The following is a 141093-nucleotide window of genomic DNA, read 5'->3' on the forward strand; positions in this document are numbered from 1 at the left end:
AGATCATACCTCGATGAAATTGTAGATCAAGAGACACCACAACTTGACAGATCATCATCATTAAAACTGAATATAAATTATCTCCACTTATCTTACCTCGACTACTCTTGCCTAGACCACTTTTACAAATTTTCATATTTTTTCAGATGCACTGCTTCTATTTCTCCGACTTATTGATTTATACTTTTAAAACCAAGTCCTTCCCAGGATTCTCCAACTAAATGAAAACTATGAGCACATTGCTTGCAACGCTCTTTATTTGCTGTTGATGTGTGAAATCTTAAGTGTTGCCAGAAAACAAAATTTGTGCAAAAACTTAATTCGCTAAATCAATTTTATTTCAGCATCTCAGAAAATTTGCGCTAAAGTTTACTTGCTTTGTTTACTGAGAATAAGATGAACAACTTTTTGCCATCAAAAGTCACAGAGCTCACATTGTTTTGCACAAAAAGAAATTGCAAGGCTATCAGAATCTAATAAATTAAATCGCATTTTCGCTAATGGATTTATGAATTTTGCATCGTGAATGACTCTCACATATTAGCCAAGTAAATACTTGCCTGAAAACTAAACTTTCTTTTTAATTGCGTTTATTTATTAAAAGGCTCGCTCTTTAAAAAAGATGTGTACAATTTAATAAAATAAATTAAACAAGTATAACTTGAATGTGTTTTTAATGCAAACTTCAAATAACAAAAGTAAAAATTGATTTAAACAAGATGCTTGATCATTTTTGCTATATAAAATGATCATGAAATATTTAGATTTTACTTTAAGTGCTTGGACAAATTAACAAGCTCAAGGCGGCACATTGAGGGCAGTTTAATTTGGAATACATCGATTTTATGTCAAGGTAATCTAATTGTAAGGACTCGGCGAATCGGTAGCTGAAAGCCCGGCAATCAATTGGGCATTGCACATGGCATTAGGCATTGAGCTGGCCAAATGAATTTGTGACTGTGCTGCACGTGATTTGCCAGTCAAACTTGGCTGAGAGTTGGCTCCGAGGCATTCGGATTGCTTAAATATGCACTCGCATGAGTAGTTGAATAATTGAGCTACTTACAAAAATAGTCGAGCATGTCCGATGGGGCAAACCGGAAGCGACAACAAATCGAACGCATACAAATGACTAGCATAAATATTTGAAAATAGCTTCTGGAGCCGGCAACATATTGCCCAACATTATAAGCTTCGTTGGCACGATAATGACCCAAAGGAAGTGCCTCGGCTAACAGAACCCAGCTCCCAGCTCCCAGCTGCCAGCCGCCAGCTATATGGCTATAGCTGCAGACCACACGCAAGCAAAAGGTTAAGTGTACCAGAAGCCGCACAAATATTTATCCACAGTGAATATGGGCAAAGCAGCAGCCACAACCAGCAGCCACCACGAAGGTGGACCCCAACCACTTAACCTGTATAAAATTCATCAACGTTGAGTTCAGCATTAAAAAAACAACAAAGAGAGATGTAACTTTAGAGTTGCTCTTGCAGAAGAAAATGGGAGGAAAATTACATTAAAACTGCAATACGCACAGTGGTACCAAAGCAAAATGTGTGTGTGTATTACACTCAAATGGTTTAAGCACGCTTGCTAGGATTTGGCAAGAAGGCTGCAAACCTTAATTAAATTATCAAATGAATCTTAACAGGCCTCAGTCTGGTTGACTATCAGGCTTTTACAATTGCCTTAATAAATGCCAAAGCTAGACTCAAACCAAAACAAATTCAAGAAAAATAGTTTTCTTTTCTTTCTTTGATGCATATTTTGTATAGCAGAAATTATGGGAAATACCTATAAAAAAAATGTGCAAATAATAAAAAAAAGTGATTGATTTTCTAAGACTATAAATGGAATTGCGAATTGGCGAATCAAGATTTGAACTTTGTAACTAAGCCTCGATGCATGGTTATACGACAGATTGTCTACTTTTTTATGGACCTGCATGCTCTAGGATATTATATACATTTTTAAAAACGTGTATAAACTTGTAGAGTTTCAGTACAAGCCGTCGTCTGGATACTCGAATAGTTTTTTAATTTTTTGTCCCCCAGCATCCCTTGAGAGCTACAGGAACATAAAACTTGGTACAGGCCACTGCGTATGACAAAGTGATGCACGGGATAAACGGCCGTCTGCTGCCAGCTGGCAACTTTATGCCGCACACACACACACACACACACACTCGCAGGCACACACATGAACAAACGCCAGTTGACAATGTATGAGCGCGTTTGTGTGTATTTGCGTGTGGCCATCCAGGCATGTGTGTCCGTATGTGTGCTGGCGTGTTTATTCAGCGGTCTTGTGGCACACACGTCGTATGATTTATTCAGAACACAAAGAACGCTGCGTCCGTCTGCTCGTCCGCCTAGCTCAACGGTAAATGTAGGTCAAAGTGCATCAAATGAAAACGCTTGAGAATGCCAAACGGCAAGCGTGGGTTAAGCAGTTGGCCATTTTTATGTTTTTTATTCAAAAGCGCAAACGGATTAATTAATTTGGAAATCAATTTGAGGCAAATTGAAAAGGCACAAGTGTTCAATTCTGTTCAATTGGGTGTCGTTTATTTTCCAAACAAATTTAAGTGTTAAATAAATTAATAATGGGTTTAATGGATGCCACGACGCAGTAGAACATAAAGTTAATTTGACAAGCAATTGAAATATTAAAATTGCTTGCAATTGCCTAAATTGTTCCAAAATATTATTCAGCCTTTGAATCTCCTTCGAGAATTTTAGGTTGACAAAAGGTAAAATTCGACAAGTGTTCAAATAAGTTGACCTTCTGAACCTCTTGTATGCCAAATGCTTTAGTTAATTATATTGTTTATATTTCTGTAATAAAATGGTTAGCCTGCTTTAAAGTCTTTTGGAATAGTTTACTGACAAGTGGTTGAATTTGACAACTGGTTAGGAGACATCTCTTCATGATATGCTCTATTATTTACTTTCCTTACGAACACATAGATTCCTACGCTATACAAAGCAAATGCATGATTAGTGCATGGAAGGACACAGAAGAGAATGAGAGCAAGTGCAAACAATTAAATGTCATACCCATCAATTTATATAGTGTTTGTTCTGCATTCATAACAACTCATAAAACCTTGGCAGCTTTTGAGCACATTTCTTGTGTATCAACAGAAATCAGGCATTTGGAATAAAATGAGAGACAGCATCTGTGGTAAACCTTTGACCTTTGTGCGAAAAATGCGCCCAAAAATGGCAGCTGGTTACACTTCAGCAGCTCTCACACTAATACAAACTAAACACACACGGCACACACACGCATACACACACACGCAGGCATACAGTCTTTGTAAATATTTGCGCACGTTAATGACGCGCTTGACAGGCGGCAGTTGTGTGCGCGCACACACACACACATACAGGCGAAAGGAATAGCTAGGCAACAGGCAACTGGTTGCTCCTCAGAGACAGCTCCTGAGGTTTGTGTGTGGTCTGTGGGCTATGGGCCTGGTGGTGCTGGTAATGGGCAGCCAGCCTGCAGCTGGGCCAAATTTTGCATAACATTGACCCCGCTCATTAAATGCCACACAGGGCGGCGAATTATGGCCAAGAGCAACAGCAGCAACTGCTCAACGGACTCGTTATTTTCTTTGTGACTGCGCTCATAACGATGCTAATGTAGTGGAGCTCACAGGCGTCAGGGTTGGTCAAATATAGCCACGAGTCGGCTTTAGATGCAGTCGAGCTGTTTCACTATGCCAGCACGTGTTGCCTCTGTGTGCGTGTGTGTGTGTGTTTTGCTGCTTTAATAAGTTAAGCGGATCGGACAGAGCATTGCATAGTCTCTTTGGCATTTAATTAAGCATTTGCTGCAGTGCCGGAAATTGCAATACGGCAGTGGCTCAATCAGGCCAGGTTGTAGCAGGCAATGCCAACAGCAGCCCGCCCTCAAACTCTGCCGTCACAATTTTATCTAAACGCCATTTAAGATTTGTGGCACAACAATTGTCGAAGCGTAATTAATGCGATTTGGTTATGTTTCCATCGATTGGCAGCAGGGAGCATAACAAACACACCCATCCCATCCTACCCCACCCGACCCTATCCCGACCCCATCCCGCACAGCTGCTAGCTGGGTGTAGTTGTTGTTGCTGGTCCATCGGACAATTGGCTTTGGTGCCAATCTAATGCCGCTTTGTTTCGTTTCTATAAACATTTTCTAAAAATGGCAGCCAATAAGCCGTTTATTGTTTTTAACCTGCTTTTGCAGTGTTAAACCAGTTCCCTGTTGTTAGTTTTAGTCTGCGCTTGCCAATATGCTAAGCTTTTGCTTATAGAAGTTAAACTTTGTTAGCTCTTAACTGGCTTAACTTAATGGTGCTTTAGTAGCTGCTTATAATGCTTTTGAGTGCACCGATAATAAACATGCTTAAAAAAAATGGAAGCTCAATTTTTAAGCCCATTTGATGACTCCGCTGTTAAAGTTAACAGTCAGTTTAAAATGTTGTCAAACTTTTTTTTGTTTTCTATCCCAACAACACTTGCTTACTCTGTTGTTAAAGTTAAAACTTCAAAACTCCATTTTGTTTTGTTTCTTAACAAATAGTTCATATTTTTAAACGAATTTGTCATCTCAAATGTAAAGCCCATTTGCTGACTCAGCTGTTAAATTTAACAGTCACCTTGACGCATCTGCACATATCGTTACTGATTCTCCTGTTCAGGTTAACACTTACTTTTACATGTTGTCTGTACAAATCGAAAATATTTTTTCAAGAAATTGTAATGTCACCTCTTGGTGACTCTGTTGTTAAAGTTAACTGTCACTTTAATATGTTGAAAAAATCCAATTTTGTTTTGTTTTCTAACTAAATAGTAAATGTTTTGAAAAGCAACTGCCTTCTAAAATGTACAGACCATTTCTTAATTCAGCTGTCAAAGTTAACCGTCACTTTAAAATGTTGTCTGCACAAATCGAATATATTTTTACAAGATATTATAAATTGCAACTTGCTGACGCTGCTGTTAAAGTTAACACTCACTTTTACATGTTGTCAAAATGTATTTCTGTTCTTATGCTATTGACAGCATCGTGCTAGAACTCAACGAAAATTTAACATGCATTGCAACGACATGTTAAACATTTAAGAGCAAAATAGAAACGCTTTACACATGATTTTCTTTTGGTCTTATTTATGGAGACAGTTAAAGTAACTTTCGCATAGCTCATGTAACTTCTGTAAAAATAATAAAAACACTTTTCTAACAAATACTAAACTTAATATATAGGTGATAAATATTTGTATAATAAAATTTATTTCTCCATAAAAAACACCGGCTGTTGTTGCTTCTGTCAAAACCAACAGCCACATTTTTGTTGATGTTGAATTTGTATTCTTTTTGCTGACTAGCTAGGTAAGTAAATACTTCTCATATCAGCTGATGCAATTTGCGTATCTATTGTTTTCTATTTGCATGCCGTACATTTTAAAGTTCAAAATTTAAAATTTTCCCATCTAGGCTAAACCGATATAATATTTGAGCGCTTTACAGTTCAAACCTGACATGCATCAATCATGCGCAGCGATTCATCAAGACAATTTGAAGCTTTTAATTTGGCAAATTGTTTGAGTTGTTTTTGATAAATGCTTTGGAACTATGGCAGCTACATAATTATGTGGGCCACTCACACGCACACACGCACATCGCTCGAACAGTTTACGCCCCTCCGGACTCATTAGTGTTTCGCTGCAAGTACGTGAAGCGTATGCTAAAATTATCCCCAAGGTATAATAGAGGCGCACATATTTTTATATTAAAATTATGCTTTAACAGTCAAGCACATAGTCATACACATATAGATAAATATGTATCTGTGCACATAGTAGATAAGTATACGCGTATACAGGATTTAGTGCCTGGCAGCCTTGTCTTTGTCATTACGGCTAAGCCTTGGCAGGACCCACTGCGCCTGTTGTTTGTGAGCTGCTCTTTATATACCATTTTTTTTTTTTTTTATATACTTTTGTGAAATTTCAATTTTGGTACCGGGCCCCAAACAGTAAACTCATAAATCAAAATGTCTGCGCAAACAAAGCCCCGAAAATAAATACGCAAAAAAAGCGCAAGTATGCCCAGTAATCGGCATCAGAATGGGCCAATGAATAGGGATGAACGGGTCCTACCAATTAAAGCAATTGATTTAAAAGCTTTTTTGCATTGGATCGAGTGCTTAATGCATGCAATGCCATTTCGAGTGATTAAACAAGCATAAAGCGAAGTTAAAAGCTTCCCACAATGTGCATACAAAGCCACAGAGCGCGGGTGCGAAAGGGGTAAAGTGCTGTCGAGATTGCCGGGGTTGCACGTTGGGAGGCTAGCGTCTGCTAAACAAATACGAGTACGTACACAACTTAGCAGATTACTTGCGGATATAGAAAACATCAATCTTTAAATGTCACCGACAATACACTCACACACACACACACGCATACACGCACAGATGCAAAGGCTGCGGCTTGAACTGGGCTGGGTTCAAGCCAGGTTGGGTAACCATGTCATAAATTCACGTCAGCTTTTAAAGAAATATGCGTGCCGACAGTCGACAGCTGCTTAAAAAGTCGTTTAGCCTGCAAATGAATTTTATGCACTGCAAATTTGATGCATGTCCCAATGAAAACTATTGAAAAATGATATGGACAAATAGAAAACATACTTTTTGATCAAATCTGGCAAATTGTATGTGGCCGGATTGAATTGTTAGAAATAACATAAAAGGACTAAACCGCAAATCACAGCGAGAAGCAAAATCGTACGATAAATTTCAAATGTATTGAGGAGTGAAGTAACCAAAAATATTAAAGCCAAGACCCGAGTGAATATAAACATTTGCATGCATACGAAGCTCAACGAAAATTTTAGCGAGAAACGTATTTCAAGCGAGAAGCGAATAAGGCTGAAGCTTAACACTGAGAAGCGAAAAAGTTGCAAGAGATAAAGGCGATGGAAGAACCGAAATGAAAAGTTAACAAAGTGAAAATCACGAATGATAGCAAAATCAAGCAACAAAATTCAAAGGGAACTTAAAAATGAAGCGAGAAGCAACATTCAATTAGTCACATAAAAGTAAGGCAAAAAAACGGAAAACAAAAATAATTAAATATCTCACACAAAAAAAAACAAGGAAGAAAGCTCCAAGTAAAGAAAATTGTTAAGCTGAAAACGACGAAGCAGCAAAATGTAAAAGAAATTATTTAAGTAAAACAAGACACGATTTGAAAACAAACAAAAAACACACAAAACAAACACAGGGCAAGACAAGGGAGAAGCGAAGAGCTGAAAAGAGTTAAGCTAAGTTTTGGGACAATAGTCAACAAGAAACAAACTACACAGTTAAAGCTTGAAGCGAAGAATAGAAATTTGATATACGGTCGTTGAGAGAAGAAATAAAAACGTTCAGTTTTCAAAGAAGAAGCGAAGATTGTTAAATATATCTAAGAAATTGCAATATAAAGGAAAATGTAGAAGCACAGCAAAAAGACAAACGCTGACAAGCAAATGTGAAGCCAAAAGCGATGCCATAAACAAATCAAATCCAAGAACTTGCACAGTAAAAAATATAAATACTGATTCTTCAGAAGTAAAACAAGAAGAAGCCATGCAAAAGGCGATTTAAGTAACAAAAAAGTGCTTTAAGCCAAAAGAGAGGCAAAATATGAATAAACAAAAACGAGACAATAAGGATATCTTCGGCACGCCGAAGATTTAATACCCTTGTAAACAATTCCATTTGGAAGATACGTGAGAATAGCTCGAAAATGCTGGGTTTGTTAAACATTTCATTGATATAGCAGCTATATAATATAGTAGTCCGATGTTGATAAGATTTTGCATACATGTAGGGGGTATAGTTAAACTTAGAAATGCCGAATTTGGGTTAGATATATTAATAAGCAAAAGAGTTTTCAATATAAGTATTTCATTTTCCACCGGTTGCTCCAATGACATCTATATGATATAGCTATTCGATGTTGATAATGAAACTTCTAAATGCTGAGTTTGGTTAAGATATTGTGATAAACTAAAAATTTTTTTATACAAAAACCTACCTTTGGACCGATTGTTTCTATGGCAACAGACGGCGGACCTATGCGACCTATGTTTCGAGACGATAGATTTAAAAGTGAGAGACTAGTTCGCAAAGAAACAGACAGACAGACGGACATGGCTTTATCAACTCGAGTGTTGATGCTGATCTAGAATATATATGTATATTTTATGGGGTCGGAGATGTCTCCTTCTGTGCGTTACACATTTCATGACAAAATTAAAATACCCTCCACAAGGGTATAAAAACGGCTCCCTACTTGCAGAGCCTGTCCCATGAAATTGAAAACAAAAATAATTAAAACAAAAACTATAATGAGAGTATGAATAATGTATGCGGCATAATATTAGCATATTTAAACGTAAATTGGTTGTATTAATTTGTAATTTTTAGGCAATCATTGGCGGCTGTTTGTTTTGGTGAATTCGAAACCCAAACGATGGTCAATGTAATTTGCCTAATTATTTACACCGAACAAACATAAAAGCATTAACACAATTGAGCGGGGATGGGAGTGCTGTATGCAATGCGCTGCAAATTCCGCAACGTTGGGGGCACGAGTGTTTTGTGCCATGCAATAAAAATGTAAATTCATCGAAGGGGAGCGGTGGAGGGGAGGGGGGGGGGGGGGTGGAGCGCAAAACCAATGCCTGTCAGCAGGAGCACTAATGATTAAATCGATATCTGTATCCTGCGCCTGTGCTGTATCTGTATCTGGCCATCTAGCTCATATTGTTTCGCCTGCCTGGCTGGATGCTGGCGGCTGTGGCCTCTGTATCTGGCCATTTGTCTGGGGGCGAGGCCTGCGCCTGTCAATCTTAAAGATGCGTCTGATGAATGCGCTGCAATTTGTTTGCCACGCAAATTTGTTTGTCAATTTTGTGGGCAAAGTGGCAAAATGTTTAGGCGCATAAACGGCTGGCAAACAGCGTGGGCGGAGCATTAAATATGCACAGCATTACGCAGCACAAATCAATAAGCTGTAACAGCATAAGTAAACCACACAGCGCAGCATACATTACGCATACGCCGCGTGGTGGCCACACAGAAAATATGTAAATTGTTCAATGTTAAGGTCGCGTTTCGGAAATACTTTTCGCATTCCTTGCACTCGCTTGCTTTGTGTTGTTGCTTTTGTGTTTGTTTGCCGCCAGAAATATGAGCATAAAATGAAATTTACGGCAAACCGCCGGCATTGTGACAATTTGATTATTTCATGTCAGAATGGCAAGTTTTTTTCGTTCCTTTATGAATTTTATATCAAATCAACAGTGCAGCCAGCGCTGTGCTGGTGCAGAGGGGGGAGGGGGAGGGGAAGGCGCCTCACGCAACAATGAAACTTTTTTGGTGAATGATAAAAAATATTCGCCTTGTGGGCAGAAAGTCAACAAGGCAACATTCTGGCTATGTTGGATTTTTTCGTAAAATATTGATATATTTTTTTGCGGCGTATGCGCAACTTTAGTTTGTGGGTGGAAAATGCAGCATCAGATCAAAGCCCCACAGCAACTGGTTGTGACTTTGATAGACAGCAATTTTATAATGCGCACACAACTAGGTCAAAAGTAATTAAATTTGTAAATTCACAATGAGCCAAACAAAGTGGCATAAAAATAGGAACTTATGTACGTAATTATAGAAAATAAATATGTATAAAATGGAAGAGTTTGTTGCATTAAATGTAAGCTAAAAAGTAGATTAGAGCCAAAAGTTTCTGACATAGATAAAGAATAATATATATAGAATTAATAATATGCTGGCAACAGGATTCCGTCAAGATAATTTAGTTTACCAGGGCAAGAACAAGCCAAATAAATCGTAAACGCTTTATTAATACGCATATCTACATATATCAAACTGTTTGTGCTGACTGACGATTTGTAGCGATTTCATAAATTGTGCTATTATTAAAGGAACAACTTAAATTAAACCTATACAAATAAATACTGCACAACTTATTCTAAATAGACATTGGATTGGATCCGAAAGCCTTTAAATAATATTTGTTGTAAAACTCATTCAAAAAATCCTATTAAAAACTGTAAGTGGCCAAGAAATTTACTTTTTACAATATTAGATAATATTATAGCATATTGTCAGGGGCTTCAACATGATTCGAAATCCTCATTGTTCATTTCGATAAATTGGACAGTAATTAGTTTATTAGGAAATCTATTATGTTCTTTAAAATCAATCTTCCCTAGAATAGCAATTAATTATTTTCGATGTTATGCCGTGACAGAATTGACCAAAATATTGCAGCCAATTGGATTACAATATTAGATTGAGGCAGGTCAGCCGACACCACAACGATTTTAGTGATATTAGTTAAATCGAATTTCAAGGAATTTCAATTATGACATCCATAACAATCGGCAATTCAATTCAAAACGCAAACATGCATTACAATTTACAAAATTAACAGCGTGCATATATGCATTGAAACTAATCCGTATTGTTTGAGCTGATTATGCGCCCAAACAGGTGCAAGCAGATTCCCTTTCAAATGTTATTGAACAATAATCTAATTAAATAAAAGGCCGCAAAATTCGCATATCGAAACCTTGGGCTTGCTAAATGAGTATTGAGACGAATGTGTTTGAGCAGTAATGAGTGATATATTTTAATTGATTTTTGCACTTACTAATGATTAATTGGCGCAATGGGCACGCCCATGCAAACGGGCGTTGACGCGCCTTAAATTGTTTGCCAAGTCTATTGTCCCAAAATTTGAGCAGACGAAACCTAATGACCTGTCTCTTCATGTGTGTGTGTGTGTGCGTGTGCGTGTGTGTGCCATTAGGAACAAGTGCAAAGTTCAGGCTACCATATAATCGATTTTCACATTAATTAAGCGCTAATTACATGCACAGCATCCCATTCAATCGCAATTTCATAATTAACTCACACTAAGAAAATTAAATAAATTAATTTGCTTTGCTTGCCTGCTGAAAAGTTACTGTTGATTAAGATGTGTGTGTGCTTGTGTGTGCTAGTGTGTGTGTGTGCTAGTGTGTGTATATATACACAACATTATTAATTAAAAAGCTTGTCTCTCGCTCGCATTCTTAATGCTGTGCACAAAGTTAAGTCATACAGCTGGCAATGACTGTCAGAAACGGGCTCTAAAAACACACGCACACACACACACACACGCACACAAACATTTCAAATTATACGGCCGAAAGGCATATATAAATTTGGGCGGTAAAGCAAAAGTTTTTGGCTTTCAACTAAATGTACTTTCGCATTCAACTTTTTGACTGAGTGTTCACTTTTCGTACAACTCACTTCAGTTCAAAATTAAATTTACAACGCTACTCATTTAAGTGGCAATTACAGCTGCTACATACACGCACACACTCACACACACACACATCGATTACAGTTCACGGTGAACCCAAAAGCTATAAACAATTGAAATAAACTCTGAATAACCCTCAGACACTATTAATGGGTATGATAACGACTGGGATATAGCGACTTGTACACGCTTTTTTTATTTGTAAAGGGACATAATGATATTTTCGATTTTGATCATTCACATGTCAATAACGACTAGCGGGTATTGCCCAACCTTACCCGCGGAAATTGTTGTGCTTAAAATTTTAGATATTACCCTTCTACCAAATACACGTCCGTGGAAAATTAAAAGCTACCCGTATCATCTGGATCTCCGATTCTATTTGAAAATATGATTGAAATAAAGATTGAAAATAATGAACCAAATGTTGGAATCAACGGTTTCCGCCCATGGTAGTCGTGTGGTGAGAATCTTGAAGCCGCCAAATACACTTTCCTTTATAAAACCTTTGAGCCTCATTATCTATCCAAGGGGATATTTCAAAAAGCATTTTAAATCAATTTTAACAAAGATCTCTGAAAATGTGTTTGAGGCGATAGGATGGTAAATTAAAAAGTTTCATACAAACAATTTTTCGCGATTTTTACAGAGAAAATTTTAGCTTCCTAAGTCACAAGATTTGGGCAGTATCAGTCAGTCAGTCAGTCAGACAGTCAGGCAAAACAGTTTTATATATAGAGATATCTCTATGAATATACATATATAACAGCTTTATTTCCAGCCCCTTCTATACTCAGAAGCAGTCGGATTGATAATCGAAGACGATACATAGCATATCTAGTTACCAGAGTTACGCAAAAATGTAAATTAATTAATGGCCAAGGCTGAAGTCGTTTCATTAAAAATCAGTATTTATATAAATATATCATATAACATATATTTATCAAATAAACTTGATTTCTCTTTAAAGTTCATCAAGCTTTAAAGAACTTTTAAAACTTAAAGAATAGATTTTTGCATAAAATTCAAACAAAATCTGAACCTTGGATTTTTATGCAGCGCTCGGAAATTTTAAATTAGAGAAAATAAAATGGCTTTTAAATTGAAAATTTAGAATTAAATTAAAAATTCATATTTATACGAAAATACTTTTTAATTATTACTTTACGTCTATATAAAGAAAACAAAATTTTTGTAATTAAATTAAATTTGTATTAAATTAAGTATATGCAGCGTTGCATTCATAAGTTTATGCATTTTTGATGAAAACGTAGGGATTTTAAGAATTTTGAATAAGCTCTTAAGCCGAAGCCAGCAAATTTGCGAGCGAAAAATGTAGTAGAAAAGCAATAAAATCTATTTTTTCGTTCACAAATTTAAAATAAAATTAGATAAATAAGAAAACAGTGTGTTCATAAAGTTTCATTTCTGAAACTTTCGACGAATAATTAAATTCCACAAAATGTTGGCTATATAGCCACAAATTTAAAGCCGTATATATATATGCTAATACCAAATGGAAACGACAAAACAAAACAATTTATTACATGCCCCGAAAAGTATGCAACAATTTCTTATTATTTTTTATTTTTACTGTCATTTTATTTTTCCTTTTACCTTGTAGCACACGGCAAGTACAACAACCTTTTAAAGCAGCACTTAAAGCATTACCAGCCAGAATTGATGTCAATTCGTGCTGGGGGAAAAAACGTAAATTTACATAAAATCCAAACACAACAATAAAAAATGTGTGTATGTGGCCGGTTTTGAGTAAAAATCTTTCAGCTGTAGTTCATAAAAGATGCAAAACGAATGTTTTTCTTTTTTGCAGTCGCAATGATAAATGAAAAAATGTTCATTGTCAGAAATGAAAAGTGTAAAAAATAGCACAAAAAACACTTATTTGCCCGAAGAGCGGTTCGGGAGCAGAATAAAAATGCAATCATTAAATGATTTGAATCAGAAAGAATAAAAGCAATAGAGCCAGATGATGATGATGATAAAGGAAAAGAAACATAACGAAAGAAAAACATAAATGCTAAATACAAAAGGCAAGCAAGTTTTTCTTTATTATTATAATGTCGAGGCTGAATGACAGTCGGGGGCCATAACTTTCTATCAAAACTGTTGAGGCGAGCATGAATATTAAGTACAAGACACACAGCCACACACATACGCACAGTCAGACAACCACAGAGGGAAAGTTTCTCAATGAAAATACGCAAACAATTAAAACTTTTCACTTGCCGTTGGCTGTAGCAGCGGCAGCAACACGTACGTACGAGTGCGTGTGGGCGTGTCACGCCCAACTGACAAACTAATTGTTTGCTAAGTGTTGCCAAAGACGAAAATTAACATATCACAGCATGCGTGCAGTCAACAGTTCGAACGGGTTTCCACCCAAGCCACCGCGGCACTCCTTTCAATTTACGTACGTTTCGTTGGCTGCGTGAAAAGCCGGCGCGACGCGAATGCGAACAAAACAACTGAGCGAGGCGGTCACGGCAAAGGACATCTGCGTTATGTGCGGCTCAACAAAGTTTCGCTGTTGCCACTGCGAGGCGAGTTGCGAGCCAGCTGTTCGGGCGAAAAACGAAGCCAGCTCTCGGCTAACGCTTGTGTGTTGTATGCCAGTATGTGTGTACCTATGTATGTACATATAAGTGTGTGTGTGTGTCAGTGTGTCAGTATGCGGCAACTGTTGCTCTTTTTCAAGTTTATTGGCTCACAAGTGTCAAGGGAAGTACGTATTAATGGCAACGTGTTGCAAAAGGCACAGACTGCGGCAGCAGCAGCAAAAGGTAGTTTGTGTAAATGGTAGTAGACGACGTCAAAATAGTAGCGGCTTTTTTATTAATGACTTAAGCAACAGCGTTGCCAGATAGTTCGCACTCTCACAAATCTGAAGCCAAGTATAGTACTATACATTTATTTCGCGGTTTCCTTAATGGAATTCAGGATTTATTTTTCATTTATTAATTTTTTTGTTTTTGAGAGTTTAATTTATTAGTTGATTAATTTATAAGTTGATTTATTTGTTAAAAATCATAGTATTTTAAAGTATGAAAGGTAGTAAAGGTTACAGCCTGTTCTTTCACGAGCTAAATTCTTTGTACAGCTTAAAAACCATTTATATATTAATATCAGCAAAATCTCGGCGAATCAAATATTAAATGCTCTTTAAAAAATATAGCCTATGTATTTGCAGATATGCGAGGAACATTGTAAAGGTCATAATTGCTTCAGGGATATCTTGAAAAGGGTAGTAAATACTGAAATTTGATTATCGGCCGATCATTGCTATGGCACCTATATGAGACAGAGACTGGCGGTTACGACTGCGGCTGCAGCTTTACCAATGTCTGTCTGCTATTATCGGGCAAGGCAGTCGTTACAACATTTTGAGCTGCTTGAACTATGGCTTTAAGCATCTGTACCAGGCACACACGCAGACACACACACATACGCACACATTTGGGTGCAGATGTTTTTCGTCAGGGCATGCAAATGCAAACGCTGGAGATGCTTGAGACGAATTCGCGTGGAAGCTGCCCCAAAGTGTGGCACGCTCCCGAGGGGGCAGTATGTCTCAGTATCTCCCTGTGTATGTATGTATATGCGTGTGTGTGTGTGTGTGTGTGCGCGCTTTGCAACTCAATAAGTTGTAATTTTCTTGGCATTTTATGTGCCAAGATGCCGTCGCTGGCGACAACGGTCATGGCAATGGAAACGCGCGAGTGCGCAAAGGAAATTGAAGATGAAAGCAAAACAGATAGGGCACATAGCAGACACAAAACACCTTAAAGGATGTGCACTGAGCAGACAACGCACAGTGGCCCCAAAGACTATGGGAACCAGACACCAAACGGAGGGGCAAGGCGTCGGAGTCATCCTACACAGCTTGACGGCGTGGAAAATGGGAAAAATGTGCAAGGGCACGCATAATTGAATATCGAAGTTTGATATGTTTTTCTTTCTTTTTATTTGCTTATCATGTTATTGTGAATTAATTGTGAATGCATAATGGCTGAATGAGATCTTTAGGACATACCAATTCATGGTTGCAATTCACACAGTTTATTGCTCCATAAACATGCTGCTGTTTTAGTATGCTTCACGAACAAAACGTAAAAATCTTATCTCTTTGGATTTTGAAACATTTTTAATTTTTTTTTTTTTTAATAAACGCACGTGGCTTTGGCTACAATAAAAAGCTCAGACACACACACGCGCGTAGCCATTTATTAAATATACAAAAACGAAACGGTACTTAACTTCACGACTTTTACAACACTAGTCGCACACAGACGCGCACTCCGCTTGGCACGTTGTGAGCTCGGCAATAACAATCCAGGCACTGAAAGCCATCTGCCTGCAACACGCAGTAGGTCCTGGGTGCCCAAACACCGATACACTCTTCCACAAGGCTGCGACGCCAACTGCGCTGCCGCTACTCTGACTGGCATACATATTTATGTATGTATGAGCAAGACCCCAACAATTTCAGGTAGAGCAGCATAGCGGCAAGGCTTTGTCTGGGTCGCGCGAAGGGTGGGAGCAGCAGCGCCTATAACTGTTGCTCCAATAGACAAACAAAGAGAGACAGTAAGAGAGTGAAAGCGCCTTAAGAGCGCCCAGTGTTGCCGTGCTGCGCGCACGCTCAAAACTGTTGCGCCTACTGTGGTCGTTATCTCATTCAGACAATGCTCATTATAATACGCGTAAAAGCTTTCGTGACATAGTTTTGTTGGCACGTTTAAAGCTTTTACGCCACACTGTGTGTGGGCGTTTGTTTATGTTTTCTTAACTGGAATAGCATGTGCTACACCAATACGCACGCACTCACTCTCATACACACACAGAGAGAAAGGCGCACACGTAAGCATTGTATGCAGCACTTGAAGCAAAGTTTTTGTTTGGCCGCCTGAAAAATGGCGTCGCTTGACCTCAGTCTTGAACGCCTTTATTCATGTGCCAGTTTGTATGTGTTTATGGGTGTGTAGGCTTAACGCCTTTTGTTATTGTAGGCCGCAAAGAATGAGTTAATTTCATGTTAGACCAAACACAAAGTACAGCTCATTTCTCATCCAGTTTTGTTGCAAGGGACGATAAATGAACAGGCATTTTAAGGTCATAACAGAAAGGCAACGTCCTCTTCACCTTTAAATTTAAAGCATTTGCAGTTAAAAAATACAAAAGCTGTTGCCGATTCATTGCGCGGCTTTATAAGCCAAAAAGTCTCCCACAAATAATTAGCATATTTTGGCTGGCTATGCAAACAATGGTACAAGCAAAGCGGCATCAAATGCAAAAACAATTAATTCGCTCGAACCTCAAGCGGAAATGCTGCTGCTGTACAGTGCTGCCAGACCCTCGAAAAAATACACACAATGCGCGCACTGCACAAAGCTCTGGTCGTTCGCATAGCTGTGGCCCACTGTGCATTAGCGGCGTCTGCTGTTATGGAAGCCCAACAAAATGGCAAACAAATTAAATTGTAATTAATCATTAGGCTGCTCCACAACGGCGGCAGCACGTGCTGAGCGGCCTATGACAACGCTTCTGGCAGCAGCAGTAAAATATATACGGCCAATTAATTACAAAACGCACAAGAGGCCAGATAAGAGCGTTCGCCATTTAAGAAATTAAGCCTGGCGCCAGCACAGTTCCTGCCAACAAAAAAGCCAAGGACAACAAAAAAAAAACGGTGTCAACAAGGATTAACAATTAACACCCAGCGCATAAAGGTGGCATTTATGACTCACACAGATATATCTACATGTTGGTAGAGTAATAAACATATGTACATCTGGGTACATATTAAAATTGACTGCATTTACTTTGTTGAAAATTGTTATGATCCTGCAATCAAGGAAATCGACAAGTCAGTTGCAACTGGCTTGTGAAATCGACCAGCAGATACTCTGTGTTCAGTATGAGCATATCATTCATGGATTGCTTTAATCTTTTCTACTAAAATATCCCTTGTCATGATGTGATTAGAAAGGCCTCAAACTTAAGTAGACGTAGAAGTTTACCTGTTACAATTTTAAAGATGTTGCGATGCGTTGTTTCCTTCTCTTTTCACCGCAGAGTGGCAACTCTGCCCTGTACTGTGTCCCTCTTATTACACGATCAACAAGATGGCTGTTAAATACGGCTATCCAAAAGAAAGACAAGAGCAGGAGGGAGTTGCTTGGGTGTCGAGCTTTAATCTAACACAACTTCTGTAATGCACGCAAGCTCGAAATAACGATGCCACCTTGTTTTTATAATATTTATATTCGAATTTTTTCGTTATATGGCAATATACTTTCATCACCACGTTTTTACTTCGTCAGGTGCATATATGTACATATATATATTATTTATGTTCAATACGAGCTCGTTCAAATCCCAGAAACCGAAACGAAATTAGCGCAAAACACGCGCCAAAATTGGCTCACTTTAATATGCTGTGCGCACAGACACATACACACACACGCACACGCACAGCCAAACATTTGTTCGCATTTGGTTAGCTGTTGGGGCTTCTCCCCCTTCCACGGCAAACAGATGAGTTGTATGAGTGGGGTGGTAGGGCACGGGGATATGACTGCTTGTGTGTGCGTGCGCTTGTGTTACTTGTTACACATTCTGCCACCATTATTTCTTTCATTTACTCGATTTTCCTTTATTGTTGTTTGCTCGAGTGTCGTTATCATTTGTCGGTTTATTCTCTCCACATGTGTGAGGTATCCACGCAGATGGAGCTCCACTCCTTTCGGGCACGGCAACTGCGGTTTATGCGCTCTGCTCCATTGCTTGCCCTAATGCCCTACGATTTCAACACACACACTATAAAAAGCTGCTGAATTAGCACTTCTCGTGACCACCCTTAGCATTAGTTCCCACGTTTCCTATTAAAGCACTAGTCAAACAAAAAATTGAGGAGTTGTGCTCCCCTCGGCATGACCCCCAGCAGGTGAGTGCTGACCTAACTTTGCGGAATTTTGTTGAGGTTTGATTAATTACTTTTGCTTTTTAGCTGACAGGGAGTCGATAAATGTTATCCGTTCATCAATACTCTACTTTAAATAAATGTAATGTAAGAATTTTATTTTTTATATTGCTGCAAAACCGACTCGCCTAAGCATTACTTTACCTTCAGTTAAATTCAGACACAACTTTCCAGCTGGGTGCTTTTAAATGCCAGCTCAGCTACAGTTGGCGGCATGCCGTGCTGCCAGATGCTCAAAAAAATGTTGGGTGCCATTCACAGTGATAAGCAACAACGTCAACAAAAACACTCACTACACGCATTTACAAGCATATGCATATATGCGTAAAAAAGTATATGTACAAATTGTGTGTAGCGCAGTGCAGCTGAAGCAAATAAAGAAAACGCAATTCCAAAAATAAAGTGATCGCCTCATTTAAAACGAATATTAAGTGCTGAGAGCAGCGCAGCGCAGCGCACAACAACAGTTGCCACACAAAGCCAGACGCTGCGTTGTCGTCGTTGTCACTGCAGTTGCAGTCGTCAGCGGGTCAGCAACGGCGCCCCAACCGCGGCAACAAATCGAAGCCACACAAATAGACTACGGAATTGGGTTGACGCTGCGACTGCAGCGTGAACTGTGGAATAGTTGGTATGTCCTACTTTATGCACAGTGCCAGCAGCGATTTGGTTAATCTCAATGTGGGCGGTCAACGGTGAGTTCTAGCATTAGCTTTGATGACGCATGCAAAAAAAAAACAAAATCAAATAAAATATAGACTACTGTCGATTCACACACACACATCCCTCCCTTCCCCTTGATGTGCTTGCAGTTTCTCGACGTCACGGCAAACACTTACATGGATACCGGACACGTTCTTTACGGCTCTGCTGAGTGGTCGCATCTCGAGTCTGCGAGATGAGCACAATGCCATCTTTATTGATCGCGATCCGACGCTTTTCTCCATCATTTTAAACTACTTGCGGACCAAAGATATCGATATCAAGAATTGTGAAATACGCGCTTTGCGCCATGAGGCGGAGTATTATGGCGTCACGCCACTGACCAAGCGTCTGGCTCTGTGTGAGGATCTCAATCACTCCTCGTGCGGCGATGTGCTCTTCTATGGCTTCCTGATAGCACCAGCCATGCCGCCCAATGATACGCTGCAGGCCACAATTGAAACTGCAAGCAGTCCCATGGAATCGTATGCCGGTTTGCCCACATCATCTGGCAATGGTGCTGCTGCTGCACGACCTGGTTCCATGGTGCGCGTGCCGGAGACATCATCAGCCTCGTCGCGTCACTCCTCTACGCATTCGCGCAATTCCTCCTGGGATTTGCGCAGTGGGCGTGGCTCGAATAGCGCTTCGAGCTCGAATGCGGCACCTGTTGCGCCTCCAGCTGCCTGGAATCCAGTTGGTGGACATTCGCGCAACGCTTCGCTGGATTTTATGCGACATTCGCGAAACTCCTCGGCTGATCTGAACAAAGTGATACGCAACGAAGTGGGTCTGGTGTTCAGTCCCACACAGAGCTCGAATTGGACGCCACCGCTGCGCGTGCAGATCATCAAGGCGCATCAGAACTGGATTGCCGTTGCCTATGCGCACTTTGTCACCTGTTATCGCGTCAAGGACTCCAATGGCTGGCAGCAGGTGTTCACATCGCCACACATCGATGCTGCCATCGAGCGCATTGCCATCAACTCGAAGGTGAACACATCCACCGCCGAGCCGATGCCAAGTAAAATGATAGCCATATCTTATGGCAGCCAGATACGTTTGTGGAGCATACAGGAGGGCGGCAACAAATCGGATATTGGCACCTTCAATCTCAATGTGCGCGTGGAGTATTTGTTCTTCATTGGCAGCCAGCTGGTGGCGTTGTCCTCATCTGGTAAAATTGGTGTCTGGCATGCCATGACACAGCACTGGCAAATACAGGATCTGGTGCCGGTGCTTTCCTTCGACTCAGCGGGCTCCTTTCTGCTGCTGGGCTGTAACAATGGCTCCATTTACTATATAGGTAAGTTGCACAAGCCTAGATAGAATCCCTTTAATAAAACTTTTGCCCCTAGATATGCAAAAGTTTCCGTTGCGTATGAAGGACAACGATTTGCTGGTAACCGAGCTGTATAAGGATGCCAATATGGATCCCATTACAGCAATATCCGTTTATCTAACTCCAAAGACGTCGAGCATAAGCGGCAACTGGATAGAGATTGCCTATGGCACCAAATCCGGTGCTGTGCGCATCATTGTACAGCATCCGGAAACGGCCGGCCATGGGCCACATCTGTTCGAGACATTCTTTGTACATCAAAGTCCCATTAACAAGGCAAGACTTGTTTGATTCCTTTAAGAAATTTACTTAACAACAATCTTCTCTGACAGGTCATGCTCTCCGAACGGTATTTGGTATCCGTTTGCAGCGAGTATCATCATGTGCGAACCTGGAGCCTGACACGTTTTCGTGGCATGCTCTCCACACAGCCGGGATCCACGCCGGAGGCTTCCTTCAAGATTGTCTCACTGGAGGCCACCGATAGCAACTACAGCTATGCGGCTGGCAATGATTTTGGACCCTATGGCGACTACGATGACATGATCTTCGTGCAGAAAGTGGTGCCCGAGACAAATCAGTTGTATGTGCGACAGGCTTCCAACGGTGATCGTGTCTGTGTAATACGCTCCGTGGATGGCTCAACCATATCGGCATTCTGTGTGCACGAGTGCGAGGTATCCTCGCGGATGGGCTCACGCTTCATACTCACCGGTCACTGCAATGGAGCAATACAAATGTGGGATTTAACAACAGCACTGGCGCTGCACGCAAAGGATGAGCCGCAGCAGAAAACCTCGGGCGGACCCGACACTAACGAGCTTCTCCGCCTACTTGACCAGTGTGAAATCAGCAATTCATCATGCTCAACACCTTGTATGTCACCGTGTCTATCGGCTATGGGCGGCGGCCTGGCCACCTCTATAGCCCGCATGAAGGCCAGCAATATTGCGCTGCTGAACCGAGATCCCGGCCAGCAACAGCAACCGCCAGTTGTCAGCCAGCCCCCGTCGCTGCCGCCTCCATCGTCGGCTTCATCATCTGCATTCCTAGCCCAGGTGCAACAGCAAATATTGCCAGCGCCCCCACAGGCAATGCTAATGATGCAGCCGCAGCAACAACAACAGCCGGCGCCAGTAGCCGCAGCGGCAGTGGTTGTGGCGGCTGTGGCACAGCCGGCCGATATTAACAATGAATGAAACGTGGAAGCGGCTGTTTCGGCGCTTGTCGGGCGCGTTTCATCCTTTACATTTCATAGGTGTAGCTTGATCTTTGATTATCAATACATATTCCTACAGTTTGTGCTGTGTGCGTTCATCTTCTATGTGTGGCGATCTCGCATCGCGAACAGCACTCGCGCAACGGACACGGCGGGCACAGCATTAGATGCTGCTGCTGCCAATGCTGCCGGCACCAACTGACTGCATCCGGCATTTAGCTAAATCAAATAATCTCCCATATACACATACATATATATATATAAATACATATATGCATACCTTCTGTGCTCGATGTGGTTGCAATCGCAATTTATGCTCGTAATGTTACTTGTATCTATGTAAACACAGTCTCGTGTAGTTGCACGTGTAGTTTGATTGTGCCCCTCGTGCTGCTGTGAGACGTAAATAAATAAATTATTAAATCTATATAGTATATACACAAATTTTTCACTGGTTATCAACACACTGTAAGAACTAGGAACTGGGTTTTAATCAATTCCACACATAAAGGTGGGAACTTAGTGGAATGCTGTAATTCGTCTGTAATCACGTTTATGTAAAGTGATTTTTTACGCTGGTTGGGAGAAAGTTTAATTTTCGTTAATTTCAGCTTAAACTTATCATCCAACCATAACTAATTAATAGATAAGCTGACTGGAAGCTAGATAATAAGAGGTGTTGTGGACTTCAATATTATTAGCCAAATAAAATGTTTATCCATTTAGAGATCCGCATTGCAGCAAGTTTCAGAATCAACCCACACAGGTGAAACATGGGTGGAAACTAGAAAGTTAAATTTATCTCTCCAAGATTTTTCGAATTGGACTTTAATTTTCATTCATTTGACTCCAAATTTATTTTCAGTTCTATGTATAAAAATAAAAAGATACGGCCAACAGCGATGTTTTTTTTAAATTCACCCCAAATAGCGAATAACGGTTTGAAAAAGTTTTTCGAAAAATAAACTAGGTTGCAAAATATCCCAGCTTTCTTTAAAAAAAAAAATCAAAGCATTTGACAGTCATCAATAATTTATTCAACTTTTAGCTTAGTTGTTTGTGGCTTGAATACTTGAATTTTGTTTTGTTTTTTACTCTTAACATGGGCTTGTTAGCCAGTAATCGTATGTGTGTGTAATCGTATTTAATGGGTATACATATGTCCGTATGTATGTCCAGGCGACATCAATAAAGTGAAAATAGCAGCAAAAAATGCAAACATATAAAAATATACAATCTATAATATAGTAATCTTCCCTTGATTTGCTTACTTTGTTTTTTGTTTGTTTTGAATATCTTTCTGCTTATCAACGCGGTATTCTAATCAATTGAAAACGTTTCCCCTTTGTTCTTGCATTAAAATTAACTAAAATAGGACGCACTGGTATTTAGATTTACTCATAGTATATAGCTATCTATATATATGTAAGCATATAGGCTTATCTGCCGCGTGCAAATAATTATCGAGTTTAACATACAAATGCTTTGTACATGAAGTTCTTGTTGTTTATATAACTTAGTGCTAGGCTAGGGCTAAAGTGCGAACCGATATGAAGCAGCCTACAATGCATGCAACACATCCAGCTTTATTCTTGGGTTCCATGGACTCTAATCAAAAACTTTGCTGCTGTGCATCCAATGTGATATGTGCGTTGAGTAAAAAAATAATAATAAAAGCAATTGCTAGGCAAAAGAAAATGCTAGGGTGTGCGTGTGCATGTGCGTGTGTGCGTTTGTGGGCCTTTTTGTAAATATAGTTTAACGAGATCCAGCTCACTACTGTTTGCAGCTACTGTTGTTACAGCTACACCTGAAAGTAATCATCCACTACCAGCTGCTGTTCACTGGGCGTGCTCAGCGGGCTGCTCGCCTGCGTATTGTTATCCGACTCCAGACGCTCGTAGCCATTATCCGTGTTGTTGCTGCTGCTGCTGTTGTTGCTGCTGTTGTTAGTCGATGTTGTTGTTGTTGTTGTCATTGTTGTGGCATTTAAATAACACACCGACTCGTAGTTTGGATCCGTTTCACTGCCCGTGCCCGTAAGTGATTCATACTGCGAGGAACTAGGCGTCTGCTGTGAGCTCATGCTGCTCACCATGCTGGTGCTGGTGGTCACTGTAATCATGGACAAGCTGTTCGCCATAGGGGATGAGTTGGGCGTGAGGGGCGAAGTGAGCGCCACATTCTCAGCTATACGCGCATAGTGATCCGTTTCGTTTGGTGCCGGTGCTAGATGCGCCTTAGTCTCTAGTATGCTGGCATAATTGTGATTCGCATCGGCGCCAGGTATGGTGCTGTAGCCACCACTACTGTCCACAACATCGCCGGGCGGACGCTTCTTTTCCAGCACCTTGGCATAGCCATCATCCGAATGGGCGCGACTCTTCAACACCTCATAGTTGGGATCATAGTCGGACTTCTTGGCATCATCATCGTTGGGCGCCGTCTGCAGCTGCTCATAGCCAGGATCGTTGCTGTTCGACGGCTGACACGGTGGGCAGTTAATAGTCTCGTAGTGCTTTGTGCTGGTGCTAGGCGCAATAGGTTTGACCTGAACGCTGCTGCTGCTGTTGATATTGTTGTGATGCGTTTGACTGACAGCTGCTATAACCGGTACAAAAAAAACAGCTATTAGTAAAATGCATTAAAATTCTGGAGTAGAAGTTAAAATCTTAAGATGCATGCCAAGCTAAAAAGCGTCATCCGTTTGATATACTAACCACTGTCAGTTCCCAACAAAAACTGACGAAACTGTCGAAACGCGCAAATTTCTCATTTTGGCAAAACAACTAAATTGTGGATACCCAAGGCATGGGTTAAAGTATAAGAAATAAATAGACAAGACACAAGGAGAGAAACAAGAGGAGATTAAATGGGCATATTAGGTGGTTAGACAGAGTAGCTGGGAACTAAAAGGTTGAGATAAACGATATTGTGCCAGAGCTAGAGTCTTTAAGTCGCCCTTTAAGCCTGATGTTCAATTAATTGTGATAAGTCAATGCAAATTAGCCAGCTTAAAGCTTCTAGCAATAATCTATGAGTTTAAAGACACATATCTTATATTTATTCCATACGGCTTAGAGCTTTTGTGATTAAAAATTTGCTGCGTCTTCTAGACATAGTCGAGCTCTAAGCTTTAATTTTAAATGCAATTTGTTGTATTTTGTTAATACAATAATACTACAAGTTTGCATTTTATTTATTTTTTATAGACCCGAGTATTAAGTAATGCTCAATGCACTTAGTCAATAAAATTAAACTGCTTGAAACTATGGCAATAACTTGAATAAAGCTGTATATTTAGTCAAAACAATTCAACGCCCAATGAATTGCGTTTAAAGTCTATAAATTACATTGACTTCTTTATATCTGTTTTCTGTTTTACCTTTGATCTGCACAAATATCGTTCATCTCTATTGGAAATTAAGAGATTGCTTGAATTTATTTACCTGCTTCCAGTTGCCGCTCCTTTTGCAGAATGTTGGCATAGCAATCCGACTTGCGATTCTCGTGCGGTAGCTGATTTTGCGTTTGTTTCTGCCCATCCGCCGGTATTGTCTCGTATCCATGATCTTTGGCAGTGTAACTGTTGCTGCGCACACGACTCTTGTCTGACCCAGATGTCGTTAGCTTCAGTGGATCCATTAGAAGCGCCGCTGCTGCACTATCCAAGGGACTGACCCCAAGTACCTCCGGCTGGTGTGAGGAGAACTTGTGCTTCTTCATCACCTGCAAACGAAAAGTGGCGAGATTATAATTGTGATGTCAGCTGTTCAATAAGCCAATACTCACCTTAGCGTACATTCCCTCGATGTTTCTACTGCCCTCAACATCTTTAGATGGGCTTAGACTCTTGCTGTGCTTGCGCTGAGGGGACGCATTACTAGCATCGTTGGCATCGTTGTTGCCCTCGCCGCCGGCTTCAATTACAGAGATAACAGAGCTGCGCCCAGATGTAAGATTGCTGCTGCTTGCTGCTGAATGAAGGTGATGTTGCCCTTGCGACTGGCTGAGGCTCGCTTTGGGCGTAGGAGGCAACGGAGAATTTGCCTGCCTCTTCTCCGGTTTAGGCGAACCTAAATTGCACACAGAGGACGAAGAAGATGCTTGCCGCGAGTGCATTTGTGCGCGCAAACTATCCACATGAGGCGGCACGGGCCCAGCATGTTCCATGCTGCTGCTGCTGACTCGGTGCGTCGATCCGCTGCCCGTACTGTGATTTAGCGGCGGCAGCTGCCCGCTACTGGCTGTCGCTGCACTCGCTGCCGACAAGCTGCTGCTGTTGTTAATCTCAACTGCTACCACAATGGGATTAGCCTGCATTGGCTGGATTTGTGCATAGGTTTCTGAACCGCTTGTATAAATATCGGTGGCATTTGGTACGTGACGATTGTTGGGATCCTCAATAGCCGCATAGGTTTCATCTACAAATGTGAGCAGATAGTTAATCAGCATCTGTATAGCCAACATTTTCGCATTGAGCCTTACCCGAATCGTCTGAGACGGTTGCATAGTGCGAGTCATTGACATCACGCGTCAGCGTAGTTTTTCTGGCCGTCTGTTTGCTCGGCGGTTGCTGTGCCAGTATATTAGCCAGTGGCTCGCGGACGCTAATGCTCGTATATCCCTCTGTGGATAACATAAACATACAGTTATCAAATATAATTTTAAGAGAGAAGTGTATGACCACTTACTAGACGAGTCTTGTGAGTCACCACTGAAATGTTGGTTTGCAATGGGCGGCGTCATATAGGGCAGATCCTGACTGGCCGATATCATGCCCGCAATAGCCGATGCAGCCGGTATTTCTACCTGCGAAGTCGACTCATCGTTCAGGTGCTGTGTCGACTCGCCACTGAGCTGTGAGCCACGCTGCAGTGAGTCGGTGCCGTGTTGTGAACATGCAGCTTTGCTGCTGGAATTGCTTGCATTTGTTGCTGCTACAGCAGAGGTGGAAGTGGACGGTGCATTGAGTTGCGCATACGGATGCTCGGTGCCACGCACCTTGGCATAATCATGCGGCAAGCCCTTAACGCGCGAATACGGCGAGCTAACATCATCCGCCTGGCTGATGGAGCTGTGCTGCGATACGCTGGTTTGCTTTTTCAGACTGGGCTGAGCTGCTGGAGGCAAGATAATGGCGGGGATTAGCGTGTCATTCTTTTAAATTTATTTCAATACTTCAGCTGTTCAAAATAAAGCCAAACCCCTAGTGTATATACGTACGACTTTGATTATGCGCATTGGCCAGCTGCTTGTCGGCAACAGTCTCATACAATTCGGAGCCATTGTCGTTGTTCTCCGCAACGGGTATGTCCGGCAAGCTGCGATGCGCCGCTGTGCTAGATCTGTCATACGGGGGGGATGGAGCAATTAATGAATTGCAATTGAATATGATTTGCATGGGAATAGCGAACAGCAGGCAACCCACCTCTTTTCTGAGTCAGCATTCGAGACCGTAGACGCATTTAGCTCTGCTTGTGACTCACTGTTGTGCACCAGGCTGTTGCTAGTTGTTGCCGCATTTGTATTCGCATTCGAATTGTTGCTGCTGACCACAATTACCTCGTCGGGGTTCTTTAGCTTTACCATGCCCTCCAGGCCGAGCAAATCATTTCTGCGTAAAATGCATATGCACATATGTAGATATAATTATTGCATTAAAGTTTTTGGCGCGAGCGCATCCAACTGGAACTGGGACGTAACTTTCACTCGCGCACTAACCAATATGTGACTGGCCAGCACCCTGGTTATGGGCATAGCTGCAGACTCTATTTACTTACTTTGGTATTCTTTTCTTGCAGCAGAGACAATTAAAAAACATCACAATTAACGCAAGCGTTAAATTTAGCGTCACAAGGAGATATGTGTAGGCCTCCAGATTACCAAATTTTGTCGTCTCAACCATGCCTACATCTATATACATATGGACTATGTATGTTTAGAAATAACAAGAGCACGCTTTTATTTTCCCATGCGACGTCACGAAATACATTGCACTTTTACAATTATTAACAATTACAACTGTTTTTCACATAGTTTTCGCTGCTGTTGCTGCTGCAGTTGCAATGTTATTTACGATTTTTCCATTTGCCATTCACCCGAAAAATGCACACGCAGGCAACACCAAATGTAAATGTATGGCAACTCCAGTAAATGCACAGCGAGAAATTCTAACTTCATGAGATTTTTAATTCATTTGATAACACAATTGTTGCGCTCAATAACTGCATAAGTTTTGGTATAAAAAATGTTAGTAAATCTAAATGCTAAGGTTAACAATTGTTTCACAAAATATGAATATGTTTGTCTACAACTAATTTGCTCATTTTGCGCATTTGGCACGGCTATTATCAAGTAAATGCTTAAAGTTCAGTATGTTTGAATATGGTATTTTCAATATTCTCCTGAAGTTTTTCGACTTTGCGAGTTTGTTTCTTAAGTAGCTCCTCCATATCTTCAAATCGATTGCTTTTGTCCTTGTGCTTTTCATCCTGGTGTGGAAAATAGCGTTTATAATCACCCAATTACACATTTATATTTCTCACATACCTTGTACTTCTCCTTGTGCAGAGCATGCTCCGCATGTAAGTGACGTAACTTTAGCAGGCGACTCTCAAAATGATGCAGTTCGGTTTTAAGAGACGCCAATTCCTTGTCCGTGAAATTGTTTGCTTGTGCCACACGCCATAAGCCCTGCACCTTTGGCTCTATAAAGTCCTGACTATGTGGTCCGGAGGATACCAAACGCTCCAGGCGATCATAGTGATCCTTTATTCCAACATGATGTCCACGCAAAGCATTCATGTCACTTTCAAACTTTTTTACATTTTGCTCGTGTGTTTTAATCTCATTATCGTTGGGATCATTGGAAATGAGATTATAGCTATCCAGATCTTCGGTGTTGATAGCATCTATGGGCATTATTAAGATATTTAGATTCAGACAGATGTATTGCTTTTATAGTAGACGTTAACTTACTCTCATGCTTATCAGTTTCCAAGGTGCCAATGTTCTCTAGTAAGCTATAATACACATCCACTTTGTCCTGATGATGCTCAAACTCTTGTTTAAGGGATTTCAACTCTTCAGCCGTGAAACCGGATATTTCCGCTTTCTCCCACAAACGGTTTAGTTTTTTGTCCTTAAATAGACTTTTATTCTTATGCCTTTCCTCGGGATCGTGGAATTTCTGTGAAAAGCAAAACAATTATAACCATCTGTTGCACTGAGTCGTTAGGCATTGTCCGTACTTTAAAGGGCTTTACTTTTTCTGCATCCTGGGTATCTTCGAAGTGTTCCAGCAAATCGTAACTGCTCATTATTCCAATTAGCTTTTGGCGCAACTCATTGGCTTTCAGACCGTCCTTGTCTTTGTGCTGCGAGTTGAGCTGTTTCCATGCAATCTCCTCCTTATCATGTATTTTCAGTTCCATGTACAACGACTTTATTTTGCTTTCAGTCAAACGCTAAAATGCATAGTAAAGATATTAATACAATTTAAACGCTATGAACGAAAAAAATAAACGTACGTTTTGTGCCTTTGCCCAAATCAAATTCAATTTAGCCATGCGAAATGGTCGCTGGAGATTCCGAATTTCCGGCTCATACTTTTCCTCCGCGACCTGCTTGAAATGCGGGCTGTTTGCCTCTTTGCTGTACTTTTTGCTCTGTTTTTTGTCGGCGTCCACACATTGCGTTGCAATTAATAGGAATATGGCGGTAAATGCCACAATTAAGTGACACGTTTTCAACATGATACTTCTGCAGATCTGATCAAATCTTCTAAACTAGCCTCTAGTGTTGGGTTGGGAGCACAAAAAGAGTTACTGATTGGACTGAGCTCATGAACTGGTTCTTTTGTACTAGTCTTACTGAAAGTTCTACTTTTAAGTTACGTGTGATTAAATATATTAATTAAAGCAATTAACTTAGATCCGGCGAAAATGCATTTATTTTTGGGGTTATTATATAGAGCACTTTTAATTCCATCGTTTTGGGTGTAGTGATGACGTTTCTAACGATATATTTATCGATATGTCCAATTTGAATAATTGGTAAGTGTGAGTGTGACAAGGATGGGGCATTAAAATAAAACGCGCGAATATAGTTGACATTATTTCATTTAAAAATAATTCTTAAAAAAATGTGCTGTAACACATAATGAGTTGCTTCCAGTTGTATTTAATACTGTTTTATTCAACCGTCTACGTCTAGTCCAAATTGGGTATTTACAAAAATTATATTAAGACTGCATTTTTCCCAAACATTACATACTAGAACCGAAAATATATTGATAATAATTGCACATGGTGATGTCCCTTTAGTTTGTAAGGGTAAGTTCAGATCATCGAATGGCCTGCGACATATGTAGAGGCGTAACCATCAGCGTCAGTTCAGCATCCTTAAGGTTAGCACCTCGCAAATTGGCCTCCTGTAAATCGCTGCCTGATAGATTGCAACGTTCCAGATCAGCACCGGCCAGTACAGCGGCGCGTAAATTACAATTTTTCATGTTTGCATTTTTCAGATTTGCTACGCGCAAGTTGACACCGGCCATATTACTGCTCTCCAGGCAGGCACCCTTCAGATTCACGCCCTCCAAATTGGTGCGCACACCTGTTGGATCCTCAAAATTGCAGCCACGTAAATTGGCGCCCTCCTAAAAATGAATGAATAATAAAAAAATTGACCAGGCGTATTTCGTGCGTGTTTCCTAATGGGGATTCATGTTCGTATCGTGTTAGTTGATTCCGATACGCGCACATCTCTAGTATACACTGAGGAAATATTTACCATGTTGGCACAAAGTCCACGCACTGAGACTAACTGAGCGCATTCCAGATTCGCATACTGAAGATCCGCACGCTCCAGGCAGCAGTAGTTAAGATTTGTGTGCGATAAATTGCAACGCGACATGTTTGCATACTTATAAAGAAGAGAAAATAATTAGTATAGATAGAAGTTTAATATCAAGAACACTGCGCACCTTAAAATTAATGTTCCGGAAGTCTAATTTGCGCAGATCTGCCCCGGCTAGATTGACTCCCTGGAAACGCAGTTCCGTAATTGCAGATGTCTGTATGATGGCTTTTATGACGTCCATGCGCGTCAGTGGTCTATCGTCGGTCTGCTCCTGCTCGCCCAGTCTCTCCTCCAAGTGTGTGACCAACGAGTAAATGCCAAAGAAACGCGCCTCCTCTAAAACACCCTTTAAACTGATGTGATTATCGCATACAAATTCGCCGTGACGCAAATAATTAATAATCGGCTCGAAATAGCGAGCACTTCGGTCGATCAAGTACGCGCCCTGCTCGTCCCTTTCACTGGGCATCATGCCACCATCCTGTAGAAACATTCTCGCTAGCATTGAGTCCGGTTCACGGCCAACGAGCGTATCAATTGTTGTTGTATAAATTTTTCCACCCACATTTAGTTTCACCCATTTATTGGATGGGAAAGTGTGCGAGGTGAGTGCTACGCCGCTAACTGCAACAACACCATTTCCATTCTCTTGCGCTCCATCACTTTCCATTGGGTTAAATTTTTTGCAATTGTTTTGTTTTGTTGTGGTTTTTGTTGCTGCACTTTCAGCTGCTCCGATTTCTTCGTTTGGGTGAACGGCAATTTATCGTTGGTGTGGCAGCACATCTATTTTCAGCAATCGATATTAATCGTTTGTCTGGCGATAAAGTATCCATAAATAATCTTATATTATTGAGGAAAATTTGGAATCATCCTCCGTCAACATACATACGTACATTTTTAAAAAGTGCTGCACTCCCAATATTAAAAAACAAAATGACAACGGCCGATGCCGAAAGACCTGTTGGCAGCGGCAGCAGCACCAGCAGCAGCTCAACTGCCAATCAACGGGGTGTCAGTCGCGTACTTGCAAAGTTATCCCATTCGTTGGCGGAGGGAGAGTTTTATGAAGCACACATGATGTATCGAACGTTATATTTTCGTTATACTGCCCAGAAACGTTACCAGGACTGCTTAGATTTGCTATTTGACGGTGCACAGAAACTCATCGAGAAGGAGCAGGAAGGCAGCGCTGCGGATTTGTGTTTATTGCTGGTGGATACCCTAGAGAAGCGTGGCCCGCGACCGGAGGACACGGACAATTTCGAATGGGTGCCTCGCTTTGGTGCATTAATACGTGGATTGAGCGCAACTACAGTGGAGCGCGAGACGCTGATCGTATGTTAAAATTATTCAATTTACCCAACTATTTCTTATATGTTTTGTTTTGTTACATTAGCATCGCGTTGTGAAATGGAGCACCACTGTGCACGGTCAGTTCGGTCATCCGGTCTTGCACAAGCTTATTGCGCATGTGTTCTGGACAGAGGGAAACATTGAGTCGGCACGCCACCACTATTTGCTCTGCCAGGATGGTAGTCTTTGCGGGCGCGTGCTGATTGAAATAAGCCAGAGCAAGGGCTTCCACAAAGAAGTTGATTTGTTTTTGGTGCAGGCGGTGCTGCAGCAGCTATCATTGAAGGATCGCAAAACGGCAGATGACATGTTTAGCGAGTATACACGATACCATCCAAAAGTACTGAGGCACGAGTTTCCCTACAAGGAGCCATTGATCAATTTCCTGTACTTCTTGTTTCGACTTATCGATACGAAGAGCGTGATGGGCTTTCGTGCTCTGCGCAAGCTGTACGATCCTTCCCTGAAGCGAGACGCTTCCTTTCACAAATACCTAACGAAAATTGGTGTCATATACTTTGATGAGCAACCGGAGCAGGTGCATGCTGGAACCTCCGGGCTTGGTGGCATGTTTGGCGACATCTTCAATCAGCTGATGCAGGGTTTCGATGACGAAGATGAGGTGCAAAGTAGACCACAGCGACAGCGACAAAACGCAAACAGTGAACTGGACTAGCAGCAAATGCCGTGGCCGGATTAGCAGTCCGCGAAGTCAACGGGGTTCATTGATACTTATATTCACACCGGGGCTTTGTTTGTAATGTTATTATATATTTGCTAAATTAAAACCTTACTGGCATTTGCAGTAATAGGCACAAATGATTTACGTATATACGCTGTTAGTGTGGGCAGCCGACATATCCATAAATGGCAAAGCAAAAATTGCACAGAATGGCATTGGACGACACAAATTCATATGCTGTTTGTAGTGTAACAGTGTACGGTATAGTTATCGATAAGCTGTTGCTCGATATTAATCTCTTATTACGCATCTCTATTGGAATGTATTGTATATTTTAGTACATTGCCGCATGCGGTATTTTACCACGTAATTCTACTCTTTAACAGCAAAAATATATGTTGAGAACTGTCTTGCTTTAATTTTTCAAGCAAATTTAGAACAAACAAAATTACGTTATCACGACATGTCATATATAAAATTGTATACCATTGCTTACACGTGAGTGGGATTGGAGTAAACAAATATTAGTCACGTGCCCATCTCTAGTTCACATATATTTTAGTTTCAGGTAGAGTTGAATGGAAAAAGTTGAAAATTAAGTTTTATTCTTGGGCTGTAAAGGAAACAGACCTAATCGAGTGACTTTCAAATTTCCGAGTAAGTTAAGCCGCGTTCAAATTCCAAATGCCAAGACAAACGTACATAAATCCATCTAAATGCCGTGCCGTTTGCAGCGATATGGATGATAAAGCAGCAGCGCCCACTGCCGACGCTGCAACCGAAACAGAGGCCGGTAATGAAATTTCATCAGTGCTAGATCACACAACGGTCACAATGGAGCCATTACCGACCTCATCGAAGTCGACAATTGCCGAAACAGATGAGGCTGAGAGGCGCACGGCGGCAGCTGCTGCAGCAGCAGCGAGGGATTCGTTCAACGTGGACACGGAACGGTGCTGTTGGATTTGCTTTGCGACGGACGAGGACAATCGCTTGGCGGCCTGGGTGCAGCCCTGCCAGTGTCGTGGCACTACAAAGTGGGTTCATCAGAGCTGCCTGTATCGCTGGATCGATGAGAAGACACAGAAGGGTAATGCGCTTCGCTCTGTATCCTGCCCGCAATGTCAAACCGAATACATCATTGTATTCCCGCAAATGGGCAAACTGGGTGGTGCCTTGGAAGCCATGGACAATCTGGTCAAGCGTCTGAGTCCGTTTTTGGCGGCGGGCTTCTTTGTCGGTTCGCTGTACTGGACAGCCGTGACTTATGGCGCTGTGACGTTTCTCCAGGTGAGCCCATTAGGCAAAAACTACATATACTGTCATAACGATGTTCATGCAGATTGTTGGTCACGAGCATGGCATGTCTATAATGGAATCCGGTGATCCGCTCATACTATTAATTGGCCTACCTGCAATACCAGTTGGCCTGGTACTTGGTCGGCTAATTCGTTGGGAAGATGCCCTGTTGCGTTTGATACGCAATCGTGGCACCGTCATGCGCAAGTTTCCCTTTGTGAATTTTATATATCCAGATCTGTAAGTTTCTCAATGTACCTGATAGTTGCTTCAGCTTAAGTTATTTTCGTTTGCAGAAATCCGCAGGAGGAAGAACTGCCGACTTCTTCTAATCCGGCCACACCGGCCCTTTCGGATCCAGTTTCGGCAACTCGCATATTTTGCGGAGCTCTGCTGCTGCCTACAATTTCATGCATTGTGGGTCGCATATTGTTCGATTCCGTGGAGAACACACTGCATCGCACACTACTCGGCGGTTTAACCTTCATCACTGTGAAGGGCATGTTGAAAATCTATTTAAAACAGAAGCAATACGCGCGTCGCAAGAAACGTCGTATTGTAGACTATACGGAGGAGAACATACGCAATTTTATGCATCGCAACAACAACAACGCTGGTGCCGCTGGTATTGGTGGGGCTCGTCATATCCTGCAGCAGCAACAACAGCAGCAGCAGCCGCAGCAACAGCCAGTGCTGGCGATGCCTCGCCTGGTTGCTGCTGCGGCGGCTGCTCGGGACCGTGCTGCTCGAGACCGCGAACGGGAAAGGGAGCATGAGGTCAATGGTGTGGACAGCGTTGTTTAGATGCAAATGGACACTCAATTGATGTTCAATTGATATATAGCTATATACTTATTGTTCAACTAGTTCAGTTTTGGTTTAAGTTCATTTTGTTAACCACTCAAAAACACGGGGCACAGGTCACCAAAAACTCAGAAAATCCAAAAAAAAAAAAAAATGCACATGCAACATGCGTACATGCGAGCCAAATTCATTGTTAAATCTTACGAGATGAAGCTCTTCAGGACGAAACGATTAAGTCAGCCGCATATTGGTTGGTCAAATTTTATGTTATCAATAAAATATGAGAGAAATCAAATGTGTACTGTCCATTTAGCTATTAAATATATATATACCTAATTATAATATAACACATAAAATGCATATATGCTTCCAGAGAATTGAATTTATGTTAACATTGTGTAAACTACAAATACTACAAAATTGCCTATGTAAATAAAACCAAAACCCTTGGCTGTGGGTGGGTTTATAATGATGCCAATATTAATTCACTGTGTACTTAAGATCCATGCCCCAAAGTGCAAAATACGTATTTGACTTGGCCAGATTAGATAAGCTCGCCGCTGGACTGTTCCCACTGCAATCGCAGCAAGAAAGTGTGAATAATTTCTTTATTTTAAAGCACTCGGCCTGTAAGCCGCTCGGTCTGAGTCATCAAGATAATGAACCCGCTTTGTGAGTGACCGCCCCGCCAGCACTTACTAGTGTGTGTGTGTGTGTGTATGTGTGTGCGTAGTTAAACACGGCTTGAAGGTGCTGCACAAGAGCCGCAACATCATCCCATCTATCATATGTACACAAAAGTTACAGTTAAAGACCCGGACAAAGTGAATGCTCCAAAAAGCGATCTAATCATTTATAATTGTTAGCGACTCGAGTGTTTGTTTTGTCTATTTGCGCTTATCATCGACAACACACGAGCTGCTAGATGATATCTGTGTGTGTACATATAGAAAATACATATGTATAACAAATGCAAACTTCTATCAGGCAATAGCGACTTTTGCAGTGCGCTAAAATCTAAAGTTATACATCGGTGGTGGGGCACAAATAGATATCTTGGGAATATTTTAAACTACTAAAAATCTGACTTTCCAATATTAGTTTATTTATTTTTTAGTTATACGACTCAGTTAAATCTGTTATATGTTTACTAACTGTTCCCATAATGCTCTCGCTCGAACTAGCTGTACGTTTCATATTTCCCAAATAGCTGTCCTGTTCTGTCAGATTATCCCAAACTTTGAGCTTAACCTAAATGCGTAGAGGAATCTGTGATAACATAATTAGTCTCCAGTTTTAAAACTGGTCTTTTTTCTGTAGACGGTACACGTTTCGGATTCGGCCAGATTGTATTAATATATCATATTAGCTGCCAATATATGCTCGGTCGATAATCAGGTTTTCATGTGCGGTTTTTTTGTATTTAAAGGTGTCCTAACGAAATTCGAGACTTACAGGTACCACCATATTTACTATATGTCGGCGAGAACCTTTAATAATTTTAAAATAGTCATATTTTATTACGTATTTGCAGCGCATTGAGGCAGTCTGCAAGGCTGCGTCGGTTGAACATGAAGTCGAGCACAACCAATACACGGCCAAATTCGCACACAGGTGATTTATATGTATATATTCACCTGTGTGAGTGTGTATGTGAACGAGTGTGTCGGTGTATTGTGTGCGAGTGTGTAGCCCACCTGTTTGGCTTTTCAGGAGCAATCACACGGTCTTGCGTTCACCGCAGTTGAAAGATTTCTTGCTGCTTTCTTTCGCTGCCGTCACACCAGCAACAACAACAACAACAACAACAACAGCGACAGCGACAACAACTACAACTCCAACGGGTTGCGTTTGTTCTTTGTGACTGAGCGTCCGTTGGGGGCCAAAGGCGGGCGCACTCATAACGTAACGAATCGCTGGAGCTGGGAGTCGTGTCGCTTCTCGACTCTGTATTGTTGCTGCTGTTGTCGTTGTCGTTGTTGTTGTTATTGCTTCTGCTGCCGCTGCTGCTGTTGTTGCTGTCGCCGTTGTCACTTGTGTGCGACGACAGCGACTACGGTTAATAACAACGTTGTGTCGGCAACTCCGCAGTCAGACGGGCACCGGCGACCAACACGCATCGGCAGCGACGCGTTGCTCTGATAAACGAGGCAACAAAGAATACGAAAAAAGTTAAAACAAAACAACAGCAAAAAAAAAAAAAGAAAACATATGTAGAAATACGCTAATACATATTGTATAGTTCCGTAGTATATATGTATGTACGCTTTGGTCGGCATCATTCGGGAGTTTCTCGGCATTATATCAAAGTAAACGAAAAATGAACTGATACCAAATCGAGTTGTTGTCGCAACTGCAACTGGCCACGTTTAACCACGATTGTCATTGAAAAGTGCACCAAACATCATCATTGAACAGTTAATACCCAGATCCTTGAGCAACATGAGCAACACTATGACGGCCGCCCATGAGCCGACCATGCACTATCTGGACAGCATCTTGAATGAGGAGGAGAAGCGCTGCGATCAATACTCGCATCAATGGCGCAATTTCACAATATCACGTTCGGGCCGCTTCAGGTCGAAGAACAAGAAACGCGATGTCGTCGATGGAAAACTATTCGATGGCTCTCACAATGGCAAGGAAAATGATAAGGTGCGTTCAGTGTTCCTTTTAACCCAGCTTTCTGTAGTGGCCCATTTTCATTTTCATTTTCATTTCATTGCTTATCAGCAGACACTCCAAAAATAGACTATATATACATATATATATATATATATGTACATATATCAATGACAACAATATCGCGATCAGTATTGTAAATTGTGTGCGTGCACGTTAACGTGATTTATATAAGTATATATATATATGTATATATATTAATCTAGCAACGTCGTGGGTCTTAACGGTCTTTTGGCTCGAAAGTCCAAACGTCAGATATAAGTTTTGCTGTGTCTTTTTCATGTGAATTGAACAAACAACAACAGCAATAACAGAAGAAAAAAAAACGGAAATGCTCATTAATAATAAACGGAAGTTGTTTTATTATGATAAGACGGCGTGCAGTCAGCTCTATGATGATGATTATGGGCTCTGCTGCTGCTCTCTGCTCTGCTCTCCTAAATATAGCACTCAATGTCACAGGAATCTGTATTCCAATTGATGACAAATTTTCACTTTTTCCTGGGATATATGCAAAAATTAACAAGTGTTTTACGTGTTCGATGCTTAAGGCCAAGAGTAGAGATACAATTGTGAAATATTTATACAAAAACCTCTTAACGTTAGTCATTCGTAATAAAAGCAATTAGGAGAAGTGTTGCTCGGATGAAGCTTAAACTCGTTTATGAACACAAGTTAAAAGGTTGCCAAGCTAAAATATAAATCAAGCACAAGCGCTCTTAGTATCTAGTATTGGCCATACAATAGCGTATCCCAACTCCATATGCCTGGGCTAAAATCACTTATAGATATGGCGTAGCTAGTGCAAAATAGTCTTGCTTGCAATTTGGCTACTATAAAACAGATAAGATTATAAAGGGTACTTTTGCTGCTATCAAATTCATAGCCTTGACTGCAATTTTCCATTTAAACTATCTGCGTCGCAGATCTTTGCCCAAGTACCTAACATTTTGTAAGTTCCTATGCCAGCTAAATGCCCCCAATAAAAGGGTTATATACTTTTGAATTATAAGAAAAAGTACCATAAAACGCAGTCAGAAAATGGCTTCAAAGTAAAAAAATTATTAAAAATAAGTATATAAAGTAAACAAAAAACAGAACTCGCCCGTGTGCAAGCCAAAATAAGTAAGATCAATGTGTTTTTTATGCATATACATGTAAAAACATATATATATATATATATATATATATTTATTTATGTACATGTATGTATGTATATAGACAGCGACCGATAAACACACCTTTCTGGAAATTTTATACACCTGTGTTTGTTTGGCGCCACCGTAAGATGAGTAAAACGACCGAAAATTTACCATATTGTCATATAATACACATTCGAATATCGTTTATAAATATGTATGTATGTATATGCAACTATCTACACGGCGCACAACGAAACCAAATATGTCGCAGGGGCGACATCAAAAAGTTGTATTGGACGGCACGCGAATCTTGTTAAATTTGGCAACTCAACCGGCCAGCCAGCCAGCCAGTCAGCCGGTCGGTCAGTGGAGAAGGGGTAATGCCACGGCACGACCTGTGGGCCAGCTGGGAGCGAGGGTGTGTTCCTTTCTGGCCTCTTACGCAACAAATGCAGTGACCGATCGATCGATTGCCAACAGCCACGCAGTGGTTGGCGCGTCATTGTCGTCTGTGCATTGAACTTGGCTAATGTTACTGGGAAACAAAAACAAATAAGTATCTCGCTTTGTTTTATTATACCAGTTAAAGCAAATTCAGATTGGTCATTTTTGGCTGTTTAAAAAGGTCTCAAGCCGTGAATTCTGGTTGTACCACATGTCGTATGAATAATTTAAAACAAAAATTACCGAAAAAAGTTGAAAACATGCCCACAACAATTTTCAAGCTGTGCAAATTTAAACAAGGATTTCAGCTAGAAGCAAAGCTTTCTAAGAATTTCGTTGTTTACCTTTAATATAAAACTAGACCAGTTTTTAACAGTTTCTTTACCCCAAAAACTAACCAGTATTTATAGATCTCGTGACGTGGTCTTGGCTTAAAGTATAACAAAGAAAAGCCCCTGTCTGGTCTAAATATCCGTGTTTATATACAATGATAATAAAGCATGAATTATGGCCAAGGTTTTACCAACTAAAGCACTCAAACAATATTGTATGTACCTATATCAGATATTGCAAAATTTTCTTCTTTGCGTTTTAACAGCGCAAAAACCTTATCAAGCAACAACAATAGGAAAAGCAACAACAAAGACAAACCTTTTTTTGTGCTTTTATTGTTATACATATAGGGAAAAACACCTATGTATATACGTACATATACATCATATAGGTAAGTGGTTGTGCACGCTTCGACTGTTGTGTTGCCGCCAATTGTCAAAAAAAAAAAAACAGCTCCAGCAGAGAATTATACATGTATATATATATAAATATTCGTATGTATTTAGTGCATGTCGATAGCATGTATTTGATTAAAATCAGGTGCTAAATCAAAAATATGACTTTGGAACATGTCTTTTGATTACTTTTTGAAAGTCAGTTTCTCTGATTGCTGGCAGCCAAATGAAACCCTAATCTAAATAGACTTCAAATGGTAGCTGATAGTGTTTAAAGAGTGGTTGACTATATGTTAAATTTATTATATCTCTTCTATTGCAGATTTCAGCGCGCAATACAACCAGCGCCATGTCCAAATCATCCTGCTCATATAATACAAATACAACAACTGGCGGCAGTGCAGCGACAACAACAGGATCGTCATCGGTGCGAAGTCAACGTGACAAAACGGAGAGCTATAAAAGTTTTTACGAAACAAATTTATAGATAGTGTCGGGGGCTATATACATTCTGACATATGCATGCATTTGCGTATATATATAAAGCCTTTAAATATATATATATATATATATAGTATATATGTATAACATTTGTATTACGCTTTATTAAATCAACCTAAGAGTTTATTGCACAACGTGTAGACTATATAAATGTGCAAAATTCGCAACAAAAAAACAAAAGAACACGAAGAAAAAAACAGACAAGAACTGCAACAACACAGGAGAAGACTAATTTTTTGCGCAGGCTGCTTGATAAAGATTATTTTGTGTGTTTTTGTTTAGTTTTCTGCTATTTAGTTTTAGTTGAGTATAGAACAGATTGGGCGCTAGCTTAGACATTCTCTAAATATATATAAACATATAAACACATTTATATATATATATAGATCGATTGTACTTACATATATAAAGTAAATGTATGAACATTATTATCTCTTTCTTGCTTAGATTGTACAAGTATTAAAACGTGATAATTGCACTAAATCGCATATGCATATCTTTAACTATACATATTACAATAGTATATATATACATATGTATATTTGTCTTAACTTTAGTAAAAATTCAATGCTTAAAACATAATCAAATAAAGCATAAGGTTCCTTTTCCTTAAACGTTTCATTCATTTAACTAAATCATAAGGCGTCATCGTCGTTTTCGTTGGTGGCCACTGTCGCTCTTATATAGCTCACATCTAGCACACAGAATTTGGCACGACACATGGGACATGTGCACTTCTGTTCTAGCCATACCTCACGATCGATGTCACTCTGACGGGCTGCAAACCAGCGCGCCAAGCACTCCACACACCACATGGGCCGACAATAGCAATTGGAGCAGCATGCCTCATCTGTTAGAGGCGCGCCTGCCCGATTCAAATCGGAGCATTGCTTGTTTATTTTGATGTTGGGCTCGGCTAGCATGCAGGCAAAGCACTTGTCTGTAATGGGCTCTGAGCTGAAGATTGGATTGAGGGCCACCTGCGTTTTGAATACATCCACAAACCGATCGATGACGCTTCGATGGAATTGTATGTTAGAGGGTATGGTAATAGGACGTCTTAGGCGATCCTCCAAGCTCCGAAATTCTAATGCATTGATGCGAATGTTAAAATCGGAAACGCCTTGACGCATCGGTCGCACAACAATGCTAATCATTTGCAAGGTATCGTTTTGATCGTGGTGTGATATATTGTAAGTTTCCGCCTTCAAAGAAGTTATTTAGTTATCTAGAAATTATAGAAATTTGGGGAGCACCCGATACATACCTTGGCAACGCTGAGTGAAGTGTTGGCTTGGTGCGCAAAGTTGACATTATACATGGTTGTTTTGATAATCCAGTTCTCTGTGGCAATCACCATGCTAATGGAGTTGAGTTTCTTTTTGTAAATATCCTGGCGACGGAACTCGGTGCCAATGTCGCTGGCTACGACGCTGTAACTGCCTGGAGTATTCGAGTATTTGGCCAGTGTTTTGTTTATGGGATGTCGGCGCCAGTTTTGCTGATGCCAATTAAAGATTAGAGCCGGCACGGCTAACACAGCCAGCACACTGAAGCGTTGCGCCATTTTCCAGGTGAGTGTTTTAAAGGCCACTGCCTCCTGTGGCATGGGAAAATCCGGGTCAAGCTCATTATCCTCGAGCGGTTGTTGTGTGGCAAAAACTGAAAACTTCAATCTGTGTATGAGGAAATATGTGACGGGCAGGCAGCTGTGTACGAAGAGATTGAGTGATGTGCGGCGCAAATGGTAGCCAACAAAATCACGATATTCCTCTCCCAGGAATCGCGAGAACACCTGCTCAATCGTAAAGCCCAGACGCTGAAATTCCTCGGGCGGATAAATGACGCACATGCACAATAGGAAGTAGAACAAATTGAAGAGCAGTTCCGACTCATCCATGTTGCGAAAAATTTTGAAAAATTCAAGTAAAACCAGTAATAAAATATACAAGTCCAGGGTCTAAATTAGAGATGCGCAATTGTTGTTGATGTGTCGCGTACACAGAGTTGCATTCGCTGTTGTCGATAAATCGATTTGTTTGATTTTCCGTTTTTGTTTGAGCGCGACTGACATATTCCTGTCAATTTCAAATTGTATTATTGTTCCTCGGTTGATCATAGCTGAGGGTATCCTGATGATTTTTTGAAATCCTCAGTGCTATCAAAAGTGGTAGCAGCGGAATAAGGTATATACCATAATCCATTATGAAATCAATGGCGGAGATTATGAAAACCATACTTCGGTGTTATAAATGTATATTTTTTGTAAAATTGTTTTAATACAAAACTTGCTTTGATTGATTGCTTGATTTGTGCTATAGTTTAATGATGAAAACAAATGCAAATATGTAATCTTTTGCGTCAAATGGATATATAACATTCCATTGGGTGTCATGGAAGCTGAGTCTGATTTAGAGCGATATGTTAAATTAGGCAGTTAACAAATTGCGTTAGAATTTTTCTTATGCGGACATTATATACATTACTCTATATCTATATCATTAGTATAACAAACCACATCCATTTATGACCACTATATTAGTGCTTAACGGAATGTGTGTGTGCGTGGGTGTGGCTTGCAAAAAGTAAACTAGTGCGTATTAGTGGACGGTTACTCTACTGCTGGAGTTCACTCAGATTCGGAATGTTGTTGGTGTAATCATCATTGGAGGCCGAACTGGAGTCGTTGGTAAACTCAAAGCTATTCTCGCCGCTGGTACAGGTAACTGTTGTCAGACTGGAGTCATTATTAGAGGTCTGATGATCGGAATTGCTCAGATTTGGCAGTGACACATCCGCCTCTTCGTCATCTACATCCACCACATCATCATCGTCATCGTCGTCTTCTTCTTGCTCGTCGTCATCATTACTCAGGCTATTTGTGCCGATGCTGTTGTTGTCCGCATTATCGTCGCGAGCCTTGGCTCCATTGCCATCTAGCTCCCCAGCCCCGCTGACAGTATTCAAATTTAATGCGCTTATCGCTGGCAAATTATTGTAGCTAGCTGTGCTCATATCTGGTACTGTTTTCGTAGCGGTCGATTTTGATGTTATTGCTGTCGCATCAGATGCGCCGCTTATCTCACAGCTGGAATTTTCAATTAAAAGCGTTATCAATGGCACATTTGGTATGGTCGCTGTTGATGTGCTTGCACTACTGCGGCCATTGCTGCCGATGTCCGAATTGCCAGCATCCAGCGTCGTGGATGTTATTGCCATTAATACTGCCTCGGAGCTGCCATTGAGTATGGATAGGTGTGGTATATTTTGCGGCTGCAGTGTTTGATCGCTTGAAGACGCCAGCTTTTTGCTGCTTGCATTGAGAATTGATAGATTGGGCACGTTGGCTGTGTGTGAGGCAGATGGGACATTGCTTGCAGTTGTGGATGCGACATTGCTGGCCGTGGCTTTCAGCAGACGCGAGGATCGTGCGGCTCGTGGTGGAGGTACGGGCACTGTGCTGGATGTGCCATTCTCAAGCTGCTGCGGCACGCTCTTGTCACGTCTAACCATATGCTTATCGAAGTAATCCAGATTCATGCCAGTACCACGAGCTTGTTCAGCGGCTGCATTCAATGCGGATGTATTGGGCTGGTAGCTGGCACCGTCCTCCACGTCCATGTCCTCGCTGAGATCTTCACTGCACAAATCCAAGCTGATGTGCGCTGCAGGTCCATCGGTGGGACGATCTGGTTTCGGCTCTAAAACAGTGTAAAACCTGTTAGATATGGGTAAATTAAAATATTGCTTACGCTACTTACCATTCAGGAAATGCAATGCGACAAAATCGGCAGCGCTGTAGATCTCGGCATGCACGAGCAATTGCAACAACACACCCACTGTGGGGCGTTCGTTAAGTTTGCCTGAGGTTTTCCACTCGTCGATCATTACCTGTGATATGCTTTGGCCGGGCGTTAAGCGTTCTGCGGTGCCATCAATCAGACTTATTTGTTGGGCTGTATATTTAAGTCCCACCTTGGCAGCGATTTCCTGATAGTTGAGCGCACCCGGTGCGCTGCAGGCCTGCGCATCCAGGCGCTTCGGTATGATGGACATTAGCTTGCGCCAGCAGCCGTTCACATCGAGAATTGTGGCCAACTTGTATATGTCGTTGTCATCGACACGCCGCAGTTCCGTGCAGCGCGTATATTTTGAATATATGGGAACAGTGCTTGTGGTGGTACAAACAACCGCCCAACCGTTTGCTTTTGCCATATCCATTTTGTTTTGGTTGGTGAATCCTTTAACTTTACCACGAGCGAACTTCTTTTGAGTGGAGGGAGCTGTTTTCTGACTGTCACGTGTGCCGTTATAAAAGCATTTTATATTTACTAGCGTTTCGTTGCTCTTGCGTTTTCACTGAATTTTCCTATGAGCCATCATCATTGGTTTCTCCGCACACACATATATGTATAAAAATACATATGGAATTGCCGATGTGATCAGCTGTTTAAAATTTTAGAGTTGCTCTATCGATGAGTAATCGATAACAGCGACTTCACAGCAATCGCTCAGCACTGAGCGCTCCAATATTTCAAATTACAGTCTTAAATTCTATTATTTTAGAATTGATTTTAATTTTTATTTTAAACAAGCTGTTCAAATATTTGTATAATGGACACAATTACATTCAATACATTGTATAAGTGTATGCTTAAAAAATCATAAACAAGGACGAACAAACACAGATAAGGTCGTAAAATGGATAGACAGCTTTTTGCTTATGCTAATTATAAAACTTTCGTTGGTAATTTCAAAATAAAACATACATATACATATGCTATATACTATAAAAGATTTGTGTGCTTACATTGCTTCAATTCATATGCTCTACTTATGTTTTATATATTTAAGGTCACTTTCTTATTTGTTTCGCATATGTTCAATTCGCTGAGGTTTCGCTAGTAGACGGAATGTTTGCTGATTTATATCTAAACGAGACTCTTGAGTTTGTGTGTATTTTGTAAAGCTGTACGCTTTGCCAAAAAACTCGGACGGTTTGATTTCATATTTCCTTATTACTAATTATTGGCGTTAGTATAAAAAAAGGTTGTGATAAACAATAACACACTCATGATCAGCGCGGTATTGATGTTGTGGCCGTGTCGCGTATTCGCTGCATTGCGTGTTGTCTTCCCCATTTGGAAGCGCAGAGTGGGACTGGACATGCGCCCATCGCCGCCATTGCTAAAGGCAAGCACACGCATATTGTAGCTCTTACCGGGCGTCAGTGTGTTGATGAAGACCTCGAGTTTCTGTCCAATAGGCACAATTGTATTGTTGGCAGTGATCATATTTTGATCTGTCTCCCAAATGCGTACCTGCCAAAAAGAGAAAGACATTTTATATATGGTTGCCAGAAGCACGTTCACGGGCTTTTATACCTTATAGCCCTCAATGGGCTCCTCATCTTGCGCCGGTGATACATAACGCCACACAACGCGCACCGTGGACGGATTTATGCCATAGACATGCACTGAAGACGGCGGCTTCTGTGGTGCCTTGCGATATGTGCGTTCTATTATAAATAAAATAAAACGTTAAATATTTGTGGACCTAAATGCTTTTGCTAAATTGAAGGCACCTTCGAAACGTTCGCTTTCGGGACCCTCGCCGGCCGCATTGTATGCCATGACCTTCACAAAGTAATACGTATCCGGCTGCAGACCCACAATAAGCGCCCAGGGGCGTGTGGTACGCGATAAATAGTAGACGGCATCCTCTTCCTGATGCGTGGTTTTCCAATATTTTAACTGAAGTAATAAACGTATATAGTAAAGAAACTATAGCAACACAATTTATAAGCTTTAACTTACCCTATGACCTATTAGCTTGCCGCGTATATTCTCACGAGACATGTCAATGGGACTCCACGATACATTGAAACAGGTAGAATTGTAGGCCAGTGCAAATGGTTTCTGTGGCGCCACTTGTGGCATATCCTCGGCAGAGTGTATGACAACCGTTTTGCTTATGGGTCCCGCGCCAACGCTGTTGATTGCTTGCACTCTCACCTCGTACTCGGTATAATAGTTATTGAGCGGAATGTTAACCACGGCCACGCCTACGTTTTCTTGTTTCTTTCTTACATCCGTGGCCCAATCGAGGGCACCCTTTAGCTTCCAAAATACTTTGTAATGTATGCCATGACTATGTTGCTCCTGTGGCAACAACGGCTCCCAGGTAATGGTCAGATCGCCAATCTTGCCGCCACCACCGCTCACTTTCCGTGGGGCAATATATGGTATATCGTCGTAGGTGCTGTAGATGGGCGATGGGGCCGAGGGTGTGCCAATGCCCAGATCATTGACGGCCGTGACGCTGAACTCGTAGGAAGACCATGGCGTTAAGTCCCCGACCTCAGTCTGCTGGCGCGATGTATAACGATCTACCTCGCGCGGCTTCTGATGCATGGAAACGTTGGCCCAAGTGCGATTCCAGTTGGTGCGGCCAAGTACATGGTAGTAGAGTATGGGACGACCATTATTTACGCCATCCACCCACTCAATGATGGCCTTGGTCTTGCCAATCTCAATCACCTGCACCCCGCCTGGAGCACCAGGAGCGCCCTGAATGATAACATTTGTCGTGGTGCTAATTTCATTGACAGCTGATTTGACGACGCACTCGTAATCGCCAGAATCGCGCATCGTTGTGTTGTGCACCGTCAAGCTGTTCCAATCGACAACCTGCGAAGGCATTTATAGAGAGAGTTTATAAATTTTAGATATGGCGTAAGGTTGGACATACAATGCGCTCGGTGCCGTCGTGATTATTGCGTAATATTTCTCCATTATGCTTCCAAACATAGGCAATGTCCAGCAGCTCATCGTAAGCAGCCTCGCAGTGCAGATATATAAGGTCATGCTCCTTGGAAACAATGCGCTCCGGTGGCTTCTGTACAAAGCGAATTTCCTCTACAAAAATATATGAATGTATGTTCAGATACTGCAGTGCTTCTAATATTCACAATTATAACTTACGTAGCACAATAACTCGAGCATGCGACTCATCCGATCCTGCCTGATTGGAGGCTACGCACGTATACATGCCCTCATCATCGCGGGATGTGGGTGCTATTGTGAGAGTTCCGCTGGGCAAAATGCGTCGATGTCCACCGGAGCCCAGCAATTGACCATCCTTTTTCCATTGGAATTTGGGACGTGGGGCAGCCTCTGGATCACAAACAATAGTCGTATTGCCATTGTAAACAGCATAGATCTCCGATTCGAGTGGATGCTTATTAAACGATGGCTTCATGGACAGCACACGCAACTGAGCCGAGCTGTAGGATGTCTTCAGCTGATTCTGTGCACCACACTGGTACATGCCCTCATCTTTGTCCTTCTCAAGGAATTTAATTGTAAGCACATTGTCCTGTATAACATAGCGGTCTCGATTGATGCTCAAAGGATCAAGACGCTCGCCGTTCTTATACCAAGTGTAGTTGGCATCGGGTATGGCAAAGGCTTCACAAATGAAGGTCACATCACTGTTGTAGTCCTTGATCATGTCCTTAAGCGGTATGGTGAATTCAGGTCGCATTTGTATATTGATATAAATGGACTTTTCCAGAGTCTTACGCGGATTGGTAATACTGCACGTGTACTGGCCATTATCATTGGTCGTTGCATTCCTAATGATCAGAACGCGTCCATAGCTGGTCGTGTAGGAATTGCGCTGCAGCGGCTGGCCATTGCGCGTCCAGTTGTACGAAGGTATAGGATAGCCAAAAGCCATGCATTCCAAACGAATCTCTTCGCCGGCAACTGGAGCCTCCGGAAAGACTTTGGGAAAAGTATTGGCAAAGATCAGCGCCTGATAGTTGCTGTTGGGCGTCACGCGCAGCGGGAAGAAGGGTCCATTGCGACCCGTGTCTGAGACTAGGGTTTGCACAGTGCACGAATAATTGGCACGATCTACGGTCTCAATAAACGAGAAGTAGAGGGCACCATCGTAAGAGACAAATACTCGCTGATCCTCCTCCACGAAATTGGGGAAATAATCACGTGCCCAATAGTATTTGATAGCCGGGTAATGCTGCGGCGGATCACAGAATATGGACTTGCCCCAGTTCATTTCACTCGATTCCGCCGAACGCTTCAAATTGAATTCCATGATGAAACCAAAATTAAGATGCGCACTCTCCGAACGGATGCGACCAAATTTGTTTTGCGCAATGCAATGATACGCGCCCTGATCCAGAGCCTGCTTGGGCTCATATATAATCAAATTGCCACCCGATATGGTATAGCGATCTTCCACCAAGGGATCAATCCGATGGTATTCCAACGTATCGTTCACATAGACCTCGCGAAACCACTCGTAGGTGGGCGTCGGATAGCCTCCAGCCAGGCAGCTCAGCGAAACATCGTTGATCAACCGATTCTTGTTCACATCAAAGGTTGTGTCATTCGGCTGCTTTACAAAGTACGGGCCACGTGGTATGCGCTCCAGATCGCGTATGTCCAGGCCATAGGTATAGGGGCGTTTATCATCCAGTTTTGTATTGACATTGTCCGGGCTGTAAAGCGCCTTCGACTCGCAAATAAAGAGATTCAGTTCAATTTCGTACGCAGGCATAAACATCCAGCGATCGCGTTTTTTCGAATAAGCATAGACCACACGATCCCGCAAATAGCCATTATCTCCATAGGGCTGATTTGGACCTGTAATGGAGAAATGATATTAATGTATGTATTTGCAATTTTTGATTTTTCTTCATACCAAAGTAGCCACGCAGATTGTTTTGATTCCGCTGATTCACATTCGTTGTACCCGTCAGCGAATTGTAGTACTGATTGGGATTATTATTAAAATTGCGATTGTTTGGATCGTTTTGCACAAGGAAACGATTGTCAATCAGATCCTCGTTTTCGAGCGCCTGCTGCTCATCGAAGGCAAAAGAGTCTTCAATTTGCACCAGCTGCGTATTGTCATCATTCACCCAGTTTTGGGGACCCGTTTGGCGTGCCGAGATAAAGAAACGATTTTGTCGCTGATTCTGCAGGATTAATTGCTTTAAGATAAACGAATGCTTCTCCACATTGTCTACATTCAGCAAATCTGCCGTGTAGGCCTTGCATATCTTCTTCGCCTCAGCCCAGTTGCGTTTGGGGGAGCGTATAAAGCGATAGCATGTCTGCCGGAATGATACCCAATGCTCGGGACAAAAGTTATCCTCATCGGTGAACATGTCCCTATAGCCGATACCTGTCTTGCTGGTCACAGTGTTTCGATTGAAGGGATCGTATTGGGGTCCCACGTTGTTAATGCTACCTGGTCCGCCAATGTTGCTGCCAGACCCCACCAATGGACGATTACCGTCGTAATTGTTGTAGCCATTATAGTTATTTGGATTTAGCCCGGCGCCTCCATAATTTGGGTTACTTGGCTGATTGTTGAAATCCAGCAACGGATTATCGTATTGTGTGCTGTCGGGATTTTGTTGTTGGCCCGTATACAATGGATTATAGCGAGGCGAATAATCCTTGTTATAACTGGGCTGATATGACTGGGGCTGTTGCAGCTGCGTCGGCGACTGTGGCTGGCCCTGCTGTTGCTGCTGCTGTTGTTGCAAGTCGCTGGGCAGTTGTGCCCTGCCCGTTGCCAGCAGCAACAATTGCACTAGCCAGCAGACTAGTAGCCTGCTGCATGTTGACATAGTGACTTGGTTTCGTTTTAGTAGGAGCTCGATATGAGAACTCTTCCAGCTGGCGTTGTGTCGAAGACTAAAGGCACATTTTCGTATTGGAAATTCGTAGAGTCTATAAATAAATAACAATAGACAATGTTTATTTGCAATAATCGATTTATGAACAGTGAATATAAACAAATCAAGAGATCAGTTCTATTAGTCAGACCTCTAGCGGTTGTATTAGTAAGCGCACACATACACATACAAGTGTACAGTGCAAGCTCTCAATAACCGACAGTTACGGTTCCAGTTTTTTATGCTGCTTAGACAAATGTTCGCTAAGAACATATGTTGCAAAAATAGGCTAAAATGATAACGACTAAAATAATTGACAGAACAAGATGTTCGGTCAAGAGAGCTGTACGTTAGTCAAGCTTCCACTGTACATGAGCATGTAGAAGATCAAATGTGTTTGTGTGTGTGCTGCTGCTGCTTTAGGCGTGGTCTCGAGCTTGTGTGTGTATAATTACAAAACAATTAATTAAACTAACAAACATATTTAACATAAATAAAATTGAATGGTACATTTACTGTTTTAATTATATTTTTAGTCACTTTTTCTTGATATATAGCCTAAGAAAGTTGGCAGGGCCGCCGCCCAACTTGAGCAAAGCTGCGCTTAGTCAAACAACCAAAGCCCAACCACACCTTAAATTTAGAGCCACGATTTTATGTGCTCGTAAAGGCACTTGGCCAAGTTTATTATCAATTTAAAAACATATTTTCTCCCGAATTTTAAGTTGCACTAACCAATGTGCATTAATTACTCACAAAACACTTGTAAATTAAGGCTGTATAAAATAAAAACAAAAACTAGACACAACTCCGACAAAGCCACGATTAGCTAGGCGATAAGCGATAACAATCGCATGCGACTCCTGTGTAAGAGTTGCCAGCACATTGCATAATTTTTAATTTGCGATTATGTTAGCATGACACTTTCAATTCTTAAAACACACACACATGCCCATAAATTCTAACACATTTTTTATCATCTAATTAAATTTTTGTGTTTAAATTATAAGCACAAACTAAATTACGAAAATTGACTAATTTAGCTTTGCTATTAACTGAACTGAGCCAACCAATAAGAATTTAAGGGCCAACATACAGCTAAATTTATTTTACATTCGATATTTGTACACCGATACTTATCGATGTTTCAACAACAAACCCGTCGTGTACTTAACGAATTTCATCCGAGTGGTGATGTGTAATAAACCAAAGTTTTGCTGATATTTCAAATAAAAACAGAGCTATTTATTCAACAAAAAACACAGCAAGTGACAGGGCCCAACATAAAAGAGATGAACTATAATCCAAATGCGGGTATACGGAATCGTAAGTGGGAAAATTGTAAGGAACAAGCTATGGCTACGCAAGTATACCACGAAGGCAGCTGCTGCCAATGCCGCCTCTGCTGCCGCTGCTGCGACAGCTTATGCTGCTGCTGCAGAATGCCGCAGCTGGCGGCTGTTTTAGTTGCCTCTCGTATTCAATTGTTGAATTCTTTGAATTGACTACCACAGCCTGCATTACTAATTTTGTTGCGTTTATAGTTTGTTTACTGCGTGTGTAGCTTGATTTTACCTTTTTCCCCTAACACTTCACCCATCCCACCAATCCCATTGGAATTGTCAATAACTAGTTGCAATTTTCTCTTTCTGCTTAACCAAAAATAGCACAAGGCGGTGGACGTGCACGCCCCATTAAACGGGTGAGCGATTTGAATGCTATGGGCCCAACGGCACCAATGCCAAGTGGCTCTGCTTTTATGACACCAACGGCTGCACCCACCATGTTCGATCCCAATATGTACGGCGGACCGGCCCCACAGCAGGTCAACAGTTATGGCTACAATGCAGCACCACCGCCAGCGGCACCAGTACAGCAACAGCAACAGCAACAACAAAACTATGGATATCCACCGGCAGAACAACAGCCAATGCAGCCGCAGGCAAGTGCACCACCTGGTCCGGTCTCATATGGCGTGGGCGCGCCACAGCCGCCGCCGTATGGTGTTGCTCCCGGGGCGATGCCAGGCGGTCAGTATCCACAGTTTGCGATGTTCCAACAGCCCATTGTGCAGGACATGGCCATGCAGTATGGCCAGCGTCTGGCCGACCAAGGCAAGCAGCTTGTGGAGAATCAGTTCGAGAAGTGGGTGCCCGTGGCCAAACTAAAGTACTATTTTGCCGTAGATAATGCCTATGTGGGACGCAAGCTACGTTTGCTCTTCTTTCCTTATATACACAAGGTAAGTTAGGCATTCGAATTGCACCGATTGGTGCAAATGGGAGGCTGATTGGATTAACACACTGTTCCCACAGTCTGTTAAGGCCCTTATAGTCACTAAATACCTGTTAACAGCGCCGTGCAAATAGAGATGGTTGCGTGTCCAACACTCACGAAACCCAATTTAAAGCGCACGAACTTTGTAAATTTTAATTTTCTTTTCAATTGAAATCACAAATGATTAAATTTTTGAAGAATCTTTTTTTGAGTTGTGCGTGCAACTAATTAGCTTAATGTTAATGACTGTGTTGGACCGGTGTTAAACTTTTATATATTTCTTTTACAGGACTGGTCCCTGAAATACGATCAGGAGCATCCCGTGCAGCCGCGCTATGACATAAATGCACCAGATCTTTATCTGCCAACTATGGGCTATATAACGTATGTGATTGTTGCCGGCTTGCTGTTGGGCATGCAGAATCGCTTCTCGCCCGAACAGCTGGGCATCCAGGCATCCAGTGCGCTGGCATATAGCATTTTCGAGCTGGTCATCTACTCCATTTCTTTGTATGTGATGAATGTAAAGACGAGCCTTAAGACTTTGGATTTGCTGGCGTTTACGGGCTATAAATATGTGAATATAGTCGTCTGCCTGCTGATGAGCGCGATGTTCTTTCGCTCTGGCTACTATATTGCACTGGCGTATACCAGCTTCTCCTTTGGTTTCTTTCTGGTGAGTATCATTGGCTATGTAAAAAGGTCATCAATTATTGATATCAACTCTTTTACAGCTGCGCACGCTGCGAACGAAATTGTTGCAGGATAATACGCCGCCTGCGCCCAGCGGTGCCATTAACTATGATCCCTATGGCAATCCCCAGCAGTTCGATTATAGCGGCGGTCGCAAGCGGAAGCTCTACTTCCTTTTCATTGTGGTTGCCGGCCAGATATTGTTCGCGTTTCTGCTCTCTAAGCATTTGTATCTGCCCGGTGTGGATCCGTTGGCCACGCTAAAGGCGCTATAAAAATCTTTAGTATAATTTTTGAAACTCATTTAACTAACCGTAGCAATGAAAGACACACACCACTGCATGGGTGTGTGTGAGTGTGCGTGCATCTGTGCGAAGTACACTAACCCTCAAAATCGATGTGTTAAATTTTTTTAAATACCAATGCAAAATCATTTCCAAAATGTTAAATCGTCTTAGTAGTTTATGTGGTTAGAGAGACTTAAAGTTCGCGAAACATCCAATTGAGATTTGCAGTAGGTGATGAATAAACATATTTTTGTTAATAACAAAATGAATACATTTTATAAATAAACAACGCTTGAAAAAACAGAATATTTCTTTTATAGAATTAGTTAAAAACTATTACATGGCTTTTTAAGCATAGAAGGTTTTTCCCATTTTGCCTTAAGGCCGATGCCACCTGGAACTATTTAAACTAATTAAATACTGGACCATAAATCGAAAAATTTGCCTCATAAAAAGCTCAACCTAAAATCTAACCGAGCCTTATAAAAATAATAATGATTGTGTGAAATAAAAACTATTTGGGATAAATGCAAATAATTTAATAATTTTATTATCTATCCTGTGATTAACAATAATTCGATAAATGGAAGATATTTAATCCTTTATTTAAAGCAAAAGAGATTATTTAATATAATTAAAATTGTTTTTGTTTTAATTGGTTAACATGACACGAACCAAGTTTCAAACCAAATCTGAAAATGGAAAATCGGGTTAATAAACTGAAAATAGGCTTTGAACCGGGCATCGAAATACATTTAAATAATTTTAAGAGCAGACTTAGGAACAGAAAAAAAGTTATTGCGATGGGTTTAATCTGGCTGAAGCATCATACTTACACAGTCTGAGAAATAAACCCCGGCTCCTACTAAGAAATTAATCATGATTCTTTTGATTGAAACGAGCTTTGTGGTTGTTTTAATTGTTTTTGTCTTTTTTTTTTTATTTTTTATATAGTATATAGTTTTTATTGAAATTTGTAGTCTTTATTACTGTAACGTGTTGTTGTTTGGTTGTTTGTTTGTTTTTTACTCTCTCTTTTTAACATGTCATTGTTCTCCTTCATTAACTGCTTTACTTATTGACTACGTTTTGTTTTTATGTTCTCTGGATCTGTTCTTAGAAATTTCTCACTAGTTTCACACGCGTAACGATTCGCTTTTATAAAATATAGGCCAGTATGAAATATTTTTCTTTTCTTCTTTTATTTCTATTTTATTTCCTGCTTTTTTTTTTTTTTTGCATTTAGTCTAATTTGTTGGGTGTGTTTTTTTATTTTCCTTGAATGGTTTTTTGTTGTATTTGATTTTATAAATATTATGTGTGGCTGACTTTTGCACTCGAATAGCGTGAAAAATAATTATAATAATCATAATAACGATAACAGTTCCTACATTAGGCATTAGTTTTCGTGTTTTTCGTTCTTGCTTTGCTTTTATTTAGTAATAATGGATACTAGTTAGTTTTTATTTAACTTTTTTTGTATATGTATAGTATAAGTAGTTCGTTAGTTGGGGCCTCAATTGCAACTCAGTACCATAGCACAAATGTGAAAAAGTTCTGCATACAAATTCGCTAGCTTAGCTTCCGTTTTCGGGTGATTTATTCTTTCTGTTTTTTTTTTTCGATAATCCTCTTTAAAGTTGACTAATGCAATGTGTGTGTAGTCGTTTGTGTGTTTGTTGTTTTTGTTTTATTTGTTTTATTAACGTGTATTGTGTATTATGCTAGCGCTTAGTAAATAGTTATAAACATGCTTTGCTTTGTTTTTAACAAATTCCATGTATTAAAAATAATACATTTACAACTAATCATAATCCAAATTTAAATATATATAGATAAATTTATATATATATTCATATATATGTATGTATATCGTATTTATATCAATGTTTGTTTGTTTTGTTTTTGTTCTGTAGCCTGCTGCTGTTGCATATAAATCGTAGTTATGTTTTACATAACTATATCTCGTATATATTCTTGATTTTTTTTCTCCTTTTCTTCTGAATATTTATGTGTGTTCATTCAAAATCGGATTAAAAAAAGACGCAACATAGTTAAAAAATAATATTGGAAAAAAAACAATTTAAAACTCTGCCTAACAGGAAATAATTTGAAATCAATCGCTAGCTCTAACCTAAATCACCGACTGCGCCGCCTCCTGCTGCTTGACAAGATTACGCTGATAGTTAATCGTATTCATTTTAACGAACTATATTACCGTGCTGCCCGGAGGCGCTGCTTGACTGGGCGACAAATGCTGAGTAACCTGCTGTGGAGCAAAGAAAGCAAAAGATTAGAAGAGCTTGCCACAGGTCAAGCCAAATGTGTCCACTTACCGTTGTCTGACCCGGCCGCGCCCATGTGTAGATAAAACCATCCTGGCATGCCGTCAAAAAGCAATCCTCGCGAAATATAAGCGCCGTGAGGCGCTCGTGCGCAATCTTCTTGCAGACGAGCGGCTCCAGCAGCGGGCACTCCTCGAACCGTGGACACGCGGGCGTGCCTATAAGCTTCATGGGATCATAGCTACTCACACTGGCCGACGACTGTCCAGCCGTTGTCAGCGAGGAGTTGTGTGAGGATTTGCTCAGCTTCAGTGAGCCAAAGCTATGCGCTGTCGCACTGCTACCAATGACTGTGCCCGAGGAGCCCGACTCCAGCGCCGTGGAGTGAGCGAAATTTGTGGAGCTGCTGTTGCTGCTCCTGTTGTTGTTGTGATTACTGTGATTATGTTGATTATAGCTCTTTAGCATGCTCATCGCCTTGCGGTGCTGGCGATGATTCGTGGCCGTCGAGCCGCTGCCCTCGAAACCAATGGTAGCTGATCGTTTGTCCGAGTTGCTCAGAAAACTAAAATTGGATAAACGCTGGGTGAGACTGTTGAAGGCGCTGAAGCTGCTGCTGCTGCCGCCCACATTGGAGTTGCTTTTGGTCGAGCTATTGGAATTTTTACTATTATAGCCGGATGTGGAGTAATTGGAGTTGCTGACGCGCGGCCCACCGCTATCGATGCTGTCCGTCTTGGTCGCACCGATGCAATTGGGGAACTTGATCGAGTTGGTGTTGCCGTGTGACCTGCTGTTCGCTTTAGATGTGGACGTGGCATTCGCAGCAGCAGCTGCTGCTGCTGCTCCAGCTGTTGCCGGCTCTGTGTCACAGCATTCATCCGGCGGCGTATTGGCATTAGATGATTGCGAAGATATCGTGCAGTTGGCCGTGGAGAATTTGCTGGAACTGCTATTACTGTGCTCTGTCGCACCAGCGGCGCTACCACCCGCTGTTTCCCTGATGGGGCTACAGCTGCCGGAGTCGGCAAAGTTGCTTGCCTGACCCATGGCAACCGGTCGTATCACTTTGATGCCATCCGGATCGAGGCCACCATTCATGAAGCTGCTATCGTTCAGCTGCGTGCTGTTAACGCGCTGCCGCAACGTCAACGGATGCCGCAGCACATCCTCCGTAATGTCCCACAGGCAGATTTGCGTATCCTGACTGACTGAACCGAGGCGATAGCTAATGGCCAGTTTGTCCGGCGTCAGCGCCGCCGATGAGGCGTCCGAACGAAACGAAGCTGAGTGAGGATGAGCTCGGTTCGTGTGCAGCGGCGTTGAGTTTTTATCGAAGCCCTCAAAGCCGCCATTGGCTGTGGAGTCGCCCGAGAAGCGGTCCTCCCTGGATGCAGTGTATTCATTCAGCTGATTCTCATCATCACTGAAATCACCGCCATCCCAGTTCGTGTAAGAGGTGGTATACGGATCAAAGGCCACCACAGAGACCCAGGAACGATGGCCCTGGCCGCGGGCAACAACGCGTCGCTCGTGCAAAGACCACACCGTAACCAGATCATCCTCGCCGCCAACAACAATGTATTTGCCATCGGGCGACCAGCAGACACAAAGGAAGCCACCAAAATAGGAACGCGCAATGCCCAGCAGCTCCATCGTATCATAGTGAAATACGCGCAGGAAGCCATCTTGTGAGACCATCGCCAAATTGGAGCCGCAGGGCGAGAAGCACAGCTCATTGATGCAGCAGTTGTCGGTGCTAAATACCCACTTGTAAAGCGGATTGCGCGTCGACTTCGATTTGCAGGTGAGTATCGTATAGCCGTCGCCCACCTTAAATGGCTGATAGCTGGGCGCTGTGGCCGCACAGGGCAGCTCCTCGTTATACAGATACAAATGGCCCGAGGCATGCGAGGCGAGAAACAGATGCGGCGAATTTGGCAGCCACTTCAGGCAGGTCACTTTGGTCTTGTCAATCAGGCGCTGCAATCGAAGTGGGTGGGATACACTTAGCATGTGGGCATATAAGCTTATTGTCAAGACTTGTTGCTCACCTCCTCATTGAATAGTTTGCGCAGCTCGCGTAACCCTTGTTGAGGCGATACCAGCTGTATTTGTCCCGTTGTGAAACCAACCAGCAGCGGTGCCCCAGTTGGCGTTGCTGCATTGCCATTAAAATCATGACAGCTGGGATTTGTGCCCTTGTAGAACTTCTTATCGATGGGTTTGCTCATCTCGGTGCCCTGCAAAAGCAATCAGAAATCAGCAAACAAAGTTAGTCATAATTGTATTCCAATAATATGTGGGTGGGCATCTGCGGTGTCGCATTAAAGCTCAGCTGATGTGAGAGTCAACAAAAATAATTCTACAATCAGTTACATTAAAAATAAACGCCCTCTTAAGACTTTATTTAAGTGAAATTCGGAATGCAATTATCGCAATTATTTATATTTTTTCAATTACTCAGAGTAAATGTATTCTGCAGACGATATAAATATACATTAGCATTAGGAGAAGGCTTAAATATATTGCATATTTTGTGGGAAAATTAGGATTCTATTATAAGAACCCACTTAACATATTATATTTAACCAATTCCCTACATTTTAGTATTTAGATTTATGGATATGAGAAATTGAGATTTTATTATGAGAAATCTCAGAGTATTATAAAATTGCGCTTATATCTTTCTCATTCCACAATATATAAAAAATGGATCCCCACAAATGTTATCAGTATGCCTCCGCTTAAAGATTAATATGATTTTAAAAGCATTAGAAATCGCATTCTTTGTACAAACTCTTTAAGCTATTCACTCGATCATTGGGTATACAAATTAGCACACCTTCAGATAGCTTTGTGGAAATTAGCGGCTTGTTCAGAATTTTCGTTGGGCACCTGATGCAAAAGATTCTAAGCCCTGCGTCACAAAATATCCGCCTAGCCAAGTGAAGACCTAAACAAGTTTTTGCAAATTGCTTGCAAACTCAGGCAAATGCAAGCTGTTGTAGTTTAAAACGCCAAGAATACAAAACAGCTGCTTGGCAAATAAGAAAAAGAATGCATTTATCTGACTCGAAGTGTGCATACACTTTAAAGATTGTTAAACTTCTTTTGTGTTTATTTTTGCTGAAGATTATTCTCTTAACTGCCGTATTCATTTGGATTTGTTTTTTTATATCGACCTATCATTTCCAATCACAACGAAATTCATTCAAAGTGTCACAATTCAAATTTGATGCATCTGTAGAGAAGATTTAAAGGTTATACAAAGGCAAATTAAATCAAATGAAATCTAATTTCTTGAGAATGCTAATTTTTAAAACTAGAGAGCTTATGTAAGAGTATTATCAAAAGAAGACACAAAACGAAGATGCCCTAAACAGGTAAGGGTAAACCCAAAGATAACAATGATAATAACGGACAAATTCAATTGAGAACATAAAAAACATGTTCCCACTTGTGTAAGGGTACATACAATAACAATTTGGACAGTTTGTTTAAAGACTCAAAGCACAAATGCCGCAATCGCGTAAGGGTATTCCAAGAAAACACGCACAAAACTGACAGGTTTGATGATTTCCAGTGGAAAAAGCTGCCTTCAAACGTAATAAACACATTTAAATAAAAGCTTAGCAAGCGAATTGATCAACAACAACAACAAATATAACAAAATACAATGCAACAACTAAATAACAACCGCTGCGAGAATTGGAACAAATTAAGCGATTGTGTTTAAGGCAGCGTTTTGTGTGCTATGAAGAAACTGGATACGTTGTGCCAAAACGTGTGGGGGGTCAGCCCGGGGCTGTACGCAGTTGCTAGCTAAGTGGTCACTGTCAATTGGTGCGGTATTATTACATGACCAACTGCAAGGCATAGCGTGGGTATTCGCTGCCAGCTTATCAGCGTGCAGCCTGATAACAGGCTGCTTGAAAGATCTATGGGAGTCTCGCCACGTCACCTTGTTACGAAGAGGAGAGAAAGAGTGAGAGAGTGTGTGTGTGCGTAATATATGCAAATTAGACAAAAGCCATTTTTTCTTACCTTTTTAACGCCACGAAACGCATAGACATAGAGGTCGCGTCCAAAATTGAAGCAGATCCGATCTCCGCCATAGATTTGATTTGTGGGCATACCATTTTGGTCCAGGACGCCGCCATTGGTCATCGAGTGCATGGAGATGCCCCCGCCTAGGCGGGCGTCCACGGTGCTGCTGCCGTTGTAGTTGCTGTCGCCGCCGGCCCCGCTGCCGTTTAATGTATTGGCTGATGTTGTTGCTGTGGTTGTTGGTGTAGCAGGTGTTGTTGTTGTTGTTGCGCCATTTGAATGCAATTGCGTGCGCTTATCACTCGTTGTTGTTGTTGATGTTGCTGTTGTAGTTGCTGCTGCTGCTGTCGTTGCCGTTATGTTCGCTTCGCTGTTGTTTTTACTGCTGGGACTCGGCAGCGACACAAATGAGACGCGCACCTGGGGCGAGCTTTGACTGTTGCTGTAGCCGACGCGATTGGGTCGTGAGTATTCGGATAAGGTTAGCAGGCGATAGGTGCCCTCGCGGGTTACAAATTGCGTTTTCAGATCGTCCTTGACATTGGCATCCAGTTGGTTGGCCATTACGTAGGCGTTCGGTTTAGTTACACGCGCCGCTTATTGTTGTTGCTGCCGCTGCTGCTATTGCTGCTCTTTGCATCACACCCGCAAACACTGACACACAGCACACACTCGCACACACACACTCATACACACACCTCAACCCATGCCGCGCGCGCGCCCCAATCACACACAACTGTTTGGGCTACTACCTGCCACTACCGCTGTCGCTGCCACTGCCGCTGCCGCTACCGCACTGCCCTGCCCGTTTGCGTTTGTGTTGTTTTCAAAATTCGTCGTTTTGAGCCACTAATTAACTAGCTTTGCTTGTATGAATCGGTGTGTGTGTGCTCTTAATGCTTGCGCGTCGCTTGTTATAATTAGATTTAATTCTGCACTACACTTCAATTTGTGTGTTGTTGTTGCGGAATTTTTATTTTTCTCTCGCTGCCACTATTTAGTTATCGATAGGCGATAGTAGTGCTTTTTTCGAGCGCAGCTAACTTCAAGTGACTCGCAATGTGCGCACAGATGTTAACAGCGCGGCATCAGCAGTGCGTTGCAGCCCTGTTAACTGTGGCGTATGGCAACGTTCTTTGCTTTGTTTACATATTTATTGGTCGGTGCATACAGTCTGGCAGCACCTGTATAATTTGAATTACTTGCGCGCGGTCAAAATAGAACAAATATTATTTGTAGTTGGTTACGCTTGTTTTCAGTAGCCTTACATGGTATGCATGTATGGCAAAAAGTAATCCTTTTTTATATGTCTGGTTTAATGTAGAACTGCTATTACGAGTGACTTGCATTCTTTCATTTTAACCTTTATCCATATATGACTGCCTTTTGTGGCTGAACGGAAATGCATTTCACATGTCTTAGAAAATTGGCCAAAGGCAATGCATTGTTCGCTCGTTTTTGTGCTACGCTTGCTCCAAATGAAGTTTTCCACGTTTTCGGACACATGTCTTCTGACCATTAGCTGCACTCTGCCAGTGTGTGGGAAATGTGGCAAAGTTTTACGCTGCTAGCTCTTACGTACGTACAAATTCAGTTTGAGCTTGGCAATTGCAAGACGTATGAGTGGCATGCAATTTTCTAGACAAAGCCGTAAAGTAATTTGCAGTGGCAAAACAATCACAGCGATTGAATACGTGAGAAACAGTCAGACGCAATGTGAGTCGCAGGTTTTTTAGCTAATTATATGCCCGTTTTGGTATGCCAAAAATTGTTTTTTTAAGCAAGCAAAATTTTTTCTGATGAATGATGAAATTTGAAAACTTTAAAATGAAAATTGCAGCACTTTAATAAGCTTCGAAATCATTTCAATGCAACTGAACTGCAGCACAATTGACTTGTATGGGGGTCGCAGGAATGGATATGTCATGTCCAAGAAAATTGGAAAAGGGCAACGCTTTTCTGTGGAACTGTCGCTCCAAATGCAGTTGTTATTGCCAAAGCTTGCATTCCTTGTGGCCAGCACTGAGAAGGGATTTCTATTGTTTTCTTTTGTCCATTTTTTTTCCCCATTTAAGCCATTGCAGAATGCGTGAGTGGCATGTTATATGCTGGACAACAGCTTGAACTGGGGGATCACCAAGTCATTTATTGTTGGAAAAACAATCAGAGAGAACACTCGAAGAAATCGTGACCTTGGCTGGCACTCGAGCGATATGTACAGTACAAGTATGTACACAATATAGAAACAAGTGCTTTTACATAGTACAATGAACTGAACTTTTCACCCAGCACTTAAGCTGTCTATAAAAACCGCTGCACCGCAGCTCGACCAGCTCCAGTTACCAACGGTTTGTGCCATTATCCATAATGCGATTTGCAGGTAAGACCATTGCGTTGGCCTCAGATAAAGTCACTTAAGTGAAACTTATTGTCCTTTTTAGCTCTGCTACTGCTCTTGGCCGTGTGCCTTTGCCTGGCCTCAAATGCGCTTGGCCAATGCATAGACACATATAAGCCTGGCTGCAAGCAGCCCGTGGAGGTGGGTCGTCCGCAACGTAATTGCATTGATCCCACTAAATATTGGATGTGCGCGGCTCTCAATGGAGAGGCCGAGCTTTTCAAGTGCCAGCCAAATACGGGCTTCAGTCAGGATAGAAACGCATGCATATCGTGGATCGATTGGGTGTGGAAACCCTGCATGGAGCCACCAAGTCGACCAACAGGTTGGCAATCATGTTATCAGCATTGATTGCGGTCACTTTAAGATATTAAATGTTTATTAATGAGAACAGAATGTCTTTCCGATTACCAGTATGAGCGAAATAAAATATATATCAAAATATTCTTAAAATTGAATGGGAGAAAAAGAAGAAGAAAAAAGATATGTAGTAAGGAAAAATCCCTAAAATACAAATTTTTCTTGTAATTTGAACTTTCTCCCCAAGTGTACTCCAGCCAGGAACATTTTTATAATGATTATGCATTGTAATTTCTAGCTGCCAACTAGATACACGGATATGAGCGAATCATCATAAATTATTTCCCCCTTCACATAAAGCTGTTCTAGTTCAGATACAAAAGATACATGATGGACATTTAGGCATTTCCGATGCCATTTCCGTTGAACTTAAAGAGATTTATAATGCGTCTTATTTGCTTGTAGCACCAGACAAACTTTATCAGTCATCTTCAGCTTGACGGAGAAGTCAACTGCCGCTAAACAATTGTCTAACTGAACGTGTTTAAAGATGCAATGTCAAGTGCCAGATACAATTGAGCGATAAGCTATCTGCTATCTGTTAATGGGCGTGTTGTTCGTTCGGAGATGACTCAAAGTGTGCGTGTTTCGCACAGTGTGTGTCAAATGCAAACAAACAGAGACAATTTCATTGGTCAACAGACTTTTGACTTGTGACAGCAATTAAGCTGACCAGCCCTGCCCCACGCCCCACGCCCCCCCAAAAATCGCAAGTGTTGATAGTTTTTGACAGTGACATTTAAATCCATGTTGGACGGCACCGAAAACATCTGTCATAAATCAATATTGGTGCATTTGGCAACTAGTCCAGTTGCATTGCCATTTCCACTCCACTTGGCGCTGGCTTTGGCTTGAAAAACAAATGCGCATTTTTTGATTATTTTATTTTTATTTTATTTTATTTTTTGCATTCTGCCAGTTTTCAGTCAAGCCCTTTGTCAGTCCTGAAACGAGCACATCAATAAAACGAGCTGCAAACGCATTTTTTCTATGGTATTTTTTTTCATATTATTTTTTATTTTTTGCAGCGGTTGCCGATTTTTGTTGTGTGCGAGCAAGTGGCAAACACAAAAAAAGGGAAAAATATTAAAAAATGTTTGCATGTTAAAAAAGAGGAATTAAAAATGCAACAAAAAATTGGAAATATGTAATTGCATCATTGCGAAACATATTTGTATTTGTATTTAATTATAATTTGGGTTTCACTTCAAAGAGGCCACAATATCAAAAGGGCAAATAACAATTTTTAACATTTATTTTAAATGGCAATATTAAATGAGAAATGGCATGCGTAAGAGTGTTGAGGGTCGACTAGGAGATATCCATTAAGTAATGTGAGAAGGAATTTCAGGGTGGAAAAAAAGGGAGAGGGAGAAGAGGAGGAGCTCTTCCAGTCAGTAGCAAAGAAATAAAAGACATTAAGCCTTTCTGGAGCTGCTCGCTCAAGAATCACAATATTCGTGCTTCAGGCTGGATTTAAGGCTCGGAAGAATAAATTATCTTCTAATATCCATTTATCTGCAGGCTGCTTTCAAATTTAAGACAAAAGTGCATACAAATTGTGCACTTGTGTATGAAAATCTGGAAATAACTTCAAAATGCTTGAAATGCCGCACGAATTAGCATAAATCAACAAAAGCTGGACTCAAGGCGCTGGCCAAGCAGCAAGGCGCCGTGCAAGGATAACACACAAAGCGGTCGCAATGCCCAGCTTGTAGTTGTCCCTGTCGTTGTCGTTGTGCCGCTCCTGCCTGTAGCTTCATTTAATGGCAGACATTAATAACCTGATTTAATTTATGGCCAAAAGCAAACAAAGCCAAGTGCGCAACGTGCGCGGCCTCAAATGCTGCCGCCAGCTCCGCCCGGCCCCAAGCGCCAGGAGTCGAGGCTCCACTGCAGCCACCGTGCATTGGCGAGGGCAATTACTCAAGTGTGTGCGACCTAATATGGCTTAAGGCGGCCCAAAAAGCCAGTCGAAAAGTGGGTAACCATCCAAACTCATTTGCCCAGGTGAAAATGTTCGTTGGCCTGCGACCAAAAATTGCCTTTAAGGCAGCGTTTGGAATTAATTAGCTGTTGGTCCGCTTGTTTGTGGCTTGCCAGGGCTATCTCTCGAAATAATTTACAGCAGGCGTGCTGATGTCATGAATATGCAAGCTCTTCCAGCGGCTGGTCCGGCAGTTGCCGTCCCCTCTCCAACCCCTGCCCACCGCGCGACCTCCGCTGCGCAAACAAACAGGGCCATAAACTGTCTGCCAAATAGCAACAGGCCCTGCGTGGAGCCCTGTTTACAAGGCCAGGCCGTAACTGTTTACAGCATCGCGTCGCACTTATTTTATTTTGTGATTAGTTCCGTTCCATTGATAAGATAACACCTGAGTTTTTGCTCTATATAAGCAGTGCTTTGGCATTAGCATAGGTCAGTCTTGAGATCAACGACTTGCAATCATGAACTATCTGTATCTGTTCGCTCTGTGCCTTGCTCTGGTCAGCTGCTCCAGTGCTATACCCTTGGGCAAGCCCACGGGCCAGCCGGGCTGCCAGACGGAGGCCGAAGTCGCCGTGGGCGCCTATCGACACTTCTACTTGAAGAACCAGTACTGGGTATGCCAGGCTCTGGGTGTGCCCGCTTCGCTGGCTTCTTGTCCGGTTGCCCAGGCCTGGCTGGATGACGCCAAGGCCTGTGTGTACTTTGCCCAATGGTATTGGACTCCAACAGTGGCACCACCAAGTCAGCCACTTGCTGCCGGGATCTAAGTGGCAACACTTTATGATTGATTTTGTGAATTGATTTTGAAAATACGCAAGAAATACAGTTGTTTATTGAGCACGTGAAATAAGTCACTTTCTATTATGTATACGCCTTGTGGTTACTGAGGCGAGTTAAGAATGCCTTTTATTTATTTATTTGTAATACTCTGTAAATATAGTAAAAGCATATTAGTTAAGAGCTAGCTTTGAGCTATTTTATACTCTGTAAAAATAAAAAAAGAGGCATATTAGTTTGTCTGCAGGCAATACTGATTAAATGCGAAATTAAAGCTATATTTAGTTATTTTCTTAATACCCTGTAAACACAGTAAGAGAGGCACATTTGTTTAGACGAATGTACATATCGCCGAATTTAAGAATGATTGATTACTGATCGTTTCAATATTCTGTAAACATATTAAGAAGAGACATTAATTTTGAGCAATGTCCATTTTGCAGTCCTTTCGTCTGTCTGCGTGCTTGCAATTAATTTTCTACGCTTTTGAAACTGGAGACTTCAAGTTTGAATTATTTACTCGTCCACAATCAAGTGGGGGTTTTAGTTGAATTGAACAAATTTTACAGACTTTTGACGAACATTTTTTATGGCTCGCTGGTTTTACCAGCTTTTTCTATTTTCGATATATGCTATAGAGTTTCCAGCTGAATACTTTACATGTATTGTAATGAAAACAGAAAGTATTTCCTGTATGGCGTACATCGAACTTTCGTTTTACAGATATTCGTGGCTCAATTGTTGAATTCATTAGATTTAGCGGATTTTGGGGCGACGCAAAATGAACTTAATTAAAAACCAATTTTGCCAGAGCGGTCACAAAATTGTCAGCCAGCGGCTGCTAATTAAAAATTATTAAAATGGGCAACTGGGCTTAAAAGCCATGGAGGCCAACGTACCGTCAATTTATCGAATTACGCAAACAATGGAGCGCAATGGGTTGGCTTGGGTCCGCCTGGCCCTGCTACGCATCGGCCGGATAACGTAGGATTTACGCGGAGCCATTGCGCGACCGCACCAAATGCTGTCCAGTCACGCCCACAATCCATGCTCCAGTGCATTTGACCACGCACTCTGCGTAATTGTTCCGCATAAGGGAGGGGGGCAGGGAAACATTCACAACAAACAAATGCAAATCCTTTGCCAGGGCCAACATGCTGTGTACGGGTCCGCTGTGTCCCTAAAGCGGCTTATGCCCCGTTTGGCTGCAGCCAACCGCTTGCTCAACCCGCTGACAACATAAACAACGCCCAGGCCAAAAATTGCTTTTAATTAAATTGCCGACAATTTTTTGCTTTAATTATGGGGCCTTGTGGGCAGCGCCTAGGTGACAGACCATGGGCCCCATTCTCTCCATCGTTCGACCACATCGGCTCGGCTCAGCGGTTAGGCAACAGTTCATTTGCTTATTTGTGTGCTAATCTTCGATTACCAGCCAGGGGCCAAAAGTGTTGAATTCTAACACATTTAACTTGTAATGCTTCAAATTCCATGTTCAATTAGCATCCGGCTTAAGCTCCCCTCTGACCTGACTTTTGCAAAACAAAGCCAGTTTCACTAATGCTACATTTTGATCTGGGTTCGTTTTCTATCGATTTACTAATAAAGAAAATGATAATGGCGCTGATCAAAAATATATATCGTGGGTATTTATAAAATAACATAATCTCTATCTTCATTTGTTCAGACAGTGCATCATTTGGTTAGTTTATCATTCATTTTGTTCTCATTCCAAAGTAATGTGTACATAGCCTCGAACTAAGCAGGTTAATTGGGATAGGATAGCGCTGTGGTGATTATTGTTAGATTTGTCTATGTTTTCAATAAAACTCCCGATATTCCCATGCAAAATACAGAGTTCGGCTTTTCCTTTGGGCTTCTCAAAAACTAGCCTTCATATAAACCTTGCCCTGATAATTACAATATTCATCATATTAAATGTGATCAATTTGATTCCAAGTGTTGATCGACTATATATTTACTCTTATAGATATTGTTTTTTTAAGCAATTTTCTTTTTTTATCAATTGATGTTGACAAAGAGAATTTATCAAATGTCTCCTAAATTCCCAAGTTCATTCTCAGTGCTCTTGATAAGACTTAGAATTTTATAACTTTATCAAATTGCAATAGATTTTTATGTCCTGAAGCATTTACGTCGTAGTTATGTTAAATGTTATTAAATCTAAGCCATACAATATTATATTATTAAATATTATATTATTACATATATTATTATTATAATTTTCGATTTCGGGTTCATAACTAATATAAAAATGTATGTATTAATTTACGTTTAGATGGTTCTTTCTTGGTTCGTTAAATAAATGCTAAACATAGATTTTAAGCTTTCATAATTTATTCGAACCTAAAACAATCTCAAGAAGGAATACCATTTATGTTTGTTGTTTGTTTGTTTTAGGTTTTGTCACCTTGATTGACTTTTAAATTTATTTTTAATAGCTTACAAAACTTAAACAGATGTTGTTGACTTTTATCTAAAAATTTATTGCTTTTAATAATCTGTCCATTAAGTTCAGACCAGCTCGAGCAGAATTTGAAAAGTAGTTTCTCGTATATCCTGCACCATGCAGGTAAAGTTTATACAATAATTTGAAATGAGCCCAAAACAAAGAACAAACTTTGTGGCTTTCAGCGCTGAATACTGTTTAATGTTGGCTGCACTTCACTTCTGGCCAAGTTGGTGGCACCTCCTGGGCTGATTTTCCATGTAACAGCTGCACGGAGAGCCACAATTTGATACACACAAATCGATTTGGTTGCGCATGTAAATAACTTTATTTGCTTAGTGGAAGGGAAATAACACAAAAGAAAAATCAAGAAAATGGAAAACTGTTAACAACAAAAAAAAAACGGTCGTCAGCGGGCGTTGGCTCATTTTGCTGCTGTTCTGTGTGCCAAGACGGCAGCAGGCAAACAAATTTGCATATATCCCACACACAAACACATCCCTCACCCACACACACACACACACACACACAATGAGCAATGTGCTTATTCACGCCCATGCATAGACATCGATGTCAACAACGACACGAACTGAAGTGAAAGGCGCAAAGACTAAGTGCATGCTTAAGTGTATGTGAAACACATCCATGTGCCAGACATACCTGCTACTAGCCACTGTGCACCACTGCACCACAACACCACAACAATACCACTGCGATTGAGCAGCGTCGTTTGTTTGCACTGCTGCGGTTGCCCCCCACACCCGTGCACCAGAGCAGGTGTCTGTTTGTTCTTATGTAAATCAAGGTAAACAGCAATCTGTTACAGCATGATACTATTACAATGACATGTAACGGAGCTTAGGCTTGACTCACACACACACATACACTCACGCACACAGCCGCACAGTTGCAAAGGACAGCAAACTAGATGCTTAGACACGGGTCCGCTATTGACTGCGCCATGTAATACAAATGGGTTATGGATGCCATATCAGCAGCAGCAGCAGCAGACTTGACAGAAGCGTTTCTCTGATCTGACATAAAACACGCACGCCTCTTGGTATTGAGTGTGGATGCTGCTCCTGATGCTCCACGTGCTCCCTTTGCATAATGTTCGCCAGTCAGCCAGTTCGTTTAAGCCTTCATTAAATGCGCACAGCCTGAAAGTATGCAGCAAAAATAAAAAGCAAATGCAAAATGAGCAGCCCGATAAGGATACGCCGAGTGCGTTTCCAATTGGAAAGCGGGTAGGAAAAAAAGGCTGACACAGTATAATGCAGAGCAGAAAGAACTGAGCGGAATAAATAGCTACAGGGCAGTTGACAGAAGATGTAATAAAAATTATAAAAAACTGTCAGAAAGTAAGAATTAAAAGCTAAAGAAAAACTGCAGGTGTCAGATTATAAAATGTCCGAAATGCAACTGATTCCTGGAAGCTAAATAAAAAAAAAAACTAGTTGCAGCAAAGAAAATTAATGACTCACCAAGTAATAAAGTTAAAGTTTGCCGGGTTCATGCTTATGGTAAGGATACCGCGTTATCTTAAGCGAAGCTCTATATTGTTTACCAAATATTATAACTATCTTTAATATTTTTATTTTAAAAATAAACAAAACAAAACGTAAATCGTCCCGGCATTTCCAGTCGCATCTGTGTCTTTTATCTTCCGTAAGCTTTGTGATTAGTAAAAAATAGAAAAAAAAATATTAAAAAAATTGAAAATTGTTGCCGTATTTGAACCGGCGGTCTCTCGATTATCAGTCCGATGCTTAGACACCTAAGTTACAAGGGCTCACGACGTCTAATTTGCAAATATATATGGCTGTGTTGTCTTTTTCATGCAAACTTTATTTGCATTTTCCCGCACATGGAGGCTCGGTTTTTAAAAATCATTTCTTAGTGGTAACTTTCGACCCAAATAGAAATTTTAGTCATCATTTCAGCTTTGTAGCTCTTACGGAGAAAGATAGAGAGCAAGATAGCAAGTAAAAGTTTAAGTATGAGCAGACTTAAAGTTTATTAGATAACCTGCACTTACATTCTAACACTTCAAAAACGGTTGGGCTTGTATTCATGAGAATCGCATAATAGGGCGATATTTGCGAATATGTTGTTGTTAAATTTTGCTATATATATATATGTATATTCGTTTAACGTTCATACATACATACAGTTCCCGAACGTGGAAAAACTTAAATATTTCCTCACTATTTTGGACCCTTATTTCCAGTCATCGGAGATGATTTTCGCATTTGGTCAATCACGACGTAAATAAAATTTCACATAGATGTTTGAAAATGATATTTAAGGGGATGGGACGAAAACAATAGTAAACGGTTTTCTTAGTAACAAATTTTAATGTGAAGTTCTAAAAATGAATTAAGTATAATCTCTATATATAAAACTGTTTGTCCTGACTGACTGACTGACTGACTGACTGACTGACTGACTGACTGATTGGTGATCAACGCACAGCCCAAACCGTAAGAGCTAGGAAGCTGAAATTTTCACTGTAGTTACCTTATGTGATGTAGGTGCACGTTAAGACGGGGTTTCGGGAAATTCCACTCGCAAGTGTGCAAAAATCGCGAAAAACGTTTGTATGTAACTTTTTTGTTTACCATCCGATCGGCCCAAACTTATTTTCAAAGATCTTTGTTCAAATTCATTTGAGGGGTGTTTCGCACTTTTCGGAAAACCCATTCCTCCTTGGTGGAAATGGAGGTCAAAGATTTGGTGGGTGACGTTTCGCGCTCAAATTCATTTCCAGTGATCTATATGAAAAATCATTTGAGACGTGTTCCTCACTTTTCGCAGAATTCAAACTACTTCGGGGGGAATGCAATTTAAAGATTTTTTGGGCGGCGTTTTAAGTTGTGTCCGATTTGCTTCAAACTTATTTTTAAAGCTCTTCATAAGAACTTAATAAGTACGTATTTCAGCGATTTGGAAAATTTCACCCGCAACAGTGGTAAATTGGCGGAAAACGGTTGTATGAAAGTTTTTTGTTTACCATCCGATCGGCCCCAAATTCATATTTAAAGATCTATGTTTAAATTTATTTAAGGGGTGTTTCACACTTTTTGAAAAATCCATTCCTCCTTGGTGGAAATGGAGGTCAAAGATTTGGTGGGTGACGTTTAGCACTCAAATTCGATTCCAAAGATCTATAAGAAAAATCATTTGAGACGTGTTTCACACTTTTCGCAGAATTTAAACATTTTCGTGGGGAATGCGATTTAAAGATTTTTTGTGCGAAGTTTTAAGTTGTGTCCGATTTGCTTCAAACTTATTTTCAAAGCTCTCAATAAGAACTTAATGAATACGTATTTCGACGATTTGGAAAATTCCACCCGCAACAGTGGTAAATTGGCAGAAAACGGTTGTATGAAAGTTTTTTATTTACCATCCGATCGGCCCCAAACTCATTTTCAAAGATCTATATTCAAATTCATTTGAGGGGTGTTTCACACTTTTTGAAAAATCCATCCCTCCTTGGTGCAAATGGGGGTCGAAGATTTGGTGGATGACGTTTTGTGTTCAAATTTATTTCCAAAAGATCTATAAGAAAAATTATTTGAGACGTGTTTCACATTTTTCTCAAAATCTAAAATACGTCGGTGGAAAATGCCTTTCAAAGATTTTTTTGGTGAATTTTAATAAAAGTTGTTTGATTCCCGTCCAATGAGTTTCAAAATAATTTTCAAACCTTTTTGAAAACATTTAATTTATTACATACGTGCCACGGGCAAGGCCGGGTTATACCCGCTAGTATTCATATATTTAGTTAAATGTATTGCATGATATGTTTATCAGTAAGGCTTACTATCTCCAAAGTAGCTTATGAGCCAAAAAATAAAACTACTGTAGAGTGTGTTTATTATGTAAATAAATTTGAACTGAAAAAGAACAGAGCAGAATTTGTTGTCTATTTAATATTTACCTGTCTGCCCCATGACTGCATAATCCAAACTAGGCCACACCTGGAGTCCGGAAAGGATTACACCTGGCTAGCGACGACAAGCCAGGGCGCAAAACATTCGAATGGCATTCAAGTAAATGCAACAACAAAACAAACAAGCAAATCAAATGCAAATGCAATAACAAAACTCAAATTGGAAATGTGGCGGAAATTGAAATCGAAGGCGTTGAAGTGATTTCGTCTCACGAACATTCAATTGAAATGGCAAAAAGCCCCCGTAAAATGCTTGATAAACAGCAGATACAGAGGGGGAGCGGGTGCTGCTAGGAGGGATAGTTTGTGTCCGGGAACTAGGGAACCCATTCCTGCAACACCTTTTGCAACATATTGTGAGTTCTAGCTTCTGGCAACGCGATGTTGTGGCATGTTTTGTTTTCCAATTTTTTTTTGTTGCATGCAATTTTAATGCGATTTTGGATTTGATTTGTAACCGAAAAATAAGCCAAAATAAAGTTTGGTGAACAAAACTGTGCAAAGTTGTTGTTATACCCATTGAAAATATGCAAGGAAAATGGGTATACTGGTTTTGTGGAAGGGACAGAAGGATAAACCTTCGACTCTATAGAGTATCCGTCTGTCTGTCTGTGCTGCAGTCTGTATGAACTAAATGTGAAATATAAAAAGCTAATCTCATCTTTAAATTTAATTAATTTGCTTATAATACGCAGAATAAGGAAATATTCCAAAATGTTGATAACATTATCCTCAAACAAAAACTAAGCACTGCGTAAAGGGTATCGTCTAGCTGTTGCACTCTCGAATTTAACCTGCTGTTGTTGCTGTTGTCGCTTGTTAAGTGCAAATATAAATTCAGCGGCGCCATAAAATACAAATGCAAGGCGCCGGGTTGGCCATAAGGGACGTACTGAAAGTAGGTTCGGTTAGGGGAAGGGAGGGCTGGGTCAAATATTTATTTGTTGCAGTGTAGCAAATTTCATGCTGCATACTTTCATGCGCCGCTGCAACACAATGTGGCAACCAGCGATGGGAAGGGGGGGGGGGGGGTAGTGGAGTGGGCAGAATCCGGGATAGGCGACTCATAAAACCTTCCGTTGCCATTCAAGTGGAAAAGTTTAAGCCAACTTAACAGCGAACACCATGATTCATCCAGCCCTGCCCGAGCATGTCCTCGGCAAGGAATGCCCACGCTGAAAATCAGCCAAAGTGCAGACCCAATAGGGGATGCTTCCCGGCTACGTCGGCGCTAGCTGTTGCATGGTGTGGGTGCAAGTGGTTTTGCGGCTGGTGCCGCTTAAGTTGACTTGTGTAGTGGCTGTCGCAGCGCTCAAGAGCGGAATGTGCAGGCAAAAAAAACAAGAAAAACGAGAAATACGAAGAGGAGCAAAAAATGCCAATTATGGGCATTCGACAGGAAGTGCCGTGCAAATAGCTCAAGGCCCAAGCAAAAGCTGAAATATTGTTGCATACTGTTGGGCGCATTGCGTATACGCCGTGTCTGTCTGGCGCAGGTCGCTGGCACGGTTTATGGCAGCTATGTTTATGTCTGCTGTAGCCAAGCGCACATACACGCACACACACACACACACACAAGCGTAATTAAAGCAACAACATCTTTGACCCGTGTCCGTCAATGTGTGGAAACGGAAGTTGTGTGCCGTTGACTGAACACTCCGTGCTGTTGGGTCAAAGTTCAGCTCGTTGGCTGGCGATTCAAATGCATAACTTGGCGAAACTCTTCGAGTTGGCCAGGCCGCAAAACAATTGCAAACTCAATTAAATCTGAGCACCGTTGCGACAGCTTCATGGCCCTTAACTACAGGCCAACTTCTCGACGCGACAGTCAGCTGGACACTCAGTTTGTGTGTGTGCGTGTGTGTGTGTGTTTGCTTGTGTGTTGATAACATACGACAATTGTGACTTTAAAAATCCCTTTTCGTAGTTTCAGTGCACAACTTGTGCAGGATTAATGGCCCAGGCCGGCACACCAAGCCAAGCAATTAAAATGCAGCAACAGCAGCTGCAGCAGCTACAACAGCAGCAACGGGCGGAAATGGTGCAGAAAAATTGCTGTGACTTGGAGAGCGTATTTGAAATTCGCATGTGTGACAGAAACAGTGCCACAGCGGAGATAGCCAGCGCCGTTTTAAAGTGCCCGGCAGTTGGCTGCAGAGCTAAGCCAAACGGATATGGGCGAGAGGGGGAAGCGGGTCGGCTGGGTAAGGGACAACAGCCAAAGACAAATAATGCAATTTCCTGACTAACTCATTTGGGGCCACTGTCGCAGTTGCCATTATTGTTGTTGTTGCGCTTTTGCAGCAGTTTCGTGTCACTGACACTCCAACTTCACATGTACACGTGTGCGTGTGCGTGTGTGTGCTTGTGTGCTGTGAACTGTATCGCACACAGCAGACATTTATTACCTAGGCAATAGAGTCGCTTGTAGACAGCATTTAGCTTTCGGTTGGATTCATCTTTCCTCCGGCAAAGCGTGACTAATTCCGTAGCTGGCCGCACGATTCTTCAATGATAACTGATTTAACGCTAGTCAGGGAAAAACAGATACGTATATATATGTATATAGCAAATTGGGCTATACAATTATTAAAGCTGTCACTGTAGACAGCAAACATTATATCAAACCAAGGATTAAATAGGCTTCCCATTCTAAGCAAAAAGCAATATTTTAAAAAACTATTTCTATTTCCGACCAATTGTTATTATGTATCCTCTACCATATACTACTTCGATTTTGAGAAGACTTTCCTGATCCTCAAGGAGCATAATATCTAGATAGGACCATAAATATTATACACTGGCTGTTAGTCTCCTAGGCCCCCTTAAGGATTTCTTCTGCAGCTATCCCAATGAGGAAGCGGAAGAGACAGTGTCAAATCTCTCTTTGTTCCTATTTATTGTTGGATATTTGCAATATCTCTAAGCAAAGACCTTAACTCATTACAGATTTTTACCGAGAAATGAACTTCTCATTTTCATTATGACCTAACTGAGACGGAGGCGAACTTCTCGTGGTAACCGAAGTGAGCTGAGTTATTTTGAGAAACTAAACCTAATTTTCGAAAAATTATTTATATAGTTGTCCGATTAGCTGATTCCAATATATGCAATGCACACAAATTCAAATCATAAAGTGATTACCCACTTAAACACTTGACATTTTTTCACGAATCAGTTTTCCAGTATACACAGCTGTTTACCTTGTTTTTGAGTGTGCCAAACAAGACAACAAGTATCTATCAGTAAATATATAAAAATAGTCAGCTGGCACTTTGGTATGTTTTAATTTCGATACGGAAAGAGAAAGTTAAATAGCAACAGCTGCACGTTAGATAAGATATAGATTTTTTGTTTTTAAAAAAACAATAAAAAAAACATTACTCACATCGCTGTCATTTTCTACTTTTTTTCGGATACACTTAGACGATACCATGTTCCAAATTTAAAATAAGCATAACTCGAAGCATTTACATATTATGAATATTTGTACTTTGCGGATGCCATATATTTTATTTATATATATTGCGGAAAGATCGGACAATAAATTTCGAAGTTCTCCAAGATCGCATTTTCAATATACAGCATATATACATATGTGTCTCTTTGTGTATATAGAAGAAGCTTCCAACGGCAGCTTGGCACTAGGTTGAGGGTATCTCCTAGCTGGGCACTCCCGACTGAAGCGTCTTTACTTGTTTTCTATTTAAACAATAAAAGAACAAAAATAAATCTAACAAAGCAAGGGAAACAAAACTAATGCGCTTCAATGCCGAACTTTAAACTCATTTTGAACTCGCTGTTAGTTTACACAGCACACACACACATTCACGCACCCACACATTCAGGCACACACAGAAACAAACAATTGTACTTTATTTTAGACATACATATGTTTGCTGACCGATTCAGGTTGGCCGCTTCCCTTAGTGCTATGTGCTCTGCAATTTGCCATTTCGTGTTGTTTTGTTGAGGGTAAAATGTGTGGTGACAATTGCTTTTTTTTTGCTAGCTCAGACAGCACACAATACACACACACACACACACACACACACACAACACACACAAACAGCTTGCAGCTCTGCAATTTTTCCTGCAAAAAGCATTCATTTTAACCTTCCACATTGAGGTCTGTTCTCAATGTAATTTTGTTCTTTGACCAGAAATTGTAGTCTATTGCATTTCATCGTGTTGTAATATCAGTTTAAGGCCCTTGTCAAGCAGCGTCAATTGATCCGTTGTATCTTATCAAACAATGGTAAATGATTTGATAATCAATTTAAAATTAATTTCCATTCATTTTGGCAAAATTTAATCATGATAAAGTCACTTTAAAATTTGGAACGTAATTAAAATGCTTGGTGGACATTATCATCCGGGCTAGATAGCTTTCAATTGCCTTTCGGCTAATTGCAATCGCGCAGTGCACGCCAGATCTTCCAGTCAAAGCAGCCCAGGTAACCTTCCTGCTTAACGAACGCCTTGTCATCCAGACATGTAAGCTCAACGGGTGCGGCATTCTCCTCAGTGCATAGCCAGAAATTGGTTAGCACTTGGCTGGCCTGCGGCTGCTTCAGATTGATGCCGGTGCAGGGACCGACAGTTACATCCAAGTTGACACAGTTGGGATCCATTTTACTAGCGGGTAAGCAGCCGATACGAGTTGCATTCCTAACAAAGTAAAGGCCCTCATTGCAATACGCAAGTTTTGGCTTATTGTCCACACACATATAGTATTGACTCGGATTCTCATCGGCCCACGGCTGTTTTTCATATAAACAGGTTTCGGGCGCAGTGGTAGTATCTGTGGGATCAGGTGTGGACTCCTCCGCATCCGCATAGAGGGTGGCAGCACTGCTGAGCGCCAATAGGCCAAGGAATATCAGAAAAACTGCGGGTAGAACAGAAATTGTAATGCGTTAACACATATACTTTTAAAAAGCCACAAGATTTTAGCTTATATATATATATCTGTATTATATTAATAATAACTTAAGAATGCCATGTTTGTCATTATTTCGAAACTTTGTTCAATATTTAAACATGCTTGTAGCAGTGACGTTACGGAAGTATGAGATTCTGCACAGGTGGCAACGCCAGCTTTCTTAGCTTATGATGAATGGCAACTCAGGTGGAAGTTGAAGAAAATCGAAAACGGTTTAGTTCAGTATTGTTAAAATGTACAGGTGGTTATTTAATTGGAATGAAATGTTGGACTGCAGTTTACTTAAAATATATACTAAATGTCACATGTATTATATAAATTGTGTTCACTTTCACTAGCAACATATAAGGCTTAAGGACACGTTTTCTTCTTGTTATACTTATATTCCGAATAGCTTGCACTGTATTTAAATTATATTTATACTCTTCAAATTCAAGTTTTTATAATTTTCATCACTTAATATTCTTTAGCACAACTTTAAGTTCACCTTTTAGCATGTTGAATTGAATTTTTTACTGCTTTGAGCTTGCACACTTGAAAATAGACTAAACTGATTTCTAGCTATTGCTAACGAATTTATAACATTTTTGGAAATGTAATCATGCGACTTATCTGGACCTCACTTGATATCATTTTCAATGGCTTGTTGACAATTGTCTATACATGCCGCGCATTGCTTATACGCACTGTGTTCCGCTTATCGGAGGCACAACTAAATAGATAACTGGCTGTAATTTTCTGGGCTCAATTTCCTTATTATTTTATAGCAAATATTTATATATTATTTGCTTTTGGACACTTATCATCTCAAGTGGCATGGCAAATTCCTAAAAAAGCCTATTTTCTGCGCATTTCTTAGGAAATTCTTTCATCAGCTGCTGCGCATGTGCTGTGGATAAAGTTTTAATAGAATTTCAGGCCACATGCCTATTGGAATTTATGTCGATAATGTTGTCAACTTTTGCTGCCAGAAGTTTCCCTATTTAAACTTGGTGCGCGTAAAATAGACTGCGAAAAGTGGCTGCCACCGAGCCGGCTGCCACTTCAGGAACGACACCGGAACGCCCGGAAAGAAGTTCAATTGACAACGTGACTCAACAACAAAGAAGCACAGCGCGCAGGCAAATGGAGAACTTTTTCTTCCTGGTTTTAATATGGCCTATGCCCAAGTCCGCAGCTGGGCCCAATTGCTGGGTTCGCGATGTGGAATTTTGCTGTAAGCGAAATCAATTAGAACTTTTGACAGCAGCTGCACCTGCAGAGGGCTGCACAGCGAGGCGTTTCTGGTGCTTGTCATGTAGCTAGCTAGAGTTTGTAATTAAATTTTGTCTGATTGCCCTGCAGCAATAATTTCCAATTTACCTTCATTTGAAAGGCAATTAATGTTATGCTATCGCATTGATAAGGCGCTTGTCACCTTTTGTCTGCCTCTTTTTGTTGGCCGTGCTCTTGCGCCTCTTTCAGTAGTCGAATTTTACGCCGATTCGATTTCAGTTACTGTGAATCACGTCGTAAATTAAATATGTATTGACGCACATTCAATGGAATTCTAATTCAAGCTACTTAAAGGCAAAATCAATTAAATGCCCTGGGCAAATAATTTCCATAATTATGAAAAAATTAGGAAAATATCCGAAATGTAAGATTATTTATTATACACAATTATTTATAATTTTTTGTTACTTTTAGCAATTATTTCTGTTCCATACATTTTCACGATTTAATAAACACATGTGGAGGCCGAAAATTAGAATAATACAACAATTTTATGAGTTAGAAATTCGAAATCCAGCGAAATAATTTAGTTTAATCATATTCAGTATAAGCCATAATTATTTATGTAAAAATATTTAAATATATAAATACATATATAACATATAAATATGTATTTATTTTTTTCCATCAATTAGTAGGAGGGTTAATGACTTTTTTAAATGCGCTAAAATATTTAGGAAATGAAAGCGTGTTAAATGTAGAACAGGAAAGAGAGACCGGAATATAGTGAGAGTAATAGGGGGAAGGAAGAGGAGAAGTGAACTGCTGGAAAGTAAACAAAGCTCAGATTATAAGCAGTGATAAAGTTTATTATTTTACTAACACAGCTGTTTAGTCAACGTAAAGAATCTGTTATCCTTACTTGAATTTATGAGAATCACATAGTGGGGCGATATTTAACTTAATCTAAATATACATATATACTTACATAAATACATGCATACATTCATGCATTCATATATACAAAACAGTAATAAAACAAAATATTAATTATTATATGTATTTATTATTTAAAGTGCAATTCATGAGAATCGGATAGTAAGGCAATAGAAGTGCACTTACGTCATCGGTGAATCACTCTTTGAATAAAAATATATACATATATAGATAATTCAAGTTTGCATGGCAAACTGTCCTAAGCTACAAGTATTTAAGATACAATTAAAATTTGTTAGGTGCGCTTGAAATTTGGTATATGAATAAAGTTTAGTTATATAAAATTCAGATTCTAAACTAAACTATTTCGTTCTGAAAGTCATTTAAACTTTTATTTGATAGAGCATACAAAGAAGACACACTGAACTCCGTCAGCCAATTCTCAACAGACACGAAGATAAATGTAGAGAACAAACCCAGAGGGCAAACAGCTGAACAACGTCACAACTCCAATTTTCCCAAACTCTTGACAATGGGACAATGGGAATACCAGAGCGAATGATAAAACAGTAGATAAAAGCGGCAACAATGAGAATTCTGAAATGGGTATAAAAGTGAATGACAATGGCGCCATATCAATCAGTCAATGTTTTTGTGGTGCACAGTAAAAACGTGGCTTTAAAGGATATCACATCATATATATGCATATAACATATATATTATTTTTTATGAACCAATACACACACTGCTTATAGAGCTGTAAAATAATAACAAATATCAATAATATCAGCCACATAAAGGGAATTCGTGACAGTGTTGTGCCATAAAAGTTGCTGATGAAATTATTTATGAGAAATGAACGGAATGTCGAGAAACGAGTAAAGCTGCATCTGAGGCATGGCGTGGTGATGCCGATGATGATGATGATGATGTTGTTGTTAATGATAATGATGTTGATGCTGCTGCGGATTGCAGACGCATCCGTTGCGGCCACGAATGCAACATGCAAACATGCCACTAACATGTGGGGCGATCCGAATCCCAACATATTCTACGTATGCTCTGTGGCGGACCAAATGCCGCTGCAGCTGCATTGCCCACAGGGGCGTGGTTATTTCAATGGCCACGGCCATCTGGGCTGCCTGCCCTATGACCAGTGGCCAGCCTGCCGGCCCACAGTGGAGCTGGTGGCCGCCCAGCTGGCGGCCGGCTGCAACAGCAGCGAGTCGAAGGCAAAGGACCAGCCATGGGCCACGCTGGATCCCAATCAATTCTATATGTGTCCGGGTGTTAATTCCGCGCCCTTGCTGCTCAGCTGTACACCCGGCAAAGGATTCGTGCAAACGGTGGGCTGTGCGGACTGGTCACTATGGCGCCGTCAGATGCAATGCGAGGCCTACTACTGAACTGAAACCCCTCATGCCAAAAAAAAATACCCCATGGGCTGCACATGAAATATGAAATGTAGTCCATATGCATAATAATAACCTGGCCGAAAAATTTGTATAATAGCAACAGCAACAACAATGTGTTTATGTGTGTGTTTATAAATATCTATATTTAAATGTGATTATTTTTGTTGTTACTGAAATACTAAAAATTGAATCAAATGACGAGTGCTGCAAACGAAATTGACAAGTGATGCTAGCTATAAATAAATTTAACTGTTTTTGTATGTGCCACATTTATTTCACTTTATATGCTCTTATTGGCTTGGGTATTCCATCACAAAAATGCAACAATTAGCCTGACAGCTGACAGCAGAACATATGGAAATTATTTTCGCAATAATGTTTTTATGGCCTTAAAGCTTTCAAATTTGTACTTTATGTGATAATAATATGCAATCATAGCTGCAAGCACAAAAGAAAAAAATGTGGTCGGTGGTTCGATTCACGGTTCGTACCAATGCTTCGCCTACGGCTTGTGTAACCGATTTTCCACGTTCATGAATATAAATTTTTACTCGAAACTGGCTTTGTCACAATTTTTTTCAAATGAAATTTTTTTCAAATTTTTTAAAATTTAATAATGCAGTTTGTTAATTTTACATATTTAAATTGATCGAAAGTAGCCAATTTTACTTTTTCAGAGTAGTGCAAAATGTCCTTCGCAATTTATAAAATATTCGAAAAATACTTTAACATTTAAATAATAAAAAATGTAACCTCAGGCTCAGGTTTTGGTTCAGCTGCTTGTGGATATTAATTCGTTTTAAGGTTTGGTTCTTGATAAATTTCGATTTGGACGACAAAATACAGAATGTTTGTATTAATTGCAGTTTCAGTATTTAACTTACTTTGAAATATGTATCTTAGCTCTCCTAGACTACCTTAGCTCATATATAATTTGTATATTTAAAATTTTGCTCAGTGCAGTGCTTTCGGAAAATGCATTTGCGAATATATACAGGCAAGGATGCAGCTGGCCATTAGCATGTAGGCCAAAGGTACTGGCCATTATTTCGAAATATCCTTTTTCCCTACTAACAGCCACAGGGTTCAACAAGAAAAAACCCTTTTAACCCGATTTTCGGATGGCCAGGACTTCAGTTGAGACGAACTTTTGGCTTTGATGTGCTCTTTTGCTTTGTCATCCTTTATAAATTTACGCGCGTAATTGTGTGTGCGGGTGTGTGTGTGTGTGTGCTAAAGTGAGCAGCCCGCATGGCTTTCACCTGTGTCCTGTTAAGCTGCAGTCCCGTTCACAGCTAAAAGCCCGAGCCGTAAAACATGGATACTGCTGGCTGTGACATAAAAAAGAAAGAAAACGGGGCAGCGCGTTTAATCGGAAATTGCATTTTTCTTTGATCGCTTGCCATGCCAGGAAATTACGGCCAATGCTGGCGACAGGTGCCCGGCTCCGATCAGGCCTTAATATATGTTCAATTTGTAGCTGCTCTTTGAGTTTCTTGAGGCCGGTAATTAAGCGAGTTATATTAGGGCTCTAAGAATTAATGTTAGCCTCAGCTTCTATTAAGTCTATAACACTCTCTCAAATTGCAAAGTTGGGCTTAGACAAAGTCTAATGCGGAAAATGATACGCCCAAAAATATTGTAGAAGTTGAGTAAGGTCCGTTTACGCCAACTACGGAAGTCAATACTTCAACCAGTTAGTAGACACAATATTTTCATGACTTAAGCCAAGTTTATAGATTACTAGCGGGTATAACTCGGCCTTGCCCGTGGCACGTATGTTATAAAATCAATGTTCTCAAAAAAATTTGAAATGATTTTGAAACTGATCGGACGGTAAACAAACAACTTTCATACAAACGTTTTCCGCCAATTTACCACTGTTGCGAGTGGAATTTCCCAAATCGATGTTTCATCGTATTTATTGCATTCTTATGTAGAGTTTTGAAAATAAGTTTGAAGCAAATCGTACACAACTTAAAACTTCGCACAAAAAATCTTTGAGTTGCATTCCACCCGAAAAAAAACATCTCAAATGATTTTTCTTATAGATCTTTGGAAATGAATTTGAGCGCGAAACGTCACCCACCAAATCTTTGACCTCCATTTCCACCAAGGAGGAATGGGTTTTCCTAAAAGTGTGAAACACCCCTTAAATGAATTTGAACAAAGATCTTTGAAAATAAGTTTGAGGCCGATCGGATGGTAAACAATAAAGTTACATACAAACGTTTTTCGCGATTTTTCCACACTTGAGGGTGGAATGTCCCGAAACCCCGTCTTAACGTGCACCTAACGTGTAATTACAGTGAAAATTTCAGCTTCCGAGCTCTTACGGTTTGGGCTGTGCGTTGATCACCAATCAGTCAGTCAGTTTTATATATAGAGATTAAAAGTAGTTTATTTCTGGCACAAAATGATTATAATTTATTAATTTATTATTAATTGATTATCTTCTCTTCGCTATATAAGAATAAAGGATCTTTAACAGTTGTATACGCTCTTTGTTGTTGCATTAGTCATATCCTTAAAAGAATTATAAATAAACGAATCATATAACTGCCATGCAGCTATGCAGCACTGCTACCTATTGAGTTCTTGTATGGCAAACTGTTTTGGCTTATTTCTTAATTAAACACTAATCAACACTGGACTACTATATCATATATCTTCCTTAGAAGTTTTGTTAACACTGCAAGGTGTTGAGTTAAATCGAACATCCGTTATTTGTCTGCAAGAGTCTTAATTTAATATGCAGTTTGATAAAATTAATTTTGTATTTGCTGAATTAAAATATATAAATTATTTTTTGCAACTCGATAGATGATCTGTGCTCATTGAGCAAAACGGAAATGCATCCCCGTTTCGGAAGTTTGGCTGGCTCTAATGGATTTCGTGGCATTTTTGTTGGAAATTAACCTAACGCAGGGATCATAATACGGATATTCCATATTTTGTGCAAATAACTTAAAATGTTTGGCTAGAATTAAAGCAGCAGAAGCAATTAATTAACTGAGGACTACATACAGGCAGTTGGGATACGGTTGGGGGTTTGTTTGAGATTTCATGTGGGAGTATATAAGCTCCAACGTGGACAAAAATGTAACGTAAGCTGCAATGGATGCAAATGGATGGGTTTTGCTGGGACCAGAGCTGGCTAAAATATGCGTGAAATGCAAACAAGCTGCCGGAGTTAGTTGGGTGTGTGCGTGCGTGTGTGTGTGGTTGTGTGTGTGTGTTGTGTGGCATAAACCCATTTACAGGTGTTTGCCCAGAGTCAACAGGAGTCATCGTCGATGCAGGCGCAGCCAGTCGTAAAACATTTGTCACATTTACATTAAGAGCAACGCAACGTCGCACAGAGGCTGCCCCACAGCTGGGGGCGTGTACCAAATGCAGGCTGTGGTTGCTCTGGTGGATTTTAGCCACTGTATATATCTATATTCCGGCTGCCATATACAGTAACCCCAGCATCGCCTATTGCCTGGCTATGCAATTTATTTGCGCACTGCACTTGCCAATTAATTCTTATCTCAGCTGCCATGCGGGTCGCTTTCTCGGCGACTGCATAAATCAGTGTGCCCGAGGTGATAACTCATATACGATTGAGGCGCCTCCCCATTTATTCAGCGCGCACACAAATCGTGACCAAGCCGGAGGATCCAGCTTGTGCTCTGTGCAGGTCGATTGCCTCTTCCAAGTGTGGACTGTCAAGTCGTGCGGCTACAGCTACTGCAGCCCACTCAATTTCATGGTGTCAAATGTGCACGAGCACACATCCACACACACACACACACACACACACACACATAGACTCCCATTAAAGTGAAATTTGTGGCACCAGCATATTGCATTTGCTGCACTGCATCTTTTTTTTTTGGGACCATGAGCCCAGCGGCATCTAATTGAATTGCGTTGCGATAACGACTGACAGTATAGATAGCCAAGCCGCGTCGCGCCGTGTAGGGGACCCTAATTGAAAAGTGTTGTTCGGGAGAGCTGCAAAAGCTAGTTAAGTTGGTTTGTCAGCTGTTCATTGATTCAGAACAAAAAAAGTACATGAAACGTAAGATCAGTAATAAAAAGAAAAGATATTCAACATTTTGCGAGGGTTCATTTTTGAATTTAAGCAGAGACAATGCCAATATCTTGACTAAATACTGTTGTTTTTAAATCAGCTAGGTTGGGCGGCGTTGCCACCTGTAAAAATATTGGCAGCATCGATAATTATTGTGAATCAGATTTGATTTAATGTGAACATGTGTATGAAAACAGTTAGCTTTGCTGTTCGCGTGTACTTTTATGGAAATTCAATATACATACTTTTTGCAATAGTTTAAAATATAAAAGTTGTGTTATTGTAGATCTGGTTGTGGTTGGGTGGAAGGCTCATTATTATTTAAATTCAAAACGATTAATTAGTGGCCGTGCAAATGAAATGCAGTTAATTAACTTTTCGATCAGTTAACAATGATAATCATGGCCACGCCTTGTCAGCGTTAATTCATATAATTAAAGGCGTCCAATTACCATACGCTTTTTTTTATTTCATATTCTCTTCCGTTCAACTCTCAGGCAGCTGTCAGCAACAGCCGCACCTGAGTCCGGGGCCCGTTTCCGGGGTGTTGATTGTCAAGTGAGGCATTGAGGTTAGGGCCTAGCACCGTTTGCCTCGGCACTGTGGCACACGCAACGACATCGCCGATGCCGTTGGGAAATGTGCGCGCCCTGGTAATTAATTATGCCAGTTGAAATGACGGCGCAGAAAATGCTCGCATTTTGCATATACAGAACGGTGAAGGGCAGCTATAGAAAAATGGCCGCGTCCTTCGGCCTCGCCGCCGACGACTAGCTAGCCGGCAAAGCGGAAACGGAAATAAGTACAAGCAGTTGGCGGCAGCGGCAACAACAACAACAACAAGTAAACAAAAGTCACTGGGAATTTGCCGAAATGATTTATTAGCAACGACAGTTTCATTTTTCGTAGCCAAGACGGCGGGCAAAAATAAGAAATACTCCTATAATTTGCTTGTTGACAAAAACGTAACAATTCTACATGCAACTAAATGCGTATTTCCGGCCGGAAGTCGCAGCCAGTGCGTGAGACAGCAGCAGCACATCCGCTTGCCTGTCGGCCTTTTCTTTTTTTTTTTGGGGCAAGTTGGTAGCATTGTTAATCTCTGCTGTCGTAAAGGATATTGCCATCCTTAGAAACTGAATACATCCAGCGCGCATAAAAGTATGCGATGGTTAGCCAGTCAGCTTTTAAGTGCACGGGGCGATTTGAAAAACCGCAAGGAAACAATAAATTTGCAGCAATGTGAAACGGAAATGTTTGTTACGGAAATAGAGGAAGCTCAGACAGCGACCCCAGCGACTGCAGCTGCATCTGCCGGTGTTGTCCTTGTGATTGTCGCACGGCGCAGCGCACACAAACAAAGCAATTGGCGCACAAATTATCGCGCTAAATATAACCGATATTATGTGTGCGATTGTACGACTTGAAGTTACCCTATAGCCACTTTAGAAGCTTTTCAAGTATTATAATAATAATGTAAGGGACGGGGCTTAGAAAAAAGAAGGGTACGGTAAAATAGGTATTTCCTGCGATATCGCTTTATTATCACCATCCATTGGTATATATGCGGATTTCAAAGAGATTTGAAAGAATTTTCTTTGAAAGCAATGTACAGCTATAAATGTTTTTTCTAATAGCCGCAAAACAAAACTAAAATTAAGTTTGTTTACCATTTGAATAAACCTTGTACTATAAACAATTTATTGTTTGGAAAGTTAAAAAAGCGAAATTTGGTATATATGGCCAGATATATTCCGGACTGTAAGCTATGGCACACTTTAAAAGATTTGCAGCGATCCAATCGTATAAATATTTATTTCTTATAAAAACATATTCATGATGATGTATTCCACAATTCAGACCACATTCTGCGCTCATCCGATTATTTTAAAATTCTTAAATAATAATTGGCATATTTTATCGGTTACATCTTGCTTGCACCACTAAATGACACCCCGTTTAGAAGTATGTAAGGGTGTATACAAAAAAGGGAGGAATAAAAAAATTTCCAAGAGCCAACTTCAGTAATAGCTAGTAAATTTTATTATGGCCATGTGGATGCTGGGCGTTGCCTGGCTGCTTTTTCAGGCCAGTCACCGGCACATAAATTATGCATATTTAGCTGAGTGAAATTGAAAACTAATTAATTACACTTGCAGCCGGAAGCGCCGGAAAAGCAAACGGCGGGGCCGGTGCGCCATGGCCAGGCGAAACAGCTGAAGAAAAATGTTGTTCAACTTTATAATTGCCAGCATCAAGTGTTTTTCAAATTGCTCTTGGCTCTAATTATGGTGAAGTGGGAGAAGTGGCTGAAACGTGAGACATTTTAAGCCGGCCAAAGGGTCGCTTATGTTTGCACTCGGACTGCCATGGTTAAATATATATAGAGGATGGGGGCCCGGCCTTAACGCTCTAACTCAAAGTAAAAGTTGAGACACTTGTTGGTTATTATGTAGCTGCTGCCTCCCGAACAACCAGCTGCCGACAAACGAAACATTTCGCTGCCCACTTTGAGGCGTCGCTTAAGGTAGATCTCTGCGTGTATTTCGAGCACAAAACGCCCCTCAGCTGTCTTAGAAGGCGAGTTTAATTAATTCAACCGAGTTGAATGATGTGCACAAGAGCAGAATTAAAGCTTGGTAGGAGATTACGAATTTTTCGAAATTAAAAGGCTAGTTTAACAGCTTGTCTGCTGTCTAACCACTTAAATGTTGCAATTAAAATAATAATATAACAGTTGGCTTAAGGGACATTTATAGTGTTAAATAACTTGACTGGCCCGAGGTCAAAGATGGCTTTATTTTATTCATAAATAAAGGCTAGTTAAACTCTTTTAATAAACAACCGATTCAATTATCAGCATAGTTATAAAATAATAATCATAATTATATATAAGTATTTAATATTAGCGGGTTTTACTCGGCTTTACCCGTGGCATGTTTTATGCCATAAAGTTTCGATATTAATTTTTCACCTAGTTTTGGTCCGTGGAAAGATCAATTTCATCTTAAACTCTACTTTTATTTGAAAATATGTTTAAAGCTCATCGAATGAGGGACCATATGTTGGATTCAACGATTCCGCGCAGGTTAGTCCTGGGGTGAGAATCTTGTAACCGACAAATAAAATTCCGCATTAAAGTGCACCTCCATCACATAAGGCTACTTCGTAAAAATGTTGGCTTCCTAGGTCTTACGAAAATTTGCCACGGAAAAGGCCGGGTAATACGCGCTTGTATAATTATATATGTACAAATATATATTTAACGTATATTTCTAGGTCCAATAGAAATGGTATAAGGATAAATTATCGATATTATATAACTAGAATTACGTCCATCTAAGGCTTAAGTTAGTAGCTTTATATATTTGTGGGTCTAAAGTTAACTTGAATTGCCCCCAGTTTAGTTTTATGTTTTAAATTTCAAAGTGCCAATCAAAGAGGCGTATTGATTTGTTGTATTTTATGCCTAGCACATCCACAACGACTGGTGATATTAGCGGCATTCGCTGAACCGAAGGCAACAGTCACGTACACCTGCCGCAGACCAGTTTCCAGAGGGAAAACCTGCTGTCATTTCATTTTACCTGCCTGCCTTTCGATACCTTAAGTGTAAGCACTCAATGGGGTATATCCCTTCTTTCTTAGATTTCGATATGCTGTAGTTGGAGTTCGGACCACTTATCCGTAGATGGGTATAGCTGAAAAATATTTTAATAGCAAAAACTTGCATCTATAAAGCATTCAATCATATTTCGGTTTACAATGAGTGTTTATCATATACATGCAAAATATATCCATCTTAGTTATAGTGAAGGGGTATACGGTAGTCACAGCCTGCATTTGATATTAATTTCATTTGTTTTTGCCTTTCTTTTTATTGCCGAAGGTTGGTCCACAATAAATTCGCTTAGCCAGTGCTAAGCTTTTAGTAGCCTCGGTCCGGAACCAGGAGGCCTGGCCGAGTAATATTGTCTAACTGCAAGTGTTTGGGGGCTGGCAACCCTTTTCAAAAAATGATACTAATAAAAATCCATGTTAATGTTGCATGAATATCTAATAAATTGAGGCAGCCAACACGTAGCCGTCACTCGACATACGAGTATTTATTGATTGAGCATAAAATTGGGCAATTTCATTGACGTAACAACTTTGTATGCCAAATGCCAACTAGGGAACAGTTGGCCCAGCTGAACTGAACTGACGCTGGAGCAGCTCAGCCCCAGATAGTGTGTTGTGTAAATAATTTATAATGCTGCCTGAGCCAAGTGACAAATGAATGCCTCGTGCTGTTCAAGGATCTGCTTAAGTAGCTGTCGCCAGCAAAATTCTAGCTGAATCCGTGGCAAAGTCTATCGATTTCTTGCCACCAGTCTCTGTGGCAGCCGCATTCTGAAATCAATGCAAGTGGCAGCTGCGGTTGAAACATTGTTTGCCACCGCTGCACTTTCAGTCTGGGCTGGCGTCTGCTACAGTATCTAACAATGGCTGAGGATAAACAATGCAAAGGCAGCGCTCCTAAATGCCAGCGACAAGGATGAATTGGCTGGTTGGATGGCTGGCTGGATGCCTAGCTAGTATACTCATTATACAGTCAAGCTAGCATATAACGAATTTAACAAGATTTTAATATTTGTAGTAAGGTTAAAGTTTGAAAAAATATTCAATAAGTTTGTACCCTAATCAAACTGGCTAAGGTGAAAAATAGAGATTCTTACTTTAAGATTTATTTGTGGATTATTTCTTGTTATCCTAAAAATGTATTATTTTCTTTGATAAGAAAGTCATCATATATATTCTCAGAGATAAATTTCTTTAAATTTGTTTTATTATATTTTATTATTTAATAAAATTGAAAAATATATATAATTAAATATGTTTGAGCTGTACATAGGCACATCGTAGGGATGTAGGACTGTCCAAGTGTTTGAGTGCAGATTTTTAGCGTGAATCAATCAAATCACATGACTGCTTGACTAACAGCCAGTGATTTGATTGATGAACTGCGTTGCCAGATAGCTGTGATGGCAACTGTGGGTGGCAACCAAATGGTGCCCCAGACAAACCTCCTCTAACCGCCAATAACCCATTGTGACACGCACATTACAAGCGTTGCCGGCTGCTGGCTGGGCTGACTTTGGCTTGCGGGCCACTTAACTCAGCTGCCTTTGCCACGATGAAATTAACTTCTTGAGATGCTTAAGTAGTGCCAGCGGCAGAGGCATGTGGAGCACATTATTGATTAGCGGATCACGCGCTGAAGGATGCCGTTGGATGCCCAATCAAATACATGACAAGGCGCTGGCGTTAAGCTCTAATGAATATTTTACTTGTCACTGGTGTTGTTTTAGTCAACATATGAAACACGATTCTATTTTCAATTTGGCAAGTGCTGCGCAAAAAAATTTAATTTGCATATTTTCAGTACATTTTCATAGTTTCAATTGCTGTTGCGTCATTTGTGGCGCTCGTTTCGCATTTTGTGCGCTGTAATAAAATATTTTATTACTTTTTAAGTGTATTTGCAACTCGTAAAGTTTTTTGGCCCCCTTCATATAAAAATTTTCTTCTTTTTTCCACCATTTTATATGTCATGCAATGTCACATATGACTGACTGAGGGAATGACTGAGCGCCCTTTTGCATTGGCATGCAAATTCTCTGACGATTTGACTCCACTTGAGCCAAGTTAGTGAAAGTATGCAATGTCAGCAGAGCCCTTGGTAGGTGGTTCTTCCAATGTCTTAGAAATGTGTCTGTGTGCTGCCAACCAGACTCGAGTTGCAGGAACTGTCTATGAGCTGCCTCTTGTAAGTTGACATACAAATAAATAAATTGAAATATAAATTAACTGTATTTTTTTTTAATTTTTCCATCCATCCTTTTTATATAGAAGTTTGTAATAATAATCATTTATTTTCATATTTTGTTGCACTAGTTTAAAGAATGTCCAACATAATATTGAACATGAAAATTTGTTGGGCTATAACAAAAGTTGAATGTTTAGGTAAAGCAGTTGAGAACTTTGCAAATTAATATATTAAAATTTTTTGTATATGATTTTTGACAAAATAAATAATAATCTCATAAACTCCTTTACCTTGGCTTTTCATATTTATTTTAACATTAGAACTCGACTTAAAATTAAATTTTTTTAGCTGTTTCCTTATCCCTCGTCTAAGATACGCATAAATTTATTACTGGCTAAGATTTATAAAAAAATTAAGAGTATAACACTATATAAATATATAACAAGACAAATTTCTAAGCTTTATGTGTTGTTTAAAAGTTATTTAAAAAAATAAGCACATTTCAAATTTATTGTGGAATATTCCATTAAAAATGTATGAAGACTAAGTTTTGATATTATTTAAAGACAAAAATGCATATATTCCCAAAAGATATACGGAGAATATGTATGCAGAAATGAATTATTGTTTTCAATATATGTAAAATTAAAAAACTAACAAATTAACAAAGGGATCCTTGAATAAAATGCTATAAAAACTGTGAATCGGTTGAGATTTTATAAAGTTATTAAAGTTTGAAAAGAGCGTTTAACTGTCCATCAATGTCTTCTTCGTTAAAACAACTGTAAGGCAATTTGAAATTTGAAAGTATTTAGAATTTTCGAATACCTGAACCTAACACCTGTAGAATATAATATGCTTGACTCAACGTCAGATGTAGGGCAACAACCGTCTTATGGGAAATTCTATGCGTTAGCTTCGGCATGAGCCATGTAACTTGACTGCATTGCTGCCATAGCTTTCTTCCCCTTTCCTGTTTTTACTCTTGGCCACATATTCAACATCTTTTTTATGTAAATGTGCGAAAATTTCGTCACATATATATCCACACACACACAGACACGGACACAGTCACATCTAAGGGATATAAAATGAAATTGTACTTTGTGGCATGGCTGGCAAAGTACAAAAAGTAAAACATGCCAACAAAAAGAGATAGAAATGTCTTATTTGCAACGTTGGCAGCTGGCGAGTGTGGGAACGCCGCCGAGGCGAGAACCTGCTGCTCCTTCTGCTGCGGCTCATCATCATCATCAACAGCAGCGGGCCCCAATGCTCGTCTATGTCGTTTCCATTTCGTCATTGTCATAACTTTGTGTCACAATTTTTCTTGCCGCTGTTCGTGTGCACATGATACGACCATAAGGTATTATTATGCAATTTTTTGGGTCAGAATCGAGGCAATTTTCCTGTGGCAGTCCTGAATAGGTTGCCATATCGCCGCATGAAGCTTCCGAAAAATGGCTATCAATGGCTTTCGACAACTTTTCAATTATTGACAGGCAGCTTTAGCCCATAAATTATTAAAATATATTTTATTCTTAAAACTTCGCGAAAATTTCAAATGATTTTTAAGACCAACTGCATACACAACGGTCGCAGAAGCAGCGGCAAACAAATGTGACTGACAGCGACAAGAACAGCAACAACATCGGCGCTGACAGCAGCTGCTGCAAAAATTTACACTTCACATTGCCAGCTACGGCAAAATATTTTCAAATCTAACAAGAGAGTGCTGAGAAAAAAAGAAAGAAAAAACCGAAAAACAATTTCTAAAAGCGCAAAATCTCTTGTTTTTGTGTGTTGGCTAAAACATTGTTTTCGTGTCGACATTTGCAGCAATTTATTATGTCATTTAATCTTAAGTATATGCCGGGAATAAGCTAAGGTGTACGTATGGGAGCGGCGGGCTAAGCAAATAGCTGACTCCGATTTGTTGGCGCCACGACAGCAGCAGCTGTGGCCTATCAAATGCCAATGTGTTGCATGCCGCTAGGTTTGTTGTGTGTGTGGGTGGTCCGTGAGCATGTATTAGTGTGCTTTTGCACGAAAAGCTCTGCGCGCAGTGGTCTTCTTGTCACGGTTGTGCTTTGAGCTTTTGTAGCAGCAGAGTTTGTGTGCACTGTGTGTGAGGTGCAAATACGAGCTGTCTGCATTGGAGGATAAGGCTAATTATTATTATTATTTACAAAATATCTGGCTTTAGGCTCGGCTCTCAAACTTGGTTTTCCACATCCATGAGCTTAGTTTGGGCAATTTTTTCAATTATTAATAATACAATTCATTTAATGATATTTATTTAGTTTGATTTATTTAAAGTGGTTAACTAAAGGAATCTAGAAAATTGACTAAAATGTTTCCTGAGTTGAAAAAGGCAGCGCTTCATTGTATTCATATAGAGCACACAAATTTTAAAAGATTATTACGTATAAAAAATTTAAGATTTATTCAAGAAAAATCTTTGGCATAAAAGTTGCCCAAAATTTGGCTAACAAACTGCTTCAAGGAACCAAAAGTTTTGCTGGACAATGAAAATGCGAAAAAAGTTTAGGTAACTTTTAAAGTGTAATAAAAACGTTGCCCGTTGCAGGGCGAAAAAAATGCAATAGAAAATAAATGTTAACAAGAAGAACTGCACACTAAGTGAAGCGCCAGGATGTTGAAAATGTTCCCGCTCTCTGGAGATCAGGAAAGCGACTTTATTATGTCGCCTCGACAAAGGCCTTAACTAAGTAAGACTGAACTCAAGTCAACTAGTTTGGACTTGATGTGACCGCCAACTGCTGCTGCACTGCAGCCATTTATTCTAGATATTGAGCATGGAGCTTATCTAAAGAAAAAACCGAAATTCGAAGCTTTAAATTTTCATTTGGCAGACCATAAAGTGAAGTTGAAATGCGCATATTACGCGCAAATGTAACAACCGGAGTTGAGGTTCGAATCCTGCTGCTACTGCCGCCTCCCCTCGACCTCCGCCGCTGCCCTTTGACCATGTCACTGTCATTTGGCAAAGTTTTTTGGGGCATAAAGTTTAGCTGCAACATTTGCCTTTGCATTGTTTTGTCGCATTTCTTTGTGCGCGGGGTTGATGTGGGCGGGATGGTCTGGTGGTGGGTGTGGCAGTTGGCGAAATTAAAGTGCATTGTATGCTAAAAGTTTTTGTGCCGGCAAACCGGAACAATGAAAAGTTCATGAAAATTTTTGCTTCAACGCATAAACAATAAACATAAAAGTTTTGACCATTAAAAACGCGCAATGGCTAAGTGCTCATTGGTCCCTCTGCGCTAGGCTCTATGGGGGCGGGCGGCCACTGGGTAGGGGCTGTCATTTGTTTGTTGCTGTCGAGTTGCTCTTCAAGTTTTTGCATTCCCCTAATGACAAAAATCAGCGTGAATTTGATGTTTGGCCAAGAAGTTTTCGCTCGCACCGCAAGTCTCTACTCAATTTAGCGACGGAAAATTGTCAGTGTACTTTTCTTATTATCACATTCATAAGATACTGAAAATCGATATTTAACTTTTGTCAAGTGAGTGCAAACGTTTGCACTTGGTGAGAACATACGGGACCATACTTTATCCAGTTGGTTAAAGGATCTAAAGTAGATACGAGGTACTCAAATGCTTGGAAATATTTGTAGATCTGATTATTATGCCGTGTATTCATGGGTAGGGTACAAGGGTTTTGTGCAGCCGGAAGGAGGCTTATCCGACCGAAGCATATGTTTTCTTGATAAGGTCGACGAGCTGACTTGAATTAGTCATAATAATAATGCGTCTTGAGCTTGGGAACTATAAGAGCTGGAATTTGAAAGGCTGAATATATTTTATCAATGAAATCGATTTGAATTTATCTCGGAGCTTATAAGAACTAGAAACACCAAGTTTGTTACCTAGAATTTCGTTTAGTATAAGCACTCATTAACACATTCTGGATGACATCTGGACATACGGAAATTCTATAGAGATCTGTCCATAAGAATTAGAGTTGAGTATGCTGCTCGTTAGTGTGTGTGTGTGTGTGTGTGTGTGTGTTTGCGGAAGCTTAAATCTTTGTAACGGCAGCTTGGCGATAGGTTCAGGGCATCTGCTAGTCGGGCACTGCCGAGCACACGTACTAGTTCGTTTTAAACATATTGTTCTTGCTCTTTTTATGTTCTCCTAGTTTGCGAAACCCCCCAAATGAAACTCTGTCTTTTGGGAATCTTGTTATCTTAAATCAAAATCTTTTACACATTTAAAGCCAAGAAGGCTTAAGAGTCTTTATTAAACTATGTTGCCATCTTTCAGAAACATGTCTTTCACTCAAATTTTCTGGACCAATCAGTGAGTCTTTGTTACAGTAAAGACTTATCCAAAACTAAGTTAAACTAATGTGTTTTCATACGTCTTAAGTGAAAACTGTACAATAAATACACTGCACAGTAAAGCTAATAATATTATGATACTGCTGCAGTAAAATCAAATTAAATTCACCGTAGGACCTCTTTCAGCAATAGGTGCACAAATCACCTGTCAAAATTGGAGCCCTTGATTAGGTTTCATGTATTTACCGCCTGCTGAGCACCATGTTGACTAGTGTAATCGTAAATATGCTCTCACTGCAAACCGCAAACACATCTAAAATTGAAATCATTTTTGAAAGAACAAAAACAATAATAAATAAAAACAACGAAAGCTGTTGAAGCGCACAAAATATGCGCTTGCGCAAAAGTCTCTCTTATACCAGTTAAAAAGAGAGAAAGAAAGAGAGTTTAAAATAGAGGTAAATTGAGAGGTAGCGTGTATAGATGGGCTAAGATTACCAGTATTTCACAGATTTTGGTGACATTGCATACGAACATTGCCAATTAAACCCGATTTACAGCTCGGATTTGCACCTTAACCAACAGCCAGCCCCCAATCGCACACACACACGCACACGCACACCACAAGCCCAAGGAGCCGGCTAACAGCTGATGATAGTCTGGCAACTATGACTATAGCACAACGTCATCTGAAAGTTTATGCATGAAATTTGTCTAGAAATTCCACAGCTAGAACATTTGTAGTCAGGGGGGTCGAAGTCGACAGGGAAGTCAGTTGCTGTGTGCGGCAAGTATTTAAATGTTTGAATAGCAATTTCTGAAAACGCTGCATTATTCAAAGCGAATGACGTTGAGAATCTTAAAAACTTTATCTGGCCATTTTACAGCTCTTAAATCGCTCGCACAAAGTTTTCGGACTACAGACGCAAAGCATTTGTAATATGCCAGGCGAATATATTTATTTGAGCTCGTATGTCATGGCCAGGTGCGGGCTGCGGCGGACTGTGGGGGGTGTGCGGCGAGTGTTGGGTTGGGCCATAAAACTTTGGGCCATTTTTCAAATTTGTCGCGCTCGTGTCCCATCCACAATGTGGGCGAGTGCTGAATGTGGTCGCATTTCAACTTGATAATATCACAGTTAGTATGAACCACATGCGGATTTAACAAGTGCGCCGCCAAGTTAATGCGTTATGACCCAACCTGTGCCGCACACCGCACCGCACCACACCCTACCACCCACCGCACAGAAACTTTTTGGCGCGGGATCCAGCGCGTTGGCGGCCATCGCGTCGTCGGGCATGTTAAAAAAAATGATTAATGATTATTTTTCGGCAAAAACTGCGTGCGTCTGTGCGGTTGTGACCTGGCCTCGTCCTGGTCGACGGGCATTCCTGGCTTTGGAGAAATATGCGCTTGAAAATATGTTAACGCTTTTTAAATCATCTGGCGCGTTTATTTTCTGTCTGCCGGCCTTGGCTTGTTTTGTATGAAAGTTTTATGTGCCTGGGCTTTAAACTAAATTGCAAAACAGAAAATGGCCAAAGCGGGATTTGTGGTTTGGTAAGTTGGTTGGGAATTATAAATAATGTAGTGAGAGCCACAGAGCCTCTTACAAGAACACCAACGACTTTGCAATGAAAATCACTTTATATATACCTATTGTATTTTAAATATAGCAAATAAATTTAAACGAGGAACCGGGATAGATAGCTATTTAAAAAAAAAGTCAGGTTAATAGTTTGTAATTATTATTATTATAATAATAAAAGAAATAATAATATTAATATTAATAATAATATTATTTTTATATAATAAAATTGATAATTATTATTTTTAATATTATTATTAATAAATAATAATAATAAAATATTTAACAATAATAATAATATTCTAAATAATATTAGCAATGCAAATATTATGCAAAAGCATAATACTGAACTTGTTGATACCGATAACTTTTAATAAACCTAATGTTTTTGGTTTTTTTTATAAAAATATATTAAAATATTTATATATTTTGAGGGGGTTGGGTGACTAAATACGCCTTATCTTTCGTAAAAGGCAGATGATTTCAAAAATCTTTACGCCAGTAGATATAGCAACAATTTAGAACTTTACACATTATAAAAAAATTTAATAACTTAAAGATTCTTCTTTCTTTTTTTTTTTATTACGAAAACGGTGAAAAATGGGAAATTTGTTTACAAAAGTTTTACCTTTAAGATTCCCTTATAAAGACACATCTTGTACGCATCAATCAAGCTCTCTTAATTATAGACCCTCAAGCACACAAAATAAAATCGAATTCTTATGCAAGATCCTAAATTTGTACTGATAATTCCTATGATAGCTGTATGATATATATGATATCCGATATGGATATGAAAATGTTGAGTGCAGAAAATGTTTAATAATATATTTTGTTAGTAGGATCCTTAAATCTATAAATATCAGTTTCATTGAAATCGATAAAAACAGAAAAAACAATGTTCGAATAAAATATTTTGTTTGCTAAAAATGTATTTTTTTTTTAAATTGTCTTAAAATAAAACTGTATTAAATTACTTTTAGAATATTAATACATAAATGAAATATCGAGTTGCAGTCGGTTGCAGCACAATGTGCACAGTGTAACAACAGTTGAAATATGGTGGGTGTTTCTATAACTATTACTCTAAGGCAGACTTCTAAGCTATGACTTGGCTTACATACATTCGGCGACTTGATCTTAAAACTACCTGATGCTTTAGATTTAATAGACTAAAAAGTACGTTAGACACTGACACCGTCAGACACAAATAGTCTTGTTTTTTTTTAGGAACAGAGTATTCAAATCGAAACAATTCCATCATTTGTTGAAATTTTTGTGAACTAAATAAATAAATAAGAACGAGCAGAAAATCAACTAGATTTCATAAAAATAAAGATTTCATAAAAAATAAATAAATAAATGAAAATAAACTAAAATTGAATTCAGGTCTTGTGCTTAGGAACAATGCCAGTTTTGCTGAACAGTCTGGAATGAGAAAAATAACAAAACAAGAGAATATTCAAAATGAATGCAGTTGGAAATGCATATAGATACTTCAGCTCACAGACAGCCACCACTTGGCCCTCTGTATTTGGGCCAAATCGCATTAAAGCATAAAATTCAGCAGTGGCTTTTGTTGTGGCTCGATGCACTTAAGCCTTGGCTAGATATCGGGCAAACAGTACTTACCAAATCCGTGTACAGGCAACATTGCCGAAAGCGACTAGACACAAGTAGTTACACGCCACACCAGACAACAGACAGCACAGAGATAGGTGAGGCAAAAAGGCGGGCGTATGAGGGAGCTAGGGAGGTAGCTCTTATAAATTGCATATCGAATTTAGTAATTTTCTACATTGTGTGAATATCGTTCGTTGCCCAAGGCTCCGGCATGTTGGTCAGCACAAAAACCCGGCGAGTCGGAGGATGCACTTACCTGCTTTCAGTTCTCCTTTTAATACTAGTTTACAACGTGAAAAGAGTGTATTAGTTGTATGGTTAATACTCGATAATATAGAGTGAAAAGAGTATATGGGTTTTATTTATACTCGTTCACAAAGTCTTGCTGTCCGTCTGCTCGTTCCTATGAATGAATGTTTCCAGAAGTGTATTTGGCAATAGTTCGATAAATCTTAATGAATTTGGGCTGGTAGTCTGTTATTGGACTGTGAGCGAGTATAGGGCAGTCGTTCGCACCCTGGCCTGGCTTCTGGTCTGCAGTGTATTGCTGCTAATCATGCGATCGCCTGCTGCATTGTTGGAGGTGGCCACTGCATTATTATGCTCTAGACGCAGGGGACAGGACTCTGGGCACTCGCTGACAGGTTCTGTGCGCTTCCTTCCATAACTTACGTTGCACATTTTTCATTTCTCATTTTCATTTTCATTTAATATTTATGATTTATTTATGTGCGGATGTTTGTTGGCTGTTCTCGTATCGTATGAGAATTTATGCTTTCCGTTTTGGCTTAAGCTACTTTACTCGAAATGCGAACTGGGCGCTGGGCGCTGGCCCTGGCCAGCGGGTAGTGAGCCGTGGACAGTGTCTAACCTGAAGGTAGCACAGCAATTTCATGCACTGCTTAACACTGAAGCCGTGTCCATTCGCCAGGCTTATTATGCAAATGTCTGGCCAACAGCAGCTCGCTCCACAGAACTTGACCACAATCGCATTGTTGTCCTGTACTGCCGTGGAATTGTAATAACAATTTGTAAGCTCTGTACCAAAAGGATAATATGGTATACTAAGCTCCTTTGAATGCATGAAAGAGATATGTGTAAGGATGTCTGCTTGAATTTACCTCAAATCGCATTGGGTCAATCGTTTGCCGAGGAAACCCTTAAAACGCATTCCTCATTTAAGCTAGAAATTGACTTTCCAGCCGTTACCCGGACCAGACTTCTAAACGGACTTAAAACTGTCCACTGGACTGAAATTTTGACTTTAATTTTTCTAATTTCATCTGTTTACAACACGCAAATTTTTGAGTTTCAAATATTTTTTTTTGCAATTAGCTCGGCATAGAAGCATTTAGGAGTTCTGCTAAGGCTAATTGCCTGGGGAGCAGGTTTCCAATCCGTGCGGCACAAAGTTTGTTGCACGTCCTGATAGCTGACAGCTTATTGCTGCAGGTAGCCAAATATTGTTCTCAGTTTTCAACCTGGCAGTTGTTTGTCGTATGTGCTGATCAGTACCCTGTAATCAATCCACCCCCATATATATATAAGCTGTATCCCCTAACCTGTAGTTGTACTCAATTGACTCGCTTATGTATTCATAACTAAAAGGCATCGAGTTATTTTTCCTTCAAGATTGTTTATGTATACATTCTCGACAACCCAAGAGTTGTTTATGGTTTATTTTATTGTGTCTATCTTCAGCTGCTGCCACAGTTTTTTACAACGGCCTGCCACTATTCACATGAAATAAAAATAAATAATACATTTGGTTGATATGCTGCAAATTACTCAACAACCAAGACCATCAAAGAGGGGGACACCTACATGTAATAGAAAAAGTAAACCTCATATTATATTTATATTTATATTTATATTTGTCTCAACTGAAGGTTTGCCCGCGGCTGACCGATGTCAACCACTGGGCAACGAGACATTAACAAAATGGTTTGCCTTCAGCTGAGAAGGATAACGGAAATATTTTGCTAAAGCAGGGGGAACAAGGACAATAACTGAACATGCCAGGATCGAAATAGCAAGCGTTGTCCTCGGCTCGAAAGCATAACAAAAATTCCAATAAATTCAATGCGACACAACAGACACTTGGGAGAACTTTAGGGGCATGTCACAGCAGCAGCAGCAGCAGCAGCAGCTAGCAGACGGCTTGCTGAACGGGGGGCGTGGCAGCTTCCGGGATGGGGCTAAGTCGCTTTGCTGCTGTTTGTCTCTGTCATTTTCTGGCAATGTGTGGCAAAGTTCAAACCTTTGACATTGTGTGCGCCAGCATGCATTACTCATACGCAGCGTGGTTGCAGACGAAGGCTGAGGGACAGAGAATATGAAGTGACTTTATGGCAAATAGCTGCAAAGCTTCGCAAAGTTTTCCAATATACTGGAGGGTTACTTATAAATTTAATGAAAATCTCAGCTAATAGTTTTGCACAGCACATAAATAAAGTTTCCGTTGCCATGGCCCCCACCTTCGAGCAGTTTTAAAATATGTTTCGCCTTTGCGCCCGCCTTATAGCATGTGTCACAATTTATATGGAAACTTATCAACGTCGCAATGTCTCCAAAGCATCGTTTGCATGCATGTATCCGGGCCACTAAAACGACAAAAAATAAAATAGAAAGCCCAGAAAAAACTTCAATGTGCTGTTAATTCCCAGCACACTATGCAGAAAGTGCGGCAGCTACAGCTCCTGCTACAGCTGCCTTTGATAGCTGAATGTGACGTCGACGCTGGCGTTCGGCGTCTGGCACTCGGCACTTGGCAACATAAGTTTGGAGATTTTTATTTGCCGTCTGCCTGAAAATATTGCTCGCAGGCTAACACATGACAAACGCAGCCGTTTGTCAGGGCCAATATGGCAGCGGCATGGGGCCAAGGACCGCAGGGCAGGCGCTTCGACCAAGCCCTTTAAAAACTTTTCGCTTAAAGTTCATATAATATTTGACTACACATAAACAAAGGGAGAGATCGAGAGAGAGAGAGATGGAGAGAGAGGGAGAGAGAAAAAAATTGTAATTATTGTTTGTTCATTTCTTTTCAGACACATCGCAGAGGCTTAGCAAAGTTTTGAGGCAAACAACTTGCTGCCGCTGGTTGTTGTTGCTTGCCGTATTTGAATTGTTTACCCCTTGTTATGGTTGTTGTTGTTAATGTTGTTAACTTAACAGCGAAAGTGCCACTTTGTACAATTCACTTAAAGCGACTAGAGAGCGCCTGGGGCGCTTGGGGAATTCAAAATAAGTTGATATTAAGCTAATGGGGATCGCTTAAAGTGGCATCAAATAATTCTAATGTAGATAGTAAAGTGCTATACACGCCCTTCTTTGCAATTCTGATAAATTGAAGTAGGGCTTCAAAATAAGAGTTGTGTTCTCGAACTTCACACTGGTTAAATTTGCTTTAATATAAGCTGTGCATACCTTATTAAGTAAACCGAGCGAGCTTTATAATTATAATTGAAATCGAATCACCGACCACCATCAATTTCCCATAAAGGTGCGAACAGGTTGCATGCAAATGAGCGACAGCAGGCAGAATATGTCGCCGCCAGCGCTGCCGCTTGTCAATTATGCGGCAGCCATTTTTGTGGCAAACAAAACTATTTTGCATATCAAATGCACGCAATGCGCATTACGTATACGCAACGTGTGGCTGCGCATTGCACGGCAGCGAGCGGGGGCGTAAATTACGAATGGGTTGCCAAAACAGTGGCGCCCAGAATTGAAAATAAATAATGTAAATTTTGGCAAACACTCGCTGCCATTTTGCATATGCCAAGCTCTGTTGTGCGCCTAATGAGGCGCACAGGATTCTCTGAAATAAGACACAGGCACGCACACGCATCCACTCAGTGTCGATTTCAAAGGTGCGCAGCGTCAAATAAAAGGACTAACAGAGCGTTACGCGACGGCACAAGGACATCAAATGGTTGAAATCTGTAATTTTAACACTTTAAAAAGGGATTCAATTTGATAACACGCACAAAGCGCTCGCATTCAAATTCGCAAGCATATTAACATACAAATCTGTATTTACATACACACGCGTACACACACAGACACTTCACAAGATGTAACATTTAATAAGGATTACAACAATAGAAATTTACGTTTAATGTTGAGTTTTTGCTTGGCTGAATTTGCATTAGCTGCGCCCGTTTGTGCGCCTGAATTCAGTTCCGACAACTAAAACTTAACTCGATTCGCCTGGGGCCGGGTGCCTCGGTCTGGATCTGGGTCTATGTCTAGATCTGTTTTTTGTTTTTAAACGAGTTTGAATGGCATACTCCAGATAAGCGTTAAACAATGATGCGAGAGCTCTGCTTGAGTCTTTGCCCACATTCATTTGGCTGCTTTCAGTGTACTCATGTCTTAATTTGGTTTTGTAATCTGTGCCGTGTGCATTGTTTGCTTGATTGATTTTCTTGGCTTCCATTTTGAAATTGTGCATTGTTTCCTTATCAAATATCTATATCGATATCTGCACATGCAGAACGGTTCAATTGAGTGGCACCCAAATAATTTCGATGTTGGCTAAACTGAACTCTAATTTGGACGCACTCAGCAGGCACTTTGGCATAGAGTAGCCAGGCGAGTTACACTAATGAGTACTTATGCCAAGCACACGCGCACATTCACACTCACACACATTTGTAGGATTAAACAATCGATATTCCCTCACAGAGACACCTTTTCCACACACAGACACGAACGCTGCCTATAAGCGCTTTCACACGCTCAACAATGAATTGAATTACAAGTGGAATACACACACATACACACACAGGCGCACATATGTATCTGTTAGATACACTAATACTAAATGATGACAAGTGTTTTGTGGATAATGAACATAAGTACTCAAGCTGCAACCAGCACTGTAATTTATAGGTCTTTAATTGTTTGCCCAAAATGATATTTACCGCCCAATCAACGATTAATCGATTGTCAATTGCATAGTAAAGTATTTTGTTTATTGTTAAAACAGTTTAACAACAATACTAATAATAATTCAAAAATATTCAATGAATTTGTTTAATGCTAAACTTTGTAAAAGATGCAAGATCTGGGAGCTACCAGCTCTTTCATATAATTTTTCTTGGTTTTTAGGTATTTGTACAGCTGAGCCACATTATTTGTTCATATTTCTGAATTTAAAGTACCTTTTGTACTGTTTATTAATATAAATTATATTTAAGGAAAGATATTGGGACTTGGAAGGAATCTTATAATCGAATTAAATGATTGCTCTCGAGTGTGCTTTATTATAATTGGCTGGCTACGCAGCCAAAACAGCTGGAGCGACATCGCCACTGATAAGAGCAGCATCGTCTTCTTATCTTGTTATACTTGCTCTGCGAAGCAACTGCTTAAATGTTGTTTTTAAGATTATTTGCATTAAGCTGGCGCTCTTCGCTGTAACGATCATTTATTGCCCTAACATTACCTTTTGCGAAGGCCTCGATGCTGTGCGTCGAGCCTAGTTAAGTTCGTTCGCTTCTTGCATTTGGTACGCACTTGCATTATCAAAATACACATTAATTTGTCGCAATTACCGCTTCGCTTAAATCGGCACGAACTATTGCTTAACTATTGTTCTTAAATAATAAGCACAGACCAATTCGGGTCTGCCTGCTTATCGTAACTTATAATAAATATATAAACAAATTTGAACACAAGAAGTAAAATAAAGTTAATTATTTCTTTTTGTGAAAGCTATTGAAAAACAATAATTATTATTATAATTCATTTTTTTATTATTATTATTATATTAATTATTTATGCTATCATTATTATTACTATTTTTATTTTTTATTATTATTATATTTATTCTTTGGTATTATTATAATTGATCATTTATCATCAATATAATTATTATTAATATTACTATTATTATTCTTATATTGGTTTATATTATAATTTATCTTATTATTATTTTAATCTATATTATTATTTTATTATTATTTGCTAAGATTCGAATTCGATCCTCTTTAAATTGATATATTTTATAAATAAATATACTTAACTTTTTTTAAAAAACTTTTTATAGGTTATTTCGTACATTGCCCATGCGCATTATTCATTAAATTTAAGCCGTCAGTTTGTTAATTGCTGGCAGCTGCCCATTGCATTGGCCCTCGACTACTTGTTTTAAGTGAATTTAAATGCACAAGCCATTTAACAAAGAGCTTCTGCCTTAAAATGCAACTGCATTTTTATGCTTTTTATGACAGCCACTGACAGCCGCTAGACTGCAACATATAAATGCAAGTGAACACTTTGTAATAAGAGCATGTCGGAATACTTTAAAACACGATCTGTTAATGGCAGGTCATACGTACATTCCCCTTAAGAGCCCATTCAAGTCGATGAGCATTGTTGCCTTTTAAGTGAATATTTTTATAAGGTAAATGCTTTTTTCCAGGAAAATGGTTAAAAACAATTTGAATTTTATGTATGTATATATGTATATACTTAACTTTGTTTTATTGCGTACTCGTTTGAAAAATAACAGAAACGGAACTCAGTCATGAGCTGTCAAGTGTGAAAACAGAAAACTTAACTCTAGAAAACTAATACTCTTCAAAAATTATTTAAAGGGTATGAACATCGGCATTTTCACTCTATAAATGATGTTTAGACTATACATATATATAAATGTATATATAAGGAAAACGTGGAATATGGATAATAATAATATAATATAATTAATTCAATAAAAATAAAATTTATATAACTTTCTTATCCATTGAATATTGCTTTTTAAGGCTATTCAGAAAAATATGCGTTGGAAGTATTTAAATTGAATCATACTTTCCTCTGCTGAAAGGGTATTTAAGTTTCGGCACTTCGAACATCGCAATTTCGCCTCATCCACTCATCTTTTCAACGCAAGCAGAAAACTCATTTAAAATTAACATTGCAAATTCTTCACAATTCGTTTCCGACTCTTATGAAGTTTTCCACTGAATTTACTAAGTTTTTAAGCGGATTGTCTTTGAGCGCATTTCTCTATATCAAGCTGCAGTTGATTAATTTATTGCTCATCCGCCACGTGAGCGTATGTGAATAAAATGCTTCGCAATGCTATAATACTGCATGATTCGGAGTAGTTTTAATTGTTTTTGAATATGGGGAAATATATCATATCATTATTTAATGGAACGTTTTGCATTTAAATGTGGTTTTTGTGGGCCTTTTCGGCTGCTCACGAAATGCTTTGTTATGAATAAAAATGTGCGCGAAATACCCAAAACTTTATTTCCAAATTGAAAAAGTTCCATAAATATAGAGATACATGTAGAAAAAAGTGGATGAAAAAGTTGTGAGCTGGTTTTTTATTTTTTTCCATTTTCTTTTTTAGCTATCCAACTAAACTCAATTTAGTTGTGTGTTTGCATATATGTGTGCGACTGTGTGTGTGTGAGTGTGTGTGGGAAGCCCCGTTGACGGTGTCGGCATAAAGTTAACTACTTTGTGAAAATTTCATGTCTGTGGCACTCGATAGCGGCCGCAAAAATGTATATCTATCTAAATGTATATCCATATATACTCACAAAGCCAGCATCGAGCTTTAACTGTTGCCAACTTATGTAGAGCTCTGGAAAAAGTTTTGCAGATTTAATAGAGGCAGTGATTGCCGATGCAAAGCCCACTCACTGAGCTACATGCGGGCCAGCTAAAAACTATTTAATAAAAGTATATGCTTGGGCTGTGTGTGCGGTTAACTGCAGTCAGGTGTGAATCATAAATATCAAAGGGGAATTTAATGAAGGTTTTTTTAGACTTTTATGGCCTGAACCCATTTAAAGTGGGTTAAATGGGTATGCAGCTTCCGTGCTTATGTATGTAACGGGTAGAATCACGCAGTTCCAATTCCATAAAATATATAAACTTTTGATCAGGACGACGAGCTGAGGTGAGTTATGTGTATCCATCTGTCTGTCTGTCTGCATGAAGGTAACGATCTTTAATACTGTTAGAGCTTGTGACTTATCATTTAATATACACATATATTCTCGTAAATCATTCATTTTAATTATTTATCTCTATATATAAAACTGACTGACTGATCAACGCACAGCCCATATTGTAAGAGCTAGGAAGCTGAAATTTGCACTTTAGTTACCTTATGTAATTAAGGTGCACGTTAAGACAGGGTTTCGGGAAATTCCACCCGCATGTGTGGAAAAACCGCGAAAAACGTTTCTATGACACTTTTTTGCTTACTTTCCGATCGGCCTCAAACTCATTTTCAAAGATCGAAGACCAAAGAATTTTAATTCATTTGAGTGGTGTTTCACACTTTTCGAGAAATGCATTCTTCCTTGGTGGAAATGAGGGTCGAAGATTTGGTGGATGACGTTTCGCGTTGAAATTAATTTCCAAGGATCTATATGAAAAATCGTTTCATTAGGACTGTATAAGTAAATTAAATGCCGCATAGAGTAGTCTTTCGTCTATTGCATTTGCATACTTTAACTAAGCCGACCATTAATCACGCGCTGCTATTACATAATTGTTGGTATTTATAAAGGGATTAAAATGGATTCTAATTAATTATTAATGCATCCATTAGCAAGATTTAATTTGCGATACTAAATAGCTGTGTCTAACAAATTTTGACATGACTAATTAATTTGATTTTCATTGATTAATTAATGAAATATTAAATATCCTTTTGAAGCAATGGTCTATGACTCGTTAAGGCGGTGCACAGTGGTAAATTGCTTCAACAAATCCAATGGTTTGCTATGCTACATAATTGAAATTCTCCCGAATTAAGTTTAATTATCCTTATCCATTGGCTAAAACAATTGAAACCTTTCGTTGGCTCGTTACGCTTTTAGCCGACGCTCAAAAATGCGCTAATGGGATTTTAACATTTTTGCACAAAGGGACATAGGCACACACACACACAGTTAACAACACATGTGGGTGGCACACGTCGTAATCAAATTAGATTCTATATCCGGTTGCACTGCAACTACCGCTGAAGGAAATTCTGTGGGCTGAACTTGAGGGGTTGTGCAGTGCTAGCCGCAAAACCAAATATTGCTATTACACTTGCAGGCATGGAATTTAATTACACGCGCATACACACACACACACACACAAACACACACACACACACACGTACAGCACAACAGCCATTGCACGCGTGGACGCCCTTGTGGTTGCGTTTTGGTCAAAATGGGTTTTTTTTTCCACATTTCACATTTGTACAAAACTTGTTTTTGTATGTCTGCAAATTAAATGAAATACTTGAAAAAATTGCTATAGTTTTAAAAGGCTTCGTAAATGCTGGCGTTGACTTTTTGTCCTTATGCTCTAACTACTTAAAGTATTTATATTATTTTTTAGTTAAATCTTTTTATTTCTTTAAGCAGCTTCCACCAATCGTGAGGCCGAAAGGCAACGCTTTAGCGAGTTAATGCTTTCAGTTAATGCAGTCTGACCTCTGGGAGTGTGGGGTTTTTTTTCGCACTATGTTATCGCTATCTTCTACTATCAATCTTTATGCCCTTGTGCGCTGCACCACACTAATGCAATTTGCGCAAATATCTTTTATTCATATTTAATCCACTTTATGCCAATTCTACTTATGCCTTGCCCTCAGACCAGCTTGGCATGGCTGCTGTTCCATGGGCCCCCGAACACCCCAATGGCGGTGTCCTTGTCGTCGTTCTGCCTGGGCCTGCGTCTGGGCCCAACTGACATCTGCAGGGCCATGTAATTGGCATTCGAGTCAAGTGCAATTTTGCAAGTAACTGGCTGCTGCTGCTGCTGCTGCAGTCGACACCCGCGGAGGCGTCTCTGGCTACAGTTTATTGCGGTAATGGTAATGCAACAGGAAAGTCAGCTAGTCACCTCGTTAAAGGTAATTTTGCACAAATAATGTCCATGACTCTATTCAACTCAGCTCTCAGCTTCATCTCCATTTCTAGTGCCCGGGCTCTATGCGTTTCCGCATCCGCTTTCAGTCCAAAAACATAGCATAGTTTTATGCGCTGCGCGCCTTAAGCCTGCATTTTAAATTGGCCAACTGACTTGGGCAGTCTTTTGGGCCTTATCGAAGCCGCTTAGCTGACTTTTAGTTGCGTTTTGAGCCATTGATTTTGCAATCAGCCCGTTGTTGTTGTTGCTTCTATTGTTGTTTTTGCCAGCCAAGTGGCCTTATCAGCACTTGGGCCAGCTCGTTGGCCATGCTCAATTTGCATAAGTGCCGGCTGACTCAGCAAGTTATCTTCGTTTTTGGCTCTGTAATTCAATTACTTGGGCATTTGTCTTGTCTCTGGCAGTCGCATAAATCATTAGCGACCAGCCGGGCGAATAAGCGAGTGGGCCAACAGATTTATGGCTCTTACCTTTGCCGTTGATTACACGAGTTGCCTTTCATTACACAGCTGATTGCGTGTACACAATAATTTCAGCAATTGAACGTGCATCAGCCACGAGCTAACGAGCAACAGAAAAGAAACAACAAGCAGACACAAGCAGAAACAACAACAAAAACATCAACTACAACAAGGAACGACTTATACATTTGCATGCTCTTAACAATTTGCAAGGATTTTGTTTTGCGATTTATTGTGTTTTGCTTATCAAGTTGTTAAAGATAAAAATATATACATACTTTATGGGGTCGGAGATGCTTCCTACTGCTTGTTACATATATTTGTACCCTTTTTTTCCCATTTTCAATGGGTTCAGGGTATTAAAAGTAGTTTTTGCTCAAAATACATAAACTAAATAATTAAATGAATCTAGTTGAATAGAAACCTCAAATTCACTACGGACCTGGAGGCATTGTTTGCCATAAATCTTGTTACTTAATATTAATACTCTAAATGCTGAGAACAAAACTAAGAAATAAGTTCCATTCAAGTTTGGCCTCCTTTCATTTTGCTTAATTTAAATAAAACAATTTGGTTTATTGCAATGCAACTGTGAATTCTCCGCTCTAGTTAATTCTTTTTAATTCAGATATAATAAATACATTCTATCTAAAGAAACATAATTTGAATATTGCAACCCACATTAGGACATTATTATGATATGACGCTCATTTTAAAACTGTAGAAAATAAATTATTTTACATCAAATATTTTTGGAAAAATGTGGTTAGCTTTGCACTCAGAATCATTTGTTTGTTGGTCAAATTTTTCTGTTCGTCTCATATTAGCAAAAAATAAAAGGGAATTCCGGGCTTAAATCAAAAATTCATACTTGCTTTAAATCTCAAATCAAATATTCTCTTACATCCCTGCGCGTCTTTTCTGCCTACTTAAAACAAGAGCACAAAACTAGATTACAACAAAAGATCGAATTCTATCCTTAAAACAAGAGAACAAAACTAGATTACAACAAAAAAACGAATTCTATCAAATATAGCTAGTGTAAAAAATAAATGAAAATTTGACTACTAACATTAGAAATATCATATAAAATTAAAAGAAAACTGTTAGCTTAAAGCTTTATTAGTATTGCTTATAATGGCTTCTAAATGAGAGTTGAGCGTTAATCCTTGTTTTGTCGTTGCCAAGATATGTATATGCCATGCATTAGCCTACGTTAAGTTAGGGTCAGCAGACCCTACTCATGCAGCTCTTATTAAGTTAAATGTTTAATAAATAAATATGCACATAAATACTATATTAAATGTGTGTGGCTGTGCCAGCTGTAAAAATTATGAATAACACCCTGTAACCCACTTTAAATGGCCGCAGGGTATTTAATGCTGATGACGACAAGCTGCGAATCAGATTTTAGAAATGGAAAACCCTCAACTCTACATGACGGAGCTGTTCTGCCCGACTCTATATTGACGTGCTAACAATGGACCTTTTGTGGCAGTGGCAGACAATGTACTCACAATGCGGTGGCATTGTTTTTTTTCTCTCCTGTTTATTCAGATTGGCGTGGTCATTGTGAATGCTGCTGTGGATGGTAATCGGCTTAGGGTTGCCACCGCTACCGATAATGCTGTAAACTAGCGGTGCAATCATCAGCATGGTTGTCGATTGTCTAGGTTGTGGCTTATGCCATCAGCTTTACTTTACATATCTAATGAGCTCTCCTTCTAAAATCTAAACATTATTAATTTTATGCTTAATTAAAATTTTCAACATTAATTTTGCACTGCACTCTCCGTTGTCTGTTATTTCGCGGAATCTTTTGCAGCTGCTGGTCGCTGGTGGAGCTGTCAAAATTGCTTTAATTGGGCTAACAAAATTTTTCCCGCCCCCTTTGACTTGTAGCCAACTGCTGCCCCCTCTCCACACCATAGCCCCTGTTGCCGTGGCGCTGTGTTTATTTCCTTGTCCGCTTCACTGGTGGCCGCTTCGCTGGTGCTTGGGTGTTGCCTTTGTTTGGTTTGTTATTGTTGCTGATGTTGTCTCTGTTGTTATTGTTGTTGTTGTTATTAGCTGATGTTCTTTATGTGCTTATTACCTACCTACCCCCCTCCGAAGTGTGTGTATGCGTGTTAATAATCGATATTATATTGTTTTCTTTCACAGCAAAAGTTTTCAGCGCTTTTCAGTAGCTTACATTTGTTGATGCCATCAAGTTTTTACCATCCGATTTAACTGACTGAAAGAAGAGCTGTTTTTGGACTGTATACACTTTAATAGCTTTACAGCAGTCTTTGATATTGAAATAATAGTCATCGAAGCCACATTTGAAAAAAAAAAATATAAAACATAAAAACTGGCTAACAGACAGATATGTATATGTTTATGTAATGCTGGCCGATTCGGCCTGAACAAATTCTTATCATTGCCAGCTGAACCAGTCGGGCGAAAGTTTAGTAATGTAAGGCAATAAGTCTGCCGGGGTATTTAATCTACGACCCGTTATAGATAATTTTGTATACCAAATTTAGCTTTAATATATTTGGCATTCTTACGAATTATCCTTCTTTTTTAAGGTCCTTTCATATTCCTTTATGGTTTTGTGCTCGTTTTAATTGCTCCGCAACTGCAGGGGCTGACTTTGGTTGTCAGGAGAAAAGCCGGCACATAAAAGTGGGATATTTGTATTTCACAAACAGTCACACATACTCACACACCCACACTCCCACACATGGCGCTCTGCTCCATAGCTGCATTGCATTGCAATTTTGTACCCATTGAGTATGGGTAAAAAGGTTATATTGTGCAGGTGTATGTAACTAGCAGAAGGAAGCATCTCCGATCCCATATATATATTCTTGGATAGCATCAATACTGGTTGGATCCGTGTCCGCCAGTTATGTATAGATGTAACCTAGAATGATCTGAAAGGCAGCTCGGCGCTGGATTTAGGGTATCTTCTAGTCGGGCACTTGAGCACTTTGCTTTTTTATGGTTTATTTTTTCTTGGTGCAGCCTCTATTACATTTTGCCTTTGCTTCCTGTAAACGTTATCCTGACCTGTCGTTGACGTTACTCTCTAAGCTTCCTGTGCTCTCGGTTCAGGATGGCAGCCACGCCCACATGCGGCCTGCATATGTTAGTATTTAAGAGCGCACATTCAAACATTTTTTCTATCGCATTTCTTTTTTTTAGGCCAACTGCCCGAACAGAAATTGGCAAAAATGCCTTAGCCTTGGCCGGCTCACATAAAATTGGCCGTAAGTCGTTGGCGTAACTGGCACTAACCCTCCCCTAAAGCTCAGCTTTGACTCTGTTTATGTTAGCACAGGCAGCGAGCTTAGTGGCGAATTCATTTTGAGCCCCTGCTGCTGCCACCGCTGCTGCATTTGCCACTGCTGGGCCTTGCCACTGATGACAAAGGCGAGCTGCATAAAAAAGTTGCGCTTGCACCAAATCCAAATTGAATTTTCTGTTTGTTCCAACCACTTGAGTTTTTATGCATTAGCCAATTTATGCAAACGCATTTGCGAAGGCCCGGCCACGTTTTGCATGGCGGCATAAGGACGAATATAAAAAGATGCCCATTCCGTCCCTCTGTGTGGGATAAGCGAACGGAAATTGGTATAACAAATCATTTAATATATGGTAGGCATATTGAGACATTTTTACTAGAGTTTTGTGACATTGTAATTGGCCGATTATCATTTTTTCCACATTAAAAACGTTTGGTTTCGCTTGTCTAATAAACTATGGTATTTCAACTGATCTACAGTTGGAATATATGTAACATATCTAAAACAATAAGCAAATCGGTAATAAATAATCTTAGTCTTTGTTCTCTGGCTCTTCATTTAAATAAATAAATAATTTAAAATTTAATTTTGTTAGTTTTGGAGTTACGTCAACTTCTGTTTTAACTATTTTAACAAGCGAAAACATTTCATACTTCGCTGGCTCTGCTCTGTTTTTTTAATTTCTGCGGGTCTTTTGGTTGCCGCTTAAAATTTTGCTGTGGCCGTCAAAAACAAAAACAGTGTAAACAGAGGCTAGCGAAAAGGTTTTCAACAAAAGTTGTAAAAAATGCGCGGAAAAATAGTTTTCATTTACGCCATTGCGTCCGGCAAGCAAAACGGAAACGGAAATGCAACGCCATTGTCCTGCGTTACAATTGTTGGCCGCCCAACTCCCAACTCCCGTTGCCTGCTGTCATTGTCATCGGAAGCCAAATATATCCTCTGCACTGTATTTGGATTTAGATTTTCCTGAGTTTTTGTTTATTGTCCTAAAATAAACAGAAAAAAACCAACGAAAAATATCACTTGATATCGGTAGAGACTATAAACTAGCTGTACTAGCAATCAGCTTTAGCAGAACGCGTTTTAAGTACATAATATAGTCTAATGAAAATCTTCGAATGCTTACAGGTATCATTCTTACCTAACCCTTTCCATATATTATATTCTTAATCAGTTACATCAGCCGATTCGTGTTTGTCTATCTATCTGTCTGTTTCTATGCAAACTTGTTTCTCAGTTTTAAGATTATGATGGAACCGTCGATATGTTGGAGTCGGTTGTAATCTGACTATTAACTGTCAAAAATTGTATAAAGACCATTTTTTTATTTTTAAAGATATCTTGGCCAACCTTGGTTTTACTCCTCAAATATGAGCAAGTTCTTATCTTATCTAAAGGAAAGCACGATCGAAAAACGTGTTCTTATTTAGCCAAATAATAACGAGCTACAACAATCTTATTTATATAAATATAAATAATATACAATTTAACACAATTTACTTAATAACTCTATAGGAACAATTGGTTGAAATACCAAGGGTATTTAATCGTCGACGCGCCAAAGTGCCGTTTCTTATCTTTAGTTATTTTTTGTTGATCTAAATATTAAAAAATAGGTTTCTTTGGTTTGTTTAGAAATACGAAATATTACAATAAGTTTTTTATTTAGTTTCCCTTCACAAATGCTTTCTTTCGGAACATTTAAAGATTCATTATATCCAGCTGCAACAACTTTGGTCAGATTCCTGTGCAAGGCACACACACGCTCAATCAAACGCTTAAATACATACATACATAGCTCCACTCTTTTGCCAATAAATATGTAAAGCTTTTTATCTGATTAAAATGCAAAAACCCAATTTGTTGAAATTCGAATTGGCTAGCGAATCCAGCATATCAATCAGTCGCAGCAGCAGCTCACACCAGCTCCCGGCCCAGTCCAGGCTAGCTCGGTTCAGTCCAGCTCAGTCCAGCTCCGTCAAGTCCAGTCTGGCTGCATCCATTGAAACACATTGCACACGTAATGTATCAATCTGTTTTGTGGTTTATACCTTCGGGCGAACTGAGCTGGTTAAAGTCGAGTGGTTTTTTGCATTAGCTGAGGGATACATGCCATTAAATTAGCATTTTTTCTTCTCTTATTTTTTGCAGCCAAGGGACACACAGCACACTGACAATACTGTACTGTATTAATTTGGTAAAAGCATTTCATATTTATTCATATCAGTTGGTTGTTGCTTTCACTTTTGTAATTTAGGTTGGCGGGCATTGTTCGCTGGCATTAAATCTTTAAATATGCATATTTTTGTAATTAAAATTGTCTAGCGCCAAGTCAGCGCTATAACATTTTCAGCTGCCTCAATTAGTGGGCGAGGCGTGGCCAACAACGGCTCTGGCCGTGCCCAGGACAGGCACGTAGCCTGTCAGTGAGATCTCATTAAAATTAAAAAGCTCAGCAACGTCCGCCCAAGGAGCAGACAACGCAACTCGGGGACTGCCGACTATGATTTGGGGCAAAACAGCCTTGGCCAGAAGTGTGCTGAGCCGGCTGAGTGGGGCGTCTAAATTAAAGTCACACTTGATGTCACAGTTGGCCAGAAGGCACAATTTAATGATTGAAAGCTTTACAGGGCCAAAAGTCGCATTGACAAAATACAACTGAAATTGTCAGGAGTGACAGCAGGACCATAGAGCACATTCCTACTGCAGTCTGGCAGAGCTTTAATTAAACACAAATTCATGGCAAATATTAGACCCACATCGTGAACAGGCCAAATGGGAGCCTATAACTATGTATACACCATTGCCATGACCATTGATTTGACATGGACAACAATTTGCTGGCTCTGCAACTTTGAGTGAGCCCAAGCCCTGCCGTTGCCACCTTTGCATGCTGTGCTCTGTAGTTTGTTGAATGCACGTGAAAATATGCATAATGGAAGCTTTCATGTCGGCATGTTGCTTGCCTTCTGCTAATCGAACCAAGTTCCAGCACATTCAGCAAAAACTTAGCTGTACACTCACACACACACACATACACATCGATATGTACACAGATGTATTGCAAGTTGCAGGGTCTGACTTGTTAGTTATTAATTAAGGGCCGAGTACAAACGCTTCAATAGCTATTAAAATGTGCGCAAGCAGAAATAAATAACATGGGAATTTCCACCTGTTTACTGCAAATACAATAATCAAATAATTTTAGCTTACGTTGAATAATTAAGTTAAATGCAATTCTTGCGGTCAGCGCCAAGTCTAATTTCGCATGCAAACTGTCATAATTTCCTAATTTGCATTCAAGTAATGGCTAAAGTTTTTCCATTAAGCTCAGCCAACTGTTAACTAAGTCCTTGAAGTGTCCTTAATTGCAAACCATTTGCATTAAATCAGCTCATCAGGTCTGTAGAAGGCAATATGTAAGTGCAAGTGCTTGATCTTAGAATATGGAATGGGAATCTTTTAAAGAATTTTAGTAGAAAATAAAATTCATCCTCTGTAAGTTACTAAACTTAAACAGAAAATGCGTCTGTGCTTAAAGTTGGAAGGAAAATGTGTTAAATATAATAAATTAAAATTTTTGCTCCGCGAGGAGATTCTTTTAGTGAAGCGAAGTTTTTGGGAAACCCAAAAGAAAGGTCGTAAAATCTAAATGTAGCAATTTGCTAAAAATTCATATTGAAAATATATACAAACCACATAAGAATTTCTCGAGCGGTATCCATTGGGCGTCGGAAACAGAGCTACAGTCTAGTTTAAATAGTTTGTAGGGTAGGTATAAAATACAGGAGTCCGATGCTAATGGGACGTGCGAGATTGATTAAGATATCTATCTAGTAAAAAAGTCTCTATATGATAGAGACTGCATTGCACATTTCATGACAAAAGGATTGACAAAAACAAAATTGCCAGGGATTACAAATTTGTATAATGGCATCAAATCCCAATTGTAAGGAATTCTTCATGATATTCCAATTCAAAGTTTTTCTTTGAATGCGCTTACATGTCGCATAATGAAAATAAATTAAATTATTTTCAAGCTTTGGCTAAAAACTAAGGCAGTCGTACGTATTTGTTTGCTATTATGTAAAACGCTCGGACTAGATTGAGGGCGTGGCTATTTTTGTGACGTATTAAATTGTTTGTTTTGTGCAATTTGGACTTTTGCCAGAACATTTCGCAGAACTCTGCTGCACAGAAACAAACAATTTACACAAATGCATAACTAAAAGGTCGAGTTGCATTTTTGGTTATATTACGAGCAATTATGATGCTTTTTCTCTATGTATGTGAATATATATACAAATGTACATGAAAAATTAACTGTTGTATTTGTTAGAAACTAGGAGCAGCTGTTACTGAAATACAAATATGTATTTCAATTTTGAACTGTCCCAGCAAAGAGAAACCCCCTGAAAGACAACACCCCACGCGCACATAAATTGTTTAGTTTTTCATGTGCTTTTTGTGTTTATTTAGATACACATAAATAGCATGGTTCATGGCTAGTTCATGTCTGTTTGCCTTAACCAGTTATTCGCATAGCCATTAGTTTGCTTTTAGTCGGGCTTTTATGGTTGTCAAGAGGCTACCCTCAGTCTGTCACAATGTGCGCATATATGTAAAAACTTTCGACCTGAACTATGAACAGGGATCCATAAAAAATTGAACTGTTATGTAATCCATGACCGCAAACACGAAAATAATATTTATCATGGTATTGCTTTCCTTTTCTTTTTAAACGAAATGAGCTGATTTAGTTTGAGGTTCGATTTATTGTATATTAATTTATAATCCGAGCTAAAACGGGAATTTTTAAACAAATTCTAATATCATTAGAATTATTTTGATTAGATACAAGAGTGTCATTCGCATGCTTTATATATGAACAACTCTTCTTCATCTAAAGCAGCGCAGAAATAATCCCCAATTTGTGTTTCAATGCCAGCGAACATGTATCACAAATAGAAATTGATTGAGAATCGAATTGACAACTTGAATTCAATTAATTAATAGTTGAATAAATCCATGTAAGCACAGCTTATGTGAATAGCAAGTAATTAACAGACAGTTAATCGATTTGCGAAATTTAAATTAAATTAAGCAACCCATTGAGAGTTGATAAATGGAAAGTCTCTCGGCCAGGACAACTGCAGAGACTGCAGAAACTACACACGTCCAAGTGGTTATCGAGGGGCATCAAGTGAAATCAATTTACAGGACATTTAAGGTAGTTCTTGTAATTGCATTTGCTCATCAGACCTCGGCAAACAACATTATTATCGTCTCTGATTGCTGCTCCAGCTGGTTATCGGGTTATATGAAGTATACGCCACGTTGGATATAAAAATTTCAATGTCCGGCCGAGCTGCCTGTTGGCCGGCAAGGGTGACACATGCCCGTCCAGCAGGTTTCCAGGCATCCATGCCATGATTGTGATAAATGACGTAAAATGATGCCAGCGACAACTATGCAACAACGAAAACGACAACAACAACAACAGCAACAACAACAACAACAAAAACGACGACGACGTTGTCGCATGTCATTCAGACTGGCACTGCCTGCTGTTGGCTGTTCCTTTGGTTTGCCTGGACTGCATGTCTCTGATATATATATATATGTATGTATATTTATATGTTTTTTTTTATAGAATCATGTAATTTCAGGCCATATAAAATGCAGGCTGCAATTTGCTGGCTTCATCCTCGTTGACAACGAGCTGAAGAAGCAACTGAAAAATTTTCATGTTGCCTGCTACTCTTCCATTTGTTTGCTTTAACGAAATTGAATTTCATGTTGGCTTGGCTCAGGTCCCCGCCCAGCGCTCACCGCCCACCGTCTCTTACGAGCCTCAGTTAATATTTTCAGCTCGTCGTGTTAAGGCAAACACCAAGGCACAAAAAATCAACCAACTCGGCTGCATTTACCGATTGTGCAATTAAATAAGCAAACAGCCAGCGTATGCACCTTAATTAAAATGGGCAAAAGGCTCCCAAGCTCAACATATTTACAGACGGCTTCCACCTGGATTCACTGCGTGCCTGGTTTTAGCCAACTTTTGGCTCAGCCACCCGATAAGGAATAGCGCCAACGCGCTGATGAATGGTAAGTGCCGCTTGGCGCCTCAATTACAGCTACATTTAGGAAATTGGTTGATAATATAGTATACTTAGTGTATAGAATACATATACCTGTGCTTAACTGCCAAACTGTAGAAGCTCGCTGGCAGCTTGGCAACATAAATCTAATCAAAATTTATTTCATAGAAGCTGACTTATGCATGGAAATCACGCCCCTAATTGAAATATTCATGTTATTTATTTAATGTGGGGCGAACATTTTACTTGATCCTAGACAAGCGCTGCGAGCGGAAATACTTTAAGTGAATTAGGTAGAAGTCGACTGGGCTGATACCCTATTACCTCCTTGTGTTCATTATGGATTTTTAATGCCTATTTGCTGTAAATTTGTAAGCCCACCAAGAGTGTAAGAACGAAGGAATAAAGAGCTGGGAGGCTCTATAATATATAATATATAAATTTTAATTTTATATAAATATTTTTTGTACATCAAGGTTTGAAACTGGCTTTGAACCAAGCCTGTTCGTGGGGCGAACATTTTACTTGATCCTAGACAAGCGCTGCGATCGGAAATACTTTAAGTGAATTAGGTAGAAGTCGACTGGGCCTGATACCCTATTACCTCCTTGTGTTCATTATGGATTTTTAATGCCTATTTGCTGTAAATTTGTAAGCCCACCAAGAGTGTAAGAACGAAGGAATAAAGAGCTGGGAGGCTCTATAATATATAATATATAAATTTTAATTTTATATAAATATTTTTTGTACATCAAGGTTTGAAACTGGCTTTGAACCAAGCCTGTTCGTACTCGGGATATAAATATCCTTAGAATTACTGAAGATTTTGTCCTTTATATAAGTTCGATTGCTGTGATCCGTAAAATTAATCTATTTATGTGCATCTTCCAGAGTTAGTTTTACATATTTATCACAACTAAGAATCCTTTTTAGTCACATAGAACATATATACCCTTAGATTAGTGTAATTTATTTGCTGCATAGAAAGCGCCACATAAATCATTAATAACAATTTATTGTTGGCAATTTGCACCTGACTGAAGGCAATTTATGTCGCCAGCTATTTTCTATCTTCGATGGCAAATCACAAAAGCAAAGCAAATTCAGAGCTCGTCTTGCTACTGCAAAAGTTGTTTACTTCGAGTGAATAGTAACAATAACAACAACAATAACAACAACAACAACAACAACTACAACTACAACAACAACAACAACATGCCATAAATGAATTTTTGTCCACTAGTATTTATTGTTTAGCACATTTTGAATTAGCTGATTTATATTGACAGCCATTCAGAGCTTACAGTGCGGAGATTTACTTTGCTGGTAGAGGCATTTATAGCTGAATAAATATAGTGAAAACTGATGGAAACCCAATTGAAAAGTTGAGCTATTTAATTTCGTTCTTTGCTGCAAAAGGGGTAAATATTTAAAATTGTGTGCTGTACATCTTTAATAGACAAAAGGAAGCAAATTGACCTGTAATAAGGTATACATATATTTTCTTGATCATCTTGCCATATTCTTCTTTATATGTGTACCGCATAGAAGGAGACATCTCCGACCCCATAAAGTATATATATTCTTGATCAGTATCAACAGCCGAGTCCATGTAGCCATGTCCGTCTGTCTGTGTCTATGCGAACTAGTCTCTTAGCCATAGGAAAGATCGGACTAAGAGTAGGTTCTTGTATGAAAAACTTTTTGGTTTATCAAGATATCTTGACTAAACTCGGCATTTATTAGTTATACCATGCGTCTCATATATATCCAAAGTCCTATTAATATCACACCAGTATATCAAATAGCTGCCATAGGAACGATCGGTCGAAAATTAAGTTGTCCAATCGAAAGATTTTTTTCAAGATATTTTGATCAAATTCGTCATTTATAAGCTGCACTATACTCCCTACATTTATGCCAAATCTCATTTACATCGGACTACTTTATCATATAGCTGCCATAGGAACGATCTGTCGAATCGGCGTGCCGACGACAGCCCTTCTTTCTCGTTTTTAATTCTGTTCATTCATCGAAGTAGTCAATCATTTTGCAACTGAATGTTAGGATTGGTTGCTCAGCCATTTAAATTCTTTTATTATTCAACTGGCTTGACCTTTCGATACATTTTACCAACGCGAGGGTTGTGCCTTCGTTGGAGTTTTAGTTACATTTATTTATGATAATGTATCTTGTCAACTGTGATTTAGGCTAATTTCATAGACTATCTTTTTTATATTGATTAGAAGGTCAACAAGTTGATGTGATTACCTTCCATGTCCGCTTATCCATTTGTACAACTGAACAAGTATAAATCTTTTATTTTAATAGCTCGTCATTAAGTTTTCCATATTAATAGATTACTTTTTGAATATTTGAAACGGCACATTGAAGTTGAGAACTGGGTATCTTCTAGTCGGATACTCTCGACTAGCGTTTGTTGTGTGTGTGTTTTTAGAAACTTATCCAGAAATTACCTTTCTAAAATTCTAAATACACAAATTACAACGTATAAAATTCAAATTAATCTGATATCAAAAATACACTTCCTAGTTATAATTTTCTATAATCGAGCAACATAGACAGTAGTTATGGCTTTACCTTTTGGCAAAGTAATTAAATTTGAGTTGTTTAACACATTCGGTTCGTTTGTGCAAGTGAAAAGTACAAAATAAAAGAGTTGTAAATACTTGATGTAATTTTGCCACAATCAGTCGCAAAGCATAAATATTTCATAATTGTATAATCGAATGTATGTGTGAGTAAACATTGTAAAATTTGATAAAGCATGAAATTACATATCGTATGCATAAAGTTTTTCTTTTTATTAACGCTTGAATTGGCCAAATATCATTTTAGTTCATGCAAAGGAAATGCAAACTTTGCGTGCGTGGCTGTGTGTGTGTGTGTGTGTGTGTGCGTGTGTTTGTGTGGGTGTGCGAGTGTGTTTATGTGTTTGCAATTGTCATGAATATTGCAATTATTTGGCTCTTGTATTGCCATGTGTCCACATTTGTTTTTGCCTTCAAGCATTTGTTCAACAAATGTTTGCGGCCTCAGCCAGTGTGTGTGTGTGTCACTGGGTGTGCGAGTGTGTGTGTGCGGCTATTGTTGTTGGTGTTAATTTGATATTTTATTTATTGTACTGCATGCAATATTTAGTTTGGTAATTGTGTTTGCAGTTTTACTGTAAAGTATGTACAAAACATTTCGTATTCAGTTTGAATGCTTAAAAATCAATTTATTTCCACAATGCCATAAAATATGGTACAATTTGTTGTGAATGCTTCGAATGTTTGTCTTTTTGAGGTCACGTGCTAATTGCATATGTTAAATACATGTAAAACCATCAGTGGGATTGCATTTCAAAGTTTTAAATTAATAGAAAATGGAAGATCGCATTAAACAAATTTTATATATCATAATATATGTAAACCAATCAATGCATTCATTTGCGTCTAATTTCTTTGTGCAGCGATTAAAGTTTAAAGCTTTAATACGATTTTGCATGCTGCTGGCGAAGCTTTAAGCTTATCGAAAGCACTCGTTTATTAGAATCTTTAAGCGCTAAACAAAGTTAGTTCCCAACGTTGTTGATAACTTGTATGTGCTTTGAAAATCTTTATTCTTAGTGGCTTCACTTACGAGTATAGCATCATAGGATTAGTCAAGCAGTTGGTGAAGCTTTAAGTACATTGTTATAAAAGCTTTAATGCCCTTGCAAGGCTTGTTCACCTAGAACTAAAAGTGAGTGCAGTAAAATATGCAACTCTAGCTCATAGGAACTTTTGGCGCTTAGCAAGCTTAATCATATGCACTCAACTTAATTAAAGCTTTAATGTGCTTGCACGTTTGTTTTCTTTTGGCTTGACCTGATTCGTTTTAATTCACTATTTTCGATGGCGCCTAGTACAAATAATGAAGGGCTCCTACATAATGCCAGCCATGTTGCTTCGATTTTAAATTAAAAACCAATGAGCCTTCATCAGCGACGGGGCTGTCAGCGCTTGAAAAGGGTAAACACACCATATAACTCATTTTTGCTTTTAGTCTGGCCGGCTGCCTGGTGCTACATCAACATCCACGTTGGCTGTTTTGCTTTGTTAGCCGATTTTAGCGCTGAAATGGGGCATTATTTTTATAAACCCCCCAGTCGCCCATTCCGTTTGTTTTGCTACTGTGGGCGCTGCATGTCAGGCTCGGCAGGCAGGCTGGCAGGCAGGCGCGGAGTGAGGGGCGTGGTGCGCATGCATTTTTATAGCCAGTTGAAAGCGTAGCACGATAAAATGTTTTGAAATTTTGTTGTATGTAAAGTTTGAATAGCCTGAACCCACAACTTGTCCTTGGTTTGCTCTGTGTGTGTGTGCGTGTGTGTGAGAGTGTGAGTGTGTGTGTTTGGGCGGATATTAAAGCCCCTTTACCAATACAGATGGGAGGCTTGGCTGGGCCCTCGATCTGCATGGAGGTAACAAAAGTTTTTGCTGATAACGCGGCAAAGTTGAAACGTTCATAAATCACGACACCATAAAGTTGTTTTCACTAAAAATATTCAGACAATCCTCTGTATAATCCGTAGCCCACAAGCACACAAGGACAGCAACAAGGACGACATTGATTCGCTGGCTCCCAACGTTCGCCTGATGAGCGCACACGGAAGCCCAAATGGTTTCTAATCCATCGGCTAACTGCTGCTGTTGGCCATTCGAGTTGACTAACTTTTAGCCGCCGGCTTAAGCCAACAGCTTACACTTGACCAGGTTTGGGAGCAGTCGCAAGGCCAAGAGCTTGCAACACTTGCAGCACATGGCCAATGCAACTTGACTTGCAAATGCCTGCATGTTGCATGAGCTGCAAAAGCCGCCACCACGTGGCATGCCATGTAGCAAGGGTGTGGTAAAACCATTGTTGATCTTTTGTGCACCTGCAGCTAATGCAGGTGCCCATTCTGCAGCTGTTTTGCTGACATAGGTAAACTACTTACTAAACTTGGCCCCCATTTGCCCCCCTCTCAGGCACTCTCTGTTTCCATCTCTGGCTCTCTCGACAAATTGATTTATGTAGGGCAAAGTGTTGTTGTCTGATTTTTGGTTTTGCCATCCGCAAGATTTTTATATCCTGTTTACTTGTCTGACCCACAGCCTCTTATAAAGTTGCTCTGGTTGCGGCCTGCCATTAAGTTGTTAAGCTATCTATGTCGTATCGGCATTTTGTGCGGTTTTTGGGGAGCAAACATTACGTTATTTTTATTGTATTCTACTGTAAATGCACCCCCGAAATTAGAAATTGCACGACCCAGGCCACAGGACACACACACACACAAACACAAACACACACAAACACAAACACAAACACACACACACACACAGTACAAAGAAATACACAAATACAGATGGAAACATAGGCGCTTGACCGCAGTTTTGTCTGTGGATGTGTCTCGTCTTGATGTAGTTCAACTATCTGCCACATCTTTCTCTTCCTCCTGCCCTTGCTCTGCGTCCTGCTTGCTATCGGTCAGCACATAAAATAAGAGGGCAGAATGTACGGTAATAAAGTAGAAACGTGCAAAAACTAGAAAAATGTGGTCCGAGCAAATAATAAACAGCGCCGGGCACAAAAATTCACAAAGGCTGTGGCTTTTCTAGGTGAATACCAAAAGCAAAAAACAAAGCACAAAAAAAAAACAAATACCACAGAGAAAGTAAGAAAGAAAGAGGCAAGCACAAAAGAAGAACAAATAAAGAAAAGCAAAACCTCTGTAATAGAAATAGAAATACGAGCAGAAGAAGCACTGCGCGCAACTATGAACAACTTTGGCTACGTGCAATTTGAGCTGTCAGGTTTCTCGTGCGCTGCTTTTGTGTGGGTTGCGGCTTTTGGCCATAAAGTTTTTGCCTGTTGAAGCAAGGCGCAGTACACCAGTAGGGGTATTCACGCGCTGAGACTTAATAATCTTCGTGGTATGCTGATAAATATTTGCATTTTTGGAAATATATACTATTGAGAGGTTTTATTTTATTTTTTAAATAAAAACATATAATAATGATGATAAAGAAACATAATATGCTAGTTAATATGGTATTTTTATTTATTGACTTCAACACACATTTCCTGCTGTTAGGTTAAATATGGTTGATATATATATAAAGAATAATATTACGTTTTATATATAACGGACATTTTTTGTAACCAAAAAATTATGTTTGAAGCTCAATATAACATAAAATAATTGCATTGGAAGGTCCAAGTGCTTAGAGATATGTCTGTTACCAATTTATTATCAAATACAAAGATATATAGGGAATACCCAAATGATTTTTCGTGTGTTGCCATTTTATCATCTCTATATATAAAACTGTTTGTCCTGAAAAAATCGCGAAAAACGTTTGTATGTAACTTTTTTGTTTACCATCCGATCGTCCCCAAACTTTTTTTCAAAGATCTTTGTTCAAATTCATTTGAGGGGTGTTTCACACTTTTAGGAAAATCCATTCCTCTTTGGTGGAAATGAAGGTCAAAGATTTGGTGGGTGACGTTTCGCGCTCAAATTCGTTACCAAAGATCTATAAGAAAAATCATTTCAGACGTATTTCACACTTTTCGCAGAATTCAAACTTCTTCGGGGAGAATGCGATTTAAAGATTTTTTGGGCGGCGTTTTAAGTTGTGTCCGATTTGCCTTAAACTTATTTTCAAAGCTCCACATAAGAACTTAATGAATACGTATTTCAGCGATTTGGGAAATTCCGCCCGCAACAGTGGTAAACTGGTGGAAAACGGTTGTATGAAAGTTTTTTGTTTACGATCCGATCGGCCCAAAACTTATTTTCAAAGATCTTTGCTCAAATTCATTTAAGGGGTGTTTCACACTTTTCGTAAAATCCGTTCCTCCTTGGTGGAAATGGAGGTCAAAGATTTGGTGGGTGACGTTTCGCCCCCTAAAATCCTTTTCAGAGATCTATAAGAATAATCATTTGATACGTGTTTCACACTTTTCGCAGAATTCAAACTTCATCGGGGGGAATGCGATTTAAAGATTTTTTGGGCGAAGTTTTAAGTTGTGTCCGATTTGCTTCAAACTTATTTTCAAAGCTCTACATAAGAATATAATGAATACGTGTTTCAGCGATTTGGGAAATTCCAATGGCAACATTGGTAAATTGGCGGAAAACGTTTGTATGTTTGTTTACCGTCCGATAAGTTTCAAAATCATTTTCAAAGCTTTTTATGAACGTTGATTTTTAACATACGTGCCACGGGCAAGGCCGGGTTATGCCCGCTAGTCATATATAAAATATTGATTCTCTTAATTTTCTTTAATTATTTATTGTACAATATATATTTTATTTGTATATAGAGAAGCCAAAAATTATATATATAAAATTATATTATATAAATTATATTGATGCTCTACATTAAATAATAATATAAGCAACAAATACAAAAATACAAAAAAAAGGTAAGGTAAACTAGAAAAAAAAAAATGAATTCAGCTTGTAAAAACTAGATGGCGTCAATGCATGAAAATTATTTTTTTTTGGCCAGTTTATAAAATACACAATTTTTTTTCATCTTTCTATACAAGTAAATACAATATGAGACATATATGCTAAATATTCTGCATTTAAATGTAATTCTAAATGACTAAAAAAATGATATATGTTGCATTAATCAATCGTACTTTTATGTGTGGAAACTGTGAACAGGATTCAATATTATGAGCTTATTTGGTTCAATATTTAGTCAACAGTTATATTTTTTTTTAATATCTATTATTTTACGCTTCTTGGCTTGAGTCACCCCATTATTGCTGTCACTGCTTGGACCTTTTGTGGCAAGTTGAGGAGGTCCATTGTCCCTTGGCCTTGGCCAGTAAGTAAGTACGTTAGTTAAACAGCGCCAAGTGCTGTGAGTCAATTACATGCCATATAACAGCAATCTTAGTGCCAGTCGCCCAATTGCATTGTGCACTGTAGCTTAAGGATAGCCAACGGGTCTTGGCCAACTAACTAGCTACCCCCAGGGCCTGCTGCTATCTCTATATGTGTCAGTGTGGGCTGTCTCTGTCATTTGTCACTGGGTACGAACGCAAATTCCCCATTGCAATTGCATTGGCAATATCTGCATTATGATTGTCACTTCAAATGCTTGAAATGCTGATTGAATGGACAGCAATTCGCTTGGAAAGCCCCAACTGCCATAGACGCAGAGCATGAAAAATAAAATTTCCAGCACAAAGTCACGCACTTCACTGTCAACGTTTTTATGTTGCCAATAATTCAAACTCTGCACGGCGCATGCAAAAATGACAAGTCAACTGGAGTCGAGTTGAGTTGAAGCCACAGCCATAGCCAAAGCTGAAACTGAAGCAGCAGCAGCAGCTGCTGCAGGAGCTGGGCGGCAGGTGGGGCGTTGAAGTTGACAATGCAAGGAACTGAAGTGGAATCGAGTCAAGTTGAGAAAAGCGCACAGTTGATATGACAGCAGAGAAACTGAATGAATTTAAAACTCCCAGACATGTCACAAAAATGTTGGTCGGGGGCAGCTGGTGCACAGAGCGTATGATTAATGTGTCATTGTTAATTTGTGCAATAAATTTGCCAAAAATTTGTTGACCGTTGTCAAAAAGTTCTATGCTCAGGCTAAATAAATAGACTTAGCCTGCAGCCTGGCCTTCTTTGGGTCTTTAAGAAAACTGTTATTCAATATGAAGGAAGCCACCAACATACACAACAAAATGTCGACAAGCCCAAAGTTCACTTGGCATTTACATGGGGTCATTTTTGAAGTATTTCGGGAGTTTGAGGCTTCTTTGGTTGTGGGCGTTTCAGCTGCTTGTCTGCGGCAGACGTAAAAGTTTTTAATTGAATTCTATGGAAAACACTGAATATTTCTCTATGAGCGGCCAACATAAAATGTGTCAGTATGAAATTTTAATAAATTCTCAGCGCTGTCCAAGTTTTCGTTACACAATTGCGTGTAAATTGCATTTCAAATAATTTATTTATAATTCCAATTTATGCAGCTTATGAAAATTGAATAAAAGAAAACTCGTTAGGCAGTTGGCCAGTTTATTACTTTATGTATCTATTGTTGTAATTTAAATGATTTAAATAATTGTTGCCAGAACTTTTCGTTGATGAAGTTACATATTGTTGCTGTCCTTTTATAGTCTTTGATATTCGTATTTTCACATATAAAGCCACAAATTTGATTTATGCATATTTCTTTTTATGGCTTGAACAAGTAGAGTTTCAATTAATTTGTATAATAACAAAATTTTAAATAAATATTAAATCCAAGCTGTTTAATTTAAATTTGTTGCTGACATTTTTCGCTCTTTAATGAAAGCCCTTTTACACCTGAGTGAATGTTTTCCAGCTACCTGCAAACGAAATGAATTGCAAACAGAGTCAATTCAAGCCGGGGTTGTGTGCACTTTGCATGTCAATCAAGATTGCAAAATCAACGAGTGAAAGACTCTATAAGAGGCGGACTGTAACAGGTAACAGGTAGCAGCAATCGACTTGCAACTCTGGTAACTAACTTGGCCAACTGCTGTTTTTGGCAGTGAAGCACGTTTTTCATTTAAGCGCGTGCTAGCCCAAAAAGGGCAAAACAATATTTGTCGGTTGACATGCATCAATGGAACAGTACGTTAAGGATAGATGTCGCAGGTCCTAGCCAGTTGCCAAATGAAAGCAAAGTTTGTCAAGGTGTTGACACGATACGGGCCAAGTGCAGCAAATGGCAATAATTGGACACAAGTTCTAGCTAAAAACATCAGCATTGACTAATTGACTCTCTATTCCCCCTCTCTCTCTCTTTCTCTCTCTACCTCTCTTTCTGTCAATGCGAGTTATTACTCGATTATATGCATAAATGGCTGCCAAAATAGTTGACAAATGTACCTGCATGTACCTCGGTTTTAGTTATTTTCTGACTAATTTTACCAATTTCATTTTAATGCTGCTAAATCGAGCGTTAAATGCTTTGAAAATTCTTGATTTATTTTATTCACATAACAGATAATATATTTTACGCTTGGATTACTATTGTTAATAATAATATTCTGCCACTATTATGGCTGCATATTCAGCTAAACTATATTAATTTTCATTCAAAACTAATCAAGTTAATTTATCCACTAATTTGCTTGCAATTTATTAGCACTGCATTAATAATCTGGCAGAAATGAAAAGGAATTGAATGCCAAATAAAATAAACGAATGCTCAACACTCTTTTCATAATATTATAAAGACTTTAAGCAGGTCGACAATATGTATCAATAACCGAAATCCAACTAAAGCAGTTCCTTTCAAACTGTGATTTTAAGCAAATGTATATTCTATAATCTTTTGTGAGTCGTTTGTGGATATATTTGAAGGGATGACTCTTAGCTTTTCTTTCCAATTGGGTGACTGTATAAACTTTATGTGTTCATACAGCACAACGGATATTGCACAAGATCCAATAAACCAGATATCGGTATAAGTGTTTTCATATGTCGGACACTTGTTCATGAAATTTGTAACGCGTAGAATGAAACTTCTTCGATTCGATTAAGTATTTTTCTATAGCGTCAACAACCCAGTTGATATTACCGTCCCCATTTGTTCGCCGGCCTGACAGCATGTCCATATTTTGGCTTCTATTAAAACTTGTTTGTCAGTCTTAAAGCTATTGCCATGAAAGGCAGGACATATGTCAGAAACGCCCGGATCGGACTACCGTATTATCTATCTGCCATAGGAATAGTCGGTCAATCAGTAGAAAGTGTTTAGCGTAATATGTTCAAATACTTATACTTATTTGTGTTCTCTTCACACCTAATGAATAATATAGGAAAGCTACAAGTTTTCCCTGCTTTTGTCATGTAATACATATCCTGAAATATCTTAAGAATTAACTCTTATTAATTTTCGGAGCACCAGCTATTATTTAGTTATTTAACTTGAAAATAACAATATACTCATACTAAAAATCTAAAGTCCAGCATCGGTTGGTTTTATCAAAAGAACAAAAGCATTTTGGACGGGGCTAAAATTCAAATTTTTAACAAATATGGTATGCAATCTCTTATAATTCACATTTTTGAGTAGTTATTTCTGTCGTATAATCAACAAGGGGTCGCAGGTTAATATATATATATAAAAATATATAATATATATATAAATATAGTATTTATTTTCTCAGTGTACGCTTGCTTAAGCAACTGAAAGTAGCATAAAAGGTGTGCATTTATGGCAGCTGACATGCGAGTGCAGACTCTGTGGCAACATTTCATGCTGGAAAGGCAAATGTAACATCAAGTACATCTAACTTCAGGCCATTATTGTAGTAAATAATTGAATATTGTTGCAACGTGTGGCCAAAACTTCAGCTGCAAATGTGTTGTGGCTGCTTTTGTTTTTGCTGCTGTTGTTGTTGCTGGTGATTTAATTGCTGGTGTTGCTGCTGCTGCTGCTGCTGTTGCTGCTGCTGTTGCGGCGCAGGCCACATCAAAACACAATTGACTTTTCGCTATATTGCAACTTTGAGGTTTTTGTCATGGCAACTGGCTGTGTGTGTTGATTACACAGCAACTGCAGCCCACCACACACACACACACACACACACACACAGAAACCCACACAAACACTCTCACACACACACACACGCACACACAAATTGGCATTTACTTGGAGTTGCCTGTCTGCATTTCCGTTGCAGCTGGCAGCGACAATTTTGGTAACGTCGTCTGTTGGCGCCATTTGCTGTGGCAGCTGCTGCTGCTATTGTTGTTGTTGTTGTTGATGTAGTTATTGTTGCTGGTGTTGCCTTTAAACGGCGAACTTTGCGAGTGACTTCTGTTGCGGTGACTGTCGCGACATTGCACCACAACACTTTGGATTAATTTAGCGGATGCGGCGCACACAACAAGATATACTTACCCACACAGCAACACCCAAGGAGACACAACAAGACACACCAACACACACACACACACACTCAGACTCTAACATATATCGCATGTGGCATAAAAGTTTCCATTTATTGTAGTTTTCTCAAGTTGAGATACGCGTTGCTTGGCAATTGCCAATTGGCATTTAGCTGGAAAATGAAGCCATTTAAGAGCAATTCACTGCGCTTGGCCACTTGGCTTGGGCGCATAATCTTTTATGCAGCCATAGCCAATGCCTTTTCTAGCCAATTTACTTGGCTAAAAGTCATAAAGCTTCTGCATGGCTGCCTGCAGCATAATCGTTATTTATGTGCGTGAAATACATAAAAAGGCTGCCTTTAACAGGCCATAAAACTCAATAATAACACAAAATAACCAAAAAAACAATATAAAAGAAAATCAGTGAAATACCAAACTAAACTCAAGCAGCGCGAAACGTCATTTTGTGCAGCGTCTAACAGTGCGTATGTGTAATATTTGCGTTATGCAATAAACCCTTTGGGCTAATGATTGCTGTTGGTACTTCAAAATGTACGTACTTATGGCTAAACAGTTTTGGGATAGATTGCCAGGCACACAGCTTAGGGGGTGTTGTTATTGTTGTTGCTGCTATTATTCTCGTTTAGCAACATTTATCGCCAGTTTGACACACACACACACACACACACACACGCACACACATGTGCGCAGAAAGGCAACACATGCTTGCCAGCCATTTTCACGTTATTTTGTAAACAATTTTAAGCTGAATGGAAAATGTTTATGCTGCTTCTGGTGCTGCTCCTGCTGCCGCTCCTTTTGTCCCTCGGCTGCTCATCGCATGCTGCACCCTATTTAACTTTTATTATTGTCGGGTAATATTTTTTTACGTTTTCGCCGCTTTTTTTTTCACTTTATGCGCCATGTGTATGTGTGCTTAAAGTTTTGTGTATGCGTTATTAAATTTATTTCACTTGCACGATGAAGTAAAGTTAGCTTATCATAATCGTTGACTAAAGATTAGCTGTTTTTCGACTGCGTTATTGGTCGGCTGGTCCTAGATGAGTTTTAGATAAATTGAGAAAAATAGCAATTTTCAATATGCCAGAACTTAAATACACTTTTCGACAAGCGGCTTGCGGATATTGCAGATATGTAAGCCAAATTGTAGAGTTCGTACTTGTTGAGTTTAGTCAAGATTTGTCATCCGATTCTCAATATTGCCACTTAATTAGCGTTATCGAAGTGAATAATTGTAATTACATATGATATTTACCAAGAATATGTATTTTTTATTTGTATTTTGCGATAAAACTATATTACCCGGTAAAAAAAATCTATTGGTCAAACACTTACCTACTTAAATAAAAACATGTGGAGTTGATTTGAGAAATATTTAAAGTGGCTTCTTGAAGTGGTTTTATGTCAAGTTCATTGCTTTGACTTACTTTGTATTTTATAAATATACTCAGCTACGTTTTCTTCAAAAGTGTGTGCAGAATGTGAAGTCAAATGTATAGAAAGTTCTGCTCAATCTAGAAATAAAGCCCGGAAAGCTTTAAATTTTAAACGAAACATTGCAAAAACTACATAATTAAAATAAAAAATGCATATGCAATTATGCGTAAGTATTCCACACATACATTTAATTCGTATTTATTTACTAGACCGGTGTAAAAATTCATGTGTACATATACAAAAGCCTAATGGCGACTTATAGCCTGCAGCATATAATATGCATAAATTAAAAAAATTGAAATATTTGCTGAATAGTTACTGTTTTATAAATTTTATTTTTATAAAAATGTATGTTTATAAAAAACATTATTGCGATTTACCAGGCTTAAATAACCATTTAAATTAATTTAATATTAATAAACGACAAACTGCTCTGCTCGAGGCAAAATAAATAGCAGGGATTTACTTTTGAATATAAATTAAATCTGTTATACATCAACGATATTTTATTATTATTTATATTAGGGATATTTTTAAAAATATAAACGGAATACATAAAATAATATAATAGCATTTTAATGGTTGTTTTCTGTGCGGCGCACATTGCTAGCTGCCGCTGTCCAATGCGGCGTATACGTAATTTGGCCCACCATTGATTGAAGAACAACAGCATATAAAAAATGTAGCATATTTTTTGTAAAAAGCATTTTGTGTGCCTGTTTTTGACATGGCGACCATTGAAGTGAGCTGCCACGCCCCGAGACGCCCACATATTGATTGGTGCTGCATGGCAACATTATTGCTGCATACATTTTGGCATGCGCTTAATTACATAGCAGTTACAGGAATGCGTTAGTATGTGTGCGTGTGTGCTATGTAGTTGCTGGACTTGTGTGTGTGCGTGTGTGTGTGTGTGACTATTATGCACGTTAGAAACACGGCACACTTCGCTGCGGCTAGCAGCATGGAAAAACAAGCGCGCTCGCATTAATTGAACAATTTTTAGCGCAACTTTTTTTTGCCATTTTCTAGATTATTATCGCTTGGGGGGGTCTTTAACTTTTTTTCCTGAAGCCACAACACGCGCAGCGCTTATTAAACGACGCCCCGTGACAGGCTTCGCGTGTTTATAATTCACACTTCTGTTGAATGCTCCAATACCTACGGAAATTTACCGTAGCACTTGCAAAACTGGCTTAAAAAACTGTATAAAAAAATGAAGTCATTAAGTGCTGCAGCTTTGGAGGCGCTTATCAGCAGTTGAAAGTGCATTTGCCTGTTGCATGACAGAGTCTGGATATTGTTAATTACTGCTAGCAGACCGCTGCACGTTTATTAAAAAATTAAAAACATTAAAAGTAACTTAAGTACTAACAGCTTAAGTTAAGCAATTCGCTAGTTAAGCCACGGCTAACCGAAATCATAATTATATCCATATATAATTAAGTTTTTCATTGGATGAAAGGTTTTTAATTATATGTCCCACAATGAATATGATAGGGTTAAAACAAGTTGCGGACATTATTTAGCATGTAACATGTGTAATTATATCCTAGGATGTTTTTAATACACTGTAATTATATACAGGATGGTATTTGATCTCTAAAACTAAATGTATTCCACGTTGTATTCACTTTTTAAAAACTACCTATGCTGCTCGGAAGTTTAAGAAAATCGATTTTTTGAGTATCGCCTTACTATGCGATGTGGTCAACCTAATATATTTGCTTAAGTCAAATTCAGGCTGAGCAGTATATAAATATAAACGGTATGTAGATATCGCCCTTCTTAGCGATTCTCATGCGGTCAAGTAAGACTCCCAGGCTTTCGTTCACTGATTATAAACATTATATAATTTACTCTTCTACAATCTTTCAAGCTCGCACTCTCGCTTTCCCTCATGATATCCTTCTTTCACGTTTTGGGCACGTTTTGGCTGTGTGGTTTACTACTGACCAGCATTAACCTATGTCTATGTATGTTTACTGTCTGTTTATCCTGAGTTAAGTTTTTACCTTACATTTTAGACAAAACTTTTCCAACAAATGTTCTCTATTGGAATTGATATTTACATTTAAGATAGTTAAATTAAAGAAAAGTTTGAACTCGAATGGCCCTTTTGGCCCTTGGGGAGGACTTTGAGATATTGCTGAAACACAAATTCCCTAATTTCTTTGCTACAGAAACTAACAATTAGTGAGTCAGTCAATCAATCAATCAAGCAGTCCATCGGTCAGTCAGCCGTGTCAAACAGTCATATATATAAATGTTGAGTAAGAGTGAATAAAAGTTTACTTTATAAGTGAACATAGTGTATTCACTGGCAGAACACACGCTCCAACTAAATATTCATGATAGTTTTTTCCGCTTTTGTTTTGCGCTGTATATCTCTGGCGCACAGCTGGGCATTTGCTTTGGTAATTTGTTAATGTTTTGTGAAAAAAAAACAACCAGAAATAAATTTGAAAATTTGTTGACAGCTTCAAATTTGTGCCCGCTGGGCGTTTGTCTGTCACGCAGGCCCCCAAATGAGCAGCCATCAAAATAAAAGGGTCCTGCGGCGTTCATATTTGTTTATTTATTGCCATCAAACCCGTAAACATTTTGTGCTTGCTTCCCTTGTCGTTTTATTTATTATTATTATTTTTTTTTGGTGTTTATTTAATGTTTATGAGCGCCGGATCCGTTGTTTGTGCCTCATTTGCATTTTATACACACCCAAGCCGCCTTAGATACCCCACCTCGCCCACTCGTAATGTCACAATTAAAAAAAAAAAACAAATAATAAAATAGAAAAAACGTGAGAAAATAGAAATGCTTAAATGTTTAGTGTTGACACACGCCAAGTGTTGCAGGACGCAGCGCCCGCGGACTTGCAACAGCCATTGTGCCACATTCGGTGCGAGCCATTGTTGTTGTAGCTGCTGCAGCCGTTGTTGCTGTTGTTGGCTGTTGTTGCTGCTGGCGTTTAGCTCGTTAGCCGGCCATCATGCAAGACTGCTGTGGCACGTACAAGTGGCAAATACAAAGGCAGTTGCGAGTGTGAAAGCCACTTGAAAACACGACTAATTGGAGCTGACGTTCTTATACATATGCGTACATACGTATGCCAAGCGCATTACGTATGCGCCGCGTTGTGCAACGGGCACTACAAATTTATGAGCACCATTGCTGCGACACACATACTCACACACACACAAACACAAACACTTACTCGCTCGCACAATTACAAAACTGTCGTCGATCGTTACAAATCAATGAGCACATGGGCAGCCTTCATATGCAGCAGTAACGAGTCATTAGCGACGCTCAGGGACGCACAGGACGTCGGGATGAAAATAGCTGAAGTAGCGCTAATTGCAAAGCAATCGAAGCACATGAAACGCGCATTAAATCACAGCTAAATCGGGTAGGGCTGGGCCTTCGGATAACTGTGTGTGTGTGCGTGCGTGTGTGTGTTACCGACTGCAAATGGCTCACATACTTACGCATTTATAAGGACACACATGCCACTTGGGAGCTGCTTAGCTCAGCAGTTGCCGGCTGCCGGTCCACCGGGAGCTGGCCCGGTAGCTGATGAAGGTCAATATGCTTACACTTAGCCTGATTTTCTTACGCTTTTGTGCATGCATGTGTGTGTGTGTGTATGTGTGTGTGCTTGGCTTTTATTGACAAATACATAAAATGCGCTTAAACCTTTTGTTAAGACGACGCACACCTTTGGTTACATTTAGGGTCCAACGTGTGTGTCCTCTGTGCCATGTCCTTCTTTCTTACTCTCTCCTTTGCAGAGAGTATTATAATTTTGTCATGAAATATGTAACCCATACAGGGAGACATTTCATACCCCATAAATATATATTCTAGATCAACAGTCGAGTTGATATAGCCTTCTCCGTCAGTCCGTCTGTTCGGTTGTCGGTCTGTCTGCTTCTACAAGGGTATTAAATCTTCGCCGTGCCGAAGGTATACTTATGTTCTCGTTTTTTTTTTTCGATGCAGAGGCTTTGCCTTTCATTTCGCTTGCTTAACTATTTATGAGCTAGCAATCCCTGGAACGCAGTGCGTCTTTATTTGTGCTGCTACTTTGCTGCCCTCTGGGCGTTAAATTGACTTGGCTTAGGCTCACACACTACACACACACACACTCACGCACTCGCACACTCTCTGTTATTCGCACACACGTGGGACTCACGCATGGCCGCATCTGGACAGGCATCTGCTCTGTCGAGTTACCTTGGAGATGGTAAGTTGATCATCAGCTTGAGCCCTTTGAACTTTCACTCGAGAACTTTAAACCCATTTAACTGGCTAAATTTGTAAAACGCGAGCGGCCTACCCGTAACTTTTGCGTATCACTTCGGAAATTAAATTTAGTACTGTCGCTAATTTCGCTGTTTGGCTCGCTGGGCAGAAGTTTAGTGTTAGCCAGTTTAACGCTACATAAGCCAAATGCTTAGCCTTTTTTATCACTGTCGCCTGTGCCATAAATAAGCCTAGATGGCTGACAAAAAGTAAAACGCGCTACAGCCGAAGACCCCGCCGAACTGTGCCGGGTCTGAACCCACCAAATGTCTCTAAGTAGCTACAGCACTCCGGGGAGCAATTGCCCCATTGGGCATCGAGACAGGTAGCGGTAACAAGTTGGGTTTTGACCCGCCTCGCTCTGGCATAGACCAAAAATTAAGTTACATTTTGGCCTGGCGAAAAAGTTGGCTAAAGAATGCCCGCGTCTGGCCATATGTTTCACTAATGGCCGCGCACATTGCGGTCATTAGGGGAGCCGCTGCTGCAGATGGTGCACAGTTGGATGGGCGACTTTTAGGGTCTTGGCAGAGCAGCCAGCGGACTATTTGGCCAAACACTTGAGAGTTTTATTGAGCGGTTTTTGCAACTTTCCAATGCGCCCATATATTTAAAGGCCTTTTTTCTGCACGTAGCGAGGTAATCCAAAAGACCAAACGGTATTAAACAAAATGATAAATTTGTAATCATGCTTAAAACACATAAAATTAAAAAGTCATATAAATCTATTGAGTAAACCATGGTAAAAATGGTCTACCGCTTAAAAATCGGTCAAGTTTTCAAGCAGCATGAGTGTACTTATTTTAAGTGCTAAATATCGTTAAAAAATACTAAATTGTAATCGTAAGTCTAAAGCTAAATAATTGTTGATACGAAATGTAGTTTAAACATTAGACATTAATATTCCATTTATCTTCCTCCCGTGGAAAATTTAACTTTCATCTTACTGTCTTAAAGTTCTCGTCTTAAGTTAGATTTGGCATATATTATTGAAAAAGAGTTTGCTTTGTAGCTTGAAGCATTTCGACTTGCATAAAGCTTTTAAACCGCATTTTCTGTCCAACCGGAGAATTTTGGGTCGAACATGTATCAAGCAAATTTTCATAATGATTTTCCGTAAAGTGTGAAACACTTCTCTAATAAGTTTGAACAAAGATCATTGAAATAGAGTTTGGGGCCAATCGGATGGTAAATAAAAATGTTTTACTGCTGGTCTTGGTGACCTTTCCATATTTTATTTATTTTATTGGCCGAACTTCGAGCCAGCCAATAAAATAAATAAAAATTCATATAATTCAAGCCGCGGTTTTTTTCTCAAAACCTTTGATAAGATTAGTTAGCTGTAAACACTGTAAATATTTAATCTAGATATCAATTACTTCAACTGATAAATAATCACTAATCAGTCAGTCAAACAGTCAGAACAAAAGGCTGTGTGTTATTTGTAATCTGCTCAACATTAATAATTCTCATTTTAACAAGCTTAAATAAACTTAAGCAGAGCCTCGGGTAAAACACAACAATTGTAAACATGAAAAGCCAAAATGAAATTTACTGCTGACTTGACGTAATTATAAAATAGAAGTCAGCTTGCAAAATATAACTAAATGCAACAGCATATGCGTTTCAAAAAATATTAAGTAATGTGCGGCTATAGTAAATATGTGTATTTCATTAATTAATGCAATGTTTAATATTTGCCTTAGTTTCGTTTAAGATTTCGGCAATTACTAATCAAATTATCTAAGTTGCAGGCAACTGCTTGAAAATTAATTTGTTGTCGGGAAGGTAAGGAAAATATACCTAGAATATTATGATTATATGTGCGGGCATGTGCATGCATCCAAATTACCAACACTAATACAAATATAATAACAATTATGCCGAAGAAGCGACGACTAATATGGAACAGGCGAGGCAGGTGGGCTTTGTTAAGAGGTAGATGCATGCATGCTGAGGTGGTGCAAATTGCTTTTCATTGCTTGCTTGAATGTAAGTGAGAGTGCGTCTGTGTGTGTATATTTACATATGCGACCAAATTATGCAACCCACTCACGTTTGCGACAATAACCTCAGGAATGTCTAGGGAGTATATGGAGGGGCTCAAAGATGTGTGCGCGCGTTTGAGTGTGTGTGCGTATGTGTGTGTGTGTGTGTGCATCTCTGCGCAAGTTATTACCGGGTATGTTTAAATTGCAAATGAGCTCGCCTAGCATTTCATCAAATCAAAGCAATCAAAGTAGCATTCACCTACTCAGCTCTCTCCCAATTCATCAGTAAGTCAGACATCCAGTCCGTTAGTCAATGATTGTCCAACTGATTTGAGTGCATATCCTTTGCAGCCTGCTGTGTAGATTCAATAAAATGTTTGCTTTCATTGATACGAATCTGTTTGAGCAGACATTTTGAATGAACGGGTAAGCCAAGGACATTCCTGGTATTTATTGATCCAACGCATTATAAATCAAAGAGATTAATCATGCCGTACAATGGCAAATCCCTTAAAAAGGAATTGCAAATTCCGGCCTTTTGTATCTCCGACTGAGCCAAATATTAGCACACTTGAGCCGCTGACAAAGCTAGAAATAGAAATGCAAAAACAAAAAACAAAAAAATAAATAAATAAAAGAACCCAAAGCACAAAGTAGAAAATTATGCAAACGAGACCACTCTCGCTGCGAAAAAAGGGACAACGAGTCCCAATATCACAGAGTAGACCACAGAAGAATTGGCCTAAAACAAAAGCCAAGACAAAGACATTAAAGTGCTCAACTCTGACTACTATGTAAATTTTATGGTTGCACCTTTTCCAAGAAAGCAAAACATGCTAAAAAAGAAAAAAACAGGAAAAAATAAAACAAAGAAAAACTCTATAAAAACCCGCACAAGGCTGTCTTAGGGTCGCAGTCAGTCGACCAGGCGCTAATTATGATATATGTAGGTGAGGTATTCAAGGAAACATTATATAACAACACACATAAATTGATATTAATTGCGGTTTGCGTCCACAACTCATTGACGTCTAAATGCTGTCTAATTGTTTTTGGTCATTATTTTTGGTTTATTAAGTAGCCGCCCTTCTTTTCCAGACAGCGAACAGATTTCTGCAGCGTCATGAACAAATGAAACAGTGGTGGCGGCATAAGGAACGCAAATTATCATTTAATTGCAGCTGGATTCTCAGCTCTATTCCCCCAATGCTAACCCAAAGTTAGCCAGAAAAACGTGGCCCATAAATAGCAACAACTTGGCAAGGAATTGAAAGCACTTGAATACACTTTAGTTATGTAAGATTTATAGTCAAATGACACTGGCTGAAATCAAGCAAATGCATTAACTTGGCTTCAGTCTTACTTTAAAATTACATTCTGTACTTTTTTAAATTAGAAATCATTTTTTAAAAGGGATTTGGGTATTTATTAGTTAATTGCATAATTGTTTATATTAATGGCATCAAGAATAAAATGTTCATTTTTGAAAATATTTCCAATGATCTTACTTTTCTCTTGCAAAATTTATCCATTTTTAAATCTCCTTTTCAAAATGTATTAACGTGATTTATTTTTCGAATTCACCTGATTTTTTTTATACAAATGCAGTTCTTAAATAAATCCAACTTATTCCAATATATTTTACTTAGATAGATGGCGGCATTCGTCAAATTACAGCCTCTGAAAAAAAGTATGCATAAAATCTTTATTAAGTATAGATATTTGTATTCGGATCTAACCCGGAAATATTTTCCAACCAAATTCCAACCCAATACCAATTCTTGGTGACACGAGAATTTTTCTTCGATTATATTAAAAACTCTAGTATGCACCCAAAAAAAAAAGTCTTGTAAAAAATGTATTAATTAAAACCATGGGCGGAATAATAAGATCATTGATTTTCGGAGAATTCTGTAAACCTTGTTTTGATGGATTTTTATAAGAGATTTGCCAACCGTCTTTAAAATATCTAGAGATTTCTATGTCACATCCGATTCATTGATTTATTTACAAAATTTTATTTAAAGTTATTTGAAAGTTTCTTTTTAAGAAGATTTATCCAAGAATTAAATGTGATGTTTTCATCAATATGAAAGCTTCTTTTTGCGAAAAATAATGTTTTAGTTGTGTGAATCATGATGATCATTGTGATTGATCTATCCATATCTATCTTACTCAGATTCGGGGCTTTAGTCAACTGTCAGTGGAGAATAACTAGATAAAATATAGTTGCACTGGCTGGCAGCTAGTTCATTTTGAAGCGAACCTGAAGAGTGCGGCATAATATTTATGTTTAATGTTTGGGATGAGGGTTGGCAATTTATTTGAAACCACATAAAACAAGTGGCGAGTAAAAGTGTAGCCGCTGCTGTGCTTTGGCTTCTGGTGTTGCCTTGGCCCGGCTAATGAACAAACAGAACGGATGATGAAAACCACAGTAAACAAGAGCACAACAGCAGCGCTGGCAAATAGCTGGCCAAAAGGACGTAAGGACTAAAAGGACTTAGCACGTAAACGGGCGCGTTGCATAAGCAAAAACAAACTTCAAACGAGAGCCAAATGATAGCAAACTGACAGCAGTCTGCGGGCAGCGGGGCAGCCGGCAACGAACCAAAAGCAGTGCAGCATTATTAACTTGAATAAAAATATTTACTGCTCGTCAAGGGTTCAGCTATCCACTGCGGCAGTTGGCTGCGATGCGATGACGAAGTGACAAGGACGAAAAACAGTAACTATGATGTTGATGAAATGCGCCACTTAATGCGCGGCCATTTACTTTTGCGCACAAAAGCAGGCTACAGTTATTTTCCTACTGTTGCAGTTTGTTAGCCAAGCCATGATTAAAGTTGATTTTGTTGTAATTTGCTGCTGCCTTTGGGTCTGGCAAGTTTGTTATCGCTGTTGTTGTGCTCCTACTTGTTGTTGTTGTTGTTGTTGTTGTTATTTCTGCCGTGGCTCCCTCTCTTAAGTGGCACAATTTTGTGGCGCTCAAGTGTTTCACCTGCGCTCTGCGTTGTCGCGTCGTCATCTTCATAACGCATCGCTGCTCAAGCGTCTACCCGGGTGCAGCTGAGTGAAAAAACCGCAGCTGCCAAGTGCACGCCGTGTGGGGTTGTGGGGTAGGGCTGGCACAAGGGGGCACGACCTGTCGCCCCACACTGCCTGGCAAAACATGCGCGAATTAATCTTAATTGAAATTCCATGCCGCACAGTACGGCTTGCCATATGCCTTCTGTTTACAAACACACACACACACACTCACACAGGCTCGACTGGCAATAAAATATTAAGCGAAATTAAAATGCGCACTCACACGAATACACAGTGAGTCCTTGCCAAATATGGTTGAGCCTGTTGGCAGCCGCCCATCTCATCATATTTTAAGATATTTTATTTTTCCACATTTTCTTTCCATGCCACACCCACCGGCAGCAGCAGCTCAGTTTATTTTTCATTAAAACGTATTAAAATCCTACACAGCAACAACAAAAGCACACCTACACACACACACACATACACACATTTATGCACTTGCTCTTGCTCTCTCTTTCCATCCACAAACAATTAGACGGCATGCTAATTGTTTTAGAAGGCATTCGCACTTCGTCGCTTCTCGAGTATAACACTACCCCTTTTGCCCCCTGGCAGCCATGCCCCTATTGCTGGCAATCTTGCAGCTTAAATTGAAATTTAATACCATGGCATAATCCATGGGATTGGGCTATACACATGTTAAACACATTTTTGCCTCAACTTTCTTGTTCGCCTTCCCATTCAGAAGCTCCAGCTTCAGAGTTTTTAGCTAAAAATCCTTTTGCCATATTGCAGACAGAGTTCTCGCCAGGGACTTTTACCTGCACATTCTAATTTGTATGCAAATCAAAATCAATAGGATTAACCAAGTTACATAGTGGTTGTAGTTCTGTGGACTGCATTGTTGCTGCTGTTGTTCTTGTTGTTTCTCTTCTGCTGCACGCTGCAAAAATTGTTTTTTAACAAAAATATTTCAATGCATGCAACGTGTGCCGCAGGTATGTTTGGTGGTGTGTGTGTGTGTGTGTGTGTGTTTGTCCTGGAGTGTGTGGCTTAACCGTACATAGCTCTCGGCTTATCTCTAAACCTTTTACACTCTCGCAGATAAGGCAAAGTTTATGTTATGCAGCTTGCCGTTCAAGTTTATAAACTTTTCGGCTGGCTTTGGGCTACTGCATACAGGGTAAGAAGTAAATTAATGATAACTAAATAAGGCAAAAGTGTTTTAATAATTTAATAAAGTGATACAGCTTCTTAAAAAAGAATACGAACACGTATGCAGTAGGATAAATAAAAACGTCAACAA

At 39.7% G+C, this 141093-nt stretch overlaps 16 protein-coding genes and 1 long non-coding RNA gene across 26 annotated transcripts; 9 read left to right on the top strand and 8 right to left on the bottom strand.

Moving 5' to 3' along the window:
• The first annotated feature begins 18689 nt into the window (after positions 1-18689).
• Positions 18690-22074, top strand: LOC135437258 (SH3KBP1-binding protein 1). The gene is made up of 4 exons (XM_064695163.1): positions 18690-19079; positions 19197-20392; positions 20445-20704; positions 20761-22074. The coding sequence occupies exons 1-4, from the start codon at positions 19018-19020 to the stop codon at positions 21625-21627; spliced, it is 2385 nt and encodes a 794-aa protein (XP_064551233.1). The 5' UTR covers positions 18690-19017; the 3' UTR covers positions 21628-22074.
• A 587-nt stretch (positions 22075-22661) lies between these two features.
• Positions 22662-27728, bottom strand: LOC135437257 (serine-rich adhesin for platelets). 3 transcript variants are annotated; one of them, XM_064695161.1, is made up of 8 exons: positions 27431-27728; positions 27079-27264; positions 26874-26995; positions 26342-26767; positions 26136-26276; positions 25440-26071; positions 25097-25376; positions 22662-24251 (listed from the first exon to the last, which is right to left on the bottom strand). In XM_064695161.1, the coding sequence occupies exons 1-8, from the start codon at positions 27571-27573 to the stop codon at positions 23452-23454; spliced, it is 2730 nt and encodes a 909-aa protein (XP_064551231.1). In that variant the 5' UTR covers positions 27574-27728; the 3' UTR covers positions 22662-23451. The 3 variants fall into 3 exon arrangements, with proteins under 3 accessions (XP_064551231.1, XP_064551232.1, XP_064551230.1); XM_064695162.1 differs by having other exon boundaries at positions 22662-24248; positions 26342-26770; XM_064695160.1 differs by having other exon boundaries at positions 26342-26770.
• Positions 27729-27818: 90 nt separating this feature from the next.
• On the bottom strand, positions 27819-29492 carry LOC135437259 (alpha-2-macroglobulin receptor-associated protein). Its single transcript, XM_064695164.1, has 5 exons — positions 29180-29492; positions 28901-29116; positions 28629-28839; positions 28200-28561; positions 27819-28141 (listed from the first exon to the last, which is right to left on the bottom strand). Exons 1-5 carry the CDS (start codon positions 29402-29404, stop codon positions 28013-28015), a joined length of 1143 nt encoding a protein of 380 aa, XP_064551234.1. The 5' UTR covers positions 29405-29492; the 3' UTR covers positions 27819-28012.
• Positions 29493-29815: 323 nt separating this feature from the next.
• Positions 29816-31553, bottom strand: LOC135435935 (BTB/POZ domain-containing protein KCTD9). The gene is made up of 4 exons (XM_064693215.1): positions 31409-31553; positions 30637-31329; positions 30444-30575; positions 29816-30309 (listed from the first exon to the last, which is right to left on the bottom strand). Exons 2-4 carry the CDS (start codon positions 31180-31182, stop codon positions 29995-29997), a joined length of 993 nt encoding a protein of 330 aa, XP_064549285.1. The 5' UTR covers positions 31183-31329; positions 31409-31553; the 3' UTR covers positions 29816-29994.
• Positions 31449-32690, top strand: LOC135435934 (Golgi to ER traffic protein 4 homolog). The gene is made up of 2 exons (XM_064693214.1): positions 31449-31850; positions 31912-32690. Exons 1-2 carry the CDS (start codon positions 31449-31451, stop codon positions 32542-32544), a joined length of 1035 nt encoding a protein of 344 aa, XP_064549284.1. The 3' UTR covers positions 32545-32690.
• A 376-nt stretch (positions 32691-33066) lies between these two features.
• On the top strand, positions 33067-35137 carry LOC135435933 (E3 ubiquitin-protein ligase MARCHF5). Its single transcript, XM_064693213.1, has 4 exons — positions 33067-33207; positions 33285-33840; positions 33893-34089; positions 34146-35137. The coding sequence occupies exons 2-4, from the start codon at positions 33289-33291 to the stop codon at positions 34651-34653; spliced, it is 1257 nt and encodes a 418-aa protein (XP_064549283.1). The 5' UTR covers positions 33067-33207; positions 33285-33288; the 3' UTR covers positions 34654-35137.
• A 1439-nt stretch (positions 35138-36576) lies between these two features.
• LOC135435941 (uncharacterized) lies at positions 36577-42120 on the top strand. The gene is made up of 2 exons (XM_064693224.1): positions 36577-37308; positions 39972-42120. Exons 1-2 carry the CDS (start codon positions 37096-37098, stop codon positions 40134-40136), a joined length of 378 nt encoding a protein of 125 aa, XP_064549294.1. The 5' UTR covers positions 36577-37095; the 3' UTR covers positions 40137-42120.
• Positions 40672-42050, bottom strand: LOC135435940 (E3 ubiquitin-protein ligase TM129). The gene is made up of 2 exons (XM_064693223.1): positions 41418-42050; positions 40672-41355 (listed from the first exon to the last, which is right to left on the bottom strand). Exons 1-2 carry the CDS (start codon positions 42048-42050, stop codon positions 40786-40788), a joined length of 1203 nt encoding a protein of 400 aa, XP_064549293.1. The 3' UTR covers positions 40672-40785.
• A 549-nt stretch (positions 42121-42669) lies between the features above and the next one.
• tub (tube) lies at positions 42670-44569 on the bottom strand. The gene is made up of 2 exons (XM_064693218.1): positions 43912-44569; positions 42670-43851 (listed from the first exon to the last, which is right to left on the bottom strand). Exons 1-2 carry the CDS (start codon positions 44369-44371, stop codon positions 42767-42769), a joined length of 1545 nt encoding a protein of 514 aa, XP_064549288.1. The 5' UTR covers positions 44372-44569; the 3' UTR covers positions 42670-42766.
• Positions 44570-44756: 187 nt separating this feature from the next.
• Cont (Contactin) lies at positions 44757-50755 on the bottom strand. Of its 2 annotated transcripts, none has more exons than XM_064693216.1 (8): positions 50619-50755; positions 48878-49917; positions 47134-48819; positions 46901-47067; positions 45967-46839; positions 45735-45903; positions 45535-45668; positions 44757-45471 (listed from the first exon to the last, which is right to left on the bottom strand). In XM_064693216.1, exons 2-8 carry the CDS (start codon positions 49812-49814, stop codon positions 45172-45174), a joined length of 4266 nt encoding a protein of 1421 aa, XP_064549286.1. In that variant the 5' UTR covers positions 49815-49917; positions 50619-50755; the 3' UTR covers positions 44757-45171. The 2 variants fall into 2 exon arrangements, with proteins under 2 accessions (XP_064549286.1, XP_064549287.1); XM_064693217.1 differs by having other exon boundaries at positions 50598-50709.
• Positions 50756-51018: 263 nt separating this feature from the next.
• Yif1 (Yip1d-interacting factor 1) lies at positions 51019-53425 on the top strand. Of its 3 annotated transcripts, none has more exons than XM_064693222.1 (4): positions 51019-51176; positions 51530-52104; positions 52429-52815; positions 52874-53425. In XM_064693222.1, the coding sequence occupies exons 1-4, from the start codon at positions 51155-51157 to the stop codon at positions 53105-53107; spliced, it is 1218 nt and encodes a 405-aa protein (XP_064549292.1). In that variant the 5' UTR covers positions 51019-51154; the 3' UTR covers positions 53108-53425. The 3 variants fall into 3 exon arrangements, with proteins under 3 accessions (XP_064549292.1, XP_064549289.1, XP_064549290.1); XM_064693219.1 differs by having other exon boundaries at positions 51026-51203; XM_064693220.1 differs by having other exon boundaries at positions 51026-51188.
• A 1259-nt stretch (positions 53426-54684) lies between these two features.
• LOC135435942 (WD repeat-containing protein 20) lies at positions 54685-60462 on the bottom strand. 2 transcript variants are annotated; one of them, XM_064693226.1, is made up of 4 exons: positions 59452-60462; positions 57459-57647; positions 55456-57387; positions 54685-55385 (listed from the first exon to the last, which is right to left on the bottom strand). In XM_064693226.1, exons 1-4 carry the CDS (start codon positions 60016-60018, stop codon positions 55329-55331), a joined length of 2745 nt encoding a protein of 914 aa, XP_064549296.1. In that variant the 5' UTR covers positions 60019-60462; the 3' UTR covers positions 54685-55328. The 2 variants fall into 2 exon arrangements, with proteins under 2 accessions (XP_064549296.1, XP_064549295.1); XM_064693225.1 differs by having other exon boundaries at positions 54685-55388.
• Positions 60463-61757: 1295 nt separating this feature from the next.
• LOC135435943 (uncharacterized) lies at positions 61758-62296 on the top strand. The gene is made up of 2 exons (XM_064693227.1): positions 61758-61834; positions 61896-62296. The coding sequence occupies exons 1-2, from the start codon at positions 61822-61824 to the stop codon at positions 62201-62203; spliced, it is 321 nt and encodes a 106-aa protein (XP_064549297.1). The 5' UTR covers positions 61758-61821; the 3' UTR covers positions 62204-62296.
• A 2340-nt stretch (positions 62297-64636) lies between these two features.
• On the top strand, positions 64637-65052 carry LOC135436390 (uncharacterized). Its single transcript, XM_064693977.1, has one exon. It carries the CDS (start codon positions 64661-64663, stop codon positions 64967-64969), a length of 309 nt encoding a protein of 102 aa, XP_064550047.1. The 5' UTR covers positions 64637-64660; the 3' UTR covers positions 64970-65052.
• Positions 65053-75682: 10630 nt separating this feature from the next.
• On the bottom strand, positions 75683-77037 carry LOC135436600 (uncharacterized). The gene is made up of 2 exons (XM_064694242.1): positions 76837-77037; positions 75683-76295 (listed from the first exon to the last, which is right to left on the bottom strand). The coding sequence occupies exons 1-2, from the start codon at positions 76844-76846 to the stop codon at positions 75811-75813; spliced, it is 495 nt and encodes a 164-aa protein (XP_064550312.1). The 5' UTR covers positions 76847-77037; the 3' UTR covers positions 75683-75810.
• A 2125-nt stretch (positions 77038-79162) lies between these two features.
• LOC135436417 (uncharacterized) lies at positions 79163-80109 on the top strand. Its single transcript, XM_064694014.1, has one exon. It carries the CDS (start codon positions 79337-79339, stop codon positions 79904-79906), a length of 570 nt encoding a protein of 189 aa, XP_064550084.1. The 5' UTR covers positions 79163-79336; the 3' UTR covers positions 79907-80109.
• Positions 80110-136210: 56101 nt separating this feature from the next.
• Positions 136211-138129, top strand: LOC135436599 (uncharacterized). Of its 4 annotated transcripts, none has more exons than XR_010437554.1 (3): positions 136211-136419; positions 136512-136684; positions 137853-138129. It is a non-coding gene; the product is annotated as an uncharacterized LOC135436599 (long non-coding RNA). The 4 variants fall into 4 exon arrangements; XR_010437556.1 differs by having other exon boundaries at positions 136211-136408; XR_010437555.1 differs by having other exon boundaries at positions 136212-136403.
• The last annotated feature ends 2964 nt before the right edge of the window (positions 138130-141093 follow it).

This window comes from Drosophila montana, unplaced genomic scaffold (assembly GCF_035044405.1).
Source record: "Drosophila montana isolate Dmon_TW-CO22-7 unplaced genomic scaffold, ASM3504440v1 contig_3733_1, whole genome shotgun sequence".
In the NCBI taxonomy this organism is placed as follows: Eukaryota; Metazoa; Arthropoda; class Insecta; order Diptera; family Drosophilidae; genus Drosophila; species Drosophila montana.

Excerpts from the sequence above, each read along its gene's own strand:
- LOC135435940 (XM_064693223.1), bottom strand. The coding sequence starts at position 42,050 with ATGGATGAGTCGGAACTGCTCTTCAATTTGTTCTACTTCCTATTGTGC. Across the intron at positions 41,356-41,417 it reads CTTCACTCAGCGTTGCCAAG|GCGGAAACTTACAATATATC; the intron begins GTATGTATCGGG and ends ACTTCTTTGAAG.
- LOC135436417 (XM_064694014.1), top strand. The coding sequence starts at position 79,337 with ATGAAATTATTTATGAGAAATGAACGGAATGTCGAGAAACGAGTAAAG.
- LOC135437259 (XM_064695164.1), bottom strand. The coding sequence starts at position 29,404 with ATGTTGAAAACGTGTCACTTAATTGTGGCATTTACCGCCATATTCCTA. Across the intron at positions 28,562-28,628 it reads GGAAACTGATAAGCATGAGA|ATGCTATCAACACCGAAGAT; the intron begins GTAAGTTAACGT and ends TAATGCCCATAG. Across the intron at positions 28,142-28,199 it reads TGCACAAGGAGAAGTACAAG|GATGAAAAGCACAAGGACAA; the intron begins GTATGTGAGAAA and ends TTTCCACACCAG.
- LOC135437258 (XM_064695163.1), top strand. The coding sequence starts at position 19,018 with ATGTCCTACTTTATGCACAGTGCCAGCAGCGATTTGGTTAATCTCAAT. Across the intron at positions 20,393-20,444 it reads TGGCTCCATTTACTATATAG|ATATGCAAAAGTTTCCGTTG; the intron begins GTAAGTTGCACA and ends TTTTGCCCCTAG. Across the intron at positions 20,705-20,760 it reads ATCAAAGTCCCATTAACAAG|GTCATGCTCTCCGAACGGTA; the intron begins GCAAGACTTGTT and ends CTTCTCTGACAG.
- LOC135435942 (XM_064693225.1), bottom strand. The coding sequence starts at position 60,018 with ATGGCCAACCAACTGGATGCCAATGTCAAGGACGATCTGAAAACGCAA. Across the intron at positions 57,648-59,451 it reads CGTTTCGTGGCGTTAAAAAG|GGCACCGAGATGAGCAAACC; the intron begins GTAAGAAAAAAT and ends TTGCTTTTGCAG. Across the intron at positions 57,388-57,458 it reads GCAAACTATTCAATGAGGAG|CGCCTGATTGACAAGACCAA; the intron begins GTGAGCAACAAG and ends CTTCGATTGCAG.
- Cont (XM_064693216.1), bottom strand. The coding sequence starts at position 49,814 with ATGTCAACATGCAGCAGGCTACTAGTCTGCTGGCTAGTGCAATTGTTG. Across the intron at positions 47,068-47,133 it reads TGCTCGAGTTATTGTGCTAC|AGGAAATTCGCTTTGTACAG; the intron begins GTAAGTTATAAT and ends ATATTTTTGTAG. Across the intron at positions 45,472-45,534 it reads AGCCCATTGAGGGCTATAAG|GTACGCATTTGGGAGACAGA; the intron begins GTATAAAAGCCC and ends TCTTTTTGGCAG.
- LOC135435935 (XM_064693215.1), bottom strand. The coding sequence starts at position 31,182 with ATGGAAAGTGATGGAGCGCAAGAGAATGGAAATGGTGTTGTTGCAGTT. Across the intron at positions 30,576-30,636 it reads TCCGGAACATTAATTTTAAG|TATGCAAACATGTCGCGTTG; the intron begins GTGCGCAGTGTT and ends CTTCTTTATAAG. Across the intron at positions 30,310-30,443 it reads GTGGACTTTGTGCCAACATG|GAGGGCGCCAATTTACGTGG; the intron begins GTAAATATTTCC and ends ATTCATTTTTAG.
- Yif1 (XM_064693219.1), top strand. The coding sequence starts at position 51,155 with ATGAACTATAATCCAAATGCGGGTATACGGAATCGTAAGTGGGAAAAT. Across the intron at positions 51,204-51,529 it reads GAATCGTAAGTGGGAAAATT|CACAAGGCGGTGGACGTGCA; the intron begins GTAAGGAACAAG and ends AACCAAAAATAG. Across the intron at positions 52,816-52,873 it reads TCTCCTTTGGTTTCTTTCTG|CTGCGCACGCTGCGAACGAA; the intron begins GTGAGTATCATT and ends ACTCTTTTACAG.
- LOC135435941 (XM_064693224.1), top strand. The coding sequence starts at position 37,096 with ATGAGCAACACTATGACGGCCGCCCATGAGCCGACCATGCACTATCTG. Across the intron at positions 37,309-39,971 it reads ATGGCAAGGAAAATGATAAG|ATTTCAGCGCGCAATACAAC; the intron begins GTGCGTTCAGTG and ends CTTCTATTGCAG.
- LOC135435933 (XM_064693213.1), top strand. The coding sequence starts at position 33,289 with ATGGATGATAAAGCAGCAGCGCCCACTGCCGACGCTGCAACCGAAACA. Across the intron at positions 33,841-33,892 it reads GCGCTGTGACGTTTCTCCAG|ATTGTTGGTCACGAGCATGG; the intron begins GTGAGCCCATTA and ends ATGTTCATGCAG. Across the intron at positions 34,090-34,145 it reads AATTTTATATATCCAGATCT|AAATCCGCAGGAGGAAGAAC; the intron begins GTAAGTTTCTCA and ends TTTCGTTTGCAG.
- LOC135435934 (XM_064693214.1), top strand. The coding sequence starts at position 31,449 with ATGACAACGGCCGATGCCGAAAGACCTGTTGGCAGCGGCAGCAGCACC. Across the intron at positions 31,851-31,911 it reads TGGAGCGCGAGACGCTGATC|CATCGCGTTGTGAAATGGAG; the intron begins GTATGTTAAAAT and ends TTGTTACATTAG.
- LOC135437257 (XM_064695160.1), bottom strand. The coding sequence starts at position 27,573 with ATGTATATAGATGTAGGCATGGTTGAGACGACAAAATTTGGTAATCTG. Across the intron at positions 26,996-27,078 it reads AATGCTGACTCAGAAAAGAG|ATCTAGCACAGCGGCGCATC; the intron begins GTGGGTTGCCTG and ends CCCGTATGACAG. Across the intron at positions 24,252-25,096 it reads GGAGCGGCAACTGGAAGCAG|CAGCTGTCAGTCAAACGCAT; the intron begins GTAAATAAATTC and ends TACCGGTTATAG.
- LOC135436390 (XM_064693977.1), top strand. The coding sequence starts at position 64,661 with ATGAACTATCTGTATCTGTTCGCTCTGTGCCTTGCTCTGGTCAGCTGC.
- tub (XM_064693218.1), bottom strand. The coding sequence starts at position 44,371 with ATGGATATGGCAAAAGCAAACGGTTGGGCGGTTGTTTGTACCACCACA. Across the intron at positions 43,852-43,911 it reads CGCATTGCATTTCCTGAATG|AGCCGAAACCAGATCGTCCC; the intron begins GTAAGTAGCGTA and ends ACACTGTTTTAG.